General features: G+C 51.7%; 4 protein-coding genes and 1 pseudogene across 8 annotated transcripts in view; 1 reads left to right on the forward strand and 4 right to left on the reverse strand.

Annotated features, from left to right (window-relative positions):
* The first annotated feature begins 31,602 nt into the window (after positions 1-31,602).
* RPS21 (ribosomal protein S21) lies at positions 31,603-32,866 on the forward strand. Of its 2 annotated transcripts, none has more exons than XM_077117172.1 (6): positions 31,603-31,659; positions 31,867-31,929; positions 32,009-32,072; positions 32,233-32,304; positions 32,658-32,713; positions 32,797-32,866. In XM_077117172.1, the coding sequence occupies exons 2-6, from the start codon at positions 31,880-31,882 to the stop codon at positions 32,804-32,806; spliced, it is 252 nt and encodes an 83-aa protein (XP_076973287.1). In that variant the 5' UTR covers positions 31,603-31,659; positions 31,867-31,879; the 3' UTR covers positions 32,807-32,866. The 2 variants fall into 2 exon arrangements, with proteins under 2 accessions (XP_076973287.1, XP_076973297.1); XM_077117182.1 differs by having other exon boundaries at positions 31,649-31,671.
* Positions 32,639-49,351, reverse strand: CABLES2 (Cdk5 and Abl enzyme substrate 2). Its single transcript, XM_077117194.1, has 10 exons — positions 48,921-49,351; positions 40,369-40,440; positions 40,166-40,258; positions 39,001-39,078; positions 38,193-38,301; positions 37,489-37,654; positions 37,012-37,115; positions 36,678-36,784; positions 35,684-35,888; positions 32,639-35,424 (listed from the first exon to the last, which is right to left on the reverse strand). Exons 1-10 carry the CDS (start codon positions 49,349-49,351, stop codon positions 35,284-35,286), a joined length of 1,506 nt encoding a protein of 501 aa, XP_076973309.1. The 3' UTR covers positions 32,639-35,283.
* A 3,499-nt stretch (positions 49,352-52,850) lies between these two features.
* RBBP8NL (RBBP8 N-terminal like) lies at positions 52,851-68,393 on the reverse strand. 4 transcript variants are annotated; one of them, XM_077161535.1, is made up of 14 exons: positions 68,255-68,393; positions 60,577-60,728; positions 59,369-59,411; positions 58,867-58,962; positions 58,435-58,547; positions 57,922-57,994; positions 57,400-57,542; positions 57,220-57,302; positions 56,836-56,999; positions 55,657-56,359; positions 55,322-55,454; positions 54,864-54,934; positions 54,648-54,777; positions 52,851-53,478 (listed from the first exon to the last, which is right to left on the reverse strand). In XM_077161535.1, the coding sequence occupies exons 2-14, from the start codon at positions 60,635-60,637 to the stop codon at positions 53,348-53,350; spliced, it is 1,944 nt and encodes a 647-aa protein (XP_077017650.1). In that variant the 5' UTR covers positions 60,638-60,728; positions 68,255-68,393; the 3' UTR covers positions 52,851-53,347. The 4 variants fall into 4 exon arrangements, with proteins under 4 accessions (XP_077017650.1, XP_077017646.1, XP_077017669.1 ...); XM_077161531.1 differs by having other exon boundaries at positions 57,385-57,542; XM_077161554.1 differs by lacking the exon at positions 68,255-68,393 and having other exon boundaries at positions 57,385-57,542; positions 60,584-60,725.
* A 6,599-nt stretch (positions 68,394-74,992) lies between these two features.
* On the reverse strand, positions 74,993-90,786 carry LOC143680695 (52 kDa repressor of the inhibitor of the protein kinase-like; annotated as a pseudogene).
* Positions 90,787-132,535: 41,749 nt separating this feature from the next.
* Positions 132,536-139,733, reverse strand: part of GATA5 (GATA binding protein 5) — a 9,798-nt gene continuing 2,600 nt past the window's right edge. The window contains exons 3-6 of the mRNA XM_077161568.1: positions 134,827-134,952; positions 134,025-134,112; positions 133,562-133,686; positions 132,536-133,249 (exon numbers count right to left, since the gene is read on the reverse strand). Of these exons, the coding sequence (XP_077017683.1) occupies positions 133,094-133,249; positions 133,562-133,686; positions 134,025-134,112; positions 134,827-134,952 (495 nt within the window). The 3' untranslated portion in view covers positions 132,536-133,093. The remainder of the gene's footprint in view (positions 133,250-133,561; positions 133,687-134,024; positions 134,113-134,826; positions 134,953-139,733) is intronic.

Genomic DNA, 139,733 nt, shown 5'->3' on the forward strand with positions numbered 1-139,733 from the left:
CCATCTGCTGTCACCCTAGCTTCCTAAAAGGAAGACTTGAGGACACAAGTAAGATGGAGGGGTTGCTTAGTGCCCACCCCTGGCGCCTGGCTCCCTGCCAGTCTGCACGCCTCCAGTTCTGCTCAGGTAGGGAGTGGAGGGGGTGTCAGGGGACAGGATCCCCAGCCAGAAACCCCTCTGCCCTGGGAGGGTGTGGGTGGGATAAGGGTAGGCTCAGCTCCAGTTCTCTTATTGCCCCAAGTCTCAACATTAACAAAATATTTATCCTGCAGCTCTTCTGAGGTAAGATTTTCCTGGGGAATGTAAACACACAGAGACTTGGAAGCCTCTGGATCACGACAGGGGTCCTACTGGAGCCCAGGCTCCTTCTCAGGGGGGTGAGGGGTGGGGGGATGGGGCTTCCCCGGCAGCTGGGCCAGGGCCCTGGGTGGAAGCAAGGAAGGACTGAGAAGCGGGCTGGACCCCACATGGCCACCTCCACCTGCCTCCCTACTCCCAGCGCTACGCAGTACAGAGGCTCGGCCCCTCTGGGCAAGTGGGGGTGCTGGGTGGCCCCAGCCTGGGACATGGTGACGCCATCCAGCCAGGTGCTACACAAGCCCACTCCGTGCATTGTCTGTTCTGACATCCAGGGGCCCTGAGTGGGAGCTGCTGGATATGCCCATTTTACAGACAGTGAAACTGAGGGTTAGGGAGGCAGCTTTCCTGGGTCGGGTTGGCATAACTCTGTGGTACTGGGCAATGCTGCCCCCACTGTTCAGGAGGTCTCTGCCCGCCGTATGCAGTCCTGGCCAGCCTGGTAGCTCCCTGACCTGACCTGACCTGCAAGGGTTGTGTTCCCAATTGCACAAGCCTCTCTGGGGCTGGACCTGCATCCGGGCTCCCTAGCAAACGCTGACCCCAGAACCGGGGCAGAGCCGGGTGAGGGGCCGTCTGGGTCCAGAGGAGGCTGGCGCTGGCTGTGTTCCAGCCCCTGATCCCCACCAGGACTGCACCAGCCCCCCCCCCCCCCCCGCCCCCTGCCCACCCAGGTGAAGGAATGTGGCAGAGGCTGCTGGGAAGAGGGAGGCTGGGGGGAGGGGCGGTGCCGTGGCCTCCAGGGCTTCTGGAGCTTTCCAGGCTCGGACCAGGCATGGCTTCCACAGACACCCCCCACCCCCAAGCCTGCTTCTCCCCACCCCTGTGTGGTCCCTCATGCTCAGGCTCCTCCTCCGTGGGCTTCAGGGCCCCGGGCCTTCCCTGAGCACCCAGCCTTTACCCCTTCACCCAGGCTTCCACCCCGCTTCTTACACGCAGCCCTGGGCACTTGGGGCTGGGCCCCTCTCTGTCCTGGGGAGCTGGTGAGAAGCACCTCTGGCTCCATTAGTAGAAGCCAGTGGCAGCCCCCCGAGTCTTGACAGCCCCAAGTGCCTCCAAACATGGCCACAAATCCCAGGGGGGTGGGGATCCACCCACGGCTGAGGCCCATTGCCCTGGAGATTCCTGAAGTGCTGCCCCGCCAGGCCGCGAACTCCCTGGGGACAGAGATGTCTGTCCTGCACACCAAAGAGCCCCTGTGCCCACAAGGGGGCCAGGGACCCCAGGGTCAGTGCGCATTTGTGGGGAGGGAGGAAGAGAAAGAGAGAGAAAGGGATGGGGAGAGAGCACGGCCCTCGTGCAGCCCCAAGCTGCCCAGTCTTGGAGCCTCGTGCCCACAGGGGGTCCCCGACACCCTGGGCAGGGCTCCCTGCAGCTCAGGGCAGACGGCAGGGGCAGCAGGGGCAGCAGGGGCCCGGATCTATGCCCCTTCCTGGCCAGGAGGTCTTGAGGGTCTCAGGACCTTCCTGAGCCTTGGATCCTCCAGCTGTAGAGGGGGAACGACGGTGCTGTCCGCTTGGGAACACGAGACCCACAGGGACATGCACCGGGAGGACACCCAGGGCTGCGGCAGGGTGGCGGGTGCCCATGGATCTGCCTCCGGGCAGGGCAGGTCCCAGGCTTTCTCCTGAGGGCTCTCCTTGGGCAAGGTGAGGGGTCCTGGGCGTGAGGTGGACTGGAGGGGGCCCAGGAATTCCCCCCCAAGGGCTCCCCCCATCTCCTGCCACCACCTCCCGTCCCCCAGATTGGGTCCTTGGAGTGGGTAGGCTGAGGGGAAGTGAGCAGAGCAGGACAAGCCCGGCCAGGCCGCCCCGCGGGGGCAGGAATTTGGGTCCCAGCCCCTCCACCTTGGCGTTCAAGGCCCAACAAGCCTTGCCCTGGGCGTGTTTCTGCAGCTGCCGACCCGCCCGCATCGACTGGCGCTCCAACAGCAGCCCTGCCCGCCCCCCCAGGGCCGTTCTTACTCCCATCCTCCCCCCTCCTTCCCAGACCCTTGCCCACGCATCCATGGGTGGGTGGAGTGAGGCCGTAGCCCCCAGCCCACTCCCCTGCCTTAGCCTGGGCCTGCAACCCATGGGTATCGCCCCTGGGTTAGGCAACCCCCCCAGCCTAGGGTCCCTCACAGCGGGTGGCCTCGCTGCTCCTCTGTCTCCGGAGTCTACCCTACCGCTCACCTTGCTGCCTCTCCCTCGCCTCGCCTTCCTGCTCTGTAAAATGGGTCCATCACAGTACCAGCCCAGGGTTGCGGGGGGGGGGGGGGGGGGGCGGGGGCCCCATGGGGTGAAAAGGCACGGCCCTTCCGGGAGGTAGGCCCCTCTGCTCACATCTGCCAGGTAGGAGGGCTCTGGGGCTCCGAGCTGCTGTCAGCTAGTCCCACACCCTAGGAGCCCCACATCCCCACCTCTAGCCTGGAGCACCTCCAGCCCCCCACTCCAATCCCGGAGCCCTGCCCCCCACTACAGCTTCTGCCACCCTCCATCCCGCCACCCGCCAGGAGCCCCAGGCCCCCATCCCTACGCTGGAGCCATGCCAGCCCCTCCCCCGCGACCCCCATCCCCACCCCCACCCCCCTGGAGCCAGCAGCGCGGGCTGCCTCGGGCATTTTGCACATTTCTCCCTGGGAAGAGCCGGGCCATGGAGGGCGGGTCCAAGGCTGCCTCCTAGACCAACAGGCAGATAGACAGTCAGCGCCTTTCAGCCTCCCTTCTTCCCTGCGCCAACCCCACCCTGCGTGGGCATGCTGTGGCCCCTGCACAGCTGCCCCCTGTGAGGTCCCCAGCAGCCTACCCCTCCCCTAGCCCAGGCGGGAGGCAGCGCAGTGAGTGACCCAAGCCCTAGTTACCCACGGCCTCCAGAAAGGTCTGAGCCTGGGGTTAGAGGTCAGCTGGTCCCAGGTGGGGACAGACAGCCCTTATCCCAGGTGGGCCTGCCTCTGGGGGTGGAAGGCGCCAAGAGGGCTGGGCCGTGGAGTCCCGCCCACACATCACCGCCCCCGTCCGCAGGAAAGTTCTGGGCATCAGGTGACCGGATGTGTGAGCTGAGCCCAGACCTCTGCAGCCCGCCCCAGGGAGGGGTGGGGACCGAAGATGGGATACTCTCAGTTTCTTACCTGTTTGTGTCCTTCACTGGGTGCGGCCTGGGTGGCTGAGGCGCTGCCAGCTCTACCCCAGACAGACAGACTGGGCCCCTGAGGCCTCAGCTGGTCTGCACCTGTGCACCGGGCTGGGTGGAAAGAGCCTGCTGGACCGCTGGGGGTGGGGGTAGGGCAGGCCTGCTGTGCACTGGCCCCAGCGGCGTGGCCATGTGGGAGCCCCTCTGGGTGTACACGGACAGAGACCCCCAGCGAGCTGAAACTTAGGGTCTGTGTTCTTGGCCATGTGCAGACTGAACCCCAGCGAAAAGCCTAGTAAAATAAGATGACGTTAAAGTAACCAAAAGAGATCAGGCCGCAATTAGAGTCTAAAACGAAGCCCATCTGGGTGTATCTAAGGTAAACGATGACAATGTATGTTCTCTAGAGCTTCAATTGCTGTATGAGACCAAAGGCAGAGAGTTTTGTTATGTCTAGAATCTAAATTTTCTCTAACACATCATCTAAATCAACCTGTTTGGATAGCTGAGGTAAACAACCCAAACTCCTAGAGTCCAGAATGGGAACGAGGCCTTGTAATTCTGTATAACTTAATGTAATACCAGGATACATCTCAGACTATGGGGAGCTGATAATTACAAAGTATTGGTAGAGTCTCTTGAGGATCTGAAGGATAAATATATATGTATATATATATGTGGAACTACTAAACTTTTCCATCTGGGAAATCCCAGGTACCCTCTCAACCATGGGAGCCTCCCAAGAAAATAGGCCAAGCCCTTGATTTTGAGGCTTGCCCTTATGAAACTTATTTCTGTACGGGAGAAACTACGACCATCCATAACGAGGCCCAAAAGTTGTTTCCAAGAAGCCCCTGACCCCAACTCTGCAAGGAAAATCATTACCCTCCTCCCTACGTGGGACGTGACATCCAGGGGTGTGGGTCTCCGTGACAACGTGGGGTGTGACTCCTGGGGATGAGTCTGGCCCTGGCACCATGGGATCCACAACGCCCTCCTGATCAAAGAGGGGGAAAGAAGTGTAATAAAATAAGGCATCCGTGGCCAAGAGAGATCAAATAGTCAAGAGGCTGTTCTGGAGGCTGCTCTATGCAAGCTTCAGTTGGATAGAGCTGACTGCCATGTTTGCTAAACCCCAACCCACATCACTCCTGCTGACTCTTAAGAGCACCTGGGGCTCGAACTGAGACCCTATAAAGGTTTCATGCACTAGGTTTGCCTTCCTGGAACATATAATTCCCAGAGGGTTTCTAGGTCAAATTAACTGTGAAACCCAGAAGGACCAGTTTCTCCAAGATTATCAATTAATCTCATCCCTGTATCCTGCAGTGTGAACCTTTCTCAACATGAAAAAATCAGAACAAGCATTGCCCAAAGATCCCATAGACTGGGAGAGGGATCAGAGAAGGAGGGGGTATGACAGAGAAAATGGGATTAACAGAGCAGCATGGCTGCTGAGTCACTGTATTAGCATCCCTTCTGCCTCCAGGGTTTTGGAGCAGCTGGGAGAACTGTGAGGTGGTGGAATGATAGCTCATGACAAACTCTGGAATCTGTTCTGTAGTTGCCTGTTAAAGTGTGCTTTGAAAATTATTGTTTTTTTCTGTTTTTGCCTTGTATATATGTTATATTTTATAAAAAAAATTTTTAAATAAAATAAAATGAAGTAAACAGGTTAGTGTGGAATGGGGCAGGATGGTTGCCGGTGCTCGCTCCCAGGCTCCCTTGTGTTCAACAGTCCCCGGCTGCTGAGCGTGGCCCACGTGCTCCAGGCCTCCACCTCTTTGGGCAGAGAATGGTCTGGAATTAGGCCAGGAGGAGGTGGCACATTTCACGCTGAGGTCAGAGACTCCCGCCCTGCCACGAGCCCCACTTTAAGACAAAGCTACTGTGGGCTGTCTGTCAGGCCTCTCAAGGGCAGCTCCTGGCCAGGCCTGCTGGGGAGAAGGCCGGCTCGTGGGCCCTGACCTGCCACTCACCCCGGAGCCCCTACCCAGGCCCGGAAGAAGGATTTCCTTGTTCTGGGCTGGTTCCCTTCCATGCACAATATATTTCAGGCTGGGCTGTGCCCTGCTGGCCCAGAAACAGTGGTTCTGGGGAACAGGCAGAGGTTCCCCTTGCAGGCTGCATTCCCATATGCCTCAGCTTACCTGTGAGGTGAGCCTGCAGTTGCAGCCTACCTACCTCCAGGATGGTGGTGGAGAAAGGAGTGAGAGGGGGGATCTACTGCCCCAGACACCGAGGGCACACTGCTGGCAATTGTCACTTGAATGGGGAGCTGCATGAGATTGGGTGGTTACACTGAGGCTTCCAGGTTCACCAGCCTAGGATTCCAATGTAGCCGTGTGACTTGGGCCATGACTTCATCATCATCACCATCATCATATCATCATGTGGTGGCGGAGGTGGTGATGGTGGTGATAGTGGTGGGAGGGTGATGGCAGCAGTGGTAGTGATAGTGGTGGAGATGATGGTGGAGTGGCAGTGGTGGTTGTTATAGCAGTGGTGATGTTAGAGGTGGTGGTGATCATGAGATGGTGGTGGCAGTGGCTGCAGTGACGGTGATGATGACAATGGTGGTGGCGGTGGAGGTGGCGATGGTGGTGGAGGTGGCGATGGTGGTGGAGGTGGCGATGGTGGTGGTGCTGGCGGTTGATGGCACGCTGAGAGCTTTCTAAGTGCCAGCATCCACTCTGAGCATTTGACTATGTGTGTTAGTCCCCAACCCAGGCAATGCTGCCCGGCAGCCCGTGAGGTGGCCCATGGGGTCACCGCCCTTCGCAGGCAGAAGGCAGGTAAGAATCCAACCAAGGTGACACAGTGGGCATGGCACTGTCAGTCAAGGCATCCAGGGCATTTGGGGGTACAGCAGAGACAGAGGCCCACAGCGCCTCACACCAAGAGTAGGAGCAGCATGAGTGTGTTCTGGGGTGACCTGCCAGACCCCACCCTGAGGGGCAGCTGCTGCTGTGTGTCTCGAGGGGCTGTCCGGGATTCCGCTAAAGAGCTCAGCCCTGACAATGGCTTGGGGGCCAGCCCTCCTCCCTGCCCCTCCTTCCCACCGTGCAGGCGACAATTTCCTGCATGGCTCAGCCCCCACCCAGCACCCCCTCTCAGAAGGAACAGACAGGAACAGGGCGAGTCCCCGGCCATGGCTCCTCCCAGGCTTGGCACAGGGCGGGCATGGCTCTTGGGCGCCCTGCAGTGGACACAGGGGACAGTGCAGGTGGGGTGTGAGGGCAGCTTCCCCCAGACTGCCACTCCTCAGCAGGTGCCTGAGGCCCTGCTAGTGGGGGCACAGGCCACAGCATCCCTCTGTTTTCGGGGTCTGGGGTTTCCTCCGGCAGGCTTTTCTCAAGATCTCCCTGCGGAGCACCTGGACTTGCAGTCCACATGCTTGGGGCAGAAGACAATGCCGTGCGTATGTGTGTGTGTTTTTCCTTACAGCCTTGCACAACACGAAACAGAGTCCTCTTTTAGCCTGCGATATAATTGACACAATACGCTGCAGATGGTTAAAATACACAGTCTGATGCTTTTTGCGTATGTCTGCCTCTGTGACGCCTCCCCATAAATAGGACAGTGGGCCTCCCAGCACCCCAAAATTTCCCTGGGCCCCTGGCAGTGCCCCTGCCCGCTCTCTGCCCTCCCGCCCTTCCCAGGCAGTAATGACCTTCGTGTGTGGAGCCTGCCTTTTCCACAGTGTCCCCCAATAGAGTCACTGGCAGGCGCCCTATGTCACATTCGGCCTTCTGTCTCTTAAGACAATCCTTCCAGATGCTCCCACATGGGCCCGTGGAGCTGTGGTTCCTTCCTTCTCACCACCGAGTAGTTTTCTATTGCTTGGAGGCACCACTATTTGTCTGCCCTTTCACCTGTCGGTGGGTGTGCTGGTTTGAAAAGATGTATGTACCCTAGACAAGCCATGTTTTAATCCTAATCCTATTTTGTAAAGGCAGCTGTTTCTTCTAATCCCTAGTCAGTACTGTATGTTGGAAACTTTAATCAGATTATCTCCATGAAGATGTGACTCAATCAAGAGTGGATATTAAATTTGATTAGATGGAGATGTGACTCTACCCATTTGGGTAGGTCTTGATTAGTTTACTGGAATCCTATAAAAGAGGAAACATTTTGAAGTAAGAGATTCTGAGAGAGCAGAGAATGACATAGCCACGTGAGAAGCAGAGAGTCCACCAGCCAGTGACCTTTGGAAATGAAGAAGGAAGACACCTCCCAGGGAGCTTCATGAAACCGGAAACCAGGAGAGAAAGCTAGCAGATGACGCCATGTTCACCATGTGCCCTTCCAGCCTAGAGAGAAACCCTGACTGTGTTCACCATGTGCCTTCTCACTTGAGAGAGAAACCCTGAACTTCATCGGCCTTCTTGAACCAAGGTATCTTTCCCAGGATGGATGCCTTAGATTGGACATTTCTATAGACTTGTTTTCATTGGGACATTTTTTCGGCCTTAGAACTGTGAACTAGCAACTTATTAAATTCCCCTTTTTAAAAGCCATTCCATTTCTGGTACATTGCATTCTGTCAGCTAGCAAACTAGAACAGTGGGCATTTAGATTGTTTCCATTTGGGGAGATTTCAAACAAAGCTGTGATGACTATTGAAGGCATTGAGTGCACAGGTGCCTTCATTTCTCTTGGGGACATACCAGCTGTGGAATGGCGGCATCAGGTGGCAGGTGAGTGCTTCACTTTTTGGGAAACTGTCCACCTGTTTTCTAAAGTAGCTGTATCATTCCAGCCCCCCATTCTCTCCAACACGTGGCGTCAGGACCAGCCACATAATTTACGGGACTAAGTAGAAAATGTTCAAAAATTGTTCAGGGTTCCAAGACAGTGACAGGGGAGGCCTGAAACCAGTGCAGGGACATCTGGGTGCGCCCCGTGTAGTGGGGCGGGGGGGGGGGGGGTGCCAGAGGCAGCTTCTGCAGGGTGGCTTCGGGCTTTTTCGTTGCAACTGTTCAAGCAGCGTTCCAGGGGCTCAGTGTGGCTTTACTTTGCATTCCCCTACGACTGTGATGTCTGACATCCCTTCATGTGGTTATTTGTCCTCTCAGCATTGTGTTTGGTGAACTGCCTATTCAAATCTTTTGCCCATTGTTTGTTTTCTTATTAGTGAGTTTTGAGAATGCTTTACATATTCTGGATACAACTCCTTTATTGGATATAGGCTTTGCAAATATTTTCTCCCAGTCCCTGACTTGTATTTTTGTTCTCTTAATGCTGTCTTTTGAAGAGAAGTTTTACATTTGATATAATTCAGATGATCAATTTGTCTTTTTAGAGAATCATACTTTTTGGTGTCGTATCTAAGAAATCTTTGCCAAGCCCCAGATCACAGATGTTTTGTCTTTTTCTACAAGTTTCATGGTTTTCTTTCTTTTTTTTAAGAAAATATGGTGTGAAGTATGGACTGAAGTTGATTAATACTATTATTTTTTTTGCATATGGATACCAATCATTCCAGCACTGTTTGTTGAAAACCTACCCTTTCTCCACCTCATTGCCTTTTCACCTTTGTAAAAACTCAGTTGTCCAAACATGTGCAGGTCTATTTCTGAACTCTCCCTTCTGCTCTGTTGATCTGTTCGTCTATCTTTACACCAATGCTACACTGTTTGATTACTGTTTCAGTTTGCTAATGCTGCTGGAATGCAATACACCAGAAATGGATTGGCTTTTTTAAAAAGCATTTTTTATTGAGAAGTATAACATACATACAAAAAGCAATAAATTTCAAAGTACACTGTAACAAGTAGTTATAGAACAGTTTGAATGGGTTATAGTTCCACAATTTCAGGTTTTCACTTTCTAGCTCTTCCAAGACAATGGAGACTAAAATAAATATCAGTATCAGCGGTCATAAATCCTATCTGTTATAATCCACCTTCTCCTTTGATCCTTCTCCCAATTTTTAGGGGTATTTGGGCTCTCCCCTTTCTAAATATTTCATGTTGGAAAAGGATGTTGATAATATGGGATAGGGGATGGAACTAGTTTATGTTGCTGGAGAGGCTGGCATCTCTGGGTTTCAGGACTTATCTGGCCTAGGAATCCATCTGGAGGCTACAGGTTTCTGGAAAGTAATCTTAGTGCATGAAACTTTTGTAGTATCTCAGATAGAGCCCTAGGAGTTCTTTAGGGTTAACAGGAATAGTTTCAGTTGGGGTTTGGCAAACTGGTAATTAGCAATATCTATTTGAAACTTGCATAAAAGTAGCCTCCAGAATAGCCTCTTGACTCTATTTGAACTCTCTTAGCCACTGATACCTTATGTTGTTACATTTCTTTTCCCACTTTTGGTCAGGAAGGCAGTGTCTATCTCATGGTGCCAGGGCCAGACTCATCCCTGGGAGTCATGTCCCCTGTTGCCAGGAAGACTTTCAGCCCTGGATGCCATGTCCCATATAGGGGTGAGGGCAATGATTTTTCTTGCAAAGTTGGGCTTAGAGAGAGAGGCCACATATGAGCAACAGAAGAAGTACTTTTTACTGGAGAAATAACTCTTAGTCATAATTATAAGTAGCCTTAGCTTCTCTATTTCAGAAATAAATTTGATAAGAGCAAGCCTCAAGATCAAGGGCTTGGCCTTGACTTGGGAGTCCCTAATGTTTGAGACAGTATCACGGGTTTTCCCAGTGGTAAAGCTTAATAGTTCCACAGTTTTTTTTCCCATCCCTCAAGGGATTTTGCCAATACTTTTAAATTATCTCCCCAACATACCCTGGGATGAATCCAGGCACTACATTAAGCTATACAGAATTACAAGCCCTCATTCTTATTCTGGGCTCCCTGTGTTTGGGCTGTTAAAATGAGTTATCCAGACAGGTTGAGTTAGATTATGTGCTACAGAAAATTTAGGTTTTGGACAACCTAAACCTCTCTTCCTTTAGTCTCATACAGTAGACAAAGTTCTAAAATACAGACGAAGCCACCCTCTACCCTGTATTCTGATTTACCCTAGTCCCAACCCAATCACCTTTGCATCTAACTGAAGTCTGATCTATTTTTTGGTTTCTTTACCAGTTGTTGTATGCAGCAATGCTGACTTTCAGAGCTACAGAACTCCAACTCTTCATCTTAGGTGTCACACAGGTACCCAAAGTTCCAGGGAAATACCAAGTAAAACAGACAGAGCACAGCCTCTCAAAATCTAGAAATAACATTTACAGCTCTGGAATAAATGTGACTGCTCTAAGAGCTTACAATCTAGGCCACAGTTTTCTTAAAAGTATTTTCTAAAAGAGACCATACAATATTTGTTTTTTTGTTTCTGGTGTATTTTGTACCACATAATGTCCCCAAGGTTCATTCACTTTGTTGTATGCCTCACCACTTCATTCCTTGGGTTGGCTTTTATTTTTAAGGGGATTTAATAAGTTACAATTCTAAGGCCATGAAAATGTCCAAATTAAGGTACCAACAGGAGGACACCTTCTTAGAGGAAAGGCAGCTGGCATCTGGAACACCTTTGTCAGCTGGAAAGGCATGTGGCTGGTATCTGCTGGTCCTTGCTCTGGGTTCATAGCATTTCAGCTTCTGATTCCAGTGGCTTTCTTTCTCTAGGCATCTTTATGGATCATTTCTTAACTTCTCTAGGGCAGCCTCTGGATTTCATTTCTCTGCTCAGCATCTCCAAACATCTGTGTCTGGCTTCATCTCTGCTCTCTGTGTTGGCCCTGGAAGCATTTCCATCTCTGAGCACTCTGTGTCTGCTCTTTAAAGGACTAATTAAGACCCACCTTGCATGGGCGGGGTCACATCTCCATGGAAAAATCTAATCAAAAGGTCCTGCCCACAGAAAGTCTGCCCCCACAAGAATGGATTAGAAGACCACAGCTTTTCTGGGGTATATGACAATTTCTAAGTAGTACAATTACAGTAGCATTATAATAAACCTTAAAATTGGGTAGCGTCAGTCTTCCAAATTTATCCTTCCTTTTCAAAGGTCAAACATCTTTTTAAAGGACCTAAGTCTTTCTCATTTTCATATGAATTCTAGAATCAGCCAATCAGCTTCTATAGATCAGTTTGGCAAGAAGTGACCTCTTTGCAATGCTGAATTTTCCAACCCATGGCTGCAGTGGATATCTCTATTTATTCATATCATCTTTATTTTCTCTCAGAAATTCTTGCAGATTTTAGTGTGCAAGGCTTGCACAACTTTTGTCAGATTTACTCCTACATATATTTTTAATAATGCTCTTGCAAATGATATTTTAAAATTTTCAATTTCCAATTGTTCATTGCTAGTATATTGAAATACAATTGACATCTGTATGCTAAGTTTATCTCCTGCAGCACTGCTAAACTCATTTATCAGTTCTAGGATTCCATTAGACTTTCTCCATAGATGATACTTTTAGTTTCCCAGCAGCTAAAACAAATATCTTACAACAGGTTAGCTAAATAATGGAAATTGATTGTCTCATGGTTTCAGAAGCCAGAAGGCTTGCTTTCTCCTGCACTTTGCATCTTCTGAGTGGGTTTCCTTAACTTTCACATCACATGGCAACACATGGCAATGTCTTCTCCTTTCTCTTCCGGGTTCTGTTGACGTCCAGCTTTTGCTGCTCCCATTTAACTTTTCCCTCCATGTCTGATTTCCTTGGCTTATAAGGACTCCAGCCACATTGGGTTAAGGCCCACCCTCATGCAGTTTGGGCACACCTTGGCTAAAATACCATCTTCAGAGGTCCTATTTACAAAGGGGCTCATACCCACAGGGCCAGGTGTCAGGAGCTGAAGATACCTTTGGGGGGACATGATTCACTTCCCTAAATGATCATGTCATCTGCTAATAGGATTCTACTTCCTTTCCAGTCTTAATATCTTTTATTTCTTTTCTTTGCTTTACTGCACTGGCTAAAACCTCGTATGTTAAATAGAAGTGGTGAGAGCAGACACCCTTGCCTTGTTTTTTGATGTTAGAAAGAAAACATTCATTCTTTAATCACCAAGTAAGACTTAGCTGGAGGCTAAGTCAGGTTGAGGAAGGTCCCTTCTGCTCCTAGTTGCCAAGAATTTTTATTAGCAATGGAAGTTGGATTTTGTCAAATGGTTTTGCTGCATCAATTGGTATTACCACGTGATTTTCCTTTTTTAGTTTGTTATTGTGGTGAATCATACAAACTGAAATTCACATGATAAACCACTGCCTTAGCCCTGCTTGGTCATGGTGTATGAAAGGTTTAGGAGGCGAAAGGGTGAGAAAGAAGGAAAGTAGACTGGGAAATTTAAAGTGGTGGTGGTGGGGTATTTCTGTGCTCCCAGGCAGAGCTCACCGAACCCAAGATGGAGGGAGGTGAGTCAGCGCGTGGGCTTTGGTGCAGGCAGCTTTTAAGGATGGAGGTCAGGTGATGTCCAGAAGGGGCGGTTCATTAATCCCGGAAGTCAGATTGGGAGGGGTGACACAGCCTCCGCAGCTCCAGTGCAGTGCCCTTCCCTGTTCCCCCGACCTAACATTCCAGCTTTTTTGTGATAATAGGGCACCGAGTTCTTTCTGGCTACTTCCTGCTGTAATGGGGTGGCGTGGGGTTATAGGCTGGAACCATCATGGCCAGGGGAGTGGGGAGGCTGGCTGTAGGAATCTGGTGAGGAAGGCAGGTGATGATAATGATGCAGGAGCATTTGGTTGACTGCTACCCGGGATAGTTCCTTCATGCATCCCTGAAGGAAGTTGAGGAGGCAGGGAGCTAGGAGAAAAAAGAGACAGATTAGGATAACTGGTCCTAGTAGCAGGAGGAGCCATGTTGCCAGAGAAGAAAACCAGCTTAAGGCAGAGTTGGTTCCTTGTTTTCCGTGATAGAGATCGTCTCTTAGTTTGTTTAGGGTTTGAATATTTTGTTCCACCAGACCCGACTCGTTGATGTAATAGCAGCATTCCTCTTGGAGGAATATACACGTTCCTCCTTTTTCGGCTGTCAGCAGGTCTAAAGCCCGTCAATTTTGAAGAGTTACCTGGGCTAGTGAGGTGAGTTGGCGTTGTAGAGAGGAGAGGGATTCTGCTGTTGATTCCAGGGCTACCTACAGTTGAGTTTCAAAGTTTTGAGAGGTTAAAATATTGTGTCCCAGTGCCCCTCCCGCTGTGGCTGAGGCTGCGACTGAAGCAGTTAGGCTGACACCTACTAGGATAGGAAGAAAGGCAGCCCTTTTTGAGCGAGGAGAGGGCAGTAGCCAGGTTAGTTCAGACTCCCCATAGAGGGTCAATTGAGGAACAATAGTTACCAGGAAGCATGGTCCCAGGGCAGTGGAGTTAAGGCACTTGGTAAGAGTTCCATTGCACCAGAAATCTTGTCCTTTGGGGGCATGGGTGGGGTTGTGGATAGTGACGTTAGTCTGGCACTTGCTATGAAGTTTGTTTGATCTATGGTTATATGTGTGAGGTAGCAGATTTTCAGGAGGTAAGGAAGGTTATCAGGCTCTGGTTCCCATAGGGGGATATTTTTTAGAGTGGTATGGCAAGAATCAGGGCTATGATTATGTATTTGAGTGAGATTTATAGGGACGGCTGCCAATAGTGGCCTATTTAATGATGCACAGAGGAAACAGCAGGATACCTTAGGGAGTATTTGCGTTTGGTTGAGGAATTGCAAGGTTTGTTGGAGGATTTGGGGCCACATATGAGGGGTTGTGGAGGCAGAGCTTTGGGCAAGGTGGCTGGAGAGGCTTTGCTCAGCCTGCGAAATGTCCGTGGATACCTGGGTAAAAGTAGTATTAATGAGGACATATTTGCAGTGTATTTCAATGGTGCTTACAGGGTATCGGGACCAGCCACTGTACTATAGCTTGCCTTGGATTCCTGCTACCCATCTTGTGTCCCAGGGATCTGCAATATATATGTAAAATTGCTGGGGGTTAATGTAGAAGGTACCTTTATGAGGTGCCTCCACATAAGCATCATGTATTCTGCATGACCAATAGGGGCATCCCCCATATATATTGTCATAGTTGTTTTGGTTACAATAGCTTTCGGTTTGGGCATATGGAAAGCAGGCATATGGCCTCGGGCCCTTTTCAACTGATTTAGGATTTATGGGGATGGTTATAGGCTGACTACAACCTGTTAGAGGGCAGTCTCCTGTGCCAATCATATGAGTGGTCAATCTATTATTTTGGCTAAAGGTTTCCCTGATTTTGAACTTCCATACAGAGGATGCGCCCTCAATGGGGGTTAGGAGAACGAGTAGCATGAGTGAGGCGGACCCGAGTGGGCCCCAGGGGGTGACAAGTGCAGCGGTCCTCATCTCGTTTGTATAGCTTGACCCGTGATAGGTGATGCCAAGAGGAGTCACCCAATAATTTTACTGCCGTAGGAGTGGTGAGAATCACTGTGTGGGGGCCAGTCCACCGTGGTTGGAGTGGTCCAGGCTGAAGCTGTTTAAGGAGTACTTCGTCTCCTGGCTGGAGACCGTGGGGAGGATCAGCAGGATCAGTTTCTCCGGGTTGTGGCAGGAATTGATCGGCGTGTTCCCGCAGCAGATGCCTGATTAGGGAAAGATATGGTAAGTAAGAGCCCAAAGGAGGAGGCTGCACTGGCAGGTGGTGATTAAGTAGGAACGGACGGCCGTATGTGAGCTCAAAAGGACTTAAGAAAGTAGGTGCCCGTGGGGTAGCACGTAGTCGGGTAAGGGCTAGAGGAAGGAGGTCGACCCAGGATTGTCGTAGTTCGATGGCTAACTTGGTTAGTTGTGTCTTGATAAGACCGTTAGCTCATTCTACTTTACCAGAGGATTGGGGTCAGTAAGGAATATGTAGCTTCCATTCTACTCCCAAGGCCGATGAGGTTTGCTGGACCACCTGAGAAATAAAAGCTGGGCCATTATTGGATTGGATGGAGGTAGGTAGTCCGAAGTGGGGAATGATCTGCTTCAGGAGGACTTCAGCCACCACGTCAGCAGTTTTCCGTGTAGTAGGGAAAGCTTCTATCCAGCCTGTTAAGGTGGCAATTATAGTTAGCAGGTATCGTAATTTTTTGTGGGTGGGCATGTGTGTAAAGTCGATTTGCCAGTCCTGACCTGGAAGGTGGCCCCTCAGTTGATGAGTTGGGAAAGTGGGGTGCAACCCTCCTTGTGAGCTTGTTACCTGGCAAGTAGGGCAGGAGGAGCAGACTGACATTATGAGGTGAGTTAGAGATGGGTGATGGAATAAGGGCTGGAGGAACCTTGTGAGGGCCCTGGGTCCGATATGGAGTGACAAATGTACCTGAGAAAGAATATCAGGGGCCTGTTTGGCTGGGAGAGCCACCTTGTTATTGAGGAAAATCCAGCCTTCCGGTGTAGTTGAGCCTCCCTGTGCAAGGAGGTTTTCACGTTCCCTGGAAGTTAAGCAGGTTGGAGGGAAGGAAGAGTAAAGAAAAGAACCGGTGGTGGAGGGTTTAAAGGAGAGGGCTCTTTAGTCAGCTCTCGTGCAACAGCATTGGCCCAGTTATTTCCGCGGTGATGTTGGAGTTGTCTGTTTGGTGCCCTTTGCAATGGATGATGGCCACCTGTGAGGGCAATGGAAGTGCTTGGAGCAGGCGTTGAATGAGCTTAGCATTAATAACAGGTGAGCCTTTTGTGGTAAGGAATCCTCACTCCTTCCAGATGGCTGAGTGACAGTGGGCTACCAGAAAAGCATATTTGGAGTCCGTGTATATATTAACGGATTTATTTTCAGCTAGGTGTAAGGCCCTAGTGAGAGCAATCAGTTCAGCCTTTTGAGAGATGGTTCCCTCTGGGAGCCGTGCAGCCTCAAGTATTTTGGTGGACGAAACTATAGCATATGAAGCCCTGCGCTTTCCCTGTTGGTCTATTACTGAGCTACCATCAACAAAGAGGGTAAGGTCTGCCTGCAACAGTGGCGTGTCCGAGAGGCCCTGGGGCGGGTAGGCGAGCTTCTCCATGATTTCAGTGCAAAGATGTGTGGGCTGCGGAGAGAAGTTTGATAAGGGACCCTGAGGGAGAAGAACTGCAGGGTTGAGGCTAGGCGAGACAGAGAGGGTGATATCCGGGTTTTCTAGGAAGAGTAAATGAAACTCCTGGAGACGAGAAGGAGTGAGCAGAGAGAGGGACTTATGAGACAAGAGGTCTTGTAGACGATGTGTCGACAGGACTTGGAGAGGCCTACCCAAAGTAAGTTTAAGAGCTTCACGCGTTAAGGTAGCAGCCGCAGCCAGTGCTCGGAGACAGGGAAGCCATCCATGGGTGGTGGGGTCCATCTGTTTAGAGAGATAGGCTACTGGATTATAAGTTGGTCCCAGAGGTTGGGTTAAGACTCCCACCGCTATTCCTTGCTTTTCATCTATGAATAGGAAGAAGGGTTTGTTAGGATTTGGAAGAGCGAGAGGAGGTGATTGAAGTAAGGCATTATGGAGGACCGAGAAAGCTTTGGATATAGTGGAGGTGTAAAGAAGGATTTTATAAAGCTTAACAGTAGCTAATTTTTCTTGCTTAATTTAGCTATTTACATATATTTTAGCTTCTGAATGATAGAAATATCCAGCAAAAGCATTTGTGTCATTTTATATTCACTGCTATGCATTTGGTGTGAGTTAAGAATTGTAAAGAAAAGAGTTATGGGCCCCATCAGGCTAAGAAAAACAACCCGAAACTTCCCAGGGGCGGTTATCTGCTGCCTTGGTTATGCAAGGTTATCTGCTGCCTTGGTTATGCAAGGTTGTAACTGCCGGAGGAAGTTTATCTAAGAATGCAACTGAGAAGGTTGAGTAAGGGAGTTTTGCACAGCGAGACAGCTGCTTCTTGCATGAAGCAGCTCCCATGACTCATGCGCGAAAAATGTTTATCTGCTTCTTGCAAAATATTTGTTATCTGCTTCTTGCAAAATGTTTGTTATCTGCTTCTTGCAAAATGTTTGTCTGCTTCTTGCAAAATGTTTGTTATCTGCTTCTTGAACGAAGCAGCACCTGTGACCCATGCTCGACCCTCACCCCCCTCCTCCTTCCCCTTAAAAGCTTCCCCAAACCCAGGCTCGGGGCTCTCTGTTCCTGCGTGTTCAGTGAGCCCCATGCATGTGTGGAAAATAAACCCCTTGCGTGTTGCATGAGAGAATGTCTCTTGGAGTCCTCCTTTGTGTGGCAAAACTCTCGAATTCTTACAGAGGGGTCGTCTGGTGGTCCTGTGGGTGTCGCCTTGGCTGCTTCATAGAGAGGCTTTGCTAGGAGAGAAAAATTAGGGACCCAATGCCAGAAGAACCCCACGAAACCTAGAAAGGACAAAATTTGTTCAGCATTTTCTGGAGGTTGGAGTTCACAGAGTGCTTGTTGTCTGTCTACTGTGAGATGCCGGGAGGTAGGAGTGGGGCGGAGACCCAGATAAGTGACGGTGGAGGAAGAAAGTTGAGCTTTGGCTGGTGAAACTCGATATCCTTTATCAGCTAAAAAATTTAGTAGGGTGGCTGCAGCCTCTGCAGAAGCCTTTTCAGAAGGGCTGCAAATTAATAAGTCATCTACATATTGGAGAACAATACTGGGAGTTAGATTGCACTCTATTAGGTCCCTGGCTAGGGCTTGGCCAAAGATATGGGGGCTATCACGAAACCCCTGAGGTAATACTGTCCATGTAAGTTGCTGGGCAGCCGAAGAGTCTGGATCTTCCCAGGTAAAAGCAAATAGACTGTAACAGGCAGGGTCTAGGGGGATGGTAAAAAAGGCATCTTTGCGGTCCAGAACTGAATAATGAGGAGTGTGAGGAGGTACGTGTGAGAGAAGAGTATATGGATTGGGAACTACTGGGTGGATGGGGGTGACAGCCTCATTAATTAGTCTGAGGTCTTGGACTAAACGGTAAGAACCGTCAGGTTTCCAGACAGGTAAAATAGGGGTGTTACATGGTGAGTTAGTGAGTATGAGGAGTCCTTTTCCCTTGAGCCAGTTAATGATGGGCTGTAGCCCTTTCCGATAGGTTATGGAGATAGGAAATTGCGGCCGAGATGGGAATGAGGATGGATGTTTTAATGGTATGAGAACTGGTTTATGATGGGAAGCTATAAGGGGGGTGGAGGTATTCCACACTTCTGGGTTTACCAGATGAGGTGGTAGGGGAGGAGTGGGAAGGGTGGAACCCTGAGTGGAGGCGGAGGCCACACACAAGGGTAATAGTAAATTTGCTTGAGGATTTTTCATCCAGTGTAGTGAGGCTCCTAATTTTGCAAGAAGATCTCGCCCCATTAGCGGGCTGGGGCAAGAAGTCATTACTAAGAAAGAATGTGTAATGGGGTACCCTTCTATTAAACATGTAAGCAGCCCAGTAGTTAAGGGGCGTGAAGGACGGCCGTCTATGCCCATAACCGTGACCTGGGAAGGAAGGAGTTGACCTGAGTAAGAGGGGAGGACAGAAAAGGTAGCCCCTGTGTCCACTAAAAAGGAGGTGGACTTACCCGCTACCTTGATTGCTACCCTGGGCTCGACGAGGGTGATTGGGGTCGCTGAGGCCGGGCGTCGTCAGTCGTTGGTGGCCAGGCCCAGGACTGCTAGCGGTGGGTTAGGGGTTGGAAGGACGGCCCCTCCACGGCTAGACACCGAGGGGCAGTCACTTTTCCAATGTCCCTTTTTACCAAAGAGAGGGCGTGGTCCCTTGGGCAGTCGAGGATTGGGGCACTGGCGGGACCAGTGTCCATCAAGGCCACATTTGAAGCACTTTCCTGGTGGTGGATTAGTCATAGCCAGCTTCTTCTCCATTGAAGTGGGCCGCAGAGCCGCAATCAGGGATTGGGTTTGTAAATTCGCCTTTCGGCGGTCCCGGGATTCCTTTTCTGCCCTCTCCAGTTCATCATGAGTATTAGAAATTTTAAAGGCCATGTTTACCAGGTCACGGATAGGGGCCTGAGGACCATCCTCAATTTTTCTAAGTTTACGTCTTATATCTGGAGCCGAATGGGATATAAAGTGTGTGGCTAAAACAGTTTTACCAGCCTCCGAGTCGGGGTCTAGGCGGGTATATTGGGAGAGGGCATCTGTGAGCCAGTGTAGAAAAGCGGCCGGGTTTTCATCAGGACCCTGGGTAACTTCCCTTAGCTTATGGAAGTTTACTACTTTATGTGAAGCTTTCTGCATGCCGGCTATGGGGCATGTAAGCATTTTGTCCTGTCTAGTCCGCCCGTTCCTCCATGCTGGAGTGTCAACCTGATATTCCCACCCTGGCTCCTGGTCTGGCACAGCCTCAGCCCCTACCAGCATGGTGTGGTCGGTTATATGCACCTGGTTAGCATGGGCCCTGGTTACACTGAAAATGCGGTCCATTTCATCTGTAGTGAGGGAAGAAGAGCAGATTACGTGAATGTCATGCCAAGTGAGGTCATAAGCGTTAGCTAGATACTGGAACTCTTTAGTATAGGTAGGTGGATCGTTGGAGAAGGAGCCCAACCGTTTTTCAATGTGTGAAAGATCGGCCAGAGAGAAGGGAGTGTGTACCCGAATTAATCCTTCAGGTCCTACAACCTCCCAGAGGGGACAGAGTAAAGTACTTTTTGAGCGGGTATGGGAGTTTATGGGTGAGGGTAGCGAGGAACTAGCTGGTGGCAGAAGAGCCAAAGCAGGGGGTGGGGGGCACGCTGGTAATGGGAGAGCCTTTGGAGTAGAAGGAGGAAGGGAAGGATAGGATAGTGGCTGGAATGCTGCTGGAGCAGGGGTAGGAAGAGGGGGGTAAGATGGTGGCTGAAGCGCCACTGGTGGAGGAGGAAGCCAAAGGCAAGACGGCGGCGGGAGTGCCGCTGGTGCGGAAGGGGAGAGAGGAGGGCAAGATGGCGGCTGGGACGTCACCGGAACAGAAGGAGGAAGAGAAGGAGAAGATGGCGACTGAGATGTCGCCAAAGCAGAAGTGGGGAGGGAAAGGCAAGATGGCGACTGGAGTGCTGCTGGAGGGAGGGGAGGGTAGAGCGAGGGAAAGGAGGTTAGTTTCGCAAAATGCGGTGGTGGCCCTGGTCTTTTAAAGGAAGATGAATTGAGGGGGTCAGAAAAGGAGGAAGTTTATTCAGAGGGAAGTGGGGATTTGGGAATTTCCTTGGCTAGGAGAACCTGAGCTGTAGAGCAGGAGGTACAAAGGGAAGGGCGGGAGCGCAGAAGAAAAAAGCCTGGACATAAGGAATTTCGGCCCATTTGTTGTTCCTCTGGCAAAAGTTGTGGAGGTTTGTAAGGATATTAAAATCAAAAGTCCCATCCTCAGGCCCTTGAGAATCATTATCCAATTGATATTGGGGCCAAGCCTTTTTACAAAAATAAGTGAGGCATTTTGGCCGGATCTGGAAGTAAATCCAGTGTGGATAGGTTAGTCAGGAGACAACCCAGAGGAGTATAAGGTTTGGTTTTTGAGGATTTATTGCCCATACTGACGGGTCTCAAAAGAGAAAGGATTGGCCCAGGGGATGTCGGTGTCCCCATGCCCTGAGAGAGTCCTCGGAGCTCTTATGAGAGGGGGCTCGTCTCCCCAGGGGACGTCTCACCCTGGTTTGAGGCCCTTTCAGGTCCTGGACCTGAATTTGGGAGAGAAACGAGAAGCGGGGCATCCCCACAGCTTTTCGAGTCCCGGAAAAAGGGCATGAGGTTTGCGGGTGTCCCCGTTCACCTCAGCCCTCGGAAGAGAACCTGACGTGAATTCACGATTTTCGGAGAGTAATTAACGGACAGGCTCTCTTGGAACCATGAGACCCGGCAGCAGGGCTAGGAGGGGAGGGACTTACCCAATCCGTGGTGGATGCAGCGGCGGGCCCAAGGATCCCTTGTCGCTGGCTATGTGGAGGAAGGAGGAGAGAGGAAGCCGGGGCACCCTTGGCCAGGTGGGTGGCAGCCGCGCTCCTCTCCTGGGTTTCTGGCACCAGATGAAAGGTTTAGGAGGTGAAAGGGTGAGAGAGAAGGAAAGTAGACTGGGAAATTTAAAATGGTGGTGGTGGGGTATTTCTGCGCTCCCGGGCAGAGCTCATTGAACCCAAGATGAAGGGAGGTGAGTCAGCGTGTGGGCTTTGGTGCAGGCAGCTTTTAAGGATGGAGGTCAGGTGATGTCCAGAAGGGGCGGTTCATTAGTTCCAGAAGTCAGGTTGGAAGGGGTGACACAGCCTCTGCAGCTCCAGTTGCAGTGCCCTTCCCGGTTCCCCCGACCTAACAGTGTAGTATCCTTTTGATATAGTTGGATTTGATGTGCTAGAATCTTGTTCAGAATTTCTGTATCTACATTCATCAAGAGTTGTAGTTTTATTTTCTTATGTCTTTTACTTTGTTCCTGTCATCAAATTTATGGGCATAAAGTTTTTCATAAAATTCCTTGTTATTCTTTTAAAATCTGTAGAATCTGTAATCATTCCCGACATTGGTTATTTGCATCTTCTCTTTTTCCTTGTTATGTTTGGCTAGAGATTTATACATTTTCTTGATTTTTGTCAAAGAGTTAGCTTTTAGTTTATCTGCTGTTTTTCTGTTTTCTGTCTTATTGACTTTGGTTCTGACCTTTATTATTTCCTTGGTTTTGCTTGCTTTGGGGTTCAAATTACTCTTCTTTTTCTAGTTTCTTAATGTGTACACTGACGTCACTAATTTGAGACTGCCCTTCTTTTCTAAATTTGCATTTAGTCCTCTAAATTTCCACTAAGTACTGCTGGAGGGGCATCCCACACATTTTTTTTATGTGCTTTTTAACTTTCATTCAGTTCAAAATACTTCGTAATTTCTCTTTTGGTTTCTTCTTTAACTGATGGGCTATTTAGAAGTGTGTTATTTTATTTTTATTAAAAAATCTTACATTTCAACTATAGTACTTTGCAGCTCCAAAATTTCTATTTGGTTCCTTTTTATAGTTTTCATCTCTTTATTTCATTCAGACAAGGGATCCTAATTTCCTTTAATTCTTTGGATTCCTTTAGCTCATTTGATGGTTGATTTAGTCTGAGCTTCCTCAGGGATGATTTCTGGCAAATTCTTTTATTCCTGTGATTGTGCCATACTTCCCTGTTTCTTTGTTTTGTAATTTTTTTTGAGAACTGGACATTCTGAGTATCATCTTGTTGTAACTCTGGATATCTAGCTTCCCCACCCCTCTGGAATTGCTAATAAATATATATTTGTCATCATTGTTTTTGAGGGCTGGAGCTGTCAACTTGTGACTTAAGTATTTTTGCTCCCAAAGTAGAGAAAGGAAAGAAACGAGAAAAAAAATAGGTCCTGCCTCTTTTGCCTGAGGGGATGTGGAACAAAGCCAGCCCCCAGCCAATTGAAGTGGCGGATCCTAAGCCAAGACCAGTGATGAGACCCCACACCCACTCCCAGACTCCGGAAGACTAGTTCCGTATAGTCCACCCTGGCACCAGCAAGGTGAACCAGGAACCTGGGCTACAGTCCCCACGGTTCCCTGCCATGCTGTTGGGGAAAGGGCACGGAGGGTGAAATTCACTGATACTCACCAGTTACCAGCCTCTTCATCCTGCTCTTCTCTGGATAGTGTTCCACTAGACTCCAGAGTTTCAACCTAGTTTTACTCAACAGTTCTGACAGTTCACTAGCTGTTTTGGTGGAGGAACTGATGCTTAGAGCTTCCTACGCTGCCATCTTCCCACAATCTACTTCTATCAATAATTCAAAAAGGGGTACCAAAATCTCCAACTATAACTGTGGACTATAAAATTGTGGATTTCTTCTTGCAGTGTGATCAGTTTTTGTTTTGTATATTTTGAAGCTCCGTTAATAATTGTGCAGTTAGGATTATTATATCCGCTCAATCAATTGACCCCATTATTACTATGAAATGATCTTCTATCTCTGGTAATGCTCTTTGCTCTGGTATCTATTTTTGTCTACTATTAATATAATGACTCCAGCTTTGTTTTAGGATGCCTTTTTTCATTCTTTTAATTCTCAGCCTTACATATTTTTTTGTGTCCCTATTTTTAAAGCATGTTTCTCTTTTTTAAAAGCACATTTTTTGTAAGCAGCATATAGTTGCATCCTGCTTTTTAAATCCATTTTAATACTCTTTGCCTTTCAGTTGGGGTCTTTGATCATTTATATTTAATGTGATTATTGACACAGGCTTAATTCCATTTTTCTCTTTGTTTCATCTGCTCTTTGTCTTTTTTCTCTTTCTCCATCTCCTTTTGAATTATTTTTTATCAATTTATTCTCCCTTGTAGCCTACTAGATATAACTCTTTTTGTTATTTTAGTAGTTGCTTTAGGGCACTAGAGACATCTGGATCATGTAATTCTTTATTGTGGAGGGCTGTCTTATGCATTGTAGGATTGTGCCAGTTTGAAATTATTATGTACCTCAGAAAAGCCATGTTTTAATTCTGATCCAATTCCGTGAGGTCAGCTGTTTCTTTTAATCTTGATTCAATGTTGTAGGGATGGGAACTTTTGATTAGATTATTGCCAAGGAGATGTGACATGCCCAATTGTGGGTGTGACCTTCTGATTAGATGGAGATATGACTCCACCCATTCAGGGTGGGTCTTCATAGTTTACTGGAGTCTTTTAAAAGAGGAAACATTTTGGAGAAGGCTTAGAGCCAATGCAGATGCTTGGAGAGCAGTTGCTTCATAGCTGACAGAGACATGGATGTCTGGAGAGTCTTGGAGTGCTGACAGAGAGCAGATGCCTAGACACAGGCAGAGTCCAGCGGATATCACCATGTGCCTCTCCATAAGATGCTAAGTATTCTAGTTTGCTAACTGCTGGAATGCAATATACCAGAAACAGAATGGCTTTTAAAAAGGGGACTTTAACAAGTTGCTAGTTTACAGTTCTAAGGCTGAGAAAATGTCCCAATCAAAACAAGTCTATAGAAATGTCCAATCAAAGGCATCCATCCAGGGAAAGATACCTTGGTTCAAGAAGGCCGATGAAGTTCAGGGTTTCTCTCCCAAGTGAGAAAGCATATGGTGAACACAGTCACGGTTTCTCTCTTGGCTGGAAGGGCACATGGTGAGCACGGCGTCATCTGCTACCTTTCTCTCCTGGTTTCCTGTTTCATGAAGCTCCCCGGGAGGCGTTTTCCTTCTTCATCTCCAAAGCACTGGCTAGTGGACTCTGCTTTGTGGCACTGCAGCATTCTCTGTTCTCAGTGACTCTCCAAAATGTTTCCTCTTTTATAGGATTCCAGTACTAATCAAGACCCACCCAAATGGGTGGAGACATGTCATCACTTAATCCAGTTTAACAGCCACTCTTGATTGGGATACATCTCCAGGGAGATTATCTAATTACAGATTCAAACATACAGTATTGAATAGGGATTATTCTGCCTTTATGAAATGGGATTTAGATTAAAACATGTCTTTTCTAGGAGACATACATCCTTTTAAACCAGCATGCTAAGCAAGCCAGAACTTTGAGAGAGAGCCAAGGGAAGCCAAGAGATGGAAGCTAGCTCTGGAGAGGCAAAGTGAGGAATCCCCACAGGAACAGAGGTTGAAAGCAACAGAGCCCAGGAGCAAGGGATCAGCAGATGACAGCCATGTGACTACCCAACTGACAGAGGTGTTCCCAACGGCATCAGCCTTTCTTGAGTGAAGGTAACCTTTTGTTGGTGCCTTAATTTGGACATTTTTTTCAGACTTAGAACTGTGAACTTGTAAATTTTTAAATTCCCTTTTTAAAAGCCATTCCATTTCTTGTATATTGCTTTCTGGCAGCATTAGCAAATTAATACAAGGATGTTTAGCAAGTGATATTATACTACTTCCTGTATAGTTTAAGAATCAACTATATATTGCATACTTCCATTTCTCCCCTTACAACCTTTATACTACCTCTATCATCTACTTTGCTTATACATGTTATATATGCCACATTACATAAGTATGTTTTGTTTCAGCAGCCAATCGTCTTTTTTTTTTTCTGATAGGAGTAATTCTTTTTTTTTTTAATTTTATATTTTTTTAATACCAAAAGTCACCAAACAAAAGCCAACATTCCTATTTTGATCATTCCGATCTACACAAATAATCAGTAATTCACGATATCATCACATAGTTGCATATTCATCATCATGATCATTTCTTGGAACATTTGCATCTATTCAAAAAAAGAAATAAAACGAAAACAGAAAAAAAAATTATACATACTATACCCCTTACCCCTCTCTTTCATTAATCACTAGCATTTCAAACTAAATTTAACATTTGTTCCCCTATTATTTATTTTTATTCCATATGTTCTACTCGTCTGTTGACAAGGTAGATAAAAGGAGCATCAGACACAGGTTTTCACAATCAGTCACATTGTGAAAGCTATATCATTATACAATCATCTTCAAGAAACATGGCTACTGGAACACAGCTCCACATTCTTAGGCAGTTCCCTCCAACCTCTCCATTACATCTTGAATAACAAGGTGATATCTACTTAATGCCTAAGAATGACCTCCAGGATAACCTCTCGACTCTGTTTGGAATCTCTCAGCTATTGACACTTTGTGTCATTTCACTCTTCCCCCTTTTGGTCGAGAAGGTTTTCTCAATCCCTTGATGCTGAGTCTCAGCTCATTCTAGGGTTTCTCTCAATCCCTTGATATTGAGTCTCAGCTCATTCTAGCATTTCTGTCCCAAGTTGCCAGGAAGGTCCACACCCCTGGCAGTCATGTCCCACATAGACAGGGGGAGGGTGGGGAGTTTGCTTGTTGTGTTGGCTGGAGAGAGAGGCCACATCTGTGCAACAATAGAGAGGCCACATCTGAGCAACAAAAGAGGTTCTCTTCGGTCAAGCCTAATTTTAAGTAGGCTTGACCTATCCTTTGAGGGGTTAAGTTTCATATGAACAAACCCCAAGACTGGGGGCTCAGCCTATAGCTTTGATTGTCCACACTGCTCGTGAGAATATCAAGAATTCAACTTGGGGAAGTTAAAATTTCCCCCTTTCTCACCATTCCCTGAAGGGGACTTTGCAAATACTATTTTATTCACTGTTCAAATCACTCTGGGATCCAAAAGGGCATCACTCTGGACAAACCCACAAAATCCCATGTCCTCCTCAAGGTTCCATGCACTCACGGTATTCAACTAAGTGTCTATGTAAGTTACACTAGGAAATGTACTAGTCAAAATATAAATTTTGCACCAAATAAACATTTTTTGCTTTAGTCTCACACATAAGCTGAAACTTTAAAATATTAATTACCATCCATTTTCAGCACCCTGCAGCAATGACATTCCTGTTCTTCCTCATGCAAAAACACTAAAAATTTGCACATTAAGTCACCATCACTATACACTCCAGGCATTCCCAGATTATACCATCTCAAATCTTTATTCTCTTTCTTTCTGATTTCATTTGTGCACCATTGTCTTCTAACTTCCATGTTTCCAGTGGGAAATCAGTTGTCATTCTTATCTTTATTCCACCATACATAATGTCTTTTTTTCTCACTACTTGATGATTTTCTTTATCACTGAACAATTTTGTTATAATGTGCCTTGGCATAGTTTTCTTCATGCATCTTGTCTTGGGGATTGTTCACTTTTTTGATTTGTGGGTTTATAGCTTTATGAAACTTTGTTAAATTTTAGCCATCATTATTTAAAAGCATTTTTATTGTGAAACATAACATATAAACAAGGGGAAAAAAGCAGTAATTTTCAAAGTATATTTCAACAAGTAGTTACAGAACAGTTTCAGAGTCTGTTATGGGTTACCATTCCTCTATTTCAGATTTTTCTTTCTAGCTGCTCCAAAACACTGGAGGTTAGAAGAGATACCAATACAGTGGTTCAGCAGTATTACTTGTTTCTTAAATCCTATTTTCTCTGTCATACCTCCTCCTTCTCTGATTCCTCTCCCAAACCTGTAGGGATCTTTAGGCAATGCCTGTTCTGACTTTTTCATATTGAGAAGGAATGTCAACACTAAAGTACAGGGGATGTAATCATTTGATAATTTGGAGAGGCTGGTCCCTCAGAGTTTCAGGATTTATCTGATCTGGGCACCCTCCAGGAATTACCGGTTCCAGGAAGGCAAGCTAATGCATGAAACCTTTATAGAATTTCAGTTTGAGTCCTAGGTATCATTAAGAGTAGTGATGTTGGTTGGGGGTTGGCAAACCATGGCAATTACCACTAACTGAAGCTTCCATAAAAGCAGTCTCCAGAACAGCCTTTTGTCTCTGTTTGTTCTCTTTTGGCCACTGATGCCTTATTTTACTACACTTCTCTTTCCCCTTTTGGTCTGGAAGGCATTTTCAATATTACAGTACCAGGGCCAAGACTCATCTACAGAAGCCACACCCCACATTATCAGGGAAACTTTCATCCTTGAATGTCATGGGCCACATTGTGGGGAGGGTACTGATTTTCCTTGCAGAGTTGGGCTTAGAGAAAGAAAGGCCACATCTCAACAACAGAAGAGGTTCTCTGGAAGTAACTCTTAGGTTTCATTACAGGTTATCTTAGCTTCTCCACCACAGAAATAAGTTTCATGAAGGCGAGCCTCAAAATTAAGGGCTTGGCCTATTTTCTCGGAAGTCCCCAGTGGTTGAGAGGGAACTTGGGGTTTTTCAGATGGGAAAGTTCAACAGTTTCCAAAATATATATTGGCCATATCATGCATTTTTAGTTTTCCCATTATATCCCTCCACTACTGACTCTACCCACTACCGAACCTTTGTCAGCTCCTTTTTTTTTTTTCCAAGTAGTTTTTCTGGCTCTCTTTTCATCTCCTTCAGGGACTCTGATTATGGGTATATCAGGCTCCTCATTGATGTCCAAAGCTCACAGATAGTCTTTTTGTTTTTAAAAATCTGTTTTTTGTTTTAAATGGAATTTTATTGAGATATATTTACACACCATACAAACCTTCACACTCACTGGCTCACAGTAGCATCACAAAGTTGTGCATACATTCCATGATTAACTTCAGAACACTTTCATTACTCCAGAAAAGAACAATAAAAAATAAAAACCAAATTCTTCCATATCCCTTATCCACCCCCCACCTCCATTATTGATCCATAGTATTGGTGTGGTACATTTGTTACTGCCGATGAAAAAGTACTAAGATATTATTATTAACTATAGTCCATAGTTTGCAACAGGTACATTTCCCCCCATGTACCTCTCTATTATTAATTCCTTCTAAGTGTCATACATTTGTTCAGGTTCATGAAATAACTTTTTAATAATTGTATAGCTAATCTCAGTCATTATCCAACATAAGATTCACTGTTATACATTCCCACGTTTTAACCTCCAGCTTTCCTTCTGGTGACATACATGATTCTTCCCTTCCACCACAGGCACACAACATTCAGCACTGTTAATTATTCTCACAATAATGTGCTACCATCACCTCTGTCCATTTGCAAATGATTAAGTCCAACCTTGTTAAAAATTCTGCACACAATTAAACAACTGCTCCCCATACTCTAGCCTTATTTCATCCCCTGGTGAACCATATTCTAGATTTTACGTCTGTGAGCTTACATAATTTTAGTTAATTTCTATGGTCATGCCTTCAAGCTCACTACTCTTCCCTCTATGTCCAGTCTGTTGTTAATCCCATCTAGTGTTATTTTTCATCTCAGATATTGTAGTTTACATTTTTTAGTTTGATTTGGGACTTTCATCTGCATGAAGTCTGAATTAGTTTTTATTGATTTTCATCATATGCCCTATTTCCCTGTTCCTTTGTATTGGCAATCTTTAAATGCCACACATTGTGACTTTTACCTTGTTGGTTTTGTGTATTTTTGTTTTCCTATATGTAGTCTTAAGATTCTTTTCCTGCGATGTATTTAAGTTACTTGGGAACACTTTCATCCTCTCAGTTCTTGATTTTATCATTTGCTACACAAGACTTAACAAATTTAGTCCAAAGCTACTCATCCCTCATTACTGTGGCAAGACCTTCCTAAGTAATGAATTATGAGTTTTCCAGACTAGTTAATGGGAACAGGTACTATTTTCAGTCTTGTGTGAGCCCTGGACACTGTACCCCACAGTCTCTTAGGATGGTTCTCTCCCCAGCCTCAGGGGAATGCACTGATCAGTAATCTGCCGAAGACTTAAGAGATCCTTTGTAGAAACCTGGGGTTTTCTCCTTGGAAAACTCTTTCTGGTACTGTGTCTTAGATACTCTAGTTGCACTGGTCTCCTTGGCATCTCAGCTACAGTGACCCCCAGCTCTAACTGGGCCCCCTACAGATGACAGTCAGACCAGCTGTGCAGAGTTCCAAATGCACACAGACACAAACCACCTCACGCTGGGGGCAAAGAAAGAGCAAGCATCTCAGGGCATGCACAAACACCAAAAGTGGGCTTCCTGAAAGATGGCCTTAGTGAATTCTCTCCTCATGCCATTGTCGGAGTCCCTGGAAGCAACAGCACACCTGTTGCCCAGGTGAACACCTGTTTTCCAGGCATGGAAGGGATTTGTAGCCTAAGGCAGCCAGGCCTGGCTGTTAACTAAATCCTCCCACAGGTGTGAGGCTGGCAGTGCCCAAGACAGAATGCTGTGTAGCTGGCTTGAAAAGGATTGTTCGCACATTCAGTGGACATTTGTGCCCTGTGTATCTACTATGTGCAGTGGTAGGGGAAGAAACCACAGACCTGGCCCCAGCCCCAGGGCGTGCAAGGTCTACTGGTGGGCGACTTCAAAGAGTAGCACAAATGAGTGCTTAACCACAAGTAGATGAGCATGGGAAGGCTAAGAAAAGTCGGTTCTGGGAGGTGTCACCCTTTGCAGAGTGACACTGTCTCAGGATGTGAAGGGGGTTGGTCAGGTAAAAGGGCAGCACAGCTTCAGCTGCTGTTTCTGGAAGTTTCCAAGGCTTCACCTCAGAGCAGCCCATGTGGAAGCATGACAAACATGGTGACCTGAGCTCATCTTCAAGGGGCCTTCTGTCTCACCTGGGAGATGAGACTCCAAGACGTTGGGTCCGTTGTCTGGGATTTTTCAGTATAGCCGAGGTGCAGAGGGAGAATTAGTAGAGGGAACTGGGAATACAGTTCTGGGGGAAGGGAAAGGATGGTGCAGAGCAAGGGACAGGCCAGGCTTCCTCCCTGCTTGGGCCTCAGTCTCCTAAGGGGTTGGCTCCTAGATTCCACATCCCTCCTTGCCCCAGGCGTCTCCCAGGGCAGTCTGTTACCTACCTCTCTTGCTAGGGGCTTCCTCCTGGCGGCAAGATGCAGGGTACTAGCAAGGCCTCCCTCAAGACCTCTGGACTCTTTTTACTCTTGCTCTTACAATCACCAAGCACACCAGTGTGCTCATCGTACCGTTTTGGGGCGGGTATACCTTACAGTACGGTCCCAGGAGGGCAACTACCCGGCTAAAGGATACGCTTGCTTTAGTTTATACCTGCTTCCCCTGCCTTGGCTGACACTGAGGTTGGTCAATCTGCTATGTGGCCGCCATTCTACCTGGGGAAGAGTGAGAACCCAGACTGATAAGGTGACTGACTCTAAGGTAAGGACCCGTGGCCTCTTCCACCCTCAACGGCTGTCCCCGTTTCTCCTTTGGCGCCTCCCCTCGTGTGTCCTTTGCGTACGGGGCTGTGGAGATTTTACCAGCAAGTACGTAAAGAGCGTGGGGTGGGGGCAAGGCCCTTCCATCGGGTCTTCGTCTCCCGCCAGTACCTGGAGCCTGTCCCAGGAGGACTGGTGGACGTGGAACAGGAGCGCATCCCCAGCTGACATCACGGGTGGGCGGAGATGGCTCTGGATTTGGGAAGCTGCGAAAGGCGCACTCCCACGTCCCTTATCGGAGTAGGCCAGGGTGCGCCGCCACCAGCCACAGGAAAGAGGGGCGCGTGCCCGAAGTCCGGAGGGCCGGGAGCCGGCCGCGGGGAAATACCCGCTCCGGAAAGTGGGGTGGTCCCTCCGGATGAAGCAGCCCTGAAGGCCAGCGGCGCTAGGCGGACGTGGGCAAGCGAAGTCCAAGTTCCCTTCTCGGCTGACCGAACCCCTGGGCCAGGGTCTCCATCTTCGGAAAGGCCGTGTGGCCGCTCCCTCCCGCTCCGGCTCCCGCCCCGACGCCACTCACGTCCGCAAAGATATAAAAGCACGAGGTCGGGTCGCGGCTCCAGATCTGCGAAAGCACGTCGGGGGAGGGGCCGCCGTCAGCAAAGCACGGCGCATATGTCCTCCCTGCGCAGACGCATTGCGGTGCACCGCGAACCGGAAGCATTTGTCGAAGTCCCGCCCCGCCCGCAAATATCGCTGCCGGGGGAGCAGCAGCTTCCTTTCTCTGCTTGCGCTCGTGGTGAGTTTGGCCGTGCGTCTGGGTTCCATGTCTCGAGCTTCGGCCTCGGGGCTCGGGTCGGGGACGCGGGGGTGGAGGCGCGGGTCGGGGGTCGGGATCAAGGCCGGGGTGGGGTCTGGGATGGGGTTCAGGGCGGGGAAACGTGCGAACTCAAGGGGGGCGCGGCGCGGCCCCGGGTCGGCCTCACAGCCCAGGGCGACCCCACAGGTGTGGCCTCGACATGCAGAACGACGCTGGCGAGTTCGTGGACCTGTACGTGCCGCGGAAGTGGTGAGTACCGCCAGCGCCTCGCGCACCCCGGGCCCCCTCGCGCTCTCTTCCGGTCCTACTTACCATGGTCTTCCCTCAGCTCCGCCAGCAACCGCATCATCGGCGCCAAGGACCACGCGTCCATCCAGATGAACGTGGCCGAGGTGAGCAGGGGTGGGGCCGCCGTCAGGAAAGTCGGGTTGTGGGTGCGTCGTGATTACAAGGCCAGCCCCACCAGGCCCTTTGGGGATTGATTTCACACACCAGGTTTTAGAACTAAAGTCACTTGGGTAAGTTATGTTTAATGAGTTTTATTCTCTGTAGGTGGACAAGGTCACAGGCAGGTTCAACGGCCAGTTTAAGACCTATGCTATCTGCGGGGCCATTCGCAGGATGGTGAGTATTTCTCTGGGCTCTCCCATCCGTGCCCTAGTTCTCTTCCCTCCATCTTACTCTCTCACCTAGGAACTGCCAGCGAGGGTTTGCTCGTCCCTTTCCATGGCCCTCAGAGGCAAATTCCCTTCCCTGCTTCTTTGAAGCTTCTTTCAGTTTGGGGACCTAAGGAAACACAGTTCTGAGTCTTCATGCAGTAGATCCTGCTTTTGCCTTGGGCTCAGCTGCCAACTCCCGTCTCTACATTGTAATTGGGATAATGCAAGTAGGACAGTGCCATTTCAGTTTTGCTTGCCTGTCTTTTAAGGCAGTAATAATGGAAATATTGTTGGTGTGTCTTTTTTTTTTTTTTTAAGGGTGAATCAGATGATTCCATTCTCCGACTGGCCAAGGCTGATGGCATTGTCTCAAAGTAAGAGGGAATCCCATTTGGGTGCAGAGACCTAGGACTTTATCTCCTGATACACGATTTTAACACTGTTCTTGTTATTCTAGGAACTTCTGACCAGAGTCATGGATGTGGAATATTTGTTATAAAGAATAAAGACCCATCTGTGTTAGTTCATTTTATGTCTGTAGACCTGCTCCTTTGAACTTGGGGAATGGAGGTTTGCTTTGAACGATTGACTGAGTGGATGAGGGGACAGTGTACCTATCCAGTTAGTTGAAGAAAGACACCTGCTTAGTAAGTTGCAAAACAAAATTTTACTTTAAAGCACAAACTCATTATCCACCAAATTACTAAGATATTCTGCAATTCAAATAGTTTGATTATACTCATTCACACCAGTCACCACTACCATGGTGCCAGTTGGAAAGGTAGCTCTGGGTTGTTTGGCCACAAGTCCCACACAACATGCAGATGTGTTCTAGAGGGGAATGTTTTGGGTTTTAGTTTTGGTTTGAACACTGGCCTTGTAATCATTCGGTACCACACAGTGGCAGCATTTGGCATTACTAAAAAAGAACACTGAGGGAAGGACTTCAAGGAGGTTACAGACCAGTTTGGTGAATGGCTCATGCTATGTAAACTTAGAACCTTCAATGACTCTTTCTTGGCCACTCTCCAGCTTTATATTTCTAGAAATTCTCCAGGCGGGGGTGTACCTCCAGGGTCAGTTGTAAACCAGAACAAGCACTTTGGAAGTCAGCCTCCTCCAGTGCTTATAACATGGAAACGTCCTTGAATTGCTATTTGGTGGCTTTCTGGGAGGAAATTTCTTGGGGTCTAGGCCCAATGTACAACACATTTCAGCAGCTTTCAGATTGAGTTCTCTTATGTACACATGGGGTTAGGAATTTATGGGGAACGTTCTTGCTTGGCACTTGACCATAAATAAACACTGACTTCTTAGTTTTATCTTCCAAACTGCAGTCTTAACCACAGGTGGTCCTGCCCTTCACTAGCTTTCAGGGCCCTGAGTAGCTAAGGAAGAGGAACAAGGGGCAAGCTGAGTGGCTGGAAGCAGGCCTGCAGGAAACTAATGGGCAGACAGTTTTTTGCACTTCTGGGGATATAGGCTAAACTGCTGGTGGTGGACTGTGAGAAGCAGGATTAGCATCTCATTTCTGCAGAAACCACATAAACAATACATTTACTAGGGCAGGATCGGAGTGTGGCCCAGCCAGAATGTTCACTTTTGAACAGTCCTTGGTTCTTGAGATTTTTGGATGGGACAGCCAGCTGTTGAAATGTACCCTAATGAACCTGACCACCTGAAGGAGAGACCAACCTGGAAAAAGCTGAGAATGGGGGCCATGAGGCCCATGTAGTGCCAGGGTAGCATATGGTTGGTGCCTGCCTCCTGCTAAGGGAAAAACACCCCATACTGATGTTGCTCTGTAAGATGAGGCTGGATCTGGGGGGCGTGTAGGGGTCTGAAAGGTACGTGACAGAAGAGGCCCCTCGACTGCTGGCTGAGGAGTCTTAGGTCTCAATTTGAGCAGACCTCACCTAAACAGTGCTCGTTCCCTTAAAAACCCAGAGAACCCAATCCTGAAAGATAATGTTATTTGTTCTCAGTCACGATATTGCTTAGGAAAATCAAGAGCCAAGAATCAGCAGTTGTTTCCTAAAGGTCCAGAGTGTGCTAGGTCAAGTGGGGATTTCTTGGTGAGAGGACAGAGGAGGGGTCTTGCATAGGGTGGGGGCTGTGGCACATGTGCCAGGAGGTCTCACAGTGACGGGCTCAGAAGAACAGGAGTCCCAGAGTAAACAAAGGGGTCAGAGACCAATCGGAGGAGGCTGGTCCTGTTGGCATTACCCGACATGGAGTGCTGAGCCCACTGATGCTGGAGATGTTGGTGCTGGAGCACTCCGGTGGCGGGGGGGGGGGGGGGGGGGGGGTGCTCTGCTGTGGGGAGGAAGCCTGGAGCAGCGTACCCCAGGGACAGGCACCAGAGGGGGTCCCCAAGGCTGAGCTTCCAAATCCCCAAGCCTGAAATATCCAGGTATGAAGCTTAAATAAGTTAAACTTCAGCCATTTCAGTCTGTTCAGTAAATGCTGGAGACCCAGCGTCCTACCATGCTGCTAGTACAGGGGCCTCAAAGGTTTACTGAGGGAAAAGCAGACATCAGGACGGAGAAACGCTTGCTCTGAAGTCAGAATTCACTTCCCTGCAGTATCAATGAAAGTCTGGCTCAGGCATATCAGAAAGGAACAATAATGAAACCCCATGTCGATACTTGAAGTCCAGGGAAATGTCGAGTTGCCGCTGGAGGCATGAAGTGCTCTGGAAGGGCCTGTGCTTCTGTCTGAGGCCACAGAGTGTGAAGAAACAAGCACTTGAGCAGCTGGGAAAGGCAGATGCTTCCATGGTGGGTGGGTAGGTGGGTGGGGAGGGGAGAAATGGGCAGGTGGGATGGAGGCAACCCTGGCATGGGTTCCCGCCCACGTCCAGGGGCTCCCGTGCACCAAGCAGCTGCCTGGGCTCCAGCACACAGGGTAGGGCCACTGCTCGGCAGCACCAACCCCGCTTTGGCTAGAACTGCTGTGTGAGGCGCCGGTAGTGAGGCAGCACTTGGCTCTCGGGCAGGTACAGCGCAAGCTCCAAAGCCACTAGCACCGTGAATTCAAACCCAATCAGATCTCGTCTGTTGAATCGAAATCTTTCTTCTAACTTCTGCATTGAAGAAGAGAAACAAGGCTAAATGGATGGATCAGCAGGTATTGGGAGTGGGTTGCCCTGGCCACCCGCTTGCCCAGCACAGGCCTGAGTGGCAAGGAGTGGGTTCCCACTAGATACGAACCTAGTGGGTAAATGACAACCCTCCCCTCCAGCCAGTCACTCCTCAGAGCAGCCGGTCAGTAAGGCTGGGTTGAACCCTGACCCACAGCTTGTTTCCTGATTAGGGTGGCCTGGGCCTGGTGCACACACTCACATCGATGAGCTGCTTCACTTCATTCTTCCGGAGGTCACTGCTGATCTTGGCAGCAAGCAGTACACATGCTCCTGCACAAAGTTTGCGGTTCTGCTTGTTGAGCTTGCCTTGCAGGACCAGCTTCTCAAAGTACACGTACGCCATTGACACCGTCACAGGCTCTAGGCTGCACTCTTCCGAGAGGTTCCGCATCTCCCGTTTTAAGCTGAGGATTGAGACAGACACCGAGTCGTCTTAGGCTGAGGGGGGGCTGAGGATGCTTCTGTCCATCCTTCAATCACCAAGTGAATGAACTCCCTCCCCAGCACTGCTGCCAGCCAGACCAGAGGACGCTTCCTCCAGAGGGCACGGGCATGTGCTAGGGCCTTGGCTTGGCAGGTGCGAGGAGGCTGGGTCTTGGCTGCCACTCCTCCCTCGGCTGGGTGCCCGACAGTGAATAGAGGCCTCCAACTGTCAAAGGTGGGGAGTACAACCACCCGGCCTCCCAAGCTGTTGGGGAGATCAGAGGGGGCATGTGAGAAGACCGCTGGGTCTATGCTCAGCACCTCATGAAACATCAGGAGGACACAGAGGTGGGTGGAGCAGGGGCCTCTGAAGGCCATGGCGAGGAGCCCCCATATCTACTCCAAGGAAAATGGCAAACACGTGAGTGTGACATTGCCTGACAGGCTTAAAAAGGGTCCTGTGACTGATCCGTGGAGACTAGACCATGGAAGGGCCAGCAAGAAGGCTGCTGTGAGGGTGTGGGCAAGAGACAGGGGGTGGGGTGGGGAGCAGACCTAGTGGTTTGCTCACTGACAGCTGGGGGTGTGCGGGAAGGGGGTATGCAGTTCCACAGGCCTGGCCTTTACAGCCTGGGAGATCGTTGCTGCACAGGCCTGGTCGGACAGCAGAAGTGGACATGTGGGGTGGAACTCAGGGTCTGCTGGTATCTTGAGTGGGGTGTGCCAACAGTCAGGATGACGTTCCCTTAAGGGCACCATCCCAGCCTTACCTTCGGATCTTGCTCAGCGTCAGCTTGATGTGTGGGAACTTCTCCCGGAAGGTCTCGTTCATGTCCTTCTTGAGGTCTGAGGGCTTCACATACTCAATGACTGTGGTCTGCAATAAGAAGTGTGGCGTGGCACCTGACTCTGTGCCAGCTCCGCCTGTCAGTCTTGCCAAGCCCTGGCAGCTGTTGGCCTCATGCTAACTGACAGCCAGGGGCCTTGCTGGTGCCTGTGGCAGGGGGAGTCTGTGGTCAGGGACTCTGTCCTGAAGGAACTTTCTGAAGCCTGCTTTGTGGTGGCTAAACCCGGGCCCAGCCCCAGGGCTGCTGCTGGGCTCACCATGTATGAGGCAAAGATGAGCACCCGCTTGTGCTTGCCACAGGGCCACTGCGGGTCATCCAGGAGGTTGGGATTGTACTCCAGGGTGTCACCTGTATCACTCCCTGGAGGCAGAGACAGTGCTGGACCCGCCGCAGACGGCAGGTCTGGGGGCCCACCTGACCACCCCAGCTTGGTCAGAAAACCCTGTGGATGCAGGTTAGAGCGTCCACGGCTACCCACCCAGCCTCCCTCCCTAAGCGTGCAGACGGGTGGGGGGGGGGAGGCCTGATAGGGAGGGGTCTTTGGATGTCGTCTCCTCGAGCTGCCTGAGCCGGGAGCAGCTATCTGTGGAGTCATTTTTCTCCCCAGGGACCACCCTGACCTGGTCCCCAGCCACTGCCCCCCCAACAGGACTGCAGCTTGGCTGCACTGCAGCCTCCCTTCTGCCTTCCTCTTCACAAGCTGTGACTAAAGGCAGGCGGGCGGGCAGGCTACCTAGCTCTGTGCCTGCTGCTGCTGACTTGGAGGGTGCGGCTTTGTATCTGGACCCCGGCAGAGCCCGGGGGATGCTGGAGCGTGGTGGGGGCACCGGGCCATGGCTGTCGTTCCTGTGTGTGACCAGGGCGTTGGTGGGGTAGAGGAACTGTGCATAAGACACGACCTGGAAAAGAAAGTGCATCAGGGCCTGCTTCCAGAAGGTGTTTCTGGAGCCTCCCTCTGAGAATGAAGGACAAGCCTGTGACACTCCGGGGGGACCCTTGAACTTGATGCTGTACCCTTACTCGAAGTCAGTGTTCTCACTAATAAGAACATACTGAATGCTACCTTTGCCATCCCTTATCTGGGATCTGCAGCACAGCAACACTCCCCCTGCCCTTGAGTACCTCTAACCTAGACCACCCACGTGGAGGCCCCTCAGAACCCCACGTCCCGCATCAAGCAGGGGGCCAGGCCACTGGCAGGCAGCTCACCCCTGTGACTGTTTCTCGTGACCCAGCTGCAAGCAGTGCTGCTAAAAGAGCCTTCAGGGGCTTGGCTGTCCTGGGCCGGGGTGGCTGGCCTTGCATGTTAGATTGCTCACACCTTGCACATTAGACTTGAGTGGGTCTGCTTCCCTGACAGTGACAGCACCTGCCGACGTGAGCAGGCAGCCCTGTGCCCCCGACCGTGCACAGCATCGCCCATGGAGTGCTGCTTGCCTTTCCATCGGCTCCCAGCTCGACACCTTCCAACTCAAAGACCATCTCAGAGGACACGGAGATGCCGCCGGACGGATGCCTCTGCTTCTGGCTGTCCACCCGCAGGTCACTGCAGACACATGGTGGAGGGAGAGCTGCCTGTTGCCTGCCTGCTGGAGCTGGGCCCAGACCCCTCCACCCATAGAGCTGCTGAGACCCAGGCCACGCAGAAGCCTTCATAGGACTAGATCAGTTTAGAGCCTCTCGTCAAAGAAAAATATGACAATGGAGAACTTGCATTTTAGAGGCGTTCACCCGGCACCAGGCCGAGGTGCTGCTCATGACCATCTGTGACCTTTGCTCTGCTGCCCCCTGAACTTCTCCCCAGGTTGCCTGCTGTGTGTGTGTGGCCCGCTCTCTCCCAGGCAGCCATGCCCCTCCGCCAGCCTTGCTGGGCCTTGAGGATCAGTGCTTCCCATGCACGGCAGCTTCTGTCACTGACCATTCTTATCTTGCGTCGCAAAGTGCCATCCTGACTCCCAAGTGGCTGTTTCCTTCATCCATAAGTTGTACAGGGACACAATTGGTAGGGTCCCTTGAGCCCCCAAGAAACTCTGTGGGGGCCAGCCCATGACTACCATTTCTGAGAGGCCTCATGATGAGAAGGTGGGGGCAGTCACCCTTGGATACAGCCCTCCCTGGTGCCACCCAGTAGGGGCTTCATGGGGTCAACCTCAGACCCCGCCCAAAGGGAGCAGAGGGGAGGAACGTGGCTGCCAAGCCCACTCACACATGTGGAGCAGCACGAAAGATGGATAGCCTCATTTACCTGATCCGCAGGCCTTCCCCATAGGGCAGGACAGAAAAGGCTGCACACAGGGACCGCTTGGCACAGATCAGCACAATTCTGCAAGGGAGGGGAGGGCTGTCAGACTGGCTGCGGGTGCCACAGTAGGAGCTTAGTTCAACTGTGAAGACCAGGCTTTGGGAGGTGAGGAAGAAGCAGGGCTGATGGGCCAACCAGGGCCCCTTCAGTCCCAGGAGCTGGTGCCCAGTCTTCCTACAGGGTGGGACTGGGGCACCCACTCCAAGGGCAGAACCACCCAGTTCCCTAAATCACACTTAAGTCACCAGGTTTTGGGCTCTTGGGGCACAGAAGCCAGAAATTTCTGCTTTGGCTTCTCTCTCCGTTTAGCCCTGATGGGGCTGGGTCTGGGGTCTGAGCTGGGAGGAAGACAAGGGACAAAGAAATTCTCTCTCTTTCTCCCTCAGGGTATCTGGCAGGGGTGATGGGAGCTGCCCTAGGGCTAAGTGGTACCAGGATGTTAGCATCTCTGCTTTGAGCCGAACGTGCCACACTGTGATGATAAAGACCTGGGTTTTTAAAAGCATCTGTCCATACCTACAGTCACCTCAGGGAAAACTCACAGCACTTACCTTACCCAGGCCATGGGACAAGGGCCAGCAGGGTGGCCTTGGGTGGGATGCAGTACTGCTGGCTTGGGAGGGGAGTGCACCTGCCTGCGACCCCACCCTCAGCATCTGCACACACTACAGGGGCTGCCCCCAGCCCTGGGGCCAAGACTGGGCACCAGCTCTGCCTTGCACTCTAATTTTGGGCAGCCTGATTTCAGTTTCCAATTGGACCCCACTCTGTGCTCGCCAAATAAAATCAAGCCATTGCCTTTAGGACATACTTCACTGCTAAATTTGTTCTTCACATTCCAAATTCTCCCTCCCCATGAACACCTTTATGGGAAGGTTCTGGGAAGGACAGGCAAGCCGAGGATGTTGTCAACAAGGGTGGGAAAGGTGATGGACAGCAAGACTGCCCATGTTAACCAGACATAGAGCATTTTCCTTCCTGGTGGACACGGGAGGGAAGGAGCCTCAGGAACTGAAGTGGGGCAGTATGGTGACCGCAGACAGGGCTCACGGGAGGTGGGGACAGAAAGGAGCAGGTGGCAACCCAGGGACCACAATGCAGCCCTTACCTGCTGTTCCTGGTGTCGTACTGCCTCATGTTCTTGATGAAATGGGTCTTTTTTAAGCCTTTGTGTCTGGGAGATCCAGAGATGTGTTTGGCTCTGCAAAGCACAAGGCCCCTTCAGGGTTGGCAGAGATGAGCGTGGGGGCCTCAGGGAAGGGACTGGGGGTGGATGAGGATGTGGACAGTGAGCAGGGCCAGGAAAGGTACCTTTGTGCCGAGGTGCACCCCACCACGTCTTCCAGGAACTCTAGAGAGCAGCGCTGGGAGGCGACTCGCCTTCTGCAAAGAGGCAACCCAGTGTGAGGAGGGTAGCTGACAGAGGCCCGAGACCAGGGGAAGGGAGCCTGCAGCGACTCTGCAGGACCCTGGGCCGCACAAGCACACGAGGTCAGGGGGTTCCATCCTCTCCCAGGCCCCAGCCTGCTCCTTTTTGCTGAACATATGGCCCCAGACTACAGACAGGGACTGATCTGTGGCAGTAAGGTGAACTCTATTCTCAGGGAGGCCACAGAACGGCTCCAACTTTATGGCAGCACCTCTGGGGACCCATCCATGGCCTCAGTCTGTCCAGTAAGGGTGGGGCCACACTCTGCCCTGCTGCCTCCCGGAGAGGCCATGCTCACCCATGACAGGCTGTGGGAGGTCTTGTTCAGGGTCAGGAACCTGGTAGAGTTCTCTGGGGGGACATGCAGGGCCGGGGTGTGCCAGGTTCACCCTGGCCCTCCTGGGAACAGCTGTGGAGCAGACTCCTCAGAAGGACACGGTCATGCCAAACCATTTACTATCCATAGAGGCTGCAGGGTCCAGGGTAGGCCACTGGCACCAGGCTAGATCTGACAGCCACCGCGCTGTGCTAATATGTCAGCTGCCCATGGCTGGTGCCCCACCCCTACCCCAGGGCTTGGCAGGAGCCCTATGGGTTTCTGAGGCTTAGGCTGGTGGGGGTGGGGTGCCCAGTCAGCACCTGGGAGGCTAGCTGTAAAACCCATACCAGGGTACCCGCCAAGTCAGGGAGCCAGGCCCATGGGGGCCTAATACCTGCATCATCTGCAGAGAGCCAGGGGAGGGGACAAAGGGCTACTGCCATGCGCTGGGTGCCAACTGTGCCAGTGTGTTCTGGTCCCCACCTCACACAACTGCTCGGCAGTCCAGGAGGTTCAATGGTGACATCTGGTTATGCCTGTTTTATGAAGGCACTGAGCAGCCACAACCATCCTAGGCCACGCTACTGGTAGGATCATGGGGGCTTAAGGTTGCCCACGCTGACACCAAAGGCCAGGCTCTCTTCTTAAATTTACAAAAATAACAACTTTTTGAAATGATAAGAGCAACAGGAGTTTGTTAAACACAAACTAAAACTGAACAGCAGTCAATCTGGGAAGATGCTAGGTGCCCATGTGGCCTGATACCATCCCTCCCTCCTGCTGCCTTGGCTGGCACAGATCGCTGGGCTTCATGTACCTGATGGCCCAGGAGGAGTCCGCTGAGGGGAAAGGGAGGGCCACAGGCCTCTGACACTGGATGCACAGGGTCCAGGCCATGTTCCTGGGGCCTTCCAAGCCAGGACAGGAAGCAGGGAGGTGGCCAGGAAGCAAGGAGACTCTTGTGGGGGGAGCAGGTGGGGACCGGCTGGGCCAAGCTACAGAGGTGGGCAGGCCTCAGGCACTGGCCCGAGAAGCCAGACCACCATGCTGGGGGCTGGGGGTTGTGTCCAGAGGGAAAGGTGTTTAGGGGCAGAGCAGCAGGGGACGGGAGGGATGAGCAGGGTGGAAGGGATGGGGCGGAGGAGAGCACAGTTGGCTGGCAGACATCCCCATGCTGGGAGAGCAGGGTGGGGGCCAGGCGAGCAGGCCTTGTGCTGGATGCTGTGGGGGCCACCCCCAGAGAACACCGGCCTGCAAGGCTGGGTCCATGGGCTGCACCCAACACCGTTGCAGAGCCTCTGTGGAGACCCCCTTGGGCCCCTGGGTAGGCTGTCCTGACACAGAATCAGCCCACACCCAGCAGCAGTCCAGCCTGCTCCCTCTGCTATTTCTGGTCATCGTAGGGAAAAGGTTTGTCACCTTACCAAGCTTTTAAAATCTGTTCTCAAGTGGTGTCCCAGATCTTTTTCTTTGCAGTTCTCTTCTGTCTTCATTCCATGCAAGCATTTTATACACAAACTCAATCCCCATGACCACCTTTGTTTACAGGTAGGGAAACCGAGGCACAGAACCCTTCAGCAGCTGCCTACCTGGAGCCCAAGCTGCCTTGGCTGCTGCCACACTGGCACTTCTGACCTAAGCACAGCCCATCCTGCTCTGTTCACTTGGCACTGGTTTTCTGAACCCATTCTCTATTCCAGGGATGTCTTTTGGGTTTGGATCCAAGACTCTGAAAATGTGACTATGGCACCCAAATTCCGAGGTACATCACTGGCCAAAAGAGGGAGGACGCTGTTTTTGGCTTTTCCATTCTCTTCCCTCTCATGGGAATTGGTGCCTGTGGGAAAATGATGCCCTGTAAACCACTGGCCTGGGCAGGGGCAAAGGGCACAGAGCGAGCAGAGGTGCCAGGACTTTGGGGAGGCCATGCTTTTGCAGACATACTGTTTTTTGTAAATCATGAGGTGTAGAGGCAACAAATGAGAATTGTCAAGTACATCTGGGCGAGTGGGTGACTACAGAAAGGTGGTGATGGAGTGGCTGAGAAGGGAGAAGTCTCAGCTTTCAAGGCCACCAGAGCATATGCACTGTGGGCAGAGGTAAGGAGGGGGAGTAGAAAGATAAAGGAGGGGGTATAGGGAGAGAGAGGGGGAAAGAAAGAGAAGGGGGGGGTCAGAGGAAGAGAGAGGGAGACAGGAATACAGAGAAGGAGGAAAGGGAGAAAGAGGGAGAGAGGAAGACAGAGGGGAGAGGGGTGAGAGGGAGAAAGGAAGACATAGAGGAGGAGGGGGAGAGAGGAAGAGAGGCAGGGAAGAGACAGATAAAGGAGGACAGAGGAGAGAGGAAGAGGGAGAGATGACAGGATGGGTGAGAGGGATAGAAGAAGACAGAAGAGTGGGAGAGAGTGAAAGAGAAGGGGAAGGAAGAAGATAGGAGGAGGGGAAAGGGAGAGAGGGAGACAGGAAGATAGAGGAGAGGGGGAGAGATGGAGAGGGGGAGAAAGACAGATGGGGAGAGAGGAAGACAGAAGAGGAGGGGGTAGAGAGGGGGAGGGAAGATACAGAGAGAAGGGGGGAAAGGGATAAAGAGAAGGGGAAGGAGGGGGAGAGAGGGAAAGAGGAGGACAGTTAGAGGAGGAGGGGGAGAAGGAGGGAGGAAGAAAGGTAAAGGAGGGGGAGAGGGAGAGAGAACAGACAGGAAGATAGAGGAGGGAGGTGAGGGAGAGAGAGGGGAGGGAGAAGGAGAGAGGGGGGGGGTTTGGTTTAGTTTTCTAGCTACTCAAACAAATACCATATAGCGGACTGGCTGGACAGGAATTTACTGGCTCACTGTTTCAAAGGGAGAAGGCTGGTTTCCTACTGGCGTTGGGGTCCAAAGATCTTAAGGGTTTTGATGACTTCCAGCATCTGGCTGCTCCCCAGGGCTTCCCTCTCCATCTGAATTTCCCTCTACTTAGAGGACTCCAGTGCCCTGGGATGAAGCCCAGCCTGACTCAGCACCTTAGTAGAAGAGGACCTTAAAGGGATCTCACTCACAATGGGTTCTAACCCACAGGACAGGGGTTGGGACCTGAACATGCTTTGGTGAGGGACAAGATTCAATCCCCAATGGGGGGGGAGGGGGGGAGAGACAGGGGAGGGGGAGAGGGAGGGCAGGGGTGAGCTCCCACACCAGGGCAGCTCAGCAGGGCTAGAAGTCATGACCGTACCACAGGTAGCGCTCAGAGCAATTGGTCGGCACCTTCCGAGAAAACTACTTGTCAAGCCATGAAAAGCTCCTTCCTACACACACCTGGCCTCCAAAGGGCCCCTTCTCTGGGCTGCTTTTAGGGTAGAGTTTCAGAGTTAGGCAAGGCCCGGCCCTTCCAGGACATTCAGTACACACGCCCAGCCTATCTAAGGCATCGCCAGTGGAAACAGTCATTGACTAGCTGACATCTCTGAAGCTAAGCAAGGAATGCCATGGGAGGCATTTTCCATTAGCAAAGCACAGAACTCCTCCAGAGCAGACCCTCAGCGCAGTCACCTGGGCTAGAACAGACCTTTTGAGCCACCTGGAGCCACGGGCGGGTGGACTCCCTCAGCATGAGGCCCGCCTGCCTGGGCCATGCAGAACCGTGTGCATACCCCCACCAGGCACGTCCTGGCCCCCACTGCGGCCCCACCTGGACGCATTCTAGGCATCCACCAGCCTGGAGCCCCGCAGCCCTTAGCACCATGGAACATTCGGCAATCAGAAAAGGGAGTGGCCCGGGACCCCAACATAGGGTGCGCGAATGAGCGCAGCCAGACAGAGGAAGGCCTGCCTAGGAGAGACACGCTGGGGACAGGCACCGGCTGTGAGGGCTAGCGCCAAGGGAACCTGCAGGGGAGCATGTTTTGCATCCTCGCTGGGTGCTGGTAGCCCGGGGTGGGGTGGGATATGGATTCACACACAATCCACTGAACTGTACACTTGGGCTTCCCATACTTACAGCCCTCACTGTATACATTTTACAACTCAATTCTAAAAATACTAAAACAAACAAACAAACAAAAAACACCCCACAAGACAACAATCCTCAGCAAGAACAAGGTTTGGGCTTCCTGTTCTCTCAGGGAACACACACAGACACAGTCACCCGCTCCTTGGATGCCTGTGCAAAGGGAAGTCACACTGGGGGCACCACACGGGATAAAAGCCCACTGACTGCCTTAGTGACTCACTCGGGGCGTCCCCCCAGTGGCAGCAAGGCTGCAGGCTGCGTGCATTCATGTCTATGGGGTAGAAGGAGTCAGGTGGGAGCCCGGGGGAAGCTGCTAGGGTGCGAGGGTGGCCTCACCTTTAACAAGACCTACTCCGCCCTTACTCACTTTTGGAGCCACCCCCTCGATAAACAGGCAAGAAACACTGGTTGTGGTCATACCATCTTTCCAAGAGGAAGACCAATTTCTTAAACTTCGTTTCTAGTGTTAATAACTTCCTTTACTTTGTAACTGCAGAAGCAGCCATGAAGACAGAAGAGCTGCTACCTGGAAACTGCATCCCCATTGAAAGTCCAATGCCAACCAAAGGGGGCCGCATACACACGCACACACCTCAGGCAGGGTGGGGCCATATATACACACACATATACACACAGTAGAGGCTGGGCATGCAGACATCGGCCAAGTGAAATAATCCTGCAAACTGCATGAGACCCTGGCAGTGCACTGGCATCCCTCCATGGAAGTGCCTGTACCCCTACGTCCAGGGACAGGTTTCAGCACCAACGCCACTTGGATCCTCAGTGCCAGGAAAGAAAAGGATGCTAGATCATGAGACAACAGCCTTGCCTGGAGGGCCTGGGACTCTAGCCCCAGGCCTGGTGTCACAGTATTGGTCTGCTTAACAGAGCTTTGGGTGCTTGTTTCATGAAATTCCTGCCAGGCAAAGCAAATCTACCAAATCCTTGCAACGAGCCCTATGGCTTCTTTCCAGTGTGGAGTCCCAGGGCAGGCAGGGGGTACCCAGGGCACTGGACTTTGTTCTGGGACCGGGGATGGGGGGACCCTGGGCTGCCATTAGGAAACCTCCTCGAGATTCCAACCCCAGCTGACCACCTACAGCTGCTTTTCAGCCCAACTCCCAAATCAGAGCTGTAAACAAATTGCCAGCTGCTAGACCAAGATCGGTTTAATTTGGGCAAAGGCCCAATAGCTAAGTGGCTCCCAGGCGAGATGACACAGGTCTCTGGGAAGCGGCCTTGCACCCCACTTTGAGTTGCCATTCACAGACCGCCATCTTGCCCCTCAATAGCCCATGTGGCATGCACCATTCAGTGCCTCTCAGGTCAAAGGGACCCAGCACACCCATTTACGGGGCAGCAGGCAGCAGAAGGATAGTCACAAAGCACTGCCAAATGCCTGGTTTCAGACTGCGTGGGCCTCAGGAACGAAGCCTGTGCTTGAGAGTTAAGTCACCACAATGTTAAAAAATAAAAATAAACACTTGGAATGGAAGTTTTGTGAGGAAAACAAGGACTCCATTGGCTCACCGGCTTACCATAGCAGTCACTACAGACCGAGACCCCCACTGAAATAGCAACTCCCCACGCAGACAGAGATGGGGTGCTCCCCAGACAACCTCGTGGTCAGGTGAGGCCGCACCATACACCTGACCCTCACTACAGCCCTCTCACCTCCAGTGTGCTTAACACTAAACCCGCGTCACGGAGAAGAACAGAGGTTCAAGGAGGCTAGTCACTTGCTCAAGCTCAGGGAGCGACTGAGTTTAGGGGCCATTATTTGAATGTAGGTCTTTCCCAGAGCCTGGGCTCAAACCTCCACATCACAATCAAAACGTCAGGGGTGAGAAGTGGCGTTTGTGGGGATTGAGGAGGGTAAGCAGGAAGACCCAGGGGAGGCCAGGGCCAGGATGCAGGGCCACAGCTCGGACCACAGCACACACCCTCTTCAGAACCACTCAGAGTGAGCCGTGGCTGCACCTGGAATAGAGCTGGCCTGTCACCCCCTGGGCTAGCACAGACCACCTTCCAGAGCCACAGGCATGTCTTGCAGCCTTGGGCCCCCTAAGACTCACCTATCACAGGATGGGGTCTAGTGAGTGCAGCAGGCTTTCAGGCCATCTGGTGACAAGAAGGGCGCACAGGTGCCCTTTTGTGAACAATGGCCTGAATGCATCTGCCCAGGTGTCACCAGTTCATCTTGACCATGCACACAAATGACTGAAGGGGAAAAGGGCAGCTCCACATTAAACAGTAGGACATCAGGGAAAAGTTCAGGCCTGGCAGTGAATAAGCTCCTCCCTTGAAGCCACTGAGGACCCGGCATCCTCACAAAAGGAGCACATCAGACCAGCCCTGGTGCAACCCCAGGACCACCTCCTGGCTGGCAGCTGCCTGGAAAAGTGACAGTCATCTGTCCCATGAGACTCTGCCAGTCAAGGAGAGGCAGGGCCTGGGGGCTGTTTCAAAACAATGAATTTCTACCAAGCAGAGAGCTTTTTCTTATTCATCAGTCTCCTCTTGGACAAGCAATCCCACCTCTCCTGCTTTCTGAGAAGGGGACCAGCAGGCGAGTGTATGAACCCCTGGCTACCACACTCCTGGTAAATTACCACCCCTGTCCCAACCAGCCCCTCCATCTCGCCCCTAAGCAGCACAGGGCTTGTGTGTGGAGTAAGTCACTTCCAGGCCTCTGGGCCCCTGAGGAAGCAGCTAGTTTTTCTCTAAAATTAGGGATCTGTGGAGCGCAATTATGGGTGCAATAATTAAATGCTTATCTTTGGGTCACTGAATGTGGTTCAAGAATTTTGAAAACAATCAGAGATCCTCAGAAGACACCCCCCCCCCCCCCCCCCCCCACTGACTGGCCTGAGGGCCAGGACACAGAGTAAGCAAAGCCAGTGTGGCTGTGGCGACCTGGGTAGGGGACAGTAGCTGAGCTGAGGCTCTAAGATGGCGCCTGCCTCGGCTCACCCATGCCAGACCAAGGTCCTCTCACCCATCCCCTCTCCTCTCCTCTCCACCCCCCAACTACCCCAGAGGGCGGCCCCCACCCGCTGGGCACTCTGTCCTGCAGAGAGAGCCCAGGGCAGAGCAGCAGTCTTTGAGATAAGCAGACAGTCCTGCCTCCTGGGCCCAGGAGCCACAGTCAGTCCCCAGGGTAGGGGGTAGCCACCAGGGCCCAGGAAACAGGCATCCAAGGGCCAGTGCTAAAGGATAGTGCTATGAAAGAGTCTCTGGGAGAATAAAGTGGGGTGTCCAGCAGTCAGGGACCAGTCTGGGCAGGAGGCACAGCAGAGTCAGAGGTGGTGTGCTGCCCCAGGATGAGCTGAGGAGGTTCTTAGAGATGAAGTCAAGGCAGGGGGAGTAACTGCAGACTGGGGAATCCTGAGGGAAGTAGGTGAGGCTAGTGCGGACATACCAGGGCAATGGGGGGACCAGAGATGGGCCTGACATCCAGAAGAGATGTCATGCTGAAGAGGGGGCAAGGGACTTAGAATGGATATGTATGTCCAGAGGGGACAAGGCCTGAGGAGAGCTGACACCTGCGCCTGGGGGCTGATAAGGGCTGATGGGGGCTGAGGGAACCCTGAAATCCCTAATTAGATTGAAAACCCTGTCCCCACACATGAACCCAAGGAAACCCTAACATCTAAGTCCAGGAGGCCTAGGCGACCCCAATCCCTATGTCCAGGGCGACTGAAGCCCATGTGACTTGAATCCCATGTCCTTCTCTGGAGTTAACACCGCCCCAGGGGACCCTGACTCTTCTGTCCTGGGATGACCATGCCCCAGGTGACCCTGACCTCCACATTCTGGACTGACAGGGCCTCAGCTGACCATGATTCTCCTGTGCTGGGCTGATGGGCTCCCAGATAACCCGACTTCCATGTCCTGGGCCGACTGGGTCCACACATCCGACCCCCCACCCCAGCATCCTGGAGTGACAGGGCCCCAGGTGACCCTGACTCCTGTTAGGAGCTCATAGGCCCCCCACCGCCACCTGAGCCCCGCGTCCTGTCCTGACAGGCCCCTGGTGAATCCAGTTCTTGTGTCCTGTGCTGGCTGACCCCAGACAACCCCAGCCCTGTGTCGCGGGCCCAGGGCCCCCGGGGACCCCGACCGCTCACCTCTGGCGCTGCATGTCCAGGGCAAGGCCGGCGGCCGCCTGCGTGGGGCTGAGCAGGCCCTGGGGGGCGCCAGGGGCCCTGGTCGCGGGCCCGGGCAGGCCGGAGGAAGTCGCGGGCGGCGGACCCCCGCGGGCCCCGGGGTCGGGCGCGGCGGGCGGCGGCGGCGGCGGCGGAGGAGGCGGGGGTGGCTCGCGAGCCTCGGCGAGCGGCGGTGGCGGCTCCTCTCCGCCGGGGCCCAGGCTCGGCGGCCGCCCATCCAGCGAGATGTTGTTGAGGAAGAAGAGAGCGGCCTGGCGCCGCCGCGAGTCTCCGCGCTTCCGTAGCGCCGGAGGCGGGCCCCGGGCGGGAGCGGTGGGCCGCGGGGACGCGGCGGGCCCGGAGGTCGGGCCGGGGGTCGGAGCCGGAGCCCCACCCGCCGCGGCCGCGGCCATTCTCGGACTGAGCCCGCCGCGGCTGCCCGAGCCGCCGCGCGCGCGCGCACGGTCGCTGCCCATTGGCCACGGCGCATCGCCATGCAAATAAGCCGCCGCCACGCCCTCCCATTGGCCGGCCCGGAGCTGTGGATTGGGCCGTCCGGCTCGCGGGTACCTCCCCCGGGGGCCCGAGGAGGTTCGGGCCGCGCCCCGAGGGATCCCCGAGGGAGCCCCGAGGGAGGCGGCGCGCCTGTCTGCCCCGTGGATCCTGCCCTGGGGCCGAGCGGCAGGCGGTGCCGCAAGTTCGCGTCCCTGTCACGGAAGCTGAGGCCGCGGGAGGCTGAAACCCGACATCCTTGCTGGGCTGCGGCTGTCAGCCTGACTGAGCCCGCGTGTATTTGTGGGGTGGGTGGATTGAGGGGCTGAAGCACCCCACGGTTCCCCCGGATGGGCTTGGTGCCACCAGTTAATTGTCCTTCAGCTCCAGATCTGTCCTTCCTGGTCTGCTCGGGCTGATGGAGCTGGCCCTGTAAGCGCTTCTCCTTTCCTGGCCAGCACTGTGTTCAACTTTGTAAGTAGGGTTCTGGGGGCCTGCTGCCTCAGTGGGGCTTCTCCTCCTGGGTCTGGGATGACCCTTTGACCAGCCCGCAACATGCGGTGTCTACTTTGTCGGGTTCTGCGATGCCCTCCAGCCAGCAGCTTCCCCTGGCAGCCCCTAGATGGCTCTGCAGCAAGGTCCGAGGCTCAACACCTCCCCGCTGCCAAAGGGTCACCTCCATCCAGTGAATCACAGCTGTGCCCTCCCCAATGGCATCTGGGTCCCAGTCCTGGCTGCGCTGCAGGGGGTTGCCTTCCTTGGGCTGGCAGTAACTGCTCCTTCTAGTTCGTTTTCTAGACTCATCTTACTAGCCAATCCCTGTTACACTAACCCCCTGTTATAATTTTATATTAAAATATAATTGTCATATTAAAATTTTGTGGGGTCTTATATTAAATTATATGAATTTATTGTGAAACTTCCTCTGCTTGAATTACTTTATGATTACTGTCCCCTGATTAGACCCTGGCTGATACAGAGGCTAGTCTACGTGGGTGAGGTCGGGGCCCACCTGCCTTAGCAGTGATATTTGAGCTGAGGCTGGACAAATGAGAATAATGTGCAAAAGGCCAGGCCAGGGCTGTGCATGCAGGAGGTGCCTAGGATATATTAGCTCCCCGCCCACTGTCAGCCAGACACACCCGGAGGTGGGGGCTCAGTGGGCTCTCTGGGTCCAGGTCCTGGCTCCCCTTCTCGGCCACACTCACAGGTTCACCACACTCGCCCTGCGTTCTGTGTGGGCTGGGGGAACTAAGCACTTGCCGTGTGGAGCCTTGGGTAGAGTGTCCCTGCCATGGTACCTAGGGGTGCTCTAGGCTGGTGCTCCCTGGCTGGCACCCCTGGGCCTGTCCTTGCTGGCTAGGGTTTGGGGGAAGCTCCACAAGGCATCTCTGTGCCTCAGTTTCCATTCTGCAAGATCGGTGCATTGACCGGAAGCTGGATCAGCTCTGTTTGGTTTCCCATGGTTTGGGGGGGGACCCAGAGAAGCCCCAGATGCCTGCTCTGGGGCCTCACCCCTGGGAACCTCTGGCAAAGGTCCAAGATGGCTGTGGCCCCCTCTCAGCCCCCTTTCATAGGGTGAGCCCTGGGTTCCAGTCCTGCCCTTGCTCTCTCGTGGTGAGAGCTGGGATGAGCGTCTCCTCTCTGAGCCTCGGTTTCTTCAAGTGTGAGTGGGAATAACGAGACCTGCCGTCCAGGGGTGTGGGCAGGATGCCGCTGTCTGGAAGGTGTGAAGGTTCTTGGCACATATGAGGGCCCAGTTATCATGGTGAAGGTTAACCATGTCACGCAGATTGGGGATCTGGCTGGGGTGACAGTGGGGCCCTGGCTGCCCCCAGGGGACCCTGTGGCACAAGCAGCCCAGCCCGACCTGCTCACTTACCACTTGGCTTCCCAGCCACTTCTCTTTCATTTCTCACCGCCCCTGGGCACACTCCTTGGCATCCTGGGATCTCTGCCTTCTTTAATGGGGTCGCCTACTTCCTGGCCACGCAACCCTGGGATGCAGGACTTATTTCACAGCCCCAGCGGCCACCTCCTGGCACTAAAGGTGGACTTTCAGCTGCCACCCCACCCGCCACCACCGCTCCTCCACTGAGCTTGCTTTGCTGGCTGGTCTCAACTGGCCCCACCAGGTCTAATGTGGAGCTGTGGACGGGTGGCTGCAAGTCAGATGTGTGTGACACACACAGAGCTTCGTTTTGTTTCAGAAAAATGGAAGTGACCTTTAACAACTGGGAGATTTCTTCCTCACACGTGGCCCTGGCCTTCCAGCTCCTCTTTGGAATTCAGCACCCCTGGCCTTGTGGGCAGGCAGGCTGACCGGCCATGATCAGCAGTGGGAATTGATGCCCCTGTTTGTCAGGCCTGCAGCCCCACCAGTCCTGGGCTGCACCCAGCTCAGTTGTCCTTCTGTGTCCAGTGGTCCCAACAGGCACACGAGTTTCAGCTGTCCGGCCAAACAGCATCCACACTTGACCTGGTACTCTGGTCCCTCTGACCTCAGTGTGGTTGAGGAGGGTCCTGCTCTTGCTCGCAGTTTTGGTCTTGAAAGTTTTCTTCAGACCCCACCCTAACCGCTTTCCAGGTCTAAGTAGGGGCTCTGCCTGGATGCCCCTTGATTGTAGCTTGGCCCTTAGGTTGGCTCCCTAGTTGTTCCCTCCACCTGGCACCCCCCTGAGCATCATTTCTGGATATCCCTCCATATCCCAACCCCTCTTCTTTTCTGTCTGACCTTTGGTCCACTTTCCTGGAGTTCTCACTTTAGCAAACTTCCCATAATACCTTGCACTCGACACACCCTATTCATCCCTTGAAACCCAAATTAGATGCCCCTTTCCTTGATCTTGACTTCCCCAGGGACAACTACTGTCTTCCCTACCTCCCATCCTCATTGCCCCTCAGCCCACTGGTTTCCTGATGCCTGCAGAGGAACCAGTGCCAACTGCCTTTGCCCCGGAAGGGGCAGTTCTCAAAGTTTATATGCAAGAGAATTACCCCCTGGGAGCCTCATAAAACACAGATTCCCAGGCCCAGTCAGAATATCCTGAATCGGTGGAACTGGGGTGAGGCCTGGAAGTCTGTTTCTTAACAAGCTCTACTGTGGCTCCTGAAGTGGCAGTGCTAAAGGCGGGCTCCTGAGTGGGTTGCCGGGTAACGGGACAATGGCTGAAAAGTAGGGCCAGGACTTTAGGGTGTGGGAGCCAGCCAGCGAGGATGGGGACTCAGCTTACAGAGGGTGCCACACGCTCTGCCCCTGCAGCACCCTGCAAACAGGGCTGGAACCTGGTTTGGTTCATGCAAGGGCGGGGGCACCTTGGGCCCCTGAAGGCATCTCGTGGGTGGGTGCTGGTGGTAGGCTGCCCCAGTGGGCGGCGGCCCCAGCTGCCCCTGCCAGTTGCACACACATCCTTCCTTTACACATTTATTCTCCCAGCCCCTGGAGCCCAGTCAGGCGGGCGCTGTGCCCACAACTGCCCCCCACCACGCTCGCCGTGATGCCAGGCCCGGCCACCAGGAGGCGCTGGAGACTGCCCGGACGTGGCCCGAGCTGCTGCTCGCGCCTGGCGGGGAAGGGGTGGCTGACATGGCCCAGGCTGGGCCCTTGAAATTGGAGGCAGCAGGACTGTGGGCTGGGCTGGGGCCTGGGAGACCTGTCCGTGCCCCTTTCCCCCCACGAGCCTCCCCCTGGTGAGGGGCTGCTGGGCTGAGGGTGGGACCAGCGGGCGTTTCCCAGGCGACAGGGTAGGGGCCAGCCCGGGGCCCTCATGGCCTCCCCACCCCTCTGGAAAGGGGCCAGGACCCCAGCCCGGCACGGCTGTACCCCGCAAACATGGGCTTGGGCTGTCTGCTGGTTTGGTGGTGTGAGTAGGGGAGCTAGGTCACTTCAGGGCCGGTCTGGGCAGGCTGGACCTTGGCTAGGTCTGCTGCCAGCCCCCGGTGCGGTGCGAGGGGCTGCCGTCCTCCACGCCCCTCGGGCTCTGGGGCCCCTCAGCAGTGGCAGCGGCCTCCTGCAGTCTCCTTCTCCCTCGGGTCGCCTTCTTGGAGGCTGCAGAAGGTCCGGGGCTCAGGCGGACACACTCCAGAACCATGTTCCCAGCCCCCGACCCCTTCCTACAGGTGGGGGAGCAGCGGCCATGGGTGTGGAGGGCAAGCGGGGGCTTCCGGGAAGGGCCCCCAGAAATTGTGGACCCAGCCCACCGGCACTGCGTCCCGACTTGATGCTCCTATGGCGCCGGGCGCAGACAGGTCCTGCGGGATCCAGCTCCGCGTCCTGGGGCTGGTTGCCTTCCTTCTTCCCCCACTCGCCGTGGGCCACCCTACCCGCTGTGGATCTTGCAGCCCAGAGGCACTAAGGACCGTACTCCCTTTGCACCTCCCGAGGGGCGGGTGCCCCCACCTGGCACGCAGCAGGTGCCCATGACTCCCTGGCCAAGGGCCCTGTTCCCAACCACTGCTCCACAATCTCCCGCTGTCAGTGGGTGTTCAGGGAGGGGCAGAGGGCTGCCTATGGGGTGCGGGGTGTGAAGTGTGGGGTGTGGGCTGCCTGCTGGGGGTCAGCTGGCTCCTGCCTGGCCCAGGTAGGAGAACAAGATCTCCTATTTGTCTTGTCCCCGCCCCCCAGAGCGGATCCCTGGGCAGCGGAAGTGCCCTGGTGTCTGTGGGGAGGGCAGGTGAGTTGGCCTCCCGGGAACAGTGGAGTACTGTGGCGGCCGTGGCGCTGCCCGGACAAGCACCAGGGTGCTCGCGGATCAGCGCAGGGGCTCACAGTCTCCCTCGGGCGCCTGGGGCAGGCAGGGGCGTTGGAGCTGATGCCCGCGGCTGCCTCACTGGGAATTGTTGAGCTTGGCAGGAGGAGACCAGAGCCCTCCGCGGGAGCAAATGCCCTGTGCCCCCAGAGGGTGGCACCCTCGGCTGCGCCTTCCCCTCCCCTCCAGCGTTCCCATGATGACAGAGCCTCCCTGCTGTCTGAAACTGCACGGAAGTCCCAAGTTCACTACCTTGGGCAGGTGAGGAAACTGAGGTGCAGAGAGGAGGGGCCTGGCCCGGCCATAGCCCCCTAGGCGAGAGTTTCAAGTCCCTGCTCCGTGGGGCACACTCCAGAGAGATTGGAGGGCCCCTGTTTCTGAGTTTGAGTTGTTGTGTGGACATCGCTGTCCAGTGCTGCAAGGGGCGGGCATGCAGCGCCTCCCTGGCAGTCCCTCCCCCAGCCTGTACCTTTGCCCCAGGGTTCCAAGGACCGCTTCCGCTTCTGCTGCAGACCCTGCCCATGCTCCTGGGTGCAGAAGCACCTGCGCCCTGCTCCTGGCGTGCCCGGCATGCTGCTCCCCTCAGAACTCGGGGCCACCTGGGCAGAAGGGGTATGGTCAGGGTGAGGAGCCCGGCCTGAGCAGCACTGCACCCCGGCCCCATCCAGGTGTGCAGCGGGCCCACCTCACTGTCAGAGGAGTCCAATTCATTCAGCTCATCCAACTCTGCCGTCTGCACGCCAGCCTTGCTGGGCTCTGGGGGATACAATTAGGGGTCAGGCTGGTGGCCCTGGGGTCTAGTGACAGACTAGGGTGGGCAGTGACAACTCTGCAGACGAGGAAACTGAGGCCAATAGGGCTGAAATACAGGCCCAAAATCCCCACCCCCCAGTCAAATAGCCCTAGTTGGGGGACCTACCTTAGTTGGTTGCCACAGTGGCGGGGAGCTCACTACCTGTCCGACAGCCCTCATGCAATGCTGCTCTTCCCTTTGTTGCATGTGATACCCGCCCTTGACCCCTGCCTCCCTTTCTTGGACACCAGACCCAGGCTCTGGCTGATCAGGCAGAAGGGACTGAGCTGGCCCCTGGCCATTGCGGGTCCCTCCCTCCCCAATATGGACTTGACCTCAGGTGGTTGCACCTTTTCCTGGGTGGCCATCGGCATCAGGCCACTGGGGGCGAGGGTGCGCCTTTAGCCTCCCTCTGGCCTCATTTCCCATTCCGCCTGGAGAGGGCAGGTTGGGGAGATGCCCTGGGAGAGCAGGCAGGGGGTCCTGGGGAAAACAAGTAAGTGGCTTGAGTTCATTTGGAGGCACTGCCTTGCCCTCCAGCCAGCCCTGGACATGGCCCACAGGACCCAGCCTGGGGAAGGGGGGTGAGGGAAGAGAAGGGTTCTTCAGAGAGGCTGGAGGGACAAGCTGGCTGCCCACCGGGGTGTGGTGGGATGGGGGCTAAGAGGGGGCCCTGAGCCCTTACCGCGGGCATGAGGGGCTGCTCTGGCTCAGCCGCCCTGGCCATCTTGGGGTTGTTGCTGAGCTCACGGGGGCTGGAGGGCCTGGACTGGGCCGGTGCCTCAGCATCCTGTGGGGACCCCGGGCTGCCTGTGTGGGCAGCTGGGGGGCTGAGTGACTCAGGCCGGCTGGTGGGCTTGGGGACGTCCCGGGTCCGGCCGTGGTCTGAGAGGTCCAGGGGTTTGTCAGGGGCAGAGTCCTGCACCCCAGGGCTGGCCTCCAAGTCCCTGGGGCTGCCCAGGGCTGGGGGCCATGGGGGCTGTTCCCCAGGCAAGGCCGCTGTATTCAGAGCTGCCCCGGTCACCTCGCTCTTGGGGCACTCAGCCAGCGGGGAGAGTGGTGTCTCCTCGGGTCCATGCAGGCTCCCTGGCCTCGCCCGTTCCCCCCGCGCCCGCCGCTGCTGCTGAGCCAGGAGCAGGTGCAGTGTGCCCTCCAGCCGGGGGTCGCGCATGTCCACCAGATCCAGCAGGCCGGCAGTCCCCTCCCAGGCCTCCGGCTCCCCAGCCTTCAGGCTCTGTACCCAGGGGCTGGGGCGGGAGGTGGCCGCACTGCGGGGGTTCCGGAGGTGCAGGGCCAGGTGCCGGTTTAGGAGGCACAGGCGGTCGGCCTGGAGGGAGCGCCTCAGTGCCGCGTAGGTCACCGCAGTGGGCCGGGAAGCGCGCAGGAAGCTGTATGGGGCAAATGACCAAGGGCTGTGGAGGGAGAGACGATGGCCCTCCTACTTCCGTGGTCCAGGGAGGCGAGGTGGGCCACCCAAGGCCACACAGCGGCAGTGGCGAGAGGGTGGGGTCCTGGCCTCCCGCTCTGGAGGCCCCATGCCTGGGCTATTGTGGGCTTGGCCAGAGGCCACCCAGGTGGGGGCCCCGCGGAGGGGCCTGGACATCTTCGCCCTTGGCTTCCTGTCAGGACCCTCTACTGGCAGGACTTGCTCTGCTGCTCATGGATCTGAGAGCACAGAAAGGGACTACCAGAGCCTCTAGGAAGGGATCTACCACCCACGCCAGTGCAGGCCCACAGGAGGTGTCTGCATGGGAAATTTGTGCCTGAGAAAGCCAAGCCAGAGAAAGGTTGGGGCTCCTGGAAGGATAAGTAGAGGGACTTCCCTGACCAGAAGATGGGGCCAGAGCCTGAGGAGGAGCCTCACCTGTCCAGGGGGAGGCTGTGCTCGTAAGGTGGGCTGGGTGGACTGCTCCTGGGGGGTGGCGGGGGCGTCCCATCGGTAATGCGGCAGTCAGCGGGGCCTGCCCGGGACCCAGGCCGCAGCACGGCGATGGTCCCGTGCAGCTGGTTGGCAATGTGCTGGGGGCTCTGGGCAGGGCAGGGGCGCAGGGCTCAGCACGGGTCGGGGCTTGCCCTGGGGTACAGGCTGTGCCCCACTGGGGGTCCCGGCCTCTGCCCTTGCTTGTGTTGTGACCTCGGGCAAGTCCTCCCCACCCCCCGCCTAGCTTTGCCCCTGAATTCCTAGGTCACATGGAGTTTGGGACCCTGCTGGCATGGGACTGGGGGTGTGCTGTCGAGAGCCCCTCACCATGTCCGGAGCCCGCGGCTCGGGCCTGGGGGCCCCCGGGGAGATTCTGGCGACTGGAGATGTCGTATACCCTGATGACTTCTCTGTAGGGGACACAGGGTCAGGAGAGGTTGGAGTGCTCAGGGGGTGGGCGGGCAGCTCAGCTGCCCCTCCCGCCTCCAGCACCTTCTCCCCGTGGACCTGTGCTTGGGGGCTCATCCTCAGCTTCCTCGTGGCCCCCTGTCGGCTTCTCGGTGCTGGCCTTCCGGCTGCCAGGGGAGGGGAGCAGCAGGGGTGAGGGGGGATCCGAGACGCTCCCCCTGCTCAGGGGCCTGGGTCGGTCTCTGGGGGGAGGGGTGGCAAAGACAGGGAGGGTGAGGGACCGACGGGAACGCCGGGGCACCCACCTAGGGCCTGGGCCTCCTCTGTGGGGACCCGACTCTCCCCACCTGGCGGAAGGCCTACAGGGGTCCAGGGCCCTGGGGCTGGTCTCAAACACAGACACCCCTGTGGAGCCTCAAGTGTCAGCGCTGCTGGGGGTGGGGGTGGGGAGTCCTCGGGCGTCTGTTCCTCAATGGGTGGCCTGTGAGCACCCCCATCCCGTCAATGGGTCTGGGGTCCCCTCTGCATCTTGTGCCCTGGGCTCCCTTGGACACGGGTGGGGTGCATGCGGGGTTGGGTGTCAGGGAATTGGGGTCTCTTGGCCTGCCCTGCCCCACTCACTCCAGGCCCCGCAGCCGCTTCACCTCCTCCCTCAAGCTCCTGTTTTCCTCCTTCAGCCCGTTCACCTCGTTGGCTGCAAACAACAGGTGTCAGCCTTGTGGCTGGGGAGGGGAGGGTGGGGCCATGGAAAGTGAGGGGACCCCTTCCCCCAGTGGTCAAGCTTGTCTCTGGGGGCTCAGGGAAAGGGGACATGACCTTCGTCATTAGTAGAACTGGCGGGGGGTAGGGGATGGCAGCTTGGGGCCCTGCTGGACCCCTTCCTCATTGTGGTGGGGAGGGGCCAGCGGGGAGGAAGCTGTCCCAGGGGACTGACGGGAGGGGTGTGGCTGGGGCCCGCTGGGGTCTTTGGACCAGTTGCACATCTTGGGCAAGGGTGTTGTCTGTAAAATGATTGCCCTCCCCGCTTTTCTCAAGATCGGAGGGTGGGCCCGGAGCAAGCGCTGCCCACAGGAGGGGCTCTGAGGTGGGGGGTTGGGCGAGGTGGAAGAGGAGGGGCCTTGGACGGGGTCTCACTGAGGAGGAAGATGTGCTGCAGGCTCTGGAGGTGGGAGTTCTCGAACTCGTGCTGCTTCTTCCTGGCCAGCTCCTGGGTGACCATGCAGCGGTCACACAGGCCAGCCCGCAGCCTGTGGGTGGGGGGAGTTGGCGAGGGGCCGTGAGGGGTCCGGCCTGAGGCCCGCAGACGGACAGGGCCACCCTCACTGCAGACCCTGGCATTGCTGTCGCCTTTTCCAAACTGTGTTCCTTGGGGCCCACCCCCAGTCCCCCACCTTGGGGGCGAGTGGTCTATGTTCAGTTAAACTTGAGAAGGAATCTTGGAAAATGCAATTCACATACAGTGTTCACTTAGTGGAGAAACCTTCCTGGTTTGGTTCAGGCTGGAGTTTCCCAAACTCAGGAGCCAGGGGACCCTTGGCACCCCGCCCCGGGACCCTGCTCCAGCACCTGTTCTCCAGCACCCGCACGTTCTCCTTCAGTGCCTTCTGCTGCTCCCGGAGCTGGTGGTTCTTGGCGAAGAGCTCCTCAATCCTCTGGGCGTTCCTGTGGCAGGGAGGGCAAGCTGGGGGGAAGCCATATGCCGCCCCTCTCCCACAGCACGGTGGGCTGTGCCCCGAGCCTCAGCCCCACGGCCCCGTCCAGTCCACGGCCACCGTGCCACCATCCCCGGGAGCCCCAGGACCTGCCCCACAGGCCCCGGTGCGGCTCCAGGACTCAAAGTTCACGTCATGATCATTACGTCGCCATGATGACCTGCGCCGGGAGGACGCCCTGAACGGTGGGCTTGGAGGCCACGCACCTGGCTTCAAGTCCTGGCTCCGCCACCTACTGGCTGCATGACCTTGGGCAAGCTACGTGACTGCCACCACCCCCAACCTAGTTTCCCTCCAGGTCATAGGGATTGTGGCCTCAGCGTGGCCTGGAGCTATGGGGAAGGGTATGCGCTTACCGGCATCTCTCAGAGTTCAGCTCCAGCAACTTGCTCTGCAGGCCTGGCCGGGGAGGACAAGGAGGCCAGGGTCAGGGCTAGCCAGGCCACCCCCCTGCCCTCCCGGGGTGCTGTCAAGCTCAGTGGCTCCTGGGTGAGCCCCATCCACCGCGGGTCCCTGTTTGCACCAGCCATTGGCCTCTCTAGCCTCAGCTTCTGCCCAGTGCTGCCTCTGACCCTGGTGGTCCCAACTGAGCACCCCCCGCTTTCTCCTGGGGTCCCCGGCTCTGTGGTGTCTGCCTCAGGGGTATGGGGCCAGCAATGCTGGCAGGGGCCTGCTCCTGGGCCACGTCTGGAAGGATTGTGGGAAAAGAGAGGGACTGTTTTTGGGGGATACAGCTTACGGTGAGATAAAATGGGTTATTGAGGCTGCTCCACCGAACCCCTGCACACTCTGTGACCAGGAGCTGGGGTCCCACCCAGGCAGCCCCTCCTCTTTTCTCGCTTGGGAAGGGACGTACCCAGGCCCTCTGGACCTGAGAGTCGGCCACTGGCAAGGGTCTTGGGAAGGACTGGGCTGGGGGCCACCAGGGGGTGCGTGCAGGGTTGGGGGAAGCTCGGACAGGGTGTGTGGCGGGGCTGAGCTCGGCCCAGGGTGGGTGGTTGTCCCAGAGGAAAGCAGAAGAATCTCAACTCAATGCTGGGGAATGTTCCGGATGGGCCTCATGGGTGGCAAGCTCCTGTTACTCAAAGTGGGTGGCCTCTGCTGGGTGGCACAGGCCCCCTCTCCGGGGCAGGGAGTGGTCCCAGCCGGCTTCTGGGATTCTGAGTGGCCAGGGACAAGGCCTCCCGCTGTGCCCTGAGGACCACCCTTGAGGCAAGCAGCCTGGATGTGCTGGAGGCTGTGCTGCACAGGGGCTGCGGGTTTTAACTGGCTGCACCTGTCCTGCACATACGTGACCCCTCGGGGCCACACCTGGGGTGCCAATGCTAGGTCCAGGCTGGGTGGGCATCTGGCCACTTTGTCTCTCGGGGCCCTGGGGCAGAACTCCTCTTTCTGGGCAGGGAGGGCAGGGCCCCAAGTCTGGTGAGAGTTAGGGGTGACCCTGGGGGCACACAGGCCTGGCCTGGCCCTGGCCCTTAGGACCCCTTGTCCAGCCCTGGGTGGTGGAGACCCCTCCCCAGCTGGAGCCCATTGGCCGGCCCTCCCCGCCCCCAGGGCCACTAACCCAGAACCTCTTTCTCATGGACGTCCTTCAGCCTGTTCAGTGACTCCATGAAGCTCTCCATGGCTCCCTGCGGCTCTGGCCTAGGCCCCACCGCCCTCGACCTGTGGGCTGTGGGGCAGCTCCTTGGCCTCTACTTCCCCTCTGTTTCCAGCCTGCAAAGGAGGGAGTGGGAAGAGATGGCACCATGCCTGAGGGGCACTGCAGTGTCCAGCCACGGGCAGCCCTGAGCAAGGAGAGTCAACCCGTTTCAGGTTGGGATCAACTGCTCTGGGGAAGTTAGGCAAAAGCCCCTGGACCCCCAGACTTTGGGAGCCCCCAGGAGTTTCTTGAGCTAGAAACCAGTCCCTGTGAGAAGTCCAGTCATTCCTGCCGCCCCGACCACCCTTGCTGAGTCAGGACTCGGTGGGCTCACCTGCACTGTCCTCTCTCAGTGCCCTGTGCCCCCACCCCGCGGGGACTCTCTTGCTGTACCTCAACTCCCCACCACAGCCCCAGCCCCAGCCCCAGCTATGCTGCACCTGGGGGCCATGGCCAAGGCCACATCCTTACCACGCCCCAGACAGAACACACCCCATGCACCACCTCGGCGATAGGATGAATTGGGGCCTGTTCCCATTGCAAGGCGTGGAGGGAGTGGGCCGCACTGCCCCCTGCAGAGCCCGGGCTGGGGCTGAAGCCAACACGGCAGACACCTTGGGGCCTTGGTGTTTCCCACGGCACAGACACAGACACACAAACACATATGGTCATGCACAACACACATGAGTGCAGACAGACAGATGCTCAACTGGCCCCATCTGCCCAAGGAACTCAGCCCACGTTGAAGGCCGGAGGCGCCAAAGACCGGCATATGATGAGAGGTGGGAGTCTAACTTCATTCTTTTGCATGTGGATAGCCTGTTTTCCCAGTACCATTTCTGTAGAGACTATTCTATCCCCTTTTATTTATTTTTCTTGTCTAATTGCTCTTGCTAGAACTTTCAGCACAATGTTGAATAGCAGTGGTGACAGTGGGCATCTTTGTCTTGTTCCCAGTCTTAGAGGGAAAGCTTTCAGTCTTTCACCATTGAGTACAATGTTAGCTGTGGGTTTTTCAAATATGACTTTTATCACGTTGAAGAAGTTTCCTTCTCTTCCTGCTTTTGAAGTGTTTTTATCAAGATAAGATGCTGGATTTTGTCAAATGCCTTTTCTGCATCAGTCAATATGATAATATGTTTTTTTCCTCTTTGATTTGTTAATGTGGTTTATGACACTGATTGATTTTCTTGTGTTGGGCCATCCTTGCATTCCTGGTATAGACCCCACTTGGTCATGGTGTATAATCTTTTAATATGCCATTGGATTTGATTGCTAGTATTTTGTTGAGGATTTTTGCATCTATATTCATAAGAGAAATTGGCCTGTAATTTTCTTGTGCTATCTTTATCTGACTTTGCAACCAGAGTAAACTGGCTTTCCAGAATGATTCAGAAGTGTTCCCTTTTCTAATTTTTGGAAGAATTTGAGAAGGATTGGTGTTAATTTTTTATGTGTTACATAACTCACCAATGAAATCATTTAGTTCTGGATTTTTCTTTGTTGGGAGGCTTGTTATTGTTTTTGGGAGGTTTTGATTCAATTTTGTCACTTGTTATAGGTCTATTGAAACCTTCTGTTCTTATTGAGTCAGTTTAGGTAAAATGTGTGTTTTTAGGAATTTTCTAACCGGTGTGCCACTTTGAAAGGATTATGTGCCCTGGCAAAGCCTTGTTTTAATCCTGATCCATCTTGTGGATCTTTCAATCCTTATTCAGTACCACAGGTTGGAAACTTGATTAGATTATCTCCACAGAGATGTGATGCACCCAATTATGGGTATTAACCTTTGATTAGAGGGAGATGTGATTCCACTCATTGCAGGTGGGTCTTGATTAGTTTACTGGAATCTTTTAAAAGAGGAAACATTTTGGAAAACATTTTGAGAGCCATGAGAACCACCAGAGCCCACGCAGCCAGAAAACTTTGGAGATGAAGAAGGAAAACACCCCAGAAGGAGCTTCATGAAATAAGAAACCTGGAGAGAAAGCTAGCAGACTTCATCATATTTGCCATATGCCTTTCAGTTGAGAGAGAAACCTTGAATGTCATCAGTCTTCTTGAACCAAGGTATCTTTCCCTGGATGCCTTAGATTGGACATTTCTATAGTCTTGCTTTAATTTGCACATTTTCATGACTTTAGAACTGTAAACTTGCAACTTAATAAATTCCCCTTTTAGAAAGCCATTCTGTTTCTCTCATATCACACTCTGGCAGCTTGCAAACTAGGACAGCTGGCATACAATTAATTATAATATTCTCGTATAATTCTTTTAATTTCTCCAAGGTCAGTACTAATGTCCCCACTTCATTTTAGTTATTTGCATCTTTTCTTTTTTTTGGTCTACCTAAAGGTTTGATCTTCTCAAAGGACTCATTTTGATTTCACTGATTCTCTCTATTGTTTTTCTACTTCCTGTATCATTTATATCTACTCTAATATTTGTTAATTTCCTTCCACCTATAACTTTAGGTTTAGTTTGCTCTTCTTTTTAGTTCCTCGAGGTATGATCTGGCTGTTTCCATCCTGTTTGGGCTCTGTCACCACCCCAGGGTCAGGGTCTGCTGCCAGCCCCCAGTTACAGACAAGGAGTTCTGGCTGGCGTTTGGGTCAGCCCTGTAAGTCATGTGGCTGCAAGGAGCAGAGCAGGTCTGTGCTGGCCCATCTGAGACTGGAGCCTACATTCTGACCCTTTGTCTCACCTCCAGGCCTCTCCTAATGGTTAGGCTGCAGAGCCCTTGGGCTGCTCGACTCCACTCCCTTCCTAGCATCTCACGCCTGAAGCCTTAGCAGCCACTGCTGGCTTCTTCTAGATTAGCCCGGCGTCTCACCTCTGACACCCCGGTCCCTCAACTAGACCACTGCATTGACCTCCCCTTGACCTCCTTGTGCAGATGTGCCAGGCCTCTGCTGAGGCCCACGGCCACCCCACGCAGGGCTCTTGTGGTGCCTGGCCGGCCAGGGCTGAAGTGACAAAGGCCCGCCTGGGTTTGCAACCTGAAAGACTGCTCTGAAGACATGTTCATGAGGTTGGAAGCAGGGCTCTGTGGCACAGCCAGTGCCCGTGTCCCCAGTTCCAGGGCGAGCCCATGCAGTCCCGTCTCCCTCCAGCTCAGAATGGCCCAGCTCAGGGCTCCCAGAGTTCAGATGCAGCCACCTGGGGGGTGGGCTGGAGAGGTGTCTCTAAGTGAGGGAGTGCAGGCCTGGGGATCCCGAGAGAGGCCACAGGGTTAGGATGAGTGGCCTTGGAATTGATCTGGGCAGTGGAGCCTGGCTTTGAGCTGTGCCGGGGTGGGAGACGAGCCAGGCCTGGTAGAGGCGGGACCAGAGCAGGGCTGCGAGGCCAGAGGAGAGCATGATCCCAGGCTGGGGGGCCAGGAAACAGTGGAGGGGTGGGGCCAGCAGAAAGACGGGGACTCCCTGCCTGGAGGCTCTGTGGGGTTGCTGAGGACTCTGGGAGTGGGGTGCTGGTGAGTGGTGCCACTAACTTGAGATTGGGGCTGGAGCTTACCCCAAAAGGGGGCCTAGCTGGGCTGGGGGTGGAGGGCTCCGCTCCCAAATGCCAGCTCCGCTTTAGCCCGTCACCCAGCTGCAAGTCCTGCACCTCCCCCGCGGGCCCTAGGTGTGCCTGGTTGTGCCGGCCCCGCCTGCGAGGGGCCCCTGGGTGGATGGTGGCGGGGCCCAGGAGGGCCCGGCCGCAGCAGCCTGAAGTTCCACCCCAACCCGCCCGACAGGAGCCTTCCCTGGCCCCCAGGGCCTGCCGTGTGGGCTGGCCAACGCCTGTAAAGGAGCCCGTGGGCCGGGAGAGGCCAGCCCGGCTCCGGGTCCGAGTGAGAGATGCGTGTTGTTCCTGTGATGTCACTGCGGTACAGAGGCTGGGCTGGCAGGGCCTGGGGGCTCCCTCTGGGGAGCCCCACCCCTGCCCCTCCCCCCAGTCCTGCAACACAAACCGCCTGGCAGGCCCCAGCTCTTCCCCTCAAGGGCCCTGAAAGGCAACAGGAGAGACTCTGCAGGGCCTGCAATTCACACCCCCGTGCACACACTTCACAGTTCGGAGGGCCTTTCCCGCCTTCCAAGGTGCATGTCCAGGATCAACAGTGCAGCTGGCACTGTGCCAGGCTCTCCACCGCCGCCTCCCCCTGCACCCTCTCAACCACCCCATGAGCTGGTGGCAGCTCTGAGCCATTCACGGGGAACCCAAGGCAGGGGCCTGGGGCTTGGTGGGCACCTGCCTGCCCCTTGCTGGGAGCCGGGTAGTGGGGCCAGGCTTGGGTCCCAGCTGTCCACCCCTTCTGTTGGAAAGAGAGTCAGGGGACAGTGCCCAGTGCTCTGCCATCTGGGGCTGACTGAGGTTGGTGGCGAATGCCTCGGAAACACCTCCAGGGACCCGGGTGCCACTTGACCTCTGTCCCTGTACCTCCACCCCCGTCAGCCAACCCCCTCCCTCCTGTGGGAACTCTCCCTCCCTCAGGGGTCTCATTCAGGCACAGCCCTGGGACCCTCTCTGAGCCTGTAAATTCAGAGAGCTTGGGCTGGGTGTGTGTGTGCATGTGCTAGGGAAAGCGTGGGGGGTGGTTCCAGGCATCAGTGTGTGTGGGGCTGGGGGGGTAGGAAGGCTGCCAGGAAGCGTCGGTGAAGGAGGACGAGCAGGACAGCATGTGGACAGGGCCATGGGCCTGGGGGGCTGGAGTCAGGGGCTCTCCATCTCACAGACCAGAGGGGGCACATTCTGAAGGGAGCCCCTCATTTCCAGGGGCCGGGATGGGACAAGCTGAAGTCACAAGGCTGGGGTGGGAGAGTGTACTCCCTGGGCATCTTGTATAGCTCCTTCCCTGAGGTCTCCTGCTCAGGGACTCATGGGCCCGCTCCCCAGAGGGGCAGGGCTGGGGGTGGAAGTGCAAGGAACTCTGAATATGGGGTGCGGTCTCCCCCAGGCCTGGTGCTTATGGCACAGGTGCAAGGACGGAGGGGACGCCTTACTCCCCAGGTCCCCACCTGCCTCCTGGGGCCTGCCATAACAGCTGCTTGAGAGGGCAGAGGTTTCCTGGTGTTGATTCCACCAGGCTAGGTCTCAGAACCCCAAAGGAGAGGGTGCACCCCATCTCCACGTGTCAGCTGGCGTCAGGCAGGTCTCACTCCTGAATGGGACCACCTGGGCCGAGGGGGGAAAGCCTGGACCTCTGAACCCTGGGGATCCCGATCCTCTCTCTGCTCTCTGGGTGATCTTGGGCAAGTCACTCGACCCTCTCTGAGCCTCCCCCATATCGGGTGGCTGAGAGGTTCTGACAGGTGACAGTCCACATGGCCAGTCTGGCAGGTAGTGAGTGCTCCGTTAACAGTGGGGTGAGAGTCTGCCTCCGTTGGCACTGCCTGCAGCACCCCCATAGCGCTTCACGCCCAGGCACACCCCCTTCCAGGGCCGCTTCCAGGAACCCCTCCTCCCTCGGCCAAGTTCAAGGTCTGTTGCCACAAGGTCAGCTTCGCCATAGAACCAACAACGTTCCCCAAATTTGGGCGGAAGCCTCTGACTCCAGCAGCTGTGGACAGCCGTGCCCTGTGTGACCAAGTCCACCTGGCCCTGGTGGCCATGCCAGGGGGGTGCCAGCCCCACTTTTGGCACAAGGAGGGCGCGGAGGCTCCCGCCGCAGCCCCTGACCTGCCAAGCGCCATCTGGCCGAGCAGCAGAGCCTGCGGGCTGTCAGCTCCAGCCCTGCCTGGGCAGCTGGGGCCACAGGAACCGGGGCAGGGGCTCTGTCTGCCAATGCCTGGCTCCCTGACATTTCCGAGGGCCCTTCTTGGGCACAGAAGCTCAAGTGACCCCTCGCCACTTTCCCTTGTCTAGGGATCCTTTGCCTCCAGCAGATCCCCGATCCTGTGCCTTCTCTGAGGACCCAGCCATTGGTCAGTCATTCTATCTGACTATCTGTCTGTCTCCAGCAATGGTACTGACGATGAGAGCAATTACAGTGTCTCTGGCTGCCGGTGCCCGTGTGCCCACTTGGGGTCAAGCCTGTGTAGGGGTCTCTTCCCCTGGCAGGGCATCACTCTGCTTGTGGGGGTGATGCCATCACCCCAAAGTTTCTCCAAGGAGACTGAGTTGGGTGCACTTATGGGGCCCGCCATCTGCCCCTCCCCCTGCCCGCCAAGGGCCTGGCACACGGTCAGAGCCCGCTAGACCACTGGTGGAGCACCTACTGCATACAGAAAAGGATGCTGAGGCCCAGCTGGGATTGGAGACGAGCGAGGCCGAGGCAGGGGTCCCACGTGAGCCTCATCCTGCCCTCCCTGGGGGCCTCGGGGGTGAAGGGCCAGGCCTTTCCATGGCAACTTGGGTAAGCTGTTTGCCTAGCTGTGAAACTCCTGCCTCAGTTTCCCTACCCACCAAACAGGGGATCCCTAAGCTCTGGCTCCTGGAGGCAGGAGGGAGGCTGACTGGGCCCAGGGTGGGCACTCCAGCAATGACCACTCCCCCGCACCAGAAGCAGAGCAGCCCCTGCACCCATGCGCCAGGCACCGGCAGCAGCTTCCTGTGCAGCATTGCTCTTGGGCTCACCCTCGCCAGTGGGGTGGCCATGGCAGCTTCATTTTACATATGAGGACCTGGAGGCTCAGAGAGATGTACAGGTATAGCCTGGCCCTGGTCACTGGCTCGCAAGGATGCAGCTGAGACCCCCAAGCCCTGGGACCTCCTGGTGTCCCTGCCAAGGCAGTTTCTAGCTTTTGCCAGACACAAGGAGGCTATGATGTCCACATGCACACACAAGTCATGCCCACACCTACCCATGCGGTGGCAGTGATCTCCTAACCAGGTAAGGCACACGCTTGTGCATATCCACACTCACTCGGCTCCTGTACGGAGTGCCCCTTGGCCATCCCTCCCTGCCATGCATGGGCCCAAGGCCAGCTGCACACACAATGCACACATGCACGTGTGCACACTCACAGAGGAACGCAGCAGGCACAGGGTTTGGCTGGGCCGGCTCAGGTTACAGCGGGTCCTGCAACCCGACTCCCTGGGGAAGGGCCGGGCACCTGCCCTTGCAGCCTGCTGCCCTGGGCCTGGCCTGGGAAACAGAGCAGGGCCCACAGCCACCCAGAACCTGCCTCCCTGTGTCCCCCCTGCCCAGTGCCTGGCAGGGGCAGCTATATCATGCTCAACCTGACACAAACGGCTTGTGTGCCCTCCTGGCAGGCCACTCCCCACTCCTGGTGATCCCCCACCCCCACCCCAAGGCCTCTCACCAGAAGCAGCCCCTTGGACACGGATTTCCTGCTGCAGTGGGGCTGGCCAGGCCTCGCCTCTCTACCCCCAGCCCCTGCCCCCTTTCAGTCACCCAGGAAGCCCACCGGGCCGCTGCCCTGTCTCGGCCCCCAGGATCAGGCACCTTGGAACAGGTGGTTGTGCCGCTCATGCCACCCAACGGGCGGAGGCCGGTCCCGCCGCCGGTCCCAGCCCCGCGTGGGGGCCTGATCCCTCGTCCCCGGCCTCCTAGCCCAGCCTCGGGGCGCGCCCCCAGGTCCACAGCACCCCCAGCCTGGCCGCCACCTGGCTCCCGCCCCAGCCTGCCAGGCAGTGGTCGCGTCCCCTGGGTACTCACATGGCCCCCAATCCAGCGCCCTCCGAGCCTGAGCCGGAACCGTCCGCGGCCGCGAGATAGAGGTGAGCAATGTGCAAGCTCACACAGGAGCAAGACATAATTTTGGCCAGACCCGTTTTACTGGTTTTTGATTCTCCCAGCCAGGAGCAGAAAGGTGGCAGCGACTCACCAAAGCTGCCTGACGGGTTCTGCCATCAGCAAGTGGCCAAACGGGTCCGGCCTGAGCCCACATAGAGACCGGATTGTTTCCCCGTGATGGCGGTGCGGCCCATGCTGCCTGCCGGACACACAGCTTCCAGGGAGGGTCGGGCGGCTCTAGGCTATGCACAGCTGGGAGGGCAGGGGGCACAGTACCCGGAGCAGGAGGGCTTTGGGGAGTCACTGTGCCCCAGGCTGGGCTGCCCCCGTCCTCACACCTCAGGCCTGAGCAGCCCGTCCTCTGACCTGTCCCATCCCAGCTCACCTCCGGGTGACCTTGAACAGATGAACTTCCCTTCCTGGCCTTGGTTTTCTTGTCTGTAAATCGGAGACAGCAAGCCCAGGATCTGTCCCAGAGCAGCTGGACGCTACGGTTCTCAGTGGACCCTGCTGGGTTCTGGGAGGTTGTGGGTTCCTGGGTCTGAGTCTGCTCTAAGGTCTGTGTGGGGCTCAGGGCAGGCTGGATTCCCGGAGGCTTGGGTGGGTGGGTGGCATGGCAGCCTGGGGTTCACGTGCCTGAGGAAGTGGGTGCTGTGGTTTTACACGCTTATCCTCTCGTTGATGGAGGCTTTTCCACACCCATAGCTCTCTGGGCTGCAGTTGCCCCAGCTCCCTGCCGGAACCCACCCTTCACAAAAGCAGGGGTTGTCTGTGGGCAGGGACAGCAGGGGCAATGGGGGATCTCCCCATAGGACGCCCAAATGGACCCTGGCTCTGCCCAGGGCTGCGAGGGGGAGGGTCTGGGGCTCTTGGCCAGCAGCCCCAGGTGGGTCCCAAGGGGCCTATCTGGCCCCCTGCTGAGTCCCTGCCAGTGGCCAGCTGGGGCTGGAAGTGAGGAGCTGGCCATTTCTGGTTCTGCCATGACCCCCGTCAGGGCTGGGCTCACAGTGGGGCAGAGGTCAGTGTGGACCTGCCCCAGGTTGTCTGAACAGCCGTGGACCTCTGTAGACGCCTCCTCCAGGTAGGGCCCTTGTGAGGTTGGTGGGGCCGCCAGAGGCATGTTTGTGTGTGTCTGTGCAGGTGCACTATGTACATGAGGGAGTAGACATGGCATATGTGGACACAGCCTGTGTGCATATCAGTGTGTGTGCATGGGTTACTGTTCATGTGTGTGAGTGCATGAATGCACGTGAGTGCGTGCGTATATATGTGTGTACATGCATGTATCTGTGTGGGCACGTGTGTGGGTGTTGCACGTGTGCTACGAGTGTGCATGTGTGTACACACATGGGTGTGTGTGTGAGCCCATGTGTGCAGGTAAATGCATGTGTATTTGAGTGTATATGCATGTGTATGTATACACACATGCACATGTGCATGTATGTACTTGCATGTGTGTGTGAATGTATATGTGCACATGTACGTGTGCAGGCATCTGTGTGTGTGTGTGTGTGTGTGCTTCTGAATGTGGGTCAGCATGCAGGCCCTCTGCATGTTTGTAAATGTTCTGCATGTGGCAAGGGTATGCGTGTTTGTGTTTGGACATGTTCTCACGTGTGTGGGGCTGGGGGTCCTTGTGCATGCTGTGGGGTCATATCCATGTGTATGTGACTTTTTTCTTTTTTTTGCATGGGCAGTCACCAGGAATTGAACCCACGTCTCTGGCATTGCAGGTGAGAATGCTACCTGCTGAGCCACCGTGGTCCACCCTGTATGTGACTTTTTAAAAAATTAGAGCATTGTAGGCTTGCAGAAAAATCAAGCAAGAAGTTTAGAGTGCCCATATACCCATCCCCAAATTTTCCCTATTTATAACATTTTTGCACTGGTGTGGTAACTTTGTTGCAGTTGGTGAAACAATATTGTTATAATCATACTATTAACTGTAGTCCATAGTTTACATTAGGGCTCACTGCTTACATTGTGCAGTTCTAAGGTTTTTAAAAATTTTTATTCTGGTCACATTTATGTAATCTGAGTTCTCCCCCTGTAACCACTTCAGGTATGCAATTCTGTGGTGTTAATCATGCCGGCAGTGTCATGTAGCCAGCCCTTGCCTGCTGGGGGTGTCCCTGTGGGAGAGCAGGAGCAAGGGTGGGGTGCTGCTGGGGCAGTCTCGAGAGTCTGGGTGAGGTGTGTGGGTGGGGGCTTGGACCCTACAGTTTGCGCCCAGTATCCCACCTGGCCAAGTTTGAATTCTGACTCTGCCTCTATGAGCTGGGCAATCTTGGGCCAGTTACTCAACCTTTCTGAACCCAGGACCCCATCTACAGACGGGGGCACGGGAGGAGCCATGAAGTGGCCCAGACAGGCAAAGCCCTCGGCAAGGGCCTGACCTTGAACACGCCGAAAGCAGGTGCTTCCCTTTCCAGGCTGCGGGAGCGGTGGGCAGGGGCGGCCGTGGAGGGCAGTGTCTGGGACCAAGCAGATGTCATGAGTTTCTTGAAGGTAATCCACCCCACAACTACACAGAGGCTCCTTCAGGGGCCCTCCGAGGGACTTTATTCAAAATCACCCCAAACTGATCGGGCCCAGTTGTGTACAAAGGAGTGTTGACACTCGGCCTGGGAGAGGCAGGAGCCCTGGCAGCAGCACGTGGGCAGGTGTGTGCAGCAGGGAGATGCGGTGCCCAGAGGCACGGTGCTACTCCACTGGGGGGCACATGGGGTCCCAGGTGGGGTGGGCTGGCAGCAAAGGGGCAGAAGGAGCTTTGTGGGCCTCGTGACTGGGTGGTGGCCACACAGGAGTTGCCTCCCGTTTGGCAAAACTCATCAGAGGACTTAAAAAAGTGTGAAATTTGCTTTAGGTAAATTGTGCCACCTTAGAGCTGATTAAAGAAAAAGGCATCTGTATTTTGGGGTCCTGTGGTGGGCATGGCAGTCCATTTGCTCTGCCTCCACTCTGCAGAGACAGTTCTTGCCCCTGCCTGAGGTGCAGATGTGGACACTGGGGAGGCTGGAGGCCCACCTGGCCTTGACAGGAAACCTCCAGGGGGGCCCAGGCCTCATTGCCCTGTTTTCCCTGCCCACAGCCTGCTTTCTGTGAGGCCTCGCCCAGGTTCTAGTGGCCTGGACTATGGAGAAGCCACAGCTGCCTCCTTCGCCTGTGGATAGACGCATCTCGGACCTGTTGCCTGCTTCTCTGGATGTCCCGTGAGAGCTGGGGGTCCCGTGTGCCTCCTGTATGTGCTCAGAGACCCCTCCCCTGCCTGCCACCTCCCTCAGTGACCATGGCTGCCCTGGTGGAACTTTCCATGAGGTGGCCTCTCATCCCCAGAACAACCTGTCTGTAGGCAACAAAACCGAGGCCTGGGAGGTCATGTGCCTGGCCCAGGGTGCTCAGTGCATGGGGGCTGACCTGGGTGCTCTGGAGAGGCACCTGTGTGACACCCCCACATCTGGGCCCCAAAGGACGGATGGGTCTGTGGCCTGGATGGCTAGGACTTCCCCGGGCCCGCCCAGAGTGGGTGAAGACTCCTCCCCATCCTGCGGGCACTTCCTAGACCCTCCCTCCCCACTTCATGCATCCAATCTGGCTCAGGGCACCTGGCCTGGAGTCCGCCTTGCTCTGTGGGGTGGAGCTGGGGGGTCCCAGAACCCCTAAAGTGGGGCTCTCTTAGGTGCATGGACCCAAACATGTTGGGGTGCTCTGCTAGTCCACTTGAGGGCCCCCCTCCCAGACTAAGCCCCAGGGTAGACTTGGCCAGTCCCCAGCACCTGTGGAGCCAGGCAAGGCCCCTGGTGCTCAATAGACATTTACTTGTACAGGGACAAGCTCCGGGGTGCTGGACTGGGCTCCGAGGTCAGTGGGAACCTTTACCGGACTCCAGCCAAGGGGCCCCCTTACTGCCACCTGGTATGGTGCATCTGACGGTCTGAGGCAAGCAAGATGACCTCTCAGGACATAGCCCACAGGCAAGGCCAAATGCGCACAGTGTTCTGTCTCGGTGCCCAGTGCACAGCAGGGTGCAGGGACACCCCTCAGAGTGGGAAGACATAGGCATTGGAGTCAAAAGCCTCTCCTGGACCGAATCCACCACTCCCCATGTACCTTGAGCCGGGCCCTGGTTTTCACGTTCTGAAGGTGGCGTCAAGGCAGCACCCACCATGTTGAGTATCACACATTCATTCATTCATTCATGGCTGCATGCACACATTCCTTCATTCGCTCATGGCTGCATGTGCACATTCATTTGTCCATGGCTGCATATACACATTCATTCATTTGTTCGTGGCTGCAAGTGCACATTCATTCATTTGTTGGCTGCATGTGCACATTCATTTGTTCATGGCTGCATGTACACATTCATTCATTCATTCATGGCTGCATGCACACATTCCTTCATTCGCTCATGGCTGCATGTGCACATTCATTCGTCCATGGCTGCATATACACATTCATTCATTTGTTCGTGGCTGCATGTGCACATTCATTCATTTGTTGGCTGCATGTGCACATTCATTTGTTCATGGCTGCATGTACACATTCATTCATTTGTTCATGGCTGCATGTACACATTCATTGATTTGTTCATGGCTGCATGTGCACATGTGCACATTCATTGATTTGTTCATGGCTGCACTCACAGATTCATTAAATTGTTTATGGTTGCACATGTGCATTCATTCATTTGCTCATGGCTGCACTGCACCTTCATTTGTTCTATCCTGGCTGTTTGCACACATTTGCATATGCAACAAATATTTACCGAGGCCCTCCACCCCCTTTGTATCAGGGACTGCCCAGGTGCTGAGGACACAAAGGTGAACAGGGCAGGCAGGGGCAGGTCTGCACCTTAATGGAGCGCACATGAACCTGCTGCCTGTGGGCCATGGAGGGCACCTGCAGTGTACCAGCTGGGCCAGGCACTTGCAGTGAGGGGCAGGCAGTGGCTGGCAAGGGATTAGGTAATACTGGTCATGTGAGTTGGTGCCCAGTACTTTTGGAAAAAGGAAGTGGTGGCTGATTCATGATGGGGTGAGGGCGCCCTGCAGATGGGGTGCATGCCAGGTGATGCTTGAGCTGAGACTGCTGGAAGAGGGGTGCAGGACACACAGAGAGGGCTGGGGACAGGGCAGGGGTGGGATGGTGGGCTGAGCCCATGTGGTTGAGCAGATGGTCGGGGGTGGGGGGGTGCAGAGAAAGTGGGAGCACAGCCACGGCCATGGGTCCAGATGCTGGTTTTGTTCGCGGGGCTGTGGAGGCATCTGTGGACCTGGTCCTGGGGGTCCCCCCTGGCTGGTGGGAGGGCAGTGGCCGGGCGTGCCCAAGCCTGGGGCTCTTGTTTGCCTGCCTGGCCCAGGCTGGGTCCACAGGTAGGAACAGCAGGAAGGCAGCTCTCTGACTCCCTCTACTGAGACAGGGCAGGTAGCCCCAGAAACCTGGGAGGTGGGGGGAGCCGCGGCTCCTTCCCAAGAACCCCAAGCCTGGGGTGGGAGGGAGTATGTTCCCTTGTTCTGTGGCTGGGCGTTGGCAGCTCTGGGTCCTGGATTGCTCTGGCTCAGTTTCCCCACCCAGGTGACTGGTCATCACCCAGGGCCTGTCTGATGGGTCAGGTGGGAGGCTGGGTCAGCATGGTCGATGACAGTGTCCAGCCGGGTGCTGAGCCTGTGTGCTGTCCCCACAGCTGCAGGGAACGCCAGGTGGCACTGCACGGCTGAGCTTGTATAGCCTGTTGACTATTTTCTTTGGGGGGGAGCCAAGTCTGGAGGGATTGGGGGTCACGTGGCCAGTGGCTCCACAGAACCCTAGGTGGGTTTTTGCTGGCCTCCCGGGGCTGTCGGGAACTGTGGGCGGGAGGAGGAGGTTGCATGCCTGGAGATGACATTCAAAGGTGGGTCTGGGGTGTGCAGTGGGTGCTGACTGTCTCATTCCCTTGCCCATGATTTGGGCCCTCTGTCCCTTCCTCCACCCATGTAGCCGCCCAACACCTGTCCCCAGGCCTCCCTGGCTCTTCTTGGGCTCATGGGGCGTGTGGCCCTGGGCGCAGCTGGTACACTTACCCTGTTTTAGCAAATTTGGGGCGTCAGAGTTGGGCACGTACTGGACTTTCTCTGAGACTCAGTTTACTCATCTGTAGTCCAAAGTCAATGATCCAACTTGGCAGGCTGCCTGGAGGATTGAACAAGACAATGTTGTGGGATTTATTATTCACCACTTGAAACTCTCCGGGCTGGGTGCTGCGGAGCCATTCACCCTCCAAGAGAGCACAGGCTCACAACACAGGTCCTGCAGAGCACACCGTGGCTGGGTTTCAGTTTGCAGGGTGCATTGTCACCCGTGTCCTACTGCCTGCTCACGCCAGGCCGTCCCACCCGACATTGGAGGCAGCACCCAGAGCCCAGCCAGGGCCCCTCCTGGCCAAGCAGCTCCCCACCCCTGCCCTGACACGGGGTTCCCCACGGCCCCCAGTGCCTGCTTCCTGGGGGAGCGGCGGTTCTCCCGGGCTTTTATCCCAGAGCGGGGAGGGGTGGCGAGATAAGGCTTCAAAGGCACCTCTTCATAAATGCCTTGTTAAAAGCCTGTCGGCCCTGCCTGATGTTTGTGTTACTGGATTGATAGATAAGGGGGGGCTTCGGGCCTGACCCCCAGATAAATGGGTCACCTATTAATGGGGCTCTGCAAAAGGGAGGGGCTGCAGGGGTGAGGCAGCCTTTGTGATGTCTGCGCACCCCTCCAGCCCCTCCAGCACCAAAGATCACCTGGGAATTTGTAAAATCCAGACCACACCCCCCAACAATTAGACTCGCATGCTGGGACCCAGGAGTTAAAAAAATCCCGTGTGTGTGTGTGTGTGTGTGTGTGTGTGTGTGTGTGTGCGCGCGCACGCGCGCGTGCGTGCATGTGTTAAATTCACATAACAAAACGTACTATTTTAACCATTTGGAAGGGTGCAATTTTGTGGCATTTAGTGGGGTCACAATGTTGGGCAGCCACCACTTCTATCTAGTTCCAGAACATTTTTACGCCCCCAAAAGAAGCCCCTAGTCCCTGAGCAGTCACTCCTGACCCTTCCCACAGGCCTGGCAGCTGCCAACCTGCTTTCTGTCTCTGAGGGCTTACCTGTTCCGGATGATTCCGATGAATGAAGCCATTCAGGATGCAGTTGGCAGCTCTCAGCCCGCATCGTGGCTGTGAGGTTGGTGCACAGTGCAACCGCATCTGAGCCTCACTCTTCCACGGCCCTCTCGCGTGCATGCACGTGGCTTCTCCTTCTCCCGATGCCACTCGGGCCGCCCCACGTTTTGCGGGTTGTGAATCACGCAGCTCTGGACGCTGGGGCTCAGCTCTTGCTGTCAGCCCGTGGAGTGGAATTGGCGGTGGGGGGAATAGGATGACTCCACATTAATTCACTGGGGGCCCCCCAAAGGCGTTGAAATAAAAACCTCTTTCTGTGATTTCCCTGCGCAGCCTGTGGGAGGCATGGATACGGACAGGCATCAGCACAGCAGGTTCTAGACGCACCCGAGGGGAGACGCATCGGAATCTGGCTAAAAACAATTATCTGTCTATCAATCGTAGGTGTGAAGGAAAGTACGTCAATAGATTAGAGAAAGCAAAATAGATAGAAGATAGACAAAAATAGATAGATCGATCGAGGGATAGGCAGCTGGATGGATGGACAGCCAGGCCTTCCCTGGAGACTGGGGTCGGTAGGGTAAGGAAGAGTCTGGGAATCTATTTTTAGCTTCCACGTGATCTTTTGATCTGGCTTGCTTTAGAAGGCTGATCGCCCTCACTCTTTCTTTATTTTTTTAAATAGACACTTTAAAATATAAAATGTCTTGTAAATTGCAAAATATACATAATAAACATCATTTTAACCATTTTAAATGGACAATTCTCTGACATTAAATACATTGACAAGACTGTGTTGTGTTCACCACTATCTACTTTCAGACTATTTTCAGACCAAAAACTCACACTCATTTAACAAGAAGTCCTCATCCCTCCCCCACCCCTGGTAACCACTGCTCTTCTGTCTCTATGAATGTGCTTACTCTAAGTATTTCCTATAAGAGAAGTCACAATATTTGTCCTTTCATGTGGCTTCTTTCACTCACCGTGATGGCTCCGAGGCCACGTTGCAGCGTGGCCCAGCACTGCGCGTCTTTCCGTGGCTGAACAGTTTCCATTGTCTGGACGGACACATTGTGTTCATTCATCTGTTGATGTACCATTGGGGTGCTCCCACCTTTTGACTCCTGTGGATAATGCTGCCATGAAAACGGTGTAGAAATATCCATTCAGGTCCTTACTTACAACTCTTTTGAGTATAAATGTAGGAGTGGAACTGCTGTATTGTATGGTAAGTCTATGTTTAATTTTTTGAGGAGCTGCAAAACTGTTTTCCACTGTGGCTGCACCATCTTACCTTCTCACCAGCATGTAAGAGGGCTCCTATTTCTCCGCATCTTCACCTACACTGAGCTGCTTTTTTTGGTGTGGGGGGGTTGGATTTGGCTTTTTTTTTTTAATAATAGCCATCTTAGTGGGTGTGAAATGGTATCTCACTGTAATTTTTTTTTTTTTTGCATGGGCAGGCACTGGGAATCAAACCCAGGTCTCCAGCATGGCAGGTGAGAACTCTACCTGCTGAGCCACTGTGGCCTGCCCATCTCACTGTAATTTTAATTTGCATTTCTCTAATGGTTAATGATGTTGAGCATCTTTGCATATAATTATTGTCCATTTGAATACCTTCTTTGGAGAAATGTCTATTCAAGTCTTTGGCCCATTTTTTGTTTGGGTTGTTTATCTGTTTGTTGTTACATTGTAGGAGTTCTCTTTATATTCTGAATATTAATCCTTATCAGATATGTGCTTTCCAGATTTTCTGTAGGTTGTCTTTCCACTTTCTTGATAATGTCCTTTGATGCTTAAAAGTTTTTAATTTTGATGTAGTGCATTTTATCTACCTTTTCTTTTTTAAATGTTTTTTATTGTAAAATATAGCATATATACAAAGCAAGGAAAGAAAAAAAGCATTAATTTTCAAAGCATATTTCAGTAAGTAGCTACATACTAGATTCTAGAGTTTGTCATGTACTACCATCCCACCATCTCAGATCTTTCTTTCTAGCTACTCCAAAACCCTGGAGGCTAAAGGAATATTAATTTAGTGATTCAGCAGCCAAACTCATTTGTTAAATCCCATTTTCTCTGTATTACCTCCTCTCTCTTCTTTAATCCTTCTCCCACTCTGTAGGGATCTTTGGACAATGCGTGTTCTGACTATTTCATGCTGAGAACAGGTGTCCACATGGAAGGACTGGGGGATGCAATCAATTGATAAATCCTGGAGAGTCTGGTCCCCCAAGGCTTCTGGATTTATCAGACCTAGGAACCCTCCTGGAATCATATGTTCCAGGAAGGCAAATCTAGTGCCTGAAATCTTTATAGAGTCTCACTTCGAGCCTCAGGTGCTTTTGAAAGACAACAGGAGTGATGTTGATTGGGGTTTAGCCAACGATGACCACTAGCATTATCTAACTGCCTGTAAACTATTGGCTGTAGCATGCATTTTAGTTCCCCCCTATATCCCTCTACTACTGACTCCTTGTTTACTATTGGATCATTGAAATAGTTCAGGTGAGAACTTATTTATAATCATAAAGCTAATCACTGGGATACATGGCACTGTACATCCCCTTTCAGTCATATTCACCTTCAATATGGCAATGGTACTTAAAAATCCGCTATTCAGTTACCATCACTTCTATCTGTTTCCGTGCATTTAGGTTCAGCCTCTTAGGGTGGCTTTTCCTCTATCTCTAGCTTCTGGGTACATCTAGGTCTGCTATATTCTGCAGTGTAACCTCTGAAATTACCTTTATCAGAGTCATAATAACGAAATCATACGTTATCTATCCTTTTGTGACTGACTTATTTCAGTCGGCATATGTCCTCAAGGTTCGTCCATGTTGTCATATGTTTTGGGACCTCATTTTGTCTTACTGCTGCATAATATTCCATTGTGTGTGTGTGTATATACACACACACACACACACATATATATATATATATATATATATATACACACCACATTTTGTTTATCCACTCATCTGTTGATGGGCATTTGAATGTTTCCATCTTTTAGCAATTGTGAATAGTGCCGCTATGAACATCAGTGTGCGAATGTCTGTTCTTGTCACTGTCCTCAGCTCTTCTGGGTATATACCGAGTATTGCTATTGCTGGGTCATAGGGCAATTTGATATTTAGTTTTCCGAGGAATGGCCAAACTGTCTTCCACAGTGGCTGCACCATTATACATTCCCAGCAACAATGAATAAATGTTCCAATTTCTCCGCATCCTCTCCAACAATTGTAGTTTCCTATTTGTTTAATAGCAGCCATTTTTTTGTGTGTGTGTGAAACAATATTACTTCTTTATTTAAATAAATTCAAGAAAAGACTTGGTTCTTTTAAAAGTGAGAAGGCTTGATTTTCTTAAAGAACCAGGACATGATAAAGTTAACATAAAACACAGGAAGTTATTTTGATAAAACACAGACCTTCTGTTTTTTACACTGATTATTCAGGGGAAAAAACTCTGTATAACCTCCTACTAAAACAGACCAATAATCCAAGAAAATTTTGTTACTTTAATAGAGAAAACTAAATTTTAGTTTTGCATGAATGTATTATTTGATACTAAAACTTTAAAATATGTATAGGTAGACCCATCAAACCTTTCCCAACTTTTACCATAATTTCCTTTTCTGTGAATTTTCTGAGACTTTCTATATCTGTCCTACATTTTCTTCTTTCTCATTCTGTAACAACCACCCATTTTATTTTAGGACACAACTACTCTTTAAATAAAAAGATATACTAATAGCAGCCATTTTTATAGGCATGACGTGATATCTCATTGTTGTCTTAGTTTGCATTTCTCTCATAGCCAATGAAAATGAGCAGCTCTTCATATGCTTTTTAGCCATCTGTATTTCCTCTTCAGAAAAGTGCCTATTCATATCCTCTGCCCATTTTATAATTGGGTTGTTTGTTCTTTTGTTGATGAGCTGTATAATTTCTTTATGTACATAAGATATTGAGCCTTTATCCCATATGTGGTTTCCAAATATTTTCTCCCATTGAGTTGGCTGCCTCTTTACCTTTTAAACAAAGTCCTTTGAAGCACAGAAGCTTTGTTCTTAAGGAGTTCCCATTTGTCTAGTTTTTCTTTCGCTGCTTGTGCTTTAGGTTTAAAGTTTCAGAAGCTACCTCTTATTACTAGATCTTGAAGATGTTTCTCTGCATTTTCTCTCAATCTTTTAGGCTACTGGCTATTAGATTTAGGTTTTTAATCCATTCTGATTTAATTTTTGTATAGGGTGTGAGGTAGGGGTCCTCTTTCATTCTCTTGGCTATAGAAACCCAGTTCTCCCATGCCTATTTACTGAAAAGACCATTCTGTTTCACTTCAGTGGATTTGGGAGCCTTACCGAAGATCAAATGTCCATAAATTTGGTGGCCTATTTCTGCACTCTTGATTCTATTCCATTGGTTGATCCTTCTATCTGTGTGCTAGTACCATGCTGTTATGACCACTGTGGCTTTATAATAAGCTTTAAAGTCTGGAAGTGATAGCCTACCCACTTCATTCTTCTTTTGTAGGATATCTTTAACTATTCTGGGTCTCTTTTCCTCCTATATAATTTTTTTTAACTTTTTTATTGTATAGTATAACATACATACAAAGCAAAGAAACAAAAAAGCAATAGTTTTCAAAGCTCTCTTCAACAGGTAGTTACAGGACAGATCCCAGAGTTTGTCGTGGGCTACCATACGATCCTCTCAGATTTTTTTATTCTAGTTGCTCCAGAATATAGGAGGCTAGAAGGCTTAAATATTTTATCATCACAATCGACTTTCTTTCTTCTTTTTTTTTGTGAAAAATAACATATATACAAAAAAGCAATATATTTCAAAGCATAGCACCACAACTAGTTGTAGAACATATTTCAGAGTTTGACATGGGTTTCAATTCCACAATTTTAGGTTTTTACTTCTAGCTGCTCTAAAATACTGGAGACTAAAGGAAATATCAATTTAATGATTCAGCATCCATACTCATTTGTTAAATACTATCTTCTCTGTATAACTCCACCATCACCTTTGATTTTTCCATCCCTTTCTTTAGGGGTGTTTGGGTTATGGCCATTTTAACTTTTTCATGTTGGAAGGGGCTGTCACTAATATGGGGTAGGGAGATAGAACTGTCTCATGTTCTGTAGAGGCTGAGCCCTCTAAGTTTCAGGACTTATCTGGTCCAGGGACTCTTCTGGAGGTTGTAGGTTTCTGGGAAAATTACTCTAGTGCATGGAACCCTTGTGGAATCTTATATATTGCCCTAGGTGTTCTTTAGGATTGGCTGGAATGGTCCTGGTTGGGGTTTGGCAGGTTATGATAGGTAGCAATGTCTAGCTGAAGCTTACGTAAGAGCAACCTCCACCTTCTATATAAATTTGATAATCAGCTTTTCCAAGTCTTCAAAGTAGGTTATTGGGATTTTGACTGGTATTGCCTTGAATCTGTAGATCAGTTTGGGTAGAACTGACATCTTGATGACATTCAACCTTCCCATCCTTGAGCACCAAATGTCTTTCCACCTATTTAGGTCATTTTTCATTTATTTTAGCAATTTTTTTGGTAATTTTCAGTGTATAAGTCCTTGACACTCCTGATGAGGCTTATTCCTAGATACTTGATCCTTCTGATTGCTTTCTGAGTGGAATTTTTTCCTTAATTGTCACCTCAGATAGGGCATTGCTTGTGTATAGAAACATTATTGATTTTTGTACATTAATCCTATATCCTACCACTTTGCTGAATTTGTTTATTAACTCAAATAGCTTTGCTGTAGATTTCTCAGGGTTTTCTGGGTATAGGATCATGTCATCTGCAAATAATGAATGTTTTACTTCTTCATTTCCTATTTATATGCCTTTTATTTCTTTCTCCTGTCTAATCGCTCCAGCTAGGACTTCTAGGACAATGTTGAATAACAGTGGTGACAATGGGCATCCTTGATTTATTCCTGATCTTAGGGGGAATGCTTTCAATTTCTCACCATTAAGTATGATGCTGACTATGAATTTTTCATATATGCCCTTTTTGATATTGATAAAGTTTCCTTCAATTCTTATCTTTTCAGATGTTTTTAACAGGAAAGGATGCTGGATTTTGTTGAATGCTTTTTCAGCATCAATCGATATGATCATGTGATTTTTCCCCTCTCGATTTGTTGTATTATATTAGTTGATTTTCTTATGCTGACCCACTCTTGTATTCCTGGAATATACCCCACATGGTTATTATGTATAATTCTTTCAGTGTGGTGTTGGATTTGATTTGCTAGCATTTTGTTAAGAATTTTTGCATCTATGTTCATTAGGGAGATTGGTCTGGAGTTTTCCTTTCTCTACCTTTTCTTTTGTTGCTTGTGCTTTTCTTGTAAAATCTAGAAATCCATTGCTCCCTACAAGGTCCTAAAGATATTTTCCTATGTTTTCTTGTCAGAGTTTTATAGTATCAGCTCTTAGGTCGTTGGCCCATTTTGGGTTAGTTTTTGTATCTGGTGAGATATAAGGGTCCACATTCATTCTTTCACACGTGATGTCCAACTGTCCCAGCACCGTTTGTTGAAGGGACTATTCTTTCCATTGAATGGATTCGGGTTCCTTGTTCAAAAGCCTCTGTGATCTTATGGGGAGAGTTTTTTGTCCTTCACCATTGAGTATGATATTCATTGCGGGTTTTTCATAAACGTCCTTTTTGTGTTGAGAATTTTCCCTTCTATTCCTAGTTTCCTGAGGTTTTTTTTTTTTTTTTATCATGAAAGGATATTGGATTTTGTCAAATGCCTTTTCTGCATCAATTGTGGTGATTGCGTAATTTTCCCCTTCATTCTACTAACGTGGTGTATTATGTTGATTGATGTTTTTGCGATGAGCCATCCTTACGTTCTTGGAATAAATCCCACTTGGTCATGGCACAGGATTATTTTAATATACTGTTGTATTTGGTTTGTTGAGGACTTTTGCATCATATTCATCAATGATGCTGGTCTTTAATTTTCTTTTCTTGTGCCATCTTTATCTGGCTTTGGAAGCAGGGTGATGCTGGCCAAAGTGTTCCCTTCTTTTCCATCTTTTGGAAGAATTTGAAAAGGATTTGTGCTAAGTCTTCTTTAAATGTTTAGTGGAGTTCAGTAGTGAAGCTATCCAGTTCTGCACTTTTTTTTCTTGGGTAGTTTTAAATTACTGATTCAATCTCTTGTTATAGGTCTGTTGAGATTTTCTATTTCTTCTTGCTTCAGACTAGTTAATTCGTATGTTTCAAGAAATTTGTCCATTTCATCCAGGTTTCCCTACTTGTTCGCATATAGAATTCATAGCCTCCTTCTATAATCCTTTTAATTTCAGTAAGGCAATTACTGATTTTAATTATTTGTGTCCCCCTCTCTTTTTCTTTGTTAGTCTGTGTGGCTAGTTCTATTCAGTTGTCAACTTGGCCAGGTGAAGGCACCTAGTTCTGTTGCTGTGGACATGAGCCAATGGTACATGAACCTCATCTGTTGCTGATTACACCCACAGTTGGCTAGGAGGCGTGCCTGCTGTGATGAATGATGTTTGACACTATTGGCTGATGCTTAAATGAGAGAGCTCAATGTAGCACAGCCCAAGTTGCTCAGCATACCTCATCTCAGCACTCGCAGCTCAGCCCAGGCTTTTGGAGATGCAGAAAGAAATCACCCTGGGGAAAGTTGCTGGAGCCCAGAGGCCTGGAGAGGCCAGCAGAGATCGCCCTGTGCCTTCCCCACATAAGAAAGAACCTCAGTGGAAAGTTAGCTGCCTTTTCTCTGAAGAACTAATGAAATAAATCCCCTTTTATTAAAAGTCAATCTGTCTCTGGTGTGTTGCATTCCGGCAGCTAGCAAACTAGAACAGTCTGGCTAAAGCTTTCTTGATTTTATTGATCCTTCAAAAAATCAACTTTTAGTTTTGTTGATTCTCTATATTGTTTTTCTATTCTCTGTTACACTTATCTCTTCTCTAATTTTTACTCTTTCCTTCCTTCTACCATCTTTGGGTTTAGTTTGCTCATCTTGTTACAGTTTCTTTAGGTGCGAAGTCAGGTTATTGATTTGTGCTCTTTCTTCTTTTTTTAAATGTAAATGGTTAGAGCTAGAAATTTCCCTCTGGACACTGCCTTCACTACATCCTGTAAGTTTTGGTATATTGTATTTGTGTTTGTCTCAACATATTTCCTAATTTCCCTTGTAATTTCTTCTTTGACTTATTGATTGTGTAATAGTGTGTTGTTTAATTTCCACACAATCGTAAATTTTGAGTTTTCCTTTCTGTTACTGATTTCTACCTTTATTCAGTATAGTCTGAGAATGTACGTGGTATGATTTCAATATTTTAAAAATTATTATAATTTCACTTGTGACCTAACATGCGGTCTATCCTGGAAAATGTTCCATGTGCACCTGAGAAGAATGTGTATTCTGCTGTTGTTGGATGGAATGTTTTAGAAATGACCATTAGGTCTAACTGGTTAATAGTGTTGCTGAAATGCTTTGTTTCTCTATTGATCTTTGGTTCAGTTTTTTTAAAAACAAAATTCACATTTAATTTAGATTGAAATAAACTGTACAAAATTGATTTTCTTCACCAAAAATAACAGCAATATTTTCTGTGTTATTCCTAGATAGGCCACAAAACACTTTTTTTTTTTTTTTTTTTTTTTTTTTTTTTTTTAAAGGAAAGACAGAGAGAAGGAAGGAAGGATAGAAGGAAGGAAGGAAGGAAGAAAGGGAAACATTTTTAAACATTTTCTTGTTTTATTGTATTCTGTTTCTCCGTTTTTGTTACATGGGCTGGGGCCGGGAATCGAACCGAGGTCCTCCGGCATAGCAGGCAAGCACTTTGCCCGCTGAGCCACCGCGGCCCGCCCCAAAACACTTATTTTTGTAGGCTCCCCAGGTTTCGCTTATAAATCAAGGTGAGGCAGTAGATATAGTCATGGAGATAGAGGAGAACAGACAAATCAGCTATCAGTATTCATGGCTTCTCATTCTGTCTTGACCACAAAACAGAAGTGTTCAACACATACCTGCTAAAAAGCTTATGAAGGTGGAGGCTCAACAAAGGAATGTAAACAGCAACAACCAGATGTGGAAAAAGGCATTCAAACTTTAACTGTAACTTGTTCCTTTAGGTTCATTTGATGAAGACAAAATCTACACGGTAATCTTTGCTTGGCGAGCTCAGCTTCTCCCCCTCTCTGATAATTCCCTTAACTGTCCAATTCAAATTCTTAACAACATACTTAAAAGTCCTACTAGTTAAAGGTCAGTTGTGAGCCTCATTTTAATATTTTACAAAATGCATCCCTTTCTTCCACACCCCATCCTGATGGGGTCGCTCTCTGGGGACCCTACTCTGTGCTCTCCTGGCTGAACCCCCCATTTGGTGGGACATGCCTCTTAATTCCAGGGGCTCTCAAACACTGTCCTAAGGCACCAGATGTGGAGTTTTGTTCATTTCACTGCCCTGGGCACACAGGACCTTCCCTTTGTGGATGCTGCCGCCCTCCAGTTTGGGGAAATTTTCTTATATTACTTCTTCAGATTGGAATCCCTTAGGATCTCCCCATTCATTCGTTCTTTAATAATTTTTTTTTTATTGAGCACCTACTGTGTGCCAGAAGGCAGGATGCAGCAGTGAATGACATTCTAAAGTTAATCAATCATATTTGTAATAACTTTTTACTTGATATTTTGAGAACATATACAGTTTTGATAGTTAATCAAATGGTATTTAATATATTATTTATTTCTTCCAAGTGCTGATAAGTGAACTGACAATTGGATCCACAGTGATAATTAATGTTATGTCTCAAATGACTTAATTAAAGTAATTTCAGAGTGCCACTAACAAAGATCACGCAAAAATGAAGCGTGGTACTTTCAATGCTATCTTCTAGAAGAATAGATGTGTCTTCAAAGCATGAGAGTTCAAACAGGAGCCCTTTAGATAGGTAGATTATTAATGACTAATGTATTCAATGGGAGACCTATAGGCAAAAACAGTCAGTGATTAAGCAGCTTACATACATCTCACACATAAGATGTAAGATGTCCAAATGTAAGATGAAAACGTACTTTAAAAGTCTTTTAAGTATTTTCAGTGTTTCTGAATTACTTGTAGGAAGCTCTAACTTAGTTGTATAGATTTTGATATATGTGTCCACCATCAAATCCAAATCATGTTTTGTATCAAAATTTATGTTAAGCAAAGCCAAGTTACTTGACCTTGGGTCTGTCGAAGTGTTCCTCAGGTATGCTTTGAGACGCTTTCGTCCATTTTCATAGCGTTCATTCTCAACCTTCATCACAGGAAGAATACGTAAGACCTTCAACAAAGCATAAACATTAGGACAAAATTTGATGTCAGGCAGATGGAGGGCTTCATAAATGGTGGATGGAAGCTCTGTATCTTTTCCTCTGTGTTTCCACTTGATTCTCCAACAATGCAGCTCGCCTGAGAGTGTGTCAGGATTGGGTAAGTCACTTCTGTACATGTCAGCATGGTGTTCCTCTGACTATTGAACTTGAGCTGTCCCATGACAGAGGGTACCAGACAGAAGCATTTAAAAGCTTTGAAGTGCTGTTCTGAAAATATATCTTTAAGTTCCTGAATACTGTGCTCCACTGGTGGAACACTTAGGGTTTCCTTACAGTAACTCTCCAAGATGAACTGAAATTCCAAGTTAGCTTGCTGAGCTCTGTGGAATTTACCAGGAAGTTTCATATGAATATCAAGTTTGATTGCCAAATCTGTGGCTTCCTCAAACCAAAATTCATGATAAACTTCAATATTTTCCATCACTTAATTTAGTGAATGCAGCACTGCAGTCAAGCTGCTAGCTGCAAAGGAGACATCAGAGGTTTTGCCCCTGGAGATTTTTCCCAAAGGCTCTTGTAAAATACAGGACATTCTTAAGAACAACAACGGTAACAATGAAATCAAAATCTGTTAGTGCACGACAGAGTACAAATGCTCGGCCAGCCATACAGTTATTCCAGCTAATATTTGTGTCACTATTTATTCCATCTAAATACAAAACAAGCACTTGCAGGAGTTCCACTGAAATTTCAAAAGCATCATGCCTGCTTGTCCATTGAGAATGGCAAATTTCCTTCAGTTCATTACCCCTTTCGCAACTGCTCTGAAAAAGGACCGAAATTACATTGTCAAGTTCTAAAAGTAGTTGCGGTGATTGATGGAAAAAAGAAGAAACTTCCTCAATTGTTCCCAACGCAACAGTCCCGTAACAGGCACTGATTTTACTAACCCCATATTTAAGGCACAGGAAGGGCAGAGTGTGTAGACAGCTTGGGGATATTTCTCTAGAAGTCCGGAGGCAACAACTTTCATTTTGGAAGAAAATCCCCTGGACACAATGTAAGCCTGTTCACGACAGTATTCCATGTTTAGTCCCCATTTCTCAGTTATTGTTGTGTGAAATTTCACAGCCCAAATTTCTGCATCTGCTTCATAAGGAGGAATCCCATAAATTCCTCTCTCAGGTTATGAGATTCATCCGCAGACCTCACCAGCACAGGCAGGTGCTCTTCCCCTGCTCTGTCTACCGCATCATCAGTGATCGTTGGAAAGAAATGTGAGTCTCTCACTTCCCTGGGAGCTCCTTCCCGAATGCAGCTCCCGCGTGTCTCCAGCATCTGCTTCTGCTGTGTTTTTGAACAGAACAATGTGTTAACTGCTGTTGTCTCAAGCGCTTTCTCAGACCCTCCTCCCCGGAATTTACTCGGCTCTCCAGCAGTGCTTGGAAGTTACCAGGAGTGAAGAGACTTCGGGAGGTTCATCGACCTCATGGCCATCCAGAGGTGTGTTCTGTTTTCCCGTAAGAATCAAAATTTCAAATAAAGATTTTAGGTATTCTTTGTTTTCCTTCTCTTCGAGGGTTAAAGGTAAAATATTTTCATCCTGTTCTTTACCTCCTTCTCCTGCATTTGGGTTCTGAGCATTGCTGTTGTTTCTTTATGTTTTTGTTCCTGTTCAGAAGTTTCATCAACTTTTTTTTCCATTTCAGTCTCCTGATTTCATCTTTATGCAATTCTTTTATCGGTTTCCTGTGTCTACAATGTGGATTGTTCAAATGCCTGGTAAGATCAGATATTGTTGGCATAGCATTATCTCGAAGAACTGTCTATAAGGACTCTCCTGATGACTCCACAAGTATCTGCTTCAATTAATTTTGAGAAATAAAATAACCCAATCATTCTTTAGTTTTCTGATGCCTCTGCATAATATATAGTTCTACAGATCACAGAGGTCTCAAAGTGTTTGGCACCTAACCGATAACGTTTATTTAGCTGATCGGGTGTTTTATCTGCCAAGTCTGCTCTCCTTCAATTCTCCACCCACTTCTGGCATCTGGTCGGGCCCCGCGGGAACCTGAAGAAGGCCAGGTGGGACTGCGTGCTCTTCCCCGTGCAGCTGGGGGCAGCGCAGAGGTCCGGCGTGGTGGCCTGCCCGCCCGCCGGCCCAGTCCTCCCCTCCCCTCCCCTCCCCTCCCCGCCTCTTCAGGGCAGCCCGCCAGCCCATGGGGGCCGAGGAGGGGAGCCAGGCTGGCTGGCTGACTCTGCAGGGCCGGCGCCAATTTTTTTGTTTCATTTTTAATCAATTATCAAAAGTGGTGTTTTTGAAGTCTCCACCTAGTAATGTTTTTCCTTTCAATGCTGTCAATTTCTGCTTCTATATTTTGGGGCTCTGTTGTGAGATGCATATATGTTTATAGCCATTATAACTTCTTGCTGGATTGAATTTTATATCAATTATAATATCCTTTTTTGGTTTTAAACTCCTTTTGACCAAATACCTATTTTGCCTGACAATGATGCAGCTGCCCTGCCTGTCTTTTGAGTACTGCTTGCAGGGACTATCTTTTCTACCCTTTTGCTTTCAAACTATTTGTGTCTTCGTACCAAAAGTGAGTCTCATACAGACGGTATATAGATCCTCAGACCTTTGGCTCTGATTTCCTGATCTCTGCCTGGCTCTGAGCAGAAGGGAAGTCTGCTCCAGTGCCATAACAAGGAAGGAAGGACTGACTTCTGCCTCGCAGCTGTTTGTTTTCTGTATGTCCCATGCATGCTTTAATGAAATATTTAGTTGCTTCTTTGTGGTCCCCCATTTTGACTCCCGTCTTTCCTTTTCTCTACAGTTTTCAGTTGTTTTCTTAGTGGTTACCTTTATAATTACAATTAACATCTTAAACTAATGATAACCTAGTTGGACTACTACCAGCTTAGTTTCAGCAGTTTACAAGCTCTCCCGTATATCTCCTCCCTCCCCCTTTACGCTGTTAACATCTCAGATTATGTCTTTATACATTGTATGCCCAGTAACATAGATTTTAGTGGTTGCTTTACACATTTTCCTAAATCACATGGAAGGAGGGGGGAGCAGTTACAAACCAAAAGTGCAATAATAAAGGATTTTATGTTTACCTCTGCAGTTACTTTATCCATGTTCCTTATTTCTCTTATAGCTTTGAGTAATGTTCCAGCATCCTTTTATTTCAGCCTGAAGGACTCCCTTCAGTATGTCATATAGGGCAGGTCTTCTGGGAATGAACTCTATCAGCTTTTGTTTACCTGTAAATTTCTTAATTTATCCTTCATTTTTGAAAGGTAATTTTGCCACACATAGAATTCTTAGTTGACACTTTTGTTTTCTAAGGACTTTCAATCTGCCACTCCACTGTCTTTTGTCCTCTTGGTTTCTCATGACAAGTTCACTTGCATGACAAGTCACTTCTCTCTATCAAAAGCCTCTCTTTGCCTTTGGATTTGAAGAATTTAGCTCTAGTGTGTACTGGTGTAGCTCCCCTAGAGTCTTGGAGCTTGCTGGCTTCCTGGATGTGTGGAGTCATGTCTTTCACCAGATTTAGGAAATTTTCAGCCACTATTTCTTCCAATACCTTCTTGCCCCTTTCTCTCTCTCTCTCTTGTCCTTCTGGGACTGCAATGACGTGTGTGTTGGTGAGCTGGATGGTGCCGCACAGGCTCTATCATTTCTCTTTGTTATTTTCTCCTTCTGCTCCTCACACTGGATAATTTCAATTGTCTTATTCAAATGCACTTATTCTTTCTTCTGCCTGTTCAAATCTGTTAGTGAATCTTTCTAATCAGTTTTTCATTCCAGTTACTCTACTTAGCAGCTCAAAACTTCTGTTTGGTTCCTTTTTATAACTTCTCTATTTTGCTCAGAAAATGTTTGCTAATTTCTTTTAGTTCTTGGTCTATGATTTCCTTTAGCTCATTGAATATATTTAATACCGTTGATTTAAAGTGTTTGACTAATAGTTCCAATATATGGGCTTCCTCAGGGATATTTTCAAGCATTTTTTTTTTTTTTTAATCCTGAGAATGTCCATACTTTCCTATTTCTTGGTGTGTTTTGTAATTTGTTGAGAACTGGACGTTCTGAGTATTATGTTTTATAGCTTTGGACATCTGGTTCTCCTGCTCCTCTGGCATGGCTAGTTTTTGTAGCTGTTGTTGAGGGCCAGAGCTGTCAATTTGTGGCTTTTCCAAACTATCTTTGCTCCGGCCTCTTCCGCCAGCTCTTCCCTGGATGCTGTGGAGTGCTCCACCAGACCCAGGCTTCAAAGCTCTTGATCTGGACAGTTGCTGATGTGCCCATGGTCATGCTGGTGGAGGGCCTGGCCCTGGAGCTTCCCACTCTGCCATCTTCATCTTCATTCTCTTTTAGACGCCACTGCATGGCACCCCTCTAGATGAAAACCTCCTCTTTATTTAGCAGTCCCCACTCACAGATGCTCTGGCTGCTTCCATCTCTGCAGTTTGCTCTATGCTCGCCTCGTGCAGTGCTCGCAGCCCAGCCTCCTTGTATAGAGTGCAGCTGACTTGCTGAAAGACAAGGGAAGTGGACTTGCCAGGCAGACTCATGTTGCATGCTCTCTGCAGTTAGCCGGGCCTTCTGAGACAAGTGCCTAATGGGCCATGAGGGAGACTGAGGCAAAGTAGCCCGCCCAGGCCGCCGGGACACAGGTATGGCAGGGAGAGTGAGGCTGCTGGCCAGAGGAGGGCAGGGGCTGGTGTGGCTCGGGAGTCCAGCAGGGCTGGGATTAGGGTAGGCAGGTGAGGCCCTCATCTCAGGTGAAATGTTTGCAGAGGCACCAAAAATCTCAGTAAGCGGAAGAAATAATATATGTTTTTATTCAGCTGAAATTCTTATTGAGACAACTGCAGATTCAAGTGCAGTTGCAGGAAATAAAGAGAGAGTGTGCTCCTGTGTCCTTTGCACAAAATCTCACCTGCCGTAACATCTTGCGAAACTGTAGTAAAATCTCACATTGACACAATCCACTGACCTTACTCAGATTCCCATTTGGCTGGTGCTCACCTGTGGGTGTACTCAGTTCTGTGCAGTTTTATCACCTGCATGGGCTCGTAGGTCCGGTACTGTAACCACAGCCACCCCCTGTCCCTGTGGCTAAGCCCCGGCACCCATTAACCTATTGTCCATTTCTAAAATGTGTCATTCTGCAAACAGGTTACAAATGGGATCATTCGGTATGTGACCTTTTGGGATGGAATATTTTGCTTAGCATAATTCCCTAGCGGCCATGATAATTTGTTCCTTTTTACTGCTCTTGTCATGTCCACGTGTGGACAGAACTCCCCCCCACCCCACCGAAGCCCAGATGGGCTCACTGTGTTTTTGACTATCACAGATAAAGCTGCGGTGGACCTTCCCACACAGGTCTCTGTGTGAGTGCTGGGATTACTGCCCAGGAGCTCAGCTGTTGGATCACATGCTAGTTGCATGTTTAGTTTCATAAGAAATTGTCAATAATATTTTAATACAATATTAAAAAATAGAAGCCAAGGAAAAAAACCCACGATGAACAAAATACAAAATTAAAAAATAAAGACAGGCCCCGGGTGAGGCGAGTGAGGCACTCACGTGAGCCCAGGGTGGAGCAAGCGTGGGAGAACGGCCAGTGCAGGCTGCGGCAGTGAGAACTTGATGGTGCCACCCTCTAGCTTCAAGCCTCTGTCTTCTAGTCTGGAAAGAAACCACCGCACCTCACCCCATCAGGTGGCTCTAAAGATGGGACACGTGATACCAGGGCCAGGGTGGGTGGTCCTATCTCCGTGACCTTTGCTGCCTTCCACTTGCCACCCAACGGGTTCTCTGGGCTGGACTTCTGCTTCTCTGACCTGAGCCTGCCAGAGCGTTGGGGTCTGATCCTTGTTCGATGGGTCCCCCAATACCTGCCTGACTGGAGCCCTCTCCAGCCAACTCCTGGCTATCCGTAAGGCCTTGGCTCAAGTACCCCTCCTCAGGGAAGCCCTCCTTGACTGCAGACTGGGGCAGCCCCGCCTGGGATGGGTCATGTGGTGATATTTACTGATTGATTAACTTTATTATTTTTTTAAATTTTATTTAAGAAAATAAGCAATACACTTAGAACCACCAACATTGGATATCTTAGTTAGATTAACCACAGGCATATTTAAATAAAGTAGCCACATAATATTGTAAAGCCTGTGTTTGCGCAGTAAGTTTCATAAACCAATTTAAAATTATGGCAACAAGGAAAAATCTACATATTCATATAGCAAAATTCTTAAATTCTAAGTATTAAACACTAACTTAGATACCATTTGATCAGCTGTCAAAACTGTATGTTCTCAAAATATCAAGTAGAAAGTTCTTACAAACATCTGCATTGCTATAGTAATGACCTTATTACTAAATATTTTTCTGAGTTCAGGAAAATACGAAGATACAAATATTTTTTACAATTAACATATGGAAATCTTAACCACCTAAAATGGATATCTAAGTTAGCTTATCCATAGGCATATTAAAAAATATGTCTAAGTAATCATCATAAAGCCTATTTGTACAATATGTTTCATAAACTAATTTAAGATTAAAACAAAGAAAAAATCTATAAATAGAGATATCAGACATACTTGAATTCTAAATATTAAACAATATATTAAGTATCATTTGATTAACTATCAAAACTGTGTATGTTGGGCGGGCCACGGTGGCTCAGCAGGCAAGAATGCTCGCCTGCCATGGCAGAGGACCCAGGTTCAATTCCCGGTGCCTGCCCAGGTTCTAAAAAAAAAAAAAAAAACTGTGTATGTTCTCAAAATTTCAAGTAAAAAGTTATTACAGATATGATTGATTAACTTTAGAATGTCATTCACTGCTGCATCCTGCCTTCTGGCACACAGTAGGTGCTCAATAAAAAAAATTATTAAAGAACAAATGAATGGGGAGATGCTGAGAGATTCCAATCTGAAGAAATAATATAAGAAAATTTCCCCAAACTGGTGGGCAGCAGCATCCACAAAGGGAAGGTCCTGTGTGCCCAAGGCAGTGAAATGAACAAAACTCCACACCTGGCGCCTTAGGACAGTGTTTGAGAGCCCCTGGAATTAAGAGGCATGTCCCACCAAATGGGGGGTTCAGCCAGGAGAGCACAGAGTAGGGTCCCCAGAGAGCGACCCCATCAGGATGGGGTGAGACATAAAGAGAGGGTGACATGCTACTGATAAGAAAATAGAAACAAACGGCAACCTTTAACTCCAGGTCTTAAAAAAACTGCAAGAAAGGAAACAAATGTTAGTTATACCTCAGGGCTTGGCTCTGAATCGCAGTTTCAGTCTAAAACGTGTGAGAGTGAGCGTTGTCTGTTGTCCTGAGGCATTTGGGAAAGACCGGGTGGCTGGGGTGGGGGGTGGGACTGTGTGAAAGAGTTAACCCCTCCCCTCCCACATGGGTCCATGGGCTGCGGAGGTTTCAACCGGGACAAGTTCCCGTATGTCCGTTGACTAGAGATTGGATGGAAAATGCCAGAAGAGTCCTGCCGAAAGAGGGAAGGGGCTGCCCGGGGATGTGGGAGATTTCGGCTGGGTTCAGAAGGGGGCAGGGGATTTCTGCCCGTCCCGGGGAGCCCAGCAGCTGGTCTACTCTCTATACTGTGTGCGCCTACCTAGGTTAAAACTGGAAATAAAAAGCGTGCGGAGGGGCTGGAACTGAAATTCTCCTGGGTCAAGCCCAGAGTTTGTTCTGGTCTCAGGGCCAGCTGCGGAGTCGGATCCCCGCATGGGGTGGCTGTGCTGGGGGGCCCAGGAGAGTGGGTGCATGGGCCGGAGGGGCCGTGGCCCGTTCCCAACCTCTACAGCCGCGGCTTCCTTTCCAGGACAAGGTGGGGCTCCTTGGAGGGGATCTGTCTCCTGGGGGGGGGGGGGGGGGGTGTCCAGACCAAGGTGTGCACTTTTCCCCCATTTTAAAATTGAGCTGAAATTCATATAAAGTACAATGAACCATTTTCAAGTGTACAATTCAATGGTGTTTAGTGCCATCAAACTGTGCAAATGTCCTAAACCTTTCCATCAGCGCACAGAAAGCTCCTGTATCCAACAGCTAAGGACCCCTGCCCGCCCCCCGCGTCTCTTGGTGGCCTCTATCAACTTTTCGAGTCTGTGGATCTGCCTGTTGCGAAGACTCGGGTGAAGGCCGCCCCACGACGTGCGCCCTTTGGGTCGGGCTCCTTTCACTCAGTCTCGGTCTGAGCTCCGTTCGCGTCCTGGCGCGCTAGGCCCGCCATCCTTCGCGGCTGAGTGCCAGCCCCCCCGCGACGAGCGTTCAGAACCCCTTTTGTCCGACGGTGGCTGTCGTGGACAGTGTTGCTGCCGCTCTGCGCACACATCTCACGTGGACGCGCGTTCCCATTTCTCCCGGGTGCGCCTGGAAGTGGAATTGTGCGGGGCTGGGCCAGATGGTAGCGGGGCTGGGCCACGTGTGCACTCCTGAGCCAGCGGCTGGCCGGGGTGGGCCACCTTGGGAGGAGGGCAGCGCTGTGTGGGGAACAGGTGGCGAGGGGCCGGCCGCCGTGGAAACGCAGCGTCCCCGTTGCTGTCCCCTCCAGACCTTGCCAGGAGCCGAGCCAGCCATTCCGGGTCTCCTCGCCTGGCTCCGGGAAGCCGAAAACTAGTTTTTCTGCTTGCTGGTATTCTGGGTGCAGAGAGCCCCAAGGGGGAAGCCGCGGAGGGCAGGGCTCCGGGTGGCCTGGCGGGCAGGGTGGCGGGTGGGTGCGGGGGGTGTGCTCCCCAAGGGGAGAGGACGGGGTAAGGGCGAGGGGCGGGCGGGATTTCAGCTCAGCCGAGCTGTCTGTGCGCAGGTCACAGGTAATAAAACCGCGTCTGCTGCGGCGGGTAAGACCTTGGGCTCAGACCCTGGCGGCCCAGGCGCAGCACATCCCGCACACATCATAAAGATACATTAATGGTATTGTGTCTTTAAAGAAAGGCTAATATTTTTGTTTTATGAGAAACAGAGTTGAAAATATTAAAAGTAGAATTTTACGACCTAAAAAAAAAAAAGTCGAATCCCGAGGCCAGGGGAAGGGAGACCCAAGAATCTGTCACCGCAGCTCGGCCCCTGGCTGGGGGCAGGTGGGGAGGCGGTGAGCGGCCCCAGGGCTTTGACTACACCCCCCCCCCCCCCCGCCAGCCTGTCAGTGAACCCTCGGCTCCTGCCGGGAGAGGGAGCCCCGGGGCTGAGAGGGGTGCACGGCAGTCGGGGCTGCTCGTGCCCAGGGACACCGGGGCCTCCTGCGGGGGCGCTGGGAAGGGGATGCTCAGGAGATGTGCTTTCACCCCGGCGAGCTCTTTCCAGAAGGAAATTCTTCTGGCTACTGCAAGCTCTTGTCAGAGGGTAATTTATAGTGGGCCAGGATTTGCATTTTTATCTTGTGGATCAGCTTGAATGATCAGCTGCCAAGGAGGCAATTAAGGGGACGGTCAGGGGCGGCAGGGCCAGGCTTGGAGCCCCTGGGCCAGCTGCAGTGTGGGTGCTCACCCTGGGAGCACTGCAGTGGGCACTCACAAGCATGGTCAGGTGAGGGGTGGGAGGATCCTGGGACCTGCTTTCTCTCCTGACCGGGGTGTCCCTCTCCCACCTTTGCTCAACGTTGGGGTATGCAAGTGGATGCAGCATGCGGGGCCTATTTGTGGCTTGGTCGGGGGGGGGGGGGGTGGCTGGAGGGGGAAGTGCCCCTGACATGCCCGTGGCAGTCTCCCAGGACACAGGCTTGCATAGGCTTAGGACCTTCCAAACTTTTGCTCTGGGTTTGAGACACATTTTCTTGGCAGTTGGAAGAGCTCTTATTGAATAATAACTTTCATTGAGCATTTACTGAGACAGAGAGCTTGCCAAACAATTCTTGTCATAGCACATTTAGTCTGAAGTCTTCAGCTGGATGCATTTTGCTCAGTGAGCACAGCGTGGAGCACAGCCATGGAGCATAGCTAGGAGCACAGCCATGGGCCACAGTTGGGAACACCACCGTGGAGCACAGCTGGGCGTGTAGCCGCAGAGCACAGTTGGGAGCATACCATAGAACAGAGCCATGGAGCACGGCCGTGAACATAGCTGGGAGTGCAGCCACAGAGCACAGCCATGGAGCACAGCCAGGAACACAGCTGGTAACACAGCCACAGAGCACAGCTATGGAGCAGGGCCATGGAGCAGAGCCATGTTCCCATCACCTGGCTGGCTCTCTCATGCCTTTTTCTAGTTAATGCTTAGAAACAATCCGGGTCTGCTTTCTGCCTATCTGGATGAATTTTGCCTTTTGTAGAATTTCATTTACAGGGACCCAAATAGTGGGAAATCTTTTGTGCATGCCTGCTCCTGGTCAGAGCATTGCGAAGCACTTATTCCGTTTTAGTGTTTGGAGGCATCCGCTGCATGGCTGGATCTCAGCTCACTAAGTGAGCTTCCTCACTTAGTGATGGACATTTGGGTTGTTTCCACATTTTGACAGTTAGGTATGGAGCTGCTGTAAACATCTGTGTGCAGGTTTCTGTGCGGACGTGGGTCCTTGTTCTGATGGATGTGGGTCCTGTTTCCCAGGGGGGCTGCACCCCTTTGCCTTCCCTCCAGCAGTGTGTGGGGTTCTGTCACCCTGTGTCTTTGTCAGCACTTGCTATTGTCAGTTCTTTTAATTTTGGCTATTCCTGTGTGTGTTAGTCCCCCTATTAAGATAAGAAAACAGGCTCGGAGAGGTGAGGTGATTGTCCAAGACTGCCCTGCTGTAATTGATGCCCTGATTTTGAGGGCTGCCCCCCACCACATAGGCAGGTTGGTTCTGTGTTGCTTACTCTGCTGCACCCCCTCCACTTCTTGATGCTGCAGTCAGGGTCTTGTCCCAGATCAATGGCGAGGCCTGCTTGGCCCCTGTTCACCTCACCAGCCCTGCCCCTGCTGCTCTCCTTCTCATCCTTCCCTCTGGCCAAGCTGGCACTGTTCTCTCCCCAGGGCCTTTGCATGTCCGTTCCTCGCCCCTCCCCTGGCTGCTTTGCCCTCATCTTTTGGGAACAGCATCTCTGGGCCCATGCACCTGTTAGCTACAAATGCTGTGTCTCAGATGGCACGGGGTCTCTCTGCACCTTTCTGACCTGCAGAGGTGAGGGCTGGGAGGGACGCTGTGTTGTCGGCCCCCATGGTCACTGACGAGCCAGTCCGGGAGGCAGAATGAGCCCCAGCTGGACCCCCAGCCTTCCAATGTACGCTCATCCCCAGCAGACATCCACTTCGGCCCTAGCACGCAGGAGACCCATCAGGGCTTCCGCCTCACGAGAACCTCAGCTCGTTGGACTACGGTGGGGGGGACACGTCAAAAACCGGGGCAGTCAGACAGCCTGAGAGGGGCCCACCCTGAGACGAGAACATGGGGACCGGCCTGGGGCAAGACCCCAAAGCTTCACTGACTCCCAGCAGGAGGGAAGGGCCCCTGCCACCGGCTTTTTGCTCTAGAGCAAGAGGTGGGGGCCTCCATCCCTGGAGGCAGGGGCCGGGTGGGGGGCTGGGCTGGGGGCCCCTCCCTCACCAAGGGGGGGCGTGGCCCTGGGTCTGCGGCCGAGGCCTGTGTGGTCCACGACATTTTAGGTTGCTACATAAACGCTGATAACACTTCATAAACATTTTTCCAGCATGTGGAATGTCTGACATGCGTTTTGACTATTTTAGAACTAATAAACAGTTGTCCAAGCCGTGGCCACCCCGCGCAGAAGCCGCAGCTCTCACGGAGATCAAAGGCACGGATGAGCGTCTAGCTGTCCTGAAGAGAAAAAAGGGGCAGGGAAAGAAGGAACCCCTGCACCCCGTCCTTCCAGAGGCCGGGGGTTCCACGGCAGCTCCCGCCGCGCTGTGCTGTCGGCTCGGGGGATCTGGCCTGCCGGGGGCCGGTCCGTGTCGGCTGCGTCCCTTCCCTGTGGGCCCTGGCCCCAGCAGGGTGAGGGACAAGGTGCCCAGGGGCCTCCCAGGTGCGGACGGTTGCAGTGCATCTGGGGAGGGGCCCTGGGGTCCTGCAGACGCCCGGCTGCTGCCGGCCTGGGTGTGGAGACGCAGCCCCTCAACCCCCATGGCGGCCCTGGGAGCGGCATCCCTGGTGGCCACCAGCCTGCGGGTCAGGCGCCATGCACCTGTCCGCTCACTTGTCTGCCACACGCCCTGACCCCTGCCACGCTGCAGCTGGAGGCTGCAGAGGCCAAGACGGCACTGCAGGGGGGCACAGACACACGGGAGAAGGAGGTCCTGGCAGAGCGAGGGGACAAAGACACCCACGACCCAGGACCCGGAGGTCGGAGGCCCCTTCACCCCAAGAAGGCTGGTCCGAGCCTGGTCTGAGGAATGCCCGGTCCACAGGGAACAGCAGGGCCTGTGTAGAAGGGCCTTGGTTAAAAAAAAAAAAAAAAAAAAGAAGGGCCTTGGTGCTCTTGGGGGACACATGGAATGGCAATGGCTGTGGTCAGAACCCGGGGTGGGAGGTGGAGTGGAGGGACGAGGTGGGAGTGAGGGTCCTGAGACCATGCTGCCCGGTTCTGCCTGCGGAGCCCATGGTGCCTGGCCCTTGGTGGCCTTGGGCAGCAGCTGTGGCCATTGTTTTTCTCAGGAGCAGGGCCTTCCTCTCCCACGCCTCGTCATCCTTTCGCTTGGAGTGGCGTCTGGAGGATGTCAGGACCACATCAACACAGCCGTGATCAGGCTCCGCCGTTTACCTGGCACGTGCCAAGAGCTGCATGCTTGGATTTCTCACGTGACTCTCTTGCTACTCACTGCACACAGGGACAAGTGCTCGTTCCCCTTACTCTCAGAGAAAGACACTGAGGGGTCTGAGAGACCATGGGCCTGGCCAAGGCCACCCCACCAGTGAGTGGGGTTCTGGGGTTCTCTGAGCCGGGGGGATCCTGGCTGGCCTGGCTCCTATAGCTGACTGGGAGGGAGCTTCTCATCGTGTCTGACATGCACGGGCTGGCTCTGGCCTGTGGAGACCCCAGGACCCCATGCTGGACAGAGCCCCAGCAGCTGGCGGGGCTGCAGGCATGGACCTTGGTGTCACCCAGAAGGCTTGGGCTGAGGGGACAGTGGTATCCCTGGAGCTCGAAGCCCAGGAGTCTGGGGGCCTGGGTGGGAGCAGGTAGGAGCAGATGCACCTGGTCTCCCACACCCCAAAACTCAACATTTATGGGGCAGGGGTGTCAGACCAGAAACCAACTTCCCTGCTTCTCCAGGAGCCTAGGAAGACTGGGGAAATGGGAGCTTGTAAGTATCGTGTCCTCCCCACCAGCCCGGGCTGAGCTGGACAAAGCAGGGTAGAGGGGGCGGGTGAGTAAGCCCACGGACCAGGGGGTAGACCTTTGGCTCTGCCCTCCGATGCTGCTTCTCGGAGCAGCTTCCTTGGAGACTCCTAGGGCATCGAGGGGCAGTGCCTGCCTCTCGGGGTGCAGTAGAGGTACAGATTTAGATGTGTCATATGCGTCTAAATGAGTCCTCAGACATTCACGGAGTAGCGAGGGCTCAGTGTCTGCCAGACCCATCCACCCCCAGGGCGCCCCTTAATTCCCTCTGTGACACTTGTTGGTGACCAGTGAGGGGAGACAGTGGAGGGCACCGTCACCTTGCATGGAGTACAGGTCCTCTGTGTCCTCCATGAGAAGCAAGGGGGTCCTTGCCTCCTGTAGCTTCCCCCCCCAGCAGCCCACCTAAGAGAAAGCCACGGGCCTCCCAGGGTCAATGGGGACCCCATGGCCTGCGCCCCTGACCCTGTCTTCGTTTCCCCCAGCACCACCACCACAGGGCCTTTGCACGGGAGTTCTGGTTTCTCCATATTTCACCTTGTGCATTTTCTGTCTCACCCCTACTCAAGTATTGAGTCCAGGCTGAAAGGGCTCTGCCTCCTCCCCACTGCCCCCTGTGGCCCAGGACAGGAGATTGGTTCCAGAAGACGCTGAGTTAGACTTAAAAACCTTCTTTTTCACTGAGCAGTTGTAAGTTTACAGAAGAGTCAAGCAGAAAATAGAGAGATCACAAATGCGGCTTCCCACAGTTTTCTGGCATCAACATTTTGCCTCAGTGTGGTACCTTTGTTACAATTGATGAATCCAAATTATCATAATTATGTTATTAATTATAGTTCCTAGCTTCCATCAGGGTCCAGTTCTACAAGTTTTTCTTAAAATTTTTTTGTATTCTGGTAATGTACACACAACCTAAAATTTCCCATGGTACCCACTTTCTAGCGCACAATTCACTGGTGTTAATCACACCCAATGCTATGCTGCCATCACCACCATCCTTCACTAAACTTTTCAACCACTCCAAAAAGAAACTCTGCACCATTAACGGTTAACTTCCCTGCTAACCTGGGATCTACTTTCTGTCTCTAGGAGCTTTCGTAGTCTAGTTATTCCATGTAAGTAAGGTCATATAATATTAGCTGGCTTATTTCACTCAATATGTCTTCAAGGTTTATCCACATCAGTGTGGGCCAGCGCTGCAGCCCTTTTACAGCTGAATAACGGTCCATTGTGTGGCTGGGCTACATCTCGTTTGTCCACTCATCTGTTGACCACCCACCCAATGCTGGTGGCTGCCACCATTTGGCAATTGTGAATAACTCCACTACGAGTGCTGGTGCACAGGCACCTGTCCGCGTCCCTGGCCCAATCCTTTTGGGTGCATACCTGGGAGAGGCATTGCTGGGTCGTATGGCAATTCTACACTTACTTTCTGGGGAACTGCCAAGCAGTTTCCACAGTGGCTGCACCATTCCTCAACCCCACACCCTTCCCAATACTGCCATTTTCTGTTATTTAATTATTTATTTTAATAATAGCTATTTTGGTGGTATAAAGTGGTATCTGATCGTGGGTGTTTTTTTTTACTTCTTCTTTACTATGCAAAAGGTCACCTACTACAAATGCTTTTGTTTTTTTCATGGGCAGGCACCGGGAACTGAACCTGGGTCTCTGGCATGGCAGGTAAGAACTCTAAAAAGAACTTAAAAAAATGTTTAACAGTGGTAAAATATACAAACAGAAAAATAATTTTAACCATTTAAAGTGGGCATTTCTTTGTCATTAAGTTGATAAGCCTGTGTAACTTTCGCTGCCATCTATATCCACACTTTTTACCATCCCAAGCTGAGTTAAACTCACTTAGCAGTAACTCCCAGCTCCGCCCGCCACTCCCGGCAACCCCTCTTCTGCCTCCCAGTGCTATGAATTTGCTTATTCTAAGTATTTCATGTCCGTGGATCACACAGTATTTGTTCTTTTGTGTCTGGCTTGTTTCATTCGACATGGCATCTCCAAGTTTCATCCACATTGTCACATGGACCAGCACTGCACTCCTTTTTTTTTTTTTTCACTGAGTTTTTGAATTTATTAATTAAAAAAATTAACAAACCAAATAAAACATTAACATAATCAGTAATTCACAATATCATCACTTAGTTGCATATTCATCATTTCTTAGAACATTTGCATTAATTCAGAAAAAGAAATAAAAAGACAACAGAGAAAGAAATAAAAGAAAACAGAAAAGAAAAAAAAAGATTATACCTACCATACCCCATACCTCTCGCTTTCATTGATCACTAGCATTTAAAACTAAATTTATTTTAGCATTTGTTCCCCCTATTATTTATTTTTATTCCACATGTTCTACTCGTTTGTTGACAAGGTAGATAAAAGGAGCATCAGATACGAGGTTTGCACAATCACACAGTCACATTGTGAAAGCTATGTCATTATTCAGTCATCCTCAAGAAACATGGCTACTGGAACACAGTTCTGCATTTTCAGGCAGTTCCCTCCAGCCTCTCCATTACACCTTAACTAAAAAGGTGATATCTACTTAATGCCTAATAATAACCTCCAGGATAACCTCTCGACTCTGTTTGGAATCTCTCAGCCATTGCCACTTTGTCTCATTTCTCTATTCCCCCTTTTGGTCGAGAAGGTTTTCTCAGTCCTTTGATGCTAAGTCTCAGCTCATTCTAGGGTTTTTCTCAATCCCTTGATGCTGAATCTCAGCTCATTCTAGGATTTCTCCCATGTTACCAGGAAGGTCCACAGCCCTGGGAGTCATGTCCCACGTAGACGGGGAGGGTGGTGAGATTGCTTGTTGTGTTGGCTGGAGAGAGAGGCCACATTTGAGCAACAAAAGAGGCTCTCTTGGGGGTGACTCTTAGGCCTAAATTTTAAGTAGACTTGTCCTATCCTTTGTGGGGTTAAGTTTCATATGAACAAACCCCAAGACTGAGGGCTCAGCCTATAGCTTTGGTTGTCCACACTGCTTGTGAGAATATCAAGAATTCAACTTGGGGAAGTTGAATTTCTCCCCACTCTCACCATTCCCTGAAGGGGGCTTTGCAAATACTTTTCCACTCACTGAGTTTTTTGTTTTTTTTTTTTTTTAATTTTTTTATTAATCAAAAAAAAGAAATTAACACAACATTTAGAAATCATTCCATTCTACAAATGCACTCAGTAAGTCTTAGTATCATCACATAGATGTATGATCATCATTTCTTAGTACATTTGCATCGATTTAGGAAAAGAACTAGCAAAACAGCAGAAAAAGATATAGAATGTTAATATAGAGAAGAGAATTAAAATAATAATACTACTAATATATATATATATAAAAAGGAAAAAGAAAAAAAACAAAAACAAAAGATACAAACACACAAACAAACAAACAAAAACCATATTTCAGGTGCAGCTTCATTCAGTGTTCCAACCTAGTTACATTACACTTAGGTATTATTGTGCTGTCCATTTTTGAGTTTTTGTATCTAGTCCTGTTGCACAGTCTGTATCCCTTCAGCTCCAATTACCCATTATCTTACCCTGTTTCTAACTCCTGCTGGTCTCTGTTACCAATGATATATTCCAAGCTGATTCTCGAATGTTGGTTCACATCAGTGGGACCTTACAGTATTTGTCCTTTAGTTTTGGGCTAGACTCACTCAGCATAATGTTCTCTAGGTCCATCCATGTTATTACATGCTTCATAAGTTTAGTCTGTCTTAAAGCTGCATAATATTCCATCGTAGGTATACGCCACAGTTTGTTTAGCCACTCGTCTGTTGATGAACATGTTGGCTGTTTCCATCTCTTTGCAATTGTAGATAATGCTGCTATAAACACTGGTGTGCAAATGTCCGTCTGTGTCTTTGCCCTTAAGTCCCTTGAGTAGATACCTAGCAGTGGTATTGCTGGGTCGTAATCCATTCTGCCATTCTATGTCTTTTGATTGGGAAATTCAGTCCATTAACTTTTAGTATTATTACTGTTTGGATAATATTTTCCTCTACCATTTTGGCTTTTGTATTATATATATCATATCTGATTTTCCTTCTTTCTACACTTTACTCCATACCTCTCTCTTCTGTCTTTTCGTATCTGACTCTAGTGCTCCCTTTAGTATTTCTTGCAGAGCTGGTCTCTTGGTCACAAATTCTCTCAGTGACTTTTTGTCTATAAATGTTTTAATTTCTCCTTCATTTTTGAAGGACAATTTTGCTGGATATAGGAGTCTTGGTTGGCAGTTTTTCTCTTTTAGTAATTTAAATATATCATCCCACTGTCTTCTAGCTTCCATGGTTTCTGCTGAGAAATCTACACATAGTCTTATTGGGTTTCCCTTGTATGTGACTGATTGTTTTTCTCTTGCTGCTTTCAAGATCCTCTCTTTCTCTTTGACCTCTGACATTCTAACTAGTAAGTGTCTTGGAGAACACCTATTTGGATCTATTCTCTTTGGGGTGCGCTGCACTTCTTGGATCTGCAAATTTAGGTCTTTCATAAGAGTTGGGAAATTTTCAGTGATAATTTCTTCCATTACTTTTTCTCCTCCTTTTCCCTTCTCTTCTCCTTCTGGGACACCCACAACACGTATATTTGTGCGCTTCATATTGTCATTCAGTTCCCTGATCCCCTGCTCAAGTTTTTCCATTCTTTTCCCTATAGTTTCTGTTTCTTTTTGGAATTCAGATGTTCCATCCTCCAGTTCACTAATTGTAGCTTCTGTCTCTTTAGATCTACCATTGTAGGTATCCATTGTTTTTTCCATTTTTTCTTCTTTGTCCTTCACTCCCATAAGTTCTGTGATTTGTTTTTTCAGATTTTCTATTTCTTCTTTTTGTTCAGCCCATGTCTTCTTCATGTCCTCCCTCAATTTATTGATTTGGTTTTTGAAGAGTTTTTCCATTTCTGTTCGTATATTCAGCATTAGTTGTCTCAGCTCCTGTATCTCATTTGAACTATTGGTTTGTTCCTTTGACTGGGCCATATCTTCAATTTTCCGAGCGTCATCCATTATTTTCTGCTGGTGTCTGGGCATTTGATCAGATTTCCCTGGGTGTGGGACCCAGCTGGTTGAAAGGTTTTTCTGTGAAATCTCTGGGCTCTGTTTTTCTTTTCCTGCCCAGTAGGTGGTGCTCGTGGCGCTCGTCTGTCTGCACGGCAGTCGGCCCGGGAAACCGCGCGTGGAGGCGGGGGTCGCTGGCCGCCACGGCTTGGGAGAGTGCCGGTCCTGATTGCCCAGCTGGCCCGAAACGCCAAGCGTGACGGGAGGGCCCCGCTATCCAACGTTCCCAGTCAGACGGGGGAGCCACGTGCGTGGAGGGGACCCCAGTCGCCAGCCGCCCCGGGCGGGAAAACGCGCGCCCCTCGGGTATCTCACCGCAGCAGATTCTCCCTGCCCGTTCAGCTGTTCCAGAATGGGGTACGCTGTCTTTTTGGTCTCTGTCGTGACTCCGGGAGCTGTTTCGTATTGTTTCTGTTTCTTTAGTTGCTTTTCTGGAGGAGGAACTAAGACCCCCGCGTCTTACTAAGCCGCCATCTTCTCCGGAAGTTCACTGAGTTTTGAGAAACGCATGTACCTGTGTAACCAAACCTTATCAAGATATGGGACTTCACTATCAACCCAGAAAATTGCAGTACCAATTATACTGTTGGTTCCTTTTATTGATGAGTAGTATTCTATTTTATGAATATGCCACAGTTTGTTTACCGTTTTTCCTGTTGATGGACACCTATTTTCAGGTTTTGGCAATTAAAAATAAAGCCACTGTGAACATTCTTGTACAAGTCTTTTTGTGAACATTTATTTCCTTTTCTCTTGGATAAATACCCAGGATGGAAATAACTGGGTCAGAGTAGGTGTATGTTTAGTTTTATTAGAAGTGGCCAGACCTTTTTCCAAAGTGGTTATGTCATTTTTATACTCACAGTGTTTTTAGTTTTACCCATTCTGGTGTGTGTATAGTTGTATATCGTTGTGGTACCCGACTTATTCTTAATTTTCAATTTTCCTTCCTCCTTCTCTTTGCTCTACTTACACTTGTACTTTTGCAAAAACAGGCTATTTGCATAAACATTTTTACCCCTGTGCACCTTTAATTGTTCGTGCTACGCCCATGAGAGAGAACAAATTTTTTCAGCCACTAATTTTGGGGCCGTTTGTTTTGCAGCTACAGAGATAACTGAAACAGTGTCTGAGATGAGTTTTGAGCAATTTTGATGTTCTGTTTTGTAAATTCAGAATATGTCAAATTATACCTTTTATTCTTGGAAGATGAGACCTTAAAGATAATTATAAAGTTTAGTACTTTTATGGACCCCTTCCATCTGATGATTTCAAAGAATTTTATATGCATCATTTTATTTATCCCTACAATGCACTCAGGAGACTCAAAAGAGGTATTTTACCCAATGAAAGTAAGTAGTTACTGAGGGTTGAAATAATTCAGTTGTGGAGCTGCAAATATCTTTGACTCCTCATAGGTGTGGGCTCTTACTCTTATATATATTATCGCTTAACTTTTCAGAGAAGAAAACAAAATAGAACTCCAAAATTACATGTTGAAATCTTAATACGGCTATAAGAATTGAATTTTTATGACTATCATTTACTTGTTTATTCTTTTATACAATGATAAGAAGAGATTATAGATAGTGTTCCCAAACTGTAGCATTATGGTTTTTTTATTTTTTTTTTATTAATTAACGGGAAAAAAAAAGAAATTAACCCAACATTTAGAAATCGTACCATTCTACATATGCAATCAGTAATTCTTAACATCATCACATAGATGCATGATCATCGTTTCTTAGTACATTTGCATCGGTTTAGAAGAACTAGTGACACACCAGACAAAGATATAGAATGTTAATATAGAGAAAAGAAATAAAAGTAATAATAATAGTAAAAAAAAAGAAAAGACCCAAAAAAACCAAAAAAACAAACAAACAAAAAAAACAAAACCTATAGCTCAGATGCAGCTTCATTCAGTGTTTTAACATGATTACTTTACAATTAGGTATTATTATGCTGTCCATTTTTGAGTTTTTGTATCTAGTCCTGTTGTACAGTCTGTATCTCTTCAGCTCCAATTACCCATTATCTTACCCTGTTTCTACCTCCTGCTGGACTCTGTTACCAATGACATATTCCAAGTTTATTCTCGAATGTCCGTTCACATCAGTGGGACCATACAGTATTTGTCCTTTAGTTTTTGGCTAGACTCACTCAGCATAATGTTCTCTAGGTCCATCCATGTTATTACATGCTTCATAAGTTTATCCTGTCTTAAAGCTGCATAATATTCCATCGTATGTATATACCACAGTTTGTTTAGCCATTCTTCTGTTGATGGACATTTTGGCTGTTTCCATCTCTTTGCAATTGTAAATAACGCAGCTATAAACATTGGTGTGCAAATGTCCGTTTGTGTCTTTGCCCTTAAGTCCTCTGAGTAGATACCCAGCAATGGTATTGCTGGGTCGTATGGCAATTCTATATTCAGCTTTTTGAGGAACCGCCAAACTGCCTTCCACAGTGGTTGCACCATTTGGCATTCCCACCAACAGTGGATAAGTGTGCCTCTTTCTCCGCATCCTCTCCAGCACTTGTCATTTTCTGTTTTGTTGATAATGGCCATTCTGGTGGGTGCACTCCTTTTTTTTTTTTAATGCAGTTTTCTTGAGATATATTCACCCACCATACAGACCATCCAAAGTACACAATCACTGGCTCACAGCATCATCACAGAGTTGTGAGTACATCCTCATGACCCATTTTAAAATATTTTCATTACTCCAGAAAAGAAAGAAAAATAATACCAGAAAACCCAAATCCTCCCAGATCCCTTATCCCCCCACTATTGTTGACCCATAGCATTGGGGTGGCATATTGGTTACTGTGCTGGTTTGAATCTATGGTGGGCCCCAGAAAAGCCGTGTCCTTTAATCCTCATTCAATATTGCTGGGTGGGAGCATTTTGATTGTTCCCATGGAGATGTGACCCACCCAATTGTGGGTGGTAACTGTTGATTAGATGATTTCCATGGAGGTGTGTCTCCACCCATCAAAAGTGGAGCTGCTTGCTGGAATCCTTTAAAAGAGGAAACATTTTGGAGAGAGTCCCTTTTTTGGTAGAGCCACGAGAAAGCCAGCAGATGCCGCCATGTTCGCCATGTGCCCTTCCAGCTGAGAGAGAAACCCTGAACTTCATCCACCTTCTTGAACCACGGTATCTTTCCCTGGATGCCTTAAATTGGACATTTCTATAGACTTGCTTTTTTTTTTTTTTTAAGCTCAGGTCCCTGGGCCTGAAGATACTTAAAAATTCACTCAGGCTTTTCAGTATTTTGAAACAGGTAGTAATCTTAGTGAAAACGTGAGTGGCATCTAAAATAGGAATTTGTAATTGTTACCTTTTTTTAAAAATTTTTTATTAATTAAAAAAATTACAAGAAACACAAACATTCCCAACACACACACTCAGCAATTCACAATATCACCACATAGTTGCATATTCATCATCACGATCATTTCCCAGAACATTAGCATCAATTCAGAAAAAGAAATAAAAAGACAACAGAAAAATATAACAAACAGAAAAAAAAATTTTTACAGGCCATACCCTTTACTGATCCCTTTCATTGATCACTAGCATTTCAAACTAAATCTATTTTAACATTTGTTCCCCCTATTATTTATTTTTATTCCATATGTTCTACTCCTTTGTTGACAAGGTAGATAAAAGGAGCATCAGACACAAGGTTTTCACAATCACACAGTCACACTGTGAAAGCTATATCATTATACAATCATCCTCAAGAAACATGGCTACTGAAACATAGCTCTACATTTTCAGACAGTTCCCTCCAGCCTCTCCATTACATCTTGGATAACAAGGTGATATCTACTTAATGCGTAAGGATAACCTCCAGGATAACCTCTCGACTCTGTTTGGAATCTCCCAGCCATTGACACTTTGTACATTTAGTCACTATCATTATACACTCTAGGCATTCCTAGATTATACCATCTCAATCTTTATTGTCTATCTTTCTTTGTGATTTCATTTCTGCCCTCAGCCCTCCACCCTCTATCATTCTCGTATGCAGCTTCATTCAGTGTTTTAACATAATTGGTATTACAGTTAGGTAATATTGTGCTGTCCATTTCTGAGTTTTTATATTCCGTCCTGTTGCACAATCTTTATCCCTTCAGCTCCAATTACCCAATATCTTACCCTATTTCTATCTCCTGATGGTCTCTGTTACCAAGGAAATATTCCAAGTTTATTCACTAATGTCAGTTCATATCAGTGAGACCATACAGTATTTTTTTTTTAATTATGTGGGCAGGCACCGGGAATCGAACCCGGGTCCTCTGGCATAGCAGGCAAGCATTCTTGCCTGCTGAGCCACCGTGGCCCGCCCACCATACAGTATTTGTCCTTTTGTTTCTGGCTAATCACACTCAGCATAATGTCCTTAAGGTCCATTCATGTTGTTACATACTTCATAACTTTATTCTGTCTTACAGCTGCATAATATTCCATCTTATGTAAATGTCACAGTTTGTTTAGCCAACTGTCTGTTGATGGACATTTTGGCTGTTTCCATCTTTTGGTAATTGTTAATAATGCTGCTATAAACATTGGTGTGTAAATGTCCATTTGTGTCCTTGGCCTCGTGTCCTTTGAGTAGAGACAGCATATAGATGGGTCCTGTTTTTTAATCCATTCTGCCAGACTATGCCTTTTGATTGGAGAGTTTAATCCATTAACATTCAGTGTTATTACTGCATGGGTAGTACTTTCTTCTACCATTTTGCCTTCTGGATTTTATATGTCGTATCTAATTTTCCTTCTTTTTACCTTTACTCATAGTCTTCCTTTCTACACTCTTCTCCACACCTCTCTCTTCTGTCTTCATATCTGTCTCTAGTGTTCCCTTTAGTGTTTCTTGCAGAGCTGGTCTCTTGGTCACAAATTCTCTCAGTGATTTTTTTGTCTGAAAATGTTTTAATTTCTCCCTCATTTTTGAAGGACAATTTTGCTGGATATAGAATTCTTGGTTGGCAGTTTTTCTCTTTTAATAATTTAAATATATTATCCCACTGTCTTCTTGCCTGCATGGTTTCTGCTGAGAGATCTGCGCATAGTCTTATTGGGCTTCCCTTGAATGTGATGGATTGCTTTTCTCTTGCTGCTTTCAAGATCCTCTCTTTCTCTTTGACCTCTGACATTCTGATTATTAAATGCCTTGGAGTATGTCTATTTGGATCTATTCTCTTTGGGGTACGCTGAACTTCTTGGATCTGTAATTTTAAGTCTTTCATAAGAGTTGGGAAATTGTCAGTGATAATTTCCTCCATTAGTTTTTCTCCTCCTTTTCCCTTCTCTTCTCCTTCTGGGACACCCACAACATGTATATTCGTGCGCTTCATATTGTCTTTCAATTCCCTGAGTCCCTGCTCATATTTTTCCATTTTTTTTCCTATAGTTTCTGTTTCTTGTTGGATTTCAGATGTTCCATCGTCCAGTTCAGAAATCCTACATTCTGTCTCTCGAAATCTACCATTGTAGGTTTCCATTGTTTTTTTTCATTTCTTCTACTGTGTCTTTCATTCCCATAAGTTCTGTGATTTGTTTTTTCAGACTTTCAGTTTCTTCTTTTTGTTCTTTCCTTGCCTTCTTTATATCCTCCCTCAATTCATTGATTTGGTTTTTGATGAGGTTTTCCATGTCTGTTCGTACATTCTGAATTAATTGTTTCAGCTCCCGTATGCCATTTGAATTGTTGGTTTCTTCCTTTGACTGGGCCATATCTTCAATTTTCCTAGTGTGATTTGTTACTTTTTGCTGGTGTCTAGGCATTTAATTACCTTAATTAGTTTATTCTGGAGATTGCTTTTACTTCTTTTATCTAGGGTTTTCTTGCTGGATGAATTTGTTGTCTATCTGTTCTTTGACATTCCGTTCAGCTTTATCTGGACCTTTAGCTTAAGTTTTGTTTAATAGAGGAGAATTTTTCAGTTCTTGTTTTCTTGTTTCTTGCCCTGCTTGTGTGGTGCCTTTCCCCCACACACACTTAGGAGGGTCTACTTAGATATTATATACCCCATCCAGATTTTCCCAGACCAAACTGGTCTCCTATCAGGAGCAAAGAGTCACCTGCGTCAGTTTTCCCTGAGGGTGAGACCCAGCAGGTTGAAAGACTTTCCTGTGAAGTCTCTGGACTCTGTTTTTCTTATCCTGCCCAGTATGTGGTGCTTGTCTGACTGCAGGTCCCACCAGCATAAGATGATGCGGTACCTTTAACTTTGGCAGACTCTCCCTGTTGGGAGCATGGTGGAGACAGAGCAGAGGTTGTAGGCTGGTTTTAATGGCTTCAAATTACCAAGCCCTGGTGTCTGAATTCCTGATGGAGGGATTCCACCTGGGTGGGGCTTCACCCCTCCCCTGGGGAAGGCACAAACTCCAGATAAGCCCCCAAAAGAGCTCACTTCTGCCTATGCCTGGGGCAGTTGCAGCCTGAAAAGTCCTGCCACTGTATCCAGAGGCAGTCAAGCCTTTGTAGATACACAGCCACAAAAACCTCTGTTTCCTTCTTTTCTTTTTTCCGTCAGTCCTGCACCCTTGGCGCCTGGGCAAAAATGAGCAACCTCCGCTTTGATCAGGTTCACCTAAGCTGGGGGCCTACTTTTGGTAGTCAGAATTTGTTAATTATTTCCACAATTGGCATTTGATTGTGCCCAGTCCCTGCTGCTGATAAAGTCCTTTTCTTTCCCCTCTGGGAAGCGGCCTGTGGGGGAGGGGTGCTGGCCACCGCAGCTTTGGGAACTCACAGTTCTGGGGGGTGCTCGCAGCTGGTCCAGCTGGTCCAGACTGGAGTACGCTGTGTGTCCAGTCACTATTGTGGCTCCGGGAGCTGTTCTGTACTGTTTCTGGTTATTTAGTAGTTGTTCTGGAGGACGAACTAAAATGCGCACGTTGTTAAGCCGCCATCTTGACCCAGTATATAGACTTGTTTTAATTGGGAAATTTTCTCGGCCTTAGAACTGTAAACTAGCAACTTATTAAATTCTCCTTTTTAAAAGCCATTCTGTTTCTGGTGTATTGCATTCTGGCAGCTAGCAAACTAGAACAGTTACTGTTGAGAGAATAGGAAGATATTAGTTAACTATAGTCCATAGTTGACAGTGGGCAATTTTGTCCCATATGCCCCTCTAGTATAAGCCCCTAATAGTGTCATATACTTGTGTTAGATCATGAAAGAGCTTTTTATACTTGTACAGTTGACCACGGGCGTCGCCCACCACACGATTCACTGTGTTATCCATTCCCATGTCTCAGCTTCCAGCTTTCCCTCTGTGACACGCGTGACTCTGAGCCCCCTTCCACTGCACGCGCCCGCTACTCAGCACTGTTCGTTATTCTCACAATCACCTGCAGCCGTCACCTCCGCCCATTGCCAAACGGTCAAGTTCACCCTCGTTAAACATTCGGCACATATTGAGCGCCCACTCCCCAGTCTTTAGCCTCATTCTATATCCTGGTAGCCTGTATTCTAGATTGTATGTCTGTGAGTTTACACATTGCAGTTAGTTCATATCAGTGAGCTCACACAGCATCTGCCCTTCTCTGTCTGACTTATTTCATTTAACATAATGTCCTCAAGGTTCATCCCTGTTGCAACTTCACTTCTTTTTACAGCTGAATAATATTCCATCTTCTTATTTATTCACTCATCTGTTGATGGACACTTGAGTTGCTTCCACCTTTTGACAATTGTGAATAATGTCTCTATGAACATCAGAATCTGTTTTGTGAAGTCCCTGAGTTCAGTTGCCTGGGTATATACCTAAGAGTGGAACTGCTGGGTCCTGTGTTATTCTATGTTTACCTTTCTGAGGAGTCACCCAGCTATTTTCCACAGCCGCTGCACCATTTTCCGTTTCCACTGATAATGCACCAGGACCCCTATTTCTCTGCATCCCTGCCAATGCCTGTGTTTTGCAGATTTTTAAGCAACAGCCCTCTTAGTGGATGTGAAGTTGCATGTCACTGTTCTTTAATTTGCATTTCTCTAATAGCTAATGATGCTGAGCATCTTTTCATGTATTTATTGGCCACTTGAAGACCTTATTTGGAGAAAGGTCTGTTCAAATCCTTGGCCCACTTTTTATTTGGGTTATTTGTATTTTTGTTGCTGAGTTGTAGGAGTTCTTTGCATCTTCTGACTATTAAACCCTTATCAGATATGTGCTTTCCAGATATTTTCTCCCATTCCCTGGGTGACTTTTTCACTTTCTTGATAGCATCCTTTGAGGCAGAAATTCTAAAATTTGGATGAGGTACATTTTATGTATTTTTTCTTTTGTACCTTGTGCTTTTGGTGTACAATCTAAAACCCCATTGCTGGCGACAAGGTCCTGAAGCTATTTCCCTAGGTTTTCTTGTAAGAGTTTTAGAGCATTAGCTCTTCACCCTAGGTCTTTGATCCACTGTGACTTTGTTTTTGTAGATGGGGGCCCAACTGGTACCCCCCAGGCAGGGCGATGTGCCCCATCCCGGGCTGTTCTGCCCCACAGCCTCCTGTGCTCCGCTCCAAGGGTGCCACTTTCCACGGCTATGGCTGCCGGGGCCAGCAAGGGGGGCCGCCCGACCCAAGCCCTGCCTTTCTTTGGCTTTCTTCCTCCCCAAGCTTTTGGGGACCCCTCCCTGCACCCTGCCTCTGCTGGAGGTCCTTGCTCACCCTTCACCTGGCCTGGCCTGAACTGGCAGTACCCAGAGGCCAGCTCATGCCTCATCCTTTCCCTCGGGGCCCCGTGGGGAGGCTGCCCCTCGCCGTGGAGGGGGCACCGGGCAGGGCAGGGGCGGGGGCACGTCCTCGAGGGGGCTGGACCTCTCTCTCCACTGAGGAGGTGTCCAGTGCTGACTGGGCAAATGGCTTTTTTTTGAGGGGTAACAGATCTGAGACATAATTCACTGATTTGAAGTTACAATCGATGGTTTTTAGGGTATAGATACGTGCAACCGTCACCACTTGCTAATTACAGAACATTCTCATTAGCCCCCAAAGAAACCCTAGACCTCCCAGCCCCCACTATGCCCCACAACCACACATCTACTTCCAGTCTCCGTGAATTTGCTTTTTCTGAACATTTCCTAGGCTGGATTGCACGCTTGGGGCACCTTCCTCACCGTGCAGGGCCCAGATGGCCCCCTGCATCCAGCTGGGTGGTCGCCATTGCACCCTTGCACCATAGCTTGTCTGTCCGTCCACCATCAATGGATACAATGCACTCAGACCTTTGTACCTGTAGCTTCTGGGGAAACTGGTGTTCAAGCTTCCATGTGGACCTGCCTCCACTTCCCTCAGCACCTAGCTGGTTGTTTTTGTCTTCTAGAGTTAATTTTTAATGACAAGTCATCCAGGTACACAGTCTCTGTCTAAATTAGAAGCATGACAGAGGGAGCTCAAGGCAACTCGAGCTGTGGCCGAGCCTAACCACGCTACCCCCCACCCCAACCTAAGGAACTGTGGCCTTCTGGAGGTGTCTGTCTGTCCTTCTTGGACCTGGTCAGGGAATCCACCCTGGGAATGTGGATCCCGGGGAACTGCGGCCTGAGGCAGGTTTGTCATCGAAACCAGGTTGCTTGATTTGTGCTCAGAGTGGGTCATCTGAGGAATTCCCCTCCACCGCTTGGGGTCCTACTGTGTGGAAGCCCGGCTGTCCAGCAACTGTTTCACCCCTTTTCCTTCTCCTCCCGCACCTCTCTCACTAAGGAGCCCAGCCACCCCCAAGCCCAGTTTCCTGGAAGGGCTGCACAGAGAGGTTAAGTGACTTGCCCAAGGCCGCTCAGACAGATGTGCCCAGCTGAGCTCACATCGGGGGATCTGGCCTGGGTCCTGCTCCTAACCACCCTGCCGCCACCTTCCCTGATGATGGTGAGGCATTCAGGCAGGTGGACACTCACAGGATCTGCAGGAGCCAGGGCTCAGATGCCTGTGCTCACTGCTCTGCCCAGTGACTGGCCCAGGGGACTTCACAGGGGGCTCCTCATGGCAGACAGGCCCTTTCTTGGGAGGGGGTCTGTATTAGTTAGAGTTCTCTAGAGAAACAGAATCAATAGGAAATGTCTGTAAATATAAAATTTTTAAAAGTGTCTCACATAACCGTGGGAATGTAGAGTCCAAAATTCATTGGACAGGCTGTGAAGCTGATGACTCCGATGAAGAGTCTGGATGAACTCCGCAGGAGAGGCTCGCTGGCCGAAGCAGGAAGAGAAACTGTCTCTTCTGAATCCTCTTTAAAAGCTTTCCACTGATTAGATTAAACATCACTCATTGCAGAAGACACTCTTTTTTGGCTGATTACAAATGGAATCAGCTGTGGATGCAGCTGATGTGATCATGATTTAATTTTATGAAATGTCCTTATAGCAACAGACAGGCCAGCACTTGCCCAACCAGACAAACAAGTACCATCACCTGGTCAAGTTGACACATGAACCTGACCATGACAGTCCACCCCTTGTCAACTTGGCAACTATGTACATCACCTTAAACTGTATCTAATTTCTAAACAGAAAACAATAAAAAACACATTTTTTCCTTGCCTAACAATAATTAACTGTCCTGCATATAACTGGAAACACATTAAATCTCCCTAGAATAGGGTACAAGTCCTTGAGTAATATTCATTCTTAAATTTGATGTCTTACAACTTAAATACTATAACATGAACAAAACAGCATTATAGTCCTCATTTCTGTAACTGATATGTGGTTGTAGTTCATATTTATCATTACCTTCTTCTACTACCCATTCCATGTTCCCTTTCCCCTCAGCAAGCACTTCAGCTCCATGGTTCTTTGCCTGGTGGGGTGACCCAAACCTTCATTCCTGAAGTTTCAGAGCCATTGGTAGTCCTGCCTGGATTGGGTTGTTGCAGTTTTCCATTGATTTTAATCACAAGGCATGGTAGTACTAAAAGACGCCCTAGGGGATCTCTTATATTCCATGAAAACTCTTCTTTATCTCCATTGTGTAGTTGCAGTCCTATTTCCCCCTGATAGTCAGGGTCAATCACCCCAGCCAGTAATGTAATCCCCTTATTGGTTTGTTGATTCAGGGACATGAGCAGCCCAAAGTGATCAGGAGGCAGTCTTAGATTCCTGTTCAATGGAGTCATTGTTGTTTCTCTTGGTGGAAGTAGTCCCCATTTTGTAGCTAAAATCTATAGACCAACAGAGCTCTAGGTCACAGGGATAAGAAGCAAAAATTTTCCTAAGGGATCACTAGGGGTAATAGTGAGTGGTGCCACTCCCATTTCCACCCCTTGGATCCTGGTTATGGGAGAAATGGCACCATACAGTGGATGCTGATTCAGAGCATATACAGCTTCCTGGAGAACATTACCCCAGCCTTTCAAGTTTTTGCCACCTAGTTGGCACCGTAATTGAGTTTTCAAAAGGCCATTCCACTGTTCTATCAATCCAGCTGCCTCTGGATGATGGGGAACATGGTAAGAACAGAGACTTCCATAAGCATGTGCCCATTCCTGTACTTCTTTTGCCATGAAGTGTGTTCCTTGATCAGAAGCAATGCTGTGTGGAATACCATGACGATAGATAAGGCATTCTGTAAGTTCAGGGATGGTAGTTTTGGTAGAAGCATTGCATGCAGGGAAAGCAAACCCATGAGTATGTATCTAAGGGGCAGTTAGAACAAATTGCTGCCCCTTCCATGAAGGGAGTGATCCAATGTAATCAACCTGCCACCATGTAGCTGGCTGGTCACCTCGGGGAATGGTGCCATATCAGGGGCTGAGTGTGGGTCTCTGCTGCTGGCAGATTGGGCACCCAGCAGTGGCTGTAGCCAGGTCAGCCTTGGTGAGTGGAAGTCCATGTTGCTGAGCGCATGCATAACCTCCATCCCTACCACCATGACCACTTTGTTCATGAGCCCATTGGGCAAAGACAAGAGTTGCTGGGGAAATAGGCTGACTGGTATCCACAGAACGGGCCATCTTATCCACTTGATTATTAAAGCCTTCTTTTGCTGAAGCCACCCTCTGGTGCGCATTCACATGTGACACAAATATCTTCATGTTTTTAGCCCACTCAGAAAGGTCTATCCACATACCTCTTCCCTAGACCTCTTTGTCACCGATTTTCCAATTATGGTCTTTCCAAGTCCTTCACCATCCAGCCAAACCATTAGCAACAGCCATGAGTCAATATACAAATGCACCTCTGGCCAATTATCCTTCCAAGAAAACTTGAAGTTCTGCCCACTGGGAGAATTTCCCTTCACCACTGTCCTTCAAGGACACCCCAGAAAGGGGTTAGAGTGCTACAGCTGTCCACTTTCGGGTGGTACCTGCATATGGTGGCAAACCTTCTGTAAACCAGGCCTGAGTTTCCTCTTCCTCAGTCAATTCACTGTAAGGAACTCCCCAAGAGGCCATAGCTGTGGTCTGGGAAAGAGAAACTAATGTGGTAGGAATGGAGACCATGGGCATTTGGGACACTTCCCCATGTAACTTACTTGTGCTTTCAGGACCTGCTCTGGCCCTATCTCGTATATACCATTTCCATTTTATGATGGAGTGCTGCTGTGCATGCCCAACTTTATGGCTTGGTGGGTCAGGCAATGCCCAGCTCATGATAGGCAACTGAGGTCTCGTGGTAAACTTGGTAGCCCATGGTTAAGCGTTCAGTCTCTACTGAAGCCCAGTAGCAGGCCAAAAGCTGTTTTTCATAAGTAGAGTAGTTATCTGCAGCCTATGGTAAGGCTTTGCTTCAAAATCCTAAGGGCTTGCACTGTGATTCTCCTGTAGAGGCCTGCCAAAGGCTCCAGACAGCATCACTATTTACCACCGACACTTCTAGCACTGTTGGATCTGCTGGATCATATGGTCCAAGTGTCAGAGCAGCCTGTACAGCAGCCTGGACCTGTCGCAGAGCCTCCTCTTATTCAGGTCCCCACTCAGAATTAACAGCTTTTCTGGTCACTCAACAAATGGGCTGGAGTAGCACACCCAAATGAGGAATATGTTGTCACCAAAATCCAAAGAGACCAACTAGACATTGTGTTTCTTTTTTGGTCGACATGCCCCCACACCACTGGACCCCTAGAAATTTCACTGAGGTGGAAGGCCCTGTATTTTTGTTGGATTTATCTCCCATCCTTTGACACACAAATGCCTTTACCAGTAAGTCTAGGGTAGTTGCTACTTGTTGCTCACTAGGTCCAATCAACATGATATCATCAATATAATGGACCAGTGTGATGTCTTGTGGGAGGGAGAAATGATCAAGATCCCGGCAGACAAGATTATGACATAGGGTTGGAGAGTTTACATACCCCTGAGGTAGATGGTGAAAGTATATTGCTGACCTTGCCAGCTGAAAGCAAACAGTTTCTGGTGGTCTTTAAACAGCTATTGAGAAAAAAGCATTTGCGAGATCAATAGCTGCATATCAGGTACCAGAGGATGTACTGATTTGCTCAAGCAATGATACCACATCTGGAATAGCAGCTGCAATTGGAGTTACCACCTGGTTGAGCTTATGATAATCCACTGTCATCTTCCAAAATCCATCCGTTTTCTGCACAGGCCAAATAGGAGAGTTGAATGGGGATGTGGTGGGAATCACCACCCCTGCATCCTTCAAGTCCTTAAGAGTGGCAGCAATCTCTGCAATCCCTCCAGGAATCCAGTATTGCTTCTGATTTACTATTTTGCTGGGTAGGGGCAGTTCTAGTGGCTTCCACTTGGCCTTTCCCACCATAATAGCCCTCACTGCATGAGTTAGAGAGCCAATGTGGGGATTCTGCCAGTTGCTCAGTATGTGTATTCCAATTATGCACTCTGGAACTGGGGAAATAACTACAGAATTGGTCCAGGGGCCCACTGGACCCACTGTGAGACAGACCTGAACTAAAACTCCATCAATCACCTGACCTCCATAAGCCCCCACTCTGGGTAGGAGTGGAGACCATGGGCATTTGGGACACTTCCAGAGTGACGTTTTGGGTCCCCTGGATTTCACATCACTTCTGAACCAGTGTCTAATAATCCCCGAAATATCTCATTTCCTTTCCCCAGTGCACAGTCACCCTGGTAAAAGGCCACTGGTCTCCTTGGGGAAGGCTTGGAAGATTGTAACAGTATAGATTTGTGGCACTGTAACAGGGTTCTCCCCCAAAGGGACCTGACCTCCCCTTCATTCAAGGGGCTCTGTAAACTGCGTCAAGTCTGGAAATTGATTAAGGGGCTGTGACTCTGTGTTTTTGTAATTCAAGTTAGACTTCTGTTCATTTGACCTAAAACTCTTTTGTTTATACAAATCATACAAGAATGTAGTAGACTGCCCATCTGTTGTATTTCTAGGTACACCATGATTTACTAGCCAATGCCACAAGTTTCTGTGAGTCAGATCATTTTGACTCCTACTTTGAGTCTGCTGTCTATTTTGATAGCCATGTCACCTTGTCTTTGGCAATTAAGTGCTGCCACCTGGCTTCTGCCAATTCAGGTTCCCATCATCCCAATTGTGTTTAAAGAGTCAGCAGTCCCCACAGTAACATCTGACCTCCAGAGAAGTGCAACTACAGAGTTCTTCAGGGATGATGGCGCTAGTCTCACAAACTTATTTCCCACAGTTGTGGTAAAAGTGGCATCTTCAGGACATTTCTGGAGTGTACAAGCAGGCTTTGCATGATAAATCCACTCTAACATTCCAATCTCTCCAAGCCTCTGGATCCCCTCATCTACATTATACCAGGGCAATTCTGGCATTTCAACCTCAGGTAATGTCGGCCACTTTTTGATGCATGTTTCATCCAAACATCCAAACAAAGTCTTGATGCCTTTACTAACCCCTTGAGCTACAACATTGAATGCAGAATCTCTGCTTAGTGGGCCCATATCAATAAATTCAGCCTGATCCAGCCTTATATTCCTCCCACCATTATCCCACACTCTTAAAATCCATTGCCACATATATCCCCCTGATTTCTGTCTATATAAATTGGAAAACTCACGCAGTTCTTTTGCAGTATAACGTACCTCCTCATGTGTGATACTTTGTACCTCACCTTTAGAGGCCTGCTGGGACTTTAGTCTAGTTATAGGTCTGGAAGAAATGAGGGGTGGTGGGGGTGGGTCATGAAAAGAATTAGAAATATTCTTCCAAGCCATTTGCTTCAGGGCCTTCATTGCAGTTCCTCTGGTGAAACAGGATTAATCACTCCAGGGCTAATCCCTTCAGGTGGAGGTTGGATGGCCAACTCCTCAGGGCAGGCTAGAGGTGGAGCAGCTATGTCCTCAGGGCAAACTATTACAGGGTTATCTAGAGAAGACTCAGCATGACATAGGGTTTCAACCTTGCACCAACATCATTATCAATCCATATGCCGCCATCCCACTTTTCAGAGTCCCACTCCTTTCCAATCAATGCCCTCACTTTAATGGCAGACACCATGCAAGATTGAGATTTCAGTTTATGTGGTAAAGTTGCTACTCCAACAATAAGATTCTGAGTCTGATTTTTGGAGATCTTAAGTCTATGGCTGCAGGAAATAAGATTTTCCTTCAGGACACTCATAGAAACGTTTACATCTGTCAGACGGTGCTTAAGCTTCTCATTTGAAGCCTTAAACCCATCCTTTTCATTCATTAATGTATCCAGTGTATCTAACAACAACCAGCCAACATCTCTGTACCTCCTATTTCTACAAAATTCTGTAAAGGTGTCAAAAACATTATCCTCCAGAGCCTGGCTTCGTACAAGTGAAGCGTTAGGAGAATTGAATGGTGATATTTTGACTGTCTCTTTTGTAACTTGCCCCATGAATTGGCAGTGTCATTCTGATTACGGGAATCAGAGTTTTTAGTGCCTTTGAGTCCAGTCAGAGTAGAAAACCAATCGTAAAAAACCATTTTTAAGATTCTGTTTCTTAAGAACCACTCCTGGTTCTTAAGTTGTATTAGTTAAGGTTCTCTAGAGAAACAGAATCAACAGGAAATATCCGTAAATATAAAATTTATAAAAGTGTCTCACGTAACTGTGGGAACATAGAGTCCAAAATCCATAGGCAGGCTGTGAAGCGGATGACTCCGATGGAGGGTCTGGATGAACTCCACAGGAGAGGCTCACTCGCTGAAACAGGAAGAGAAACTGTCTCTTCTGAATCCTCCTTAAAAGCCTTCCATTGATTAGATTAAACGTCACTCATTGCAGAAGACACTCCCCTTGGCTGAATACAAATGGAATCAGCTGTGGATGCAGCCAATGTGATCATGATTTAATTCTATGAAATGTCCTTACAGCAACAGACAGGCCAGCACTTGCCCAACTGGAGAAACGGGTACTACCACCTTACCAAGCTGACACATGAACCCGACCATGACAAGGCCCCAGTGTCTCCATCCCTCCTCCATCCATCTTTCCATCCATCCACCTTCAGTCCCTCCCTCTCTCCATCTCTCTATCCATCCCTCCACCCTCTACCCACCCCTCTACCCTCCCTCCCTCCATCCATCCATCCATTTTCAATCCCTCCATCCATCCGACCATCTATTTCTCCTTCCATCCATCCTTTCCTCCCTCCATCCATCCATCCACCTATCTGTTCACCCATCTGTTCCTCCATCTGTCCATCCATCCCTCCCTTCCATCCATCTATCCATCCTTTTCTCCATCATCCTATCTCTGTCCATCTGTCCAAGACCTCATTTATCCTTTCAGCATGTCTTGCTTATTCAACCTAGCATGGGATGGCAGTGGGGTGGGGATGTGGTGAGGAGCTCATGGCTACTTTCTGGGGTATCCCAGGGTACTGGGGAGGTCTGCCACCTCCTTAGGGGAGCAGAGGACACACTTATTAACGTGACCTTCCCTGGGCAGACCCTCCTTGTCCCTTCTGACCCTTTTTCTCTCTGCTGACCCCTGCTCCAAGAAGCAGATCTAAGAAATGGGGTCCCCTCCTTTTAAGAATGGGTCCTCCCAGCAGCCCTAGTTACAGTGACCTCATTGGAAAATGTGAGTCCCCCCCACACTCCCACACTGGTCCTCCCCCAAGCCCCTTCCTTGCCCAGGCTGAGGGCATCAGCTGACACCTCAGGCCTCTGCCTGACAGCAGAGGCTGGCATAGCCCTGCCCTGTCTGGGTGATGGGACCACGCTGCAGTGCCCACTAGGGGCCCCATGTCTCCAAGGTGGGGGCTGCCTGTGGGCCCGAGAATCAGGCCAGAGAGAGGCCTTGTCTTCAGCACACTCTGGTTCAGTCCTCCTCTGGGGCCAGGCTGCCGTCTCTGCTGATGGGGGGCCAGGGCAGGCTTCCAGGATCTCCCATCCCTGCCCCTCTTGGGAGGGAGAGGTGCTCTCTCCCTTGCGTCCCAGCCCCAAGCCCCAGGTCTCACCCCACCTGCACATGGAGCCACCTGCCCCCAGCCAGGCCCTGTCCCCTACCTGCCCTCCCCTACCCCCCAAGTACAGTCGTGGCACACTGGCCCCTCGGTCCCTCGCTGCATGTCAGTTTGGACCATGTGGGGGACACTCCAGCGTGGACCTGGGGGAAACTCCAGTGGGGACCTGGGGGACAATCCAGCAGGGACCATGTGAGGGACACTGTAGTGGAGAACCGGGGGACCCTCCAGTTGGGGCCTGGGGACACTCCATCAGGGTCTGTGGGAGACACTCCAGCGGGGACTGTGGTACCCAACAGTGCCATACCAAGCACCTACTGTATGCCAAGCTCTGTGGCAGGCCCTGGGGTGCAGTGTTGCCCGCGGGAGGCGTGGGCCCGCCCTCCTGGAGTTCTGACTAAGGGAGGGGCCGTCAAAAACTTGCAGTGACACAGACAAGCTGGTGTTTGCAGGGGTGAGCAAGCTCCAGGGAAGACACAGATGCTGCAGGACTGGCCACTCTGCCAGGACAGAGACCACAGCCCTGGGGTGCAGAGTGGCAGATATGGAAGGGCCCCAGGCAGAGGGGACAGCAAGAAGGGCTTTCCTGGGGGATGGGGAGGGTGAACCAGGGGCTCTGGGTAGGTGCAAGGGGATGAGCGGCGGAGAATGAGGCTGTCACCACCTGATGGGCGTGGCCTGGGCCAGTGTGCGAGAGGGGATGGAGCCCGGGCAACACTCAGAGCATGCTTGGGGGGCAGAAATGATGACCATGGCTATTTGCGGGGCCACGGGTCACCTGGGATTGATGGGTGCTGGGTGCACAGGGTGGTCCCGCTGTCCGATTTGGGGCCACCCGTGGGGGCAGGCAGGTGCCATGGCAGCAGCCTGACCAGGTCTGGGGGCCAGGAAAGGGGGGTTTCTGCCCCCACCCACCACGCATTCCCAGAGGCCCCTGCTCTCAACAGCTCCAGGGGAGACCCTGTTTTTTTTAATTTTTCTTTTTTTTTTTTGCCTGTAGCTGGATTTAACTGCAAAGAGCAATAAATTATGAATCTGGAAAAACATCCCCTTGTCCCTACAAAGGACGTTGCTGTCCCCGGTGATGAACAGCTCTGAATTAGCATTATTGAGTATTTATAACTTCCTCCGGACAGGACTTACAGATGTTACTGGCAAATCCCGCCTGCCTCGGAGTATTTTTAGTGCCCATTGTCCCACCAACAAGGTCCTTTCAAATGTCTTCATTGGGAAGGGGGCCTGGGAGTCCTGGGTACAGAGGGGCACGGCCCCTTCTCAGCAGGACTGGGGGGGAGGGGTGACATGTCCATCATGCATCTATCCATCCAGTTCCCCCGAGGCCTGGTCTTTCCTGAGCGCCTGCTGTATGCCCTCCCTGAGCAGGGAGCTGGGGGCCGACAGCGGGGCTGAGGGCCGGCAGGGTCCCGGGGAGGGCTGTGCTGGGTGGTTTTCTCCCCCTCCCACCTCAAGGCCCGCTGTGGGGTGGGGTCGGCAAGCCCAGCCTTGGGGGCTATTGGGGACCCGGCACCCCTGGGCCCTGGAGGACAGCAGCATTCCTAGCTGCAGGGCAAGGCTGGCGTGTCTGGGTGGGACAGGGCTGGGGCAGCCTAAGGCCTCCAGATCTGGGCAGAAGGGGGCCCCTGAGGGTGAGGGAGGCGAGGGGGCCTGCGTGGGGAGCTGAGGCCAAGTGTACGGCCCTGAGGTGGGGGGCAGGCGGGAGACCGAGGTGGGCACAGTGGGCACAGTGGGTGAGAAGCAGGAAGTGAGGACCCAGCCAGGGTGGGCAAGCCGGGGTTGAGGACAGGCAATGGGGACCCCCCCCTGGGTCGGGGCGGTGGGTGCGCCACGGAGAAGAAGAGGCTGGGGTGTCCCTGAGGAGTGTGAGCAGCGTACTTCCTTGCTGGCCCCAAGGGACTGTTCCTCTCTTTGGGGGATAAGGGGGGCCCCAGGCACAAGCGGGACCAGGGACAAAGAGGCGGAGCTGAGCCCTTTCTACTGGGTTGAACTCCACGGCCAGCCCCTCCTGGACAGGCGCACTGTAAAGAAGGAGCTGGGGGAGCTTCCAGGGGTCCCCTCTGAAACATCTGTGAACGCAGCAGATGATGAAGGGAAACACAGGGTGCGTCTCGGGGGCTGGGCCCAGCCTGGCCAGGGGCAGGGCGGACGCTGACCTTCACCTTCACAGCCAGGTCACAGAGGCACTGCTACCGCCTCTCTGCAGAAGGGGAGACCGAGGCACAGGGGCTGTGAGCTCAGACGTGAGTCCCAGGTTTGACGGGGAGGGGCCAGCAGGACGCACTGACCGGGATCTGGCTGCGGGGGAGGGGAGCAGGGCGCCTGGGCCAGCCCCGCACACTTCACCTAAGGGTTTTAAATTTAGTTTTGAATTTTCCAAAAACTCCCGTTTCCCTTTCTCTAACCACCTGGAATCGTTGGCTGCCTTCGGCCTCGGCGGCTTCTCTAAGCAGCAGCGTACGCCCCCTGCCCCCACCGCCTCCCGGACAGCCCGGGAAACCTTACCTGAGCACCTACTACGCATGCCGGGGACCCGCGGAAGCTCATCCGCCACAAACGCAGGCTGATTTGTGTCCTCAGGGCCTGCTCCGGCCTCGTCCCTCAGAAATCACGGGTGTGGGCAACGGTCGCTCCAGATCAGGTGGCCAGAGGAGGGGTTGAGGCTGTCGGGCTAAGGGAGAGGTGGCCGGGTCCCCAGTGCCCCTTGACCATCTCCATTTGTCTCTGTCCCCCTGTCCCCATCCCACCCCCTCCCTGACCCCTCCAGCCTCCCCCACTCCTGCCTCCCCACTCTGGCCTGCCTCCCGCTCTGCCTCACCCTCTCTCCTGGCTGCTTCTGGCCTCAATCCCCCCATCTCTACTCCCCATCCCGGCTGCCAGGCCCCATGAGGGTCAAAGCTAAGGGGTGCTGCCCACGCCACGCTCTGAGAAAACTGGAGAAATGCGGGAACAGGACAACGCAAGCTGCACAATATGGAAGATGTTCCACTGAGCAGGGCCCCCCCTGCATGGCAGCATGTAAGGGCGCGAGCTCGGCCGTCCCCTAACAGCTTGGGGTAGGGCAGTGGCTGCCCCAGCCCAGCCCCCACCGCGGTCATCCCCGAATTCCAGGACTCGGGATTCGGAGGCTCCTCCTGGTCAGCGCGCATAGCCTCCAGGGGCTGCTCCACCCTGGTGGCCGGGTGGGCTTTTGCTCAGGATGCTGGGACGGCCCAGAGGGTCTCTCGAGTGGCCGATCCATGTGTTTTTTTCCCCCGGATCGGGCTCTTTCCAGGCCCCTCTTCCAACCAGGCTCCCGTGCAGTCACCGGAGCTCTGGGGAGTTGGGGTGAGGGGGCACACTGGAGTATGGCAAGGCTCTAGGAGCCACTCTAGCGGGCACGGAGGGCAGTGTGGGGCAGTGCTGGGCAGGGTAGCCAGTGTCCTGGCTGGGGTACAACTGCCTGAGCTGCGCCTTGTGGACAGGGCGTCCTGGAAAGCGCCCTGTGCTGGAAGGTCGCTGTACAGACCTCCCAGCCCCGCTTCCGGAACCACCTCGCCTGGGCTGCCTTCCCCCTCGCTCCCAGCTCTGGCTCTGCCCAAGGTCTCAGGGCGGTGGGTGGGTCCCTGGGGGTACTGGTCAGACCCCAGCCCACCTCCAGGGGCCAGGAAGGGCCAGGCACACGGTACGCCTTCATTTGTCCCCCTTCATGTGCTGGTGCTGGACTGAGGGTGGGGGCTCAGCAGGGAACCGACCAGGAAAGGCCTTGCCCTCAGGGAAGTTGGGCAGGAAGCATTCAGCCTGCAGTGACCAGCTGAGCAGCACTGGGGCCAGGGCCAGGGGGCCTCCTGTGAGGAGGTGACACTTAGCTGGAAGGTGAGCAGTGACCAGCTGGAGGAGGGACTAATTCCAGGCAGAAGGAGCGGCCAAGGCTAAGGTGGGGTGGAAGGGAACCAGTCTGTGAGGGCTGGGGGGCCATGCAATGCCCAGGCAGCCATGAGACATGGTCTAGGGGCTGCACTGGAGTCTGGGGGTGAGGCTGAGCCCTGGGCCACCTGTGGAGACTTCACAGCCAGAGCTGCCAAAACGCAGGGATGCAGCGAGCTGGTATTGCATCCAGCCATTACTTGGAGCTGGCGGTCCACTGTTGCCCAAGTGGGGGTGGGGCAGGAAGTGCCCCTCTGCCCGGGGCTGTGGCACCCAGGGGTGTATTCTCCAAGCAGCCTGGTGCCTGGTGGTCTCTCGGAGGCCACACCCACAGGGAAGGGCACCTGCTTCCCCGTTATGATGTCATACCTGTTGCCAAGTGTGCGCTACAGACTTGATAGCCGGTCACGCCTCCGGGCAGGGCAGGATCCTGTCAAGTGTGACACTCCCAGCGCTGCCTGAGGACTTTTGGAAGGTGATGTCCAGAGGCCGTGGCACCTGGGTACCCCCTCTGGTTGGACATGCTGGAGGAAGGGCATGGCATCAGAGGGAACAGCACGGGCAAGGGCCCTGAGGTGCTGGGATGACACACAGGCTCCTGGTACTGGGAAGAAAGGGGAGCTGAGGCCAGGGTTGGCCTGGGTGGGGATATGGGCAGAGCTGCCGGGTGGTGCTTGGGGCCGCAGGGGCGCTGGGGTTTGGAGCCATGAGGGGCAGGTCTGGACTAGCACAATGGAAAGTCCTTACTGAAGCCAAGTGGAGGGAGTGGGTGGGCCAGGGTGGGCCGGCAGAAGTGGGTGGAAAAGAGGGGACCCACCTGGGGGGGCTCTGGGGACCAGGGAGACTGGTTTGGGGCAAGGGAGTGACGTCCAGGCAGGGGCCCCAGGGCCTCCTCGGCCACTGGCTTCTGGGTGCTGGGGGTTAAGGTGGGCCGGGAGGGGAGGAGGGCCGGCCACAGGGGAAGGCCTGGCTGGACGGGGTCTGCAGCCTGGCTCTGTCCCCCCTCTCCCGCCCTCCCTCAGTCCCATCAGCCCCAGCGCGGCCAGACGCCGTCCAGCAGCGGTGCCGAGAGCGTTTTATCAGATAATAAATAAGGCGGCTGGAGCCGTCCGTGTCAACATCTTGGCGGGGTGTGCAGTGCGCCGTCACAAGCTGGCCGTCCCCCACCCCGCTCACTGGCCCTCCCCCTCTTTGGGGCCAAGGTCCCTGTCAGGGAGCAGGCGGCACGCACCTGGGGTCTGCCCCCACCCCAACCGGGCAGCCTCAGTGAGGCGTGTCCTCTGACCTGGCTTGCTCGTTGCCTGAAGAGGGCTCCTGGGACGTGCAGGACCCTGTGGGCAGGGCGCAGGGGAGGACCTGGAGAGGGTCAGCATCTTGGGTACTTGGTCTTCCTGGACCTCGACTGGCTACGTGGAGGACCGGGGCAGCCCTTCTCGTCTTCTGAGCACCTCGTATGTGTCCAGGCTGGGCCGAGAGGTGATGAGGTCAGGGGTGCCTGACAGTCTGGCTAGGCAAGTGGACTCTGCTGGGGGGCACTGGTGATGAGGGCAGGGGACACTGGCAGCCACAGGAAACTGGAAGCCTGCCTGGAGGAGGCAGCCCCCAGCTGGACCTTGTAGAGGGGCAGGACTGGGACCAGTGGCGAAGGGAACACCCCCACCAGAGTCTTTCTCCTGCCTTTGGGGACATCTCTCCGGACAGTCCTCAGCCCCCACCTCTCTGCCCCTTGCAGGCTTTCGGTGGGGAAAGGGTAGTGCTGGAGCCCAGGTGATGCTGGCGCATGGCCAGGGTCCACGGGGCCCACGGGCAGGAAGGCACCTTCTCCTGCCAGGGTCATGCGTGTGTCCAGCCTGGGAAGCTGCCAGAGTGGACTCTGCCTCGACTGAGGAGCTTGTGTTTCCAGGAAACGGGGCCTCGGTGTGGGTCCTGCCTCCTAGGGTGCAGGGAGGGGCCGCCTCCCCACCAGGGTCCCTCAGGCTGTCTGTCCTCCCACCCCCAGTGGCTTCTGACTCCACAGGGGCCCCCTGCCCCAGCCCAGGAATCCCTGGGTCTGAGCTGCTGTCTCGAAGCCTATCCATAAGGAACTGGCCACAGGCTGATGACCACAGCAGGGTCTGGGATGCTGTCTGTGTTCCTGAGATGTCCTTTCTTGGGAAATGGAATCTCCTGGCAACTTTGGTGACAGAATGGCCTGTCTTCGCCCATGGGGATGGTGATGAGTTGCGGCTCCTAAGAAATGCCCTAACTTGATCAGTTAGAAGCTCAGCACCTGTGTGGTTGCCCCAGTGGGACTGCCCCTTTCTAATAAGCACGCACGGGATGGTGTTTCAGGGTGCCCTAGTGTCACCTCGCTTTGCGAAGAGCAGCCGTTTGCAGGCCCCGGGAGGGCCCGGTCCCAGCACAGACACCGGAGGCCACAGGGACATGGTCAGAGCACAGCGGTCAGCACACGGCAGCCAGTTGTAGGCAGAGCAGGGCCTTAGGAGGCTGGGCCTGGCCGCGCCCTGCAGTGGCTACCCCGGAGGGAGGCGGCTTTGGCCATGGTGCTCGGTGCACAGCCCTGCGTTTTGGGGGCAAAGTGATGAATCAGGGGTATGTTGTTCTCTGCTGGCCCCCGGCCCCACCCTGGTTTCAGGCCTCACCATCTTGCTCAGTGGCTGCCTTGCCTTAGACCTGCGGGCCGTGTGGGGTGCCAGGGAGATCTGGGGGCCCTGTGGCCTTTCCCTCCTTGCTTTAGCAGGAAGGAGGTGAGGACAACTAGAGAGTGCAGCTCGATCTCCAGGTAAGGTCCCCTTTCCAGCCTAGGGGACACTGGTTAGGGAGGGTCGCGGAGGTGAGGGGTGGGGGCCGCCAGTGGCTACACAAAGACCCTGGACAGAGACCAAGAGGCACCAGGGCGGGTGCAGGGTTTCAATTCAGCAGTAAGGCCTTGCCTGCATCCTGGGCACATCCTTAAACATGGAATTGTAGGTCCCCAAGAGGCCGGGAGGGACTCCCAGGACTCAAACAGGAATTCAGCAAAGTGTCAGGACACAAGGAAACGGGCAGATGTCAGTCGGGTTCCTACACACCCGTAAAGCATAATCTGAGAAGGAAATCAAGAACACAATGCCTTTTACAATCGAATCTTCGAGAACAAATACCTCAGGATAAATTTAACCAAGGCGGTGAGAGACTTGTACACTGAAAACTACATAACTCTGCTGAATGAAATGAAAGAGGACTTAAAGAAATGGAGAGCTCAGATGTTAAGTCTGCCTAAGGAGATCTACAAATTCAACACAATCCCTATTAAAATTCCAGTAAACTTAAAAAAAAATTTTTTTTTCAGAAATGGAAAAGTTGATTGTCAAGTTCATATGGAATCACAAGGAGTCCTGAGTAGCTAAAACAAACTTGAAAATGTAAAACAAAGTTGGAGGACTCAGACTTGGTTTCAAAACTTACTTCAGAGGGTGCAAGGGTAGTTCAGTGGTAGAATTCTCAACGGCCATGAGGGAGACTGGGTTCAATTCCCGGCCCATGCACTTCCCAAACAAACAAACAAGCAAACAAACAAAAGAAAAACCAACCAAACAAAAATTCAGCAAATGGTGCTGCAATAAGAGGATACTCACATGGGAAAAAAATGAAATGTGACCCACACCATAGAGCATGCAAAAAAAAAGGGGAAAAAAAAAAAACCCTACCACAAACCTAGAGTAATTAAAACAGTGGTCCTGGTATAAGGAAAGACACAGGACAATGGAATAGAATTGAGAATCTGGAATTAAGTCCACCCATCTATGGCCAGTTAATTTTCAACACGGGAGCCAAGTCTAGTCAATGGGGAAAGAATAATCTCTGCAATAAATGGTGCTGGGACAACTGGGAAATCCACCTGCAAAAAAATGAATGTGGACCCTTATCTCATATACAAAACTTAATTCAAAATAGGACAATGACCTAATGATAAGAGTGATACTATAAATTCTTAGAAGAAAACGGAAATATCTTCAGGACTCTGAACAGGCAATGGATTTTTAGATTCCACAGCAAAAGCACAAGGAGCAAAAGAAAAAATAGATAAATGGGACTTCATCTAAAGAAAAAACTTTGGTGTATCAAAGGACATTAGCAAGAAAGTGAAAAGACAGTCTATAGAAAGAGATAATACTTGGAAATCACATATCTGATAAGGGTTTAATAGTCAGAATATATCAAGAACTCCTAAAAATCAATGCCAAAAACAAACAACCCAATTTAAATATGGGCTGAAGATTTGAGCAGACATTTCTCCAAAGAAGATATTCAAATGCCCAGGAATTACATGAAAAGATGGCCAACATAATTAGCCATTAGAGAAATGTAAATTAAAACTATGAGAAACCACTCCACACCCACTAGGATGGCTATTAATTAAAAAAAAAACAGAAACAAACAGAAAACCAGAAAATGAGCTTTGGCAAGGATGTGGAGAAACAGTAGTGCACATACGCTGTCAGTGGGGCGTGTAGGATGGTGCAGCCACTGTGGAAAACAATTTGGCGGCTCCTCAGAGAACGAATCATAAAATTACCATATGACTTGGCGGTTGTACTCTTAGGTATATACCATGAGTAATTTACAGTAGACTTGAACAGATTTGCATGCCAATGTTCGCAGCAACGTTGGTCATGATGCCAAAAGACACTTAGCTTCCAACTAAGCGTCCAACAGCCGACGAATGGAGAAGCACAATGTGATCTCTCTAATGATGGAATATTATGCAGGCATACAAAGGAATGAAGTCCTTTGTGACACTTAGAATAAGCAAATTCTGAGAAGCAGAAAGCAGAAGAGTGGTTGCTAGGGGGTGGCGGGAGTTGGGGATGGGGAGTTCCTGCTATATAAGTATGAGCTTTTGGTTTGGGATGATGAAAATAGCCTGGAAACAGATCATGGTGAAAGCTACACAGTCTTATCAATGTACTTAATGTCAAAGAACTGCCCACTTAAAATGGTCAAAGAGATTTTTATGTTACATGCCTTTTACCACAATTAAAGAGATACATGTTTTCTAATGAACTAAACACAGGGGAAAAGCTCACTTCTTTCCCTTGTGACTGAATTCCCCCTTTCCACCAGCCCTCTTCCTTCAGAGGCCCAAGTCCCAGCTGCCTCCTGCCTCCCCAGCCTGCTCTGGACACCCCTAAATCATGCACCTCCAAATACCGGGCCCCTGAGAGGGGACAGGCAGGACCTGGCTGTAGCCTTGCGCCCCCACCTGTAGGAGTGGAGACAGGCTCCCTGCTCCTGTCTCCTGTAGGAGTGGAGGTCTGGCCCCTGGGCTCCTGCCAGGCCACCTTTGGCCACCCCCCCAACACTTCCCACTGTCCCCTCTGCTGCCCAGACCCATCCCTGGCTCGGAGTCCAATACCCAAGAACAGCCAGCAGTTCCCCTGACATAGGTACGAATGCCAGAGGTCGCCCAGCCGGCAAGCCAAGCCCGGATGGCTGTTGGCACTCATGGCTCTCAGTTTAGCTGTCCGGTCCCCTCTATGGGCACCGATGCCCTTCACAAGCCAGGGACACGCGGCCTCCTCCTTGACCCTACCCGGGGAAGGGCCGGCAGAGCCTGGAGATCCAGCCCACACCCGGTGTTCCAGTCCAAGGGAGACAAGGCGGGGTTCCCAGTGGGGGGCACCACCCTTCCCGGCTGGGTGACCCTTAGCCTCTTCAAGCCTCAGTGTCCTCCTCTAAGCACACATGCCCGGGGAGGCAGCCAGGGGCCTTGGCATAGAGACGAGGTGCAGGAAGAGTTGCCCCTGAAGTCCGCAGCTGCCCATGGCTACCTGCTCCATCCAGCCCACCAGTCATGCCCTGCTGGGTGCAGAGTCACCTGCAGCCCACCAGTCTCAGCTCTGCTGCTCTATTCTTCTTGTGAAAAGGTTGGGGAGACTTGCTGACCTCCAACCCCACTGGGTTCTCCTCCCCAATGTGGCCCCCACTGTTTGCATCGGAACAAGGGGGTCTTGCCTGAGATCTCCCTGAAGCCAGGTCCAGCTGGGGTGGGGATCTCCCTTCAGCCAGGCCCAGCCAGGCCCCACCACAGCACCTACTGGGATGGAGGGCTTGGGAGCAGTCAGGGGAGGCTTCCTGGAGGAGGTGACACAGGGCTGAGAGTCGGAACCAGTGAGGGACCCAGCCCTAAGAGGGAATGGAGACGTTCCCGAGGGGCCCTCACCAGCTAGGCCCACGCCCACTGAAGGGCCAACGACAGGCTGACCCTCATCTCTGCTGGCTTTGCCCAGCCCAGCTGCCTCCATAAGCAGGGCGGCACCCGGCCTTGCAGGGCTGTTGATGAGCTGCCAAGGCCTGTGGCCGTCCTTGGAAGCCCCGGGGGGAACCCCTGGGTTGCTGCAGGCCCAGCAGGCAGAGGAAGGACTCAAGGTCTCTGACCATGACTCTGCTTCAGTGCCAGTTATTTTATGAGAGAGCAGTAGTGGACAACCCTCTCGGGGACAATCTCGGGACAGATGGACTGGCTCCTCAAGCCAGCCAGAGATAACTATTTTTGAATTTGAAAGAGAAGTTATAAGCAGGGCTACACTCTGGGCGGGGGCCTGCCTGGCCCGCAGCTGTTTCAGGTAGTTCACAGTGCTTTTTAAGATTTTGAATCAATTTGGAGATTAAAAAAAAAAAAAAAGCTTTAAATTGAAAGATTTCACAGTAAGAAAATATCCACACCCCTGGCCTCCTGGGGCAAATGAGAAGGTGCTGTTGGTGGGTGGGTGTGGCTGTCCGTGTGGCCAGTGAGCCCCAGCTCCCCACCCCTCCCTACCGCTTCCTGGGCCTCATGGTGGCAGCGGCCACTCAGCGTGGGTGGGGGTCAGCGTAGGAGGCTAGTCTACCAGCAAGGGGGGGCTGTGAACGGAAAATAGCTGCTGGGCCTACTCGTGCTGGGACACCAAGATGACACTGGCCACAGTCACCCCACCGCCAGCCCTGTCGGAGCCCGGGTACGGACACCTTACTGAGTCTGTCAGAAATGGCCACGACACACAGATCTGTCAGAACAAGCCTTTTACTGCCACCTCTGGGAAAATTGTCTGAATAAATACACATGTCCCCAGTGACCACAGGGCTGAGGCTTCCCCTTGGGGGCAGCATCCCTGCAGTGCACGACACACACGCCTGCCCGTGGCAGTGCTGCTCCCATGCGAGACGAGTCCTTTGGCCAGGGCCTGTGCCTCAGACCCGGGGAACAGACCCCACGGCCTTGGGGGTCCCCACATTTGGCTGCCCCCCTCCCTGGCCTTGCCCCTTGGCTGCATCTGTGTCCACTCGATCCTGCCATACACCCGTAGGTCCGGGTTGGTCCAGCTGCTTTGGCCCATGGACCTGGGGATGGTGAGCGGTGACAAGAGACACCTCAGGCTGCAGAGTGCCCAGGGTGGGGTAGGGCCTCCGCTGCCCAGGTGCTTGTGCCCTCGTCCCACCACCCTTGCTCCTGCAGGGCCTCCCCGCGCTGTGCCGAGGGCCCAGCCTTGCCGGGCAGTGTGTGGTGTGCTCTGCTGAGCTCCAGCGGAGTGGGCACGAGGCAGGGTCCGCGTGCTCTGCTGGGGTCTAGGCCAAGGCCAGCGTACACCAGGCTTCCTGGCGCAGGCCCCTGCCTAGGCTGGCCTGGGGGGCCAGGGCCGCAGGGGGCAGGGCAAAGTCCTCAGGCTCGAACTTGAACTCCAGGTGGCTGGGGGTCAGAGTGTCATCCAGCTGGCTGGAGGCCTGCAGCGAGGGGATCATGAGAACTGTACCACAGCCCCAGAACAGGCCGCTTCACCCTAAGGGACCCCGGTCCCTGGAATGGGGGGACGCCTGTGGTGTGCACTGGGCAGTACCGCTCTTGGGGTAGGGCCACCGTGCCTATGATGGAGACTGTCATATGCCCAGCCCTGAGACCAGGGAGCAGCCCGTGGGGAGTGAGAGCCCAGGTTGGGGTAGGGGCAGGTCTGACCTGGCCAGGGAATCAGGGAAGGCTCCCCTGAGGAGGCTCCTGGGAATTGGGCCTGGGCACCCTGCCCCACGCCAACCCCTCACCTGGGAAGCAATGCAGGGGTTGGGACACGTCGGGGATGCCAGGCTACGCTCGGGTTTTGAAGTGGCCGACGAGCTCTCGGGGTTAGGGACCGAGGACTGGGAGGTGGTGGTGCTGGCTGTGGGCCCTGCGGAGGGGAGTGTCCACAGAGGGTACAGAGCTGGCCGCACCTTCCTGCTGCAGCCATCTCCTGCCCTCTGCACCTGGCCCAGAGAGGCGCAGGGACCTCTCAAGGTCACGCAGAGACGGCTGGGTGCTGGGTGAGCGTGTGCCGCCCTGACCCCCAGGCTCCCCCCAGGCGTTTGTGTTTGGGAAAAGCTGTGACCAAACCAAGCCTCCACCTCTCTACAGTAGAACTGTCCACAGCAGAGGCTCTCCCTTGGGGAGAACGTGGCCCCAGGGGGGCCAGGCTGATAGAGGGCGGAGGGACCTCCTGGGGAACCCCACCCCAGCCCACCCACACACCTGCTGAGCCCTTGGCCTTCGCTGTGTTCTTAGGCTTCCGCTTCCGTGTCTGGATGTTCTCCTTCTTCATTGCCAGAGGCCGCGGCACCTGGGGGTGGGGAGGGATGGGCAGCTGGTCCCCACCCTGTGGGTCTCCTCCCTGGGTTACCTGGAGGACTGACTGACCCTCCAGGTCCTGACTGGCCATATGCCGCCCCTCAGCCTGGCTCCTGCCCCAGTGTGCCCACGGCTGGGAGGGGGTGACCATGGGGGGCTGGGCGCCCAAGCCCACATCCCACAATGAATGCCCGTGGGCGCCACAGCTCAGCCCTGGGCCTCCTGCCCCGTCTGCACAGTGGGAGTGATGGTAATGGTGCTGTAACTGGGTGTGGTGTGAGCAGTCGGCAGGGCCACATGTGTATCGTGAGTGTAACACACCTGGTATAGGAGCCGGCCTGTGGCAGCGCCCAACACCTCGCCAACCCCACCCAGCCCGGTTCCTCCTGGAGGAGCCCCTTCTGGGCTCAGGCCCCAAACCGAGGCCTCCCACCTTAATCCCATGTTGCCCCTCCCCCATGGGGCGCCCCCTGCAGGCTCCCTCCCCCAGCAGAACCCCATCCCCCAGGGACCCTCCTCCCCCAGGGGCCCAGCTCCTCCTGCAGGCTCCCTCCTTTTGCAGGTTACTCCCCCTGAGGCCTTTCACCTCTGGGCCCCCTCTGCCTCAGGGCAGCCCCTCCCTCTACAGCCCCCCTTTCTCTGTAGAGCCCCTCCACCTCCCCCAGGACCCCCCCGGGCCCCCCACCGCCCGTTGGGCCCTGCTCACCCCGTGCAGCTTCGTGTAGAGGCCGCAGGCATTGCACACGGGCTCGCCCTCCGCATTCCGCCGCCACAGCGTGGTATTGGTTGTGCGGCAGTTGGTACAGCACAGTCCAGCCCGGCGGGACGAGGACTGTGGGGACAGGAGGTTACTGTGAGCCCCACGCTGGGGGAGGGGCTTAGAAGGCCTCAGGGGGATGTGGCAGGACTTGAGGCCCTGAGGGCCTGGCTGCAGCTGTGGCCCATGATCGCCAAACAGAGCATGAGGGATGGAAGCTAGACTCAGGAGGGACCGGCATCCATGCCTGGGACTGCGCAGGGCTGGGTGGGAAGGTGTCCGAGAGAGCTAAGGCTGGGCTTTAACCTAAATTTCTGTGATGGGGCAGCATCCCCAGAGGCTACAAGAGACCTTCAGGTCCCACTGGCCCCTGCCTCTGCAGACTTGGGGCTCTGAGTCTGTCGGTGCTGCTCTCGGCACTCTAGGTCAGAACTCTCCATGGCTCCCCATTGCTCTCTGGATGGAGGGCTGGGAGCATCGAGGCCTGTCTTACAGCTCTGTGTACCTCACAAAGCAAGAAGGGACCCATCAAGCCCCTTCCCACGACCCTCCCTGTACTCCGTAACCCCCGGACCCTGCTTAGCGCCAGGTCCAGGGACCCCCACATTCAAGAGGCCAAGGTGAGACCCAGGCCCCGCCCCCCCACCGCAGCCCGACTGCTCCTGTCCTCCGCTGGCACAGTCCCCACCTGGCCTGGCCTGTGCCTCTCACCCAGAGCCCGGAGATGACACTGCAGGTCTCCACCCAGTCACACCTGGTTCAGGGTATTTCAGTGGCCCTCAGGGTGGTCGGGACAGTCCCCAGGGACAAGGTCGCCCACTCAAAGCTCACTCTAAGGGCCAAGCCTCCGCCTCTGCCTTCTGTGATCCAGGACCTAGCCAGAGGGTGAGCAGAAAGGACAGAGCCAAAGCCAAGCCACAAGGAACTGTCCTGGAGTGGGGGCGAGTGGACCCAGAGCCTGCCTCAGTTTCCCCATCTGCTGGAATGCTTTCAGGACCCTCCCTGCTGGATGCGGAGCCTCAGCTGCCCACCTGCCCCAACCAGGTCATTTTCAGTTGGCCAAGGGAGTGGGCTGCCCCCCTGGCAGTGGCCTGGGAGGAAGTGCAGGTGGCTGTCCCATACCTGCATGGCCCCTGCCCCAGGGACCGGAGGGACATTCTCTGGAGCTAACCCAAAGAGAAAGTCTGAGACCAAAATGTCACCTTGCCCTGCTCTCCCAGCCCTGGGCAGCGGCCCTGTAGAGGCCACTGAGAATGACCATTTAATCTAGAGCTCGGGCTCTGGTCCCCAGGTTGGACACTACCCCAGGCTTTGTGACGAAAGGCCAAAAGGAAAGGATGAGGCTAGAGGCCAGAGCAGGAGCGGCTGGGTGGCTCAAGAGGGACCCTGGGCCAGCATCCCCTGACCCCACCATCCGTCCATCCATCCATCCATCTTCCTGAAGGGGAGGAAGGCCTTGGGGCCTCCCTGGGGGCTGTCGGATTTAGGAGAAAAACAAAACAAAACAAAACAGGATGCACAGTTGAATGTGCATTTCAGATAAGCAGTGAGTACTCTGTATAAGTATGTCCCATGCGCTCTCTGGGACATATTTAGGCTAAAAATATGACCTGCTATTTACTTGAAATTCACATTTGACCAGGGGTCCTAGGTGCTACCTGCAGCCCTCGCCTGCCCTCTTGGACCCGTCTCTGTCCCTGGCCTGGTGGGCACCAGGTGCCCCCACCTTCAGTCACACACAGTGCCCTCGGTGGACCCACGGCTCCCAGAGGCGGTGGGGGTGATGACAGGCCCCGAATCACAGCCTGCCCTCTCGGACCCGTCTCTGTCCCTGGCCTGGTGGGCACCAGGTGCCCCCACCTTCAGTCACACACAGTGCCTTCGGTGGACCCACGGCTCCCAGAGGTGGCAGGGGTGATGACAGGCCCTGAATCACAGAGTGGATGCCACCTCCAGCCAGGCCCCCCACAGGACACGGGACCACATGCTGACCAGGCTGCACAGGGTAGCGTGCTTTTCAACAGCAAGTATACACACACACACGCACCCCCCCCCACAGTTATGCCTCCCCAGGGACTCACATGGCTACCCACAACTGTACACATGTGCACACACACACACACGTATTTCTACATACACACATACATGTACACACATGCACCCCACATGTACACTCACACCCCACACATACACCCCTCAAATGCACAAGCACCCACACATACACATGCTCCACCCCCCACACCCCCACGGAAGAGGCTATGCTATGCACATGTGACCGGGGATGAGGGGGAGACGAGAGCAGGTGGCCTGCCCGGGACACTTGTGTAGAAAACAAAGGCCAGGAGCACGAGTGCCCACTGCCCACCGCCCACACCCCTGAGTGTGCAAGGAGAAATCTGGAAGCCATATTTTGGGTGTTTTTTTTTTTTTTTTAATGTGCATGTTTTAATTTCATAAAATTAAAAAAAGAGCAAAAATAGAATGACTCTAGGATTCCCAAAGGCTTCCTCTCTCTCTTTCTCTGTGCCCTCACCAGGCTACCATTACAGGTGGGAAACTGAGGCTCAAAAGCTGAAGGGCCCGAGGACACAGGGGGTCCTGGACTGGACGGAACCACCTCCTCAGCTGAGCTGTTCCAGGCCAGCACGGGCACCCCAGGGACCCCATGCCCGAGGGACACACGGAGCTCCCATCTGTCCTTCCTCACTGCCCCCCAGGCAGCCAGGCCACGCTCAGAGCACCCCCGGCCCCCTCCAGGTCTGCCGGCTAGATCTCCCCACTGGATTTCTTCTTTTTCCGTTTGCTCTTTTCAAAAGAAGTTAAACTTGAAGGTCCACTCAACAGTGACGCCGCCCTTGCCACTGGCCCAGAGCCCCCCAGCAAAGCCGGGCAGCAGGGAGGATGGGGCCGGGGGAGGACAGAAGGCAAGGGCCGAGCCCCAACTGCAGGGTCCAGGAAAACTTTGAAAAGTGAAAGCTGCAGCTCCCAGGTGCCTGGTGGGGAGCAGTGTTCTTGAAGCAGTCCCACATGGCCCAGGGGCCACAGCCATAGGCTCCCCATGGGGCCCTCCTGGCTCTCCTGGGTGTAGGCGTGGTGATGATGGTGGAAGAGACTTGACCGTTTAACTGCCTCTTCTCAGGATGAGGAAAAAAGGGCCTTGGGGCCCAGGATTTGTGAGGCTGCACAGCAACCCCAGAGGCAGGGCTGGGGGCATTGAAAGCATGGCCCCCCTGGCAGCAGGTACCCCTGGGGCTGACCTTGGGCTTTCCGCCCCCTGTGCACCCCCTCTGCCCTTGCTGCCGGCTCCAGTGCCCTGTGGGTGCATTTGCACGTATGGGCTGGACTCAGAGAGCACCTGGCCATGTCTACCCAGTGCCCAGGTGAGCAGGAGGGAGGGCAGACGTGGGTGTGTCACTGTGGACCTCCCCTGCCCTTGGGGACAACCTCAGTAGACTTTTGGGATACATGCTCTTGGTGAGCCCCTCCAGAGCGTGAGTTCTGGCTGCACCGGAGGTGGGGGAGGGGGCAGTTCTGGGATGATGGGGGTGACCTGCCCGGCTCTCATCTCAGGGCTCATCCAGGGTCCACACAGCCTGGAAAGAGCCTGCCATGACCCACCACCAGGCCAGCGCTGGGGCCAAGCCCCCTGGGTCACAGGGCAGGGGCCCCGGTACACGTCAGACGAAAGCCCTGTGGTCCTGCTCAGCAGGAGACTGGAGCAAGGGGTGGGGCACCATGAACAGCCCCGACCTGGCCATCATGCCCACTTTCTGGGTGTTCCACACTCAGTCTGCGTGGGTTTGAGGATGTGGGGAGTGAGCAGGGACGCAGAGGTCCCAGCACAAGGGGGCGCTGAGCCCATCCCAGCCCCACACACGCCAGGTCCCCAGTTCCTGTAAGGGCTCGCCAGAGCCACACGCCAGCCAAGCCTGTGTACACCGGGTGTTTGACTGAATCCTACGGGGTAGGGCAGTCACCAGGGTCCGCTCTCTATTTCTCAGGCTCAAAGAACTTGGGACCAAGCCCTCCCCCCTACTTCTGCTTGAGCCAGAAGCCCCAGAGCCTGCCTCAGCCAGAAGCCCCAGGAGGAGGGCAAGGGGCCTGAGTGGGGGCCGCCCAGCTGCGCCTGAGTCTGGGGTTGGCCCTGCAGGAGCTGTGTGTGGGGGAGTTGCTACAAGGCCCTGCCTGGGCTGTTGGCTGCAGCCCTGTATCCCTGCAGCCCCTCCCCAAAGCAGGAACCTTCTCCTGGGGGGGGGTGAGGCTGACCCTGGGGGGAGGGGAAGGAGGGAGGTGGGCTCTCACCCAACCCCTTCTCCTGCCCACCAGTGTGTCCTCAGCGTCCAGTTCAGGCCTGGCCCGCTGGAGCTGGCCGCCTGCTGTGGGGTGGGGTCTGGGGGCAGAGGGGCCCAGCTTTCAGTCCTACAGATCTGGGGAGTGTTCTCTTCCCTTCCCATCCTAGCCTCAGTTTCCCTGCCAGGAAAGCACACACAGGGGGTGGTCAGTGATCCCTGGAGCAGACCCTGTGTGTGGGGGGAACCAAGAGGGGGATGTGGACTCTCAGGGTACCCCCTCCCTTGAGAGACACAGTTTGGGTGGAAGGGAGCTGGGGAGACCAGCAAGCCCCAAACCATGGGGACCTTGGGGGAAGGAGAACCTGCTCCCTCCAACTGTTCAGCCCAGTCGGTCCTGCTGGGGGACTCTGCAGGGGTCCCCACCCCTTGTGGGGTCGGGCCCAGCGCCCCCCCCCCCCCCCACAGCCCAGGACCACTGCTGGGCAAAAGTCTCAGAGCTGAGACCCACACCAGTAGCAGCCACGAACCTGTGATGCCCAGACCCCTGGAGCCCAAGACCAGTGG

This window comes from Tamandua tetradactyla, chromosome 1, assembly GCF_023851605.1.
Source record: "Tamandua tetradactyla isolate mTamTet1 chromosome 1, mTamTet1.pri, whole genome shotgun sequence".
NCBI lineage: Eukaryota > Metazoa > Chordata > Mammalia > Pilosa > Myrmecophagidae > Tamandua > Tamandua tetradactyla.

Excerpts from the sequence above, each read along its gene's own strand:
- RPS21 (XM_077117172.1), top strand. The coding sequence starts at position 31,880 with ATGCAGAACGACGCTGGCGAGTTCGTGGACCTGTACGTGCCGCGGAAG. Across the intron at positions 32,073-32,232 it reads TCCAGATGAACGTGGCCGAG|GTGGACAAGGTCACAGGCAG; the intron begins GTGAGCAGGGGT and ends TATTCTCTGTAG. Across the intron at positions 32,305-32,657 it reads GCGGGGCCATTCGCAGGATG|GGTGAATCAGATGATTCCAT; the intron begins GTGAGTATTTCT and ends TTTTTTTTTAAG.
- CABLES2 (XM_077117194.1), bottom strand. The coding sequence starts at position 49,351 with ATGGCCGCGGCCGCGGCGGGTGGGGCTCCGGCTCCGACCCCCGGCCCG. Across the intron at positions 39,079-40,165 it reads TACGACACCAGGAACAGCAG|AATTGTGCTGATCTGTGCCA; the intron begins GTAAGGGCTGCA and ends CCTCCCTTGCAG. Across the intron at positions 37,655-38,192 it reads AGCTGGGAGCCGATGGAAAG|GTCGTGTCTTATGCACAGTT; the intron begins GCAAGCAGCACT and ends TTTCTTTTCCAG.
- RBBP8NL (XM_077161531.1), bottom strand. The coding sequence starts at position 60,637 with ATGGAGAGCTTCATGGAGTCACTGAACAGGCTGAAGGACGTCCATGAG. Across the intron at positions 58,548-58,866 it reads GTGCGGGTGCTGGAGAACAG|GCTGCGGGCTGGCCTGTGTG; the intron begins GTGCTGGAGCAG and ends CCCCACCCACAG. Across the intron at positions 56,360-56,835 it reads CACAGCCTCCCCCTGGACAG|CTTCCTGCGCGCTTCCCGGC; the intron begins GTGAGGCTCCTC and ends TGCCCCATACAG.